This window comes from Pecten maximus, chromosome 8 (assembly GCF_902652985.1).
Source record: "Pecten maximus chromosome 8, xPecMax1.1, whole genome shotgun sequence".
NCBI classification, from domain to species: Eukaryota; Metazoa; Mollusca; class Bivalvia; order Pectinida; family Pectinidae; genus Pecten; species Pecten maximus.
The window spans coordinates 29,465,502-29,595,130 of NC_047022.1; the positions used below are offsets into that span (position 1 = coordinate 29,465,502).

Sequence of the window (129,629 nt, forward strand, 5' to 3'; positions counted from 1 at the left end):
GTTTACTATGAATAATACTATATATACTGCTGTATCCGTCCAATCGGCCCTCCGGCACTCTGAAAATCGGGAAGATCGGCCCAGTCGGCCCTCTGGCAATCTGAAAACCAAAAGATCGGCCCAAATAGGCCCTACGGCACTATAAGGGTTGATTAATATACATATAGAAGCCTGCGCCGTTATAGTTTTTTTTTTTCAAATATATGCATGGTTTATTTAAAAGTTGAAGTCAAAACTCCAATATGCAATATAAATGAACAAATGTCAATGAATCTGCCAGGACAAATGTATTCACATATATGTTTCCAGTCATATTGTACATAGCTGAAGTACAATGACAATTCACAAGCTAACAAGAGGCAAATCCTTGTTTATCAACATGAGAATGCCATAATCAAATTTGAATGCTTTATTCAGGTCAATAAAAAGTACACCAGTAAGGTAAACTTGATCTATATTTTTGAACCATCTCTCTAAAACACTAAACAGTGCGGTTTTTGTTGAGTGATGAGGATGGAAATCAAACTGATTATAGCTTAACATATCTAACAATTACATATGTTGAAAAAAAACAAGACAGAAAAAAATTAATGAAAATTAATAAATAAATAAATAAATAAATAAAAAATAAAGGTATATAAAAAAATGAAAAATAAGTAATGTTTAAGCAATCTAATATTTTACTTAATCCTGATAACACCTGTCTCACCTGATTTAAATATTTATCTTTTCCCACCATTTCCATTCTATTGGAATCTTTACATATACGCCATCTACACCGGTTGCTTTGTCAACAGACATATTATTGTACTTACAGAGAATGTGTGTGAAGCTTAATTGAAAGCTGAGAGCATGTGGAACCTCATTAAGATGGCTGATACAGGTATAAGTATGTGTCGCATTATATGCTATTATGTAGCATTATCTCCGTTACTGTTATCATTAGCATTAACGCTGTATGTCCATTAACAAAAACACACAGAGATTTAGATTTTTATCCACTTGTATAAGAAGCACAGCTTCAAATAAATACAAGAAAGTTAATATTACTAACAATATTTGTGATTGACCAAACATGTATTTACAACTCGAGAATATCACAAATCTGATATTTTGTATTGTAACTTTTATAATAAAACATAGAATATTAAGACATGATATGTAGGATATTGAATAGTTTCCCGTTGAATATTTATTTATATATTTCACGAGTATGACAGAATATCGCACTCCAGAAAAATATTGAAATACATTTGTATTCTGTCATTAGAGTGAAATATGTTATATTCCACGGGAAACCATTTATTCACACTTTATGCTTAAAAAAGAAAAGAAAAGTTAAAAACATCAAAAATTAAGAGTGTCAAAAAGTGTGGGAATCAGTCACATAATTCATAACGTCGTCTCTTTGTGACGTTACTCAACGTCAACTTAACAGCGCGATTTTTAAAACAGTGATCAGCGCAATTTAATTGTTTGGAGAATCTATGCTAAGTGAGTACTTTTTCAAAAACTCGTCTGAATATTTCAGAAATACACCAAAACAACCCACTTGTCTCTCTTTGCATCGATTTGAAAAACCAATAAGGTGAATACAAAGGTTTGCTCTGATTGATAAAAAGCGAATACCTGCAAAATCTTATCTCTATATAAGTTTTATCAGTTTGATAAATGTCTATATTTCGCTTGCAAATATGCAATAAAATGGTTCAGAAATCACCCCGGATATATTATCCGTATATACAACCTTTATACATTATACAAAAAGGCACTATTTCCCTTAAATCTTACATTTGAAGTACATTCGTTCACGAATGCTACTGTTCAAGGTACAAATGTGCATTGTATAATTCAGTCATTGATTAAAATTCTCGAATCATCGAATTATATGCATTGAGAATAAGACAAATGGTTATACCTCAGAGACATCAGGTTATTGACACTCATAAAACGAAACAACGTTATAGATACGCGGTTAAGCAGTTTTTGGAAATATAATTCAAATAAATTTCGATTTGCTGTGCTCATTCTAAAAACGTTTTGTAAAAAATGGTGTCAAGAAGTTTTCAAGACTCGAAAAGGTTGCGATAAATTTATCATAACGAATCGTATTTCTTATATGACGGTTCTAATTGAATGGCGACAGTTTGTAAGCGATCTAGGAGCATATGTCATCAGAACGTTACACGAACACCCATTACTGTAAACGTAATCACTTACGTGTTTAAGTGAGTATTACAACATAGTACAATGACGAATTACACTGCAAAAGAACATCGTTTAGAAAACAGAATATGGGATTTGTAAGCAACGCATATAAAATATCTCAAGATTAACGAGTGTTTTGACTATGAAACCACGTAGGTTATAATTCATATCGTAAGCTATTCAATGCGACGTAAATGGTATCTTAGACTATATGTACACATTTTCTAGACAATTTAACATACACTGTACAATGTACGTAATATCAATATAGACATGGCAAATGTCACCATAATCACGGATATGATACTTTGTCAAATCATCCAAGTACCTTTCACAGAACGCTTCCGACCTTTGATTAGTTCAAACATTTGACTGATTTTGATACAGATCAGTAGGGAATAAATTGTGACAAAAGACTACCGTATTTGGAGAAAAGGAGCATATCAGTTTCATTTAGTTGTTTCTACAATGTCTGACATTCAGCCATAGCATAGCAGTTTCATCAAGTTGTTTTCTACAATGTCTGACATTCAGCCATATAGTCAAATACGTCTAGCATCACTAGCGTACTTCAGATGCATGTATGGTAAAACTAGGGTCCAAGAATAACTATGTTGACAATCCAGTAATTCACCCGTTCTTCGACAAATGGTATTTTCATTGGAACTGGCTTCACAATTGATATCTATATTACAGGAATAGTTTGATAACGGCAAGGTACGATTTAGTTTTTCCAATATAGAACAAAATATTTCAGTCAATCTGCATGTTGTTGAGTCATGAAACTGATAATAAAAGAAAGATATGAAATCTGAAAACGAACACAAGTCTCTGACTTATGTTTTCACACGGTTGTATCCTTTTGCATCAATGTTACATCACATGTATATATATATGACAGTTCACAATATCCTTCCTACGGATATCACTGCAAGCTGCGAGATGTTTTAACACATTGGTAAAGATCCACTCTAAAATATGCCTTGCGCAAACCACTATATAGCGATTTACATAAGTCAGCAATATGTTTTGTGTTTATTCGTGTAGTTTTATAAATCACTGATCACGAATCCGCATTTGCTTGCACGATATATAACTACCACCCATTGTCTAATAACACACAAAACTCCTTACACTTAAAGAGTTTACTTAAATGTGTTTTGATATTGGACTTCGTCTTTCCAGTCTACCATTACCGATACGGCATCTCACTTGTCCACATAATATCGTTGTTTTTCTACAATGGACAAAACAGGTTTGATCAATAATTAATTTAGCGATTTTATTTGGCTGTGATTGTTTTGAAAGTATCTAGGCCTATAGCAGACTATTTTTGCAAACAGTTGTCGAAACGACTTTGCAATAAGTTATCTCAGCAGATCGTTTGGGTAAGGAACTGATATCAATACATGAAATGCCATATTTGTGGTCTCGACAAATGTTTCTTTTGTGATAACTAAACATAAATCTCAATTGAATATATTGTACAAATGTCAGTTTTAAAAAGACTAAGATATTTTTGAAAGACATCAAAAGTAAATAAACATTAATAATAACGTAATTGAGTTCAATAAAATGGGGTCGGCAATAAGTGTAATAAGTGTTACACGTATACTTTGTATGCATTTCTAGTAACACACCCGACTGTCATTCGATACGTGAAATTGTAAATCTTTAATTGGAAAAGGTGTGATTTAAATATAAAAAAAAATCAAAGAAGAAATCAAAAGTAAGTCAAACAATACCTATTTGTTTTCCATGGCTGTGATTAAGGAGTCAGTGTCCATGCTGCATTCCTGCATCGCAAGAAAAATTGCATTCACAGTAGGCCGGGGTTTGGTCTCAGTAATGAAGTCTTTCAACATGGCTTTGATCTTGCCACGAGCTGGCTTGTGTCTGTACTGGTCGTCAAACTCATCCACTGTTTTTGGCTGGAGTCCAAGCTCCAAGAACAGGTTGAAATATGCTTTAATATCAATATATTCAGCAATGACTGAAGCATCGTCTACCAATACGTTTTCCTGTAACCTGCTCTTTGTTAACCTCCCGTCTACAAAAAAGTGAATGAGAAAGTGCACAATCTAATACTTCTAACTAAAATTTTTCTTAGGAAGTGTTGGCTTGTCACAATCGCTGTTTGCAGGTCGTTGTAAGACGAGAAGTCTTTACAGTAAATCATTTAGAGACATCAATTATTATCACAAAAATGCAATCTAATAAACATCATGAAAGTCACGTCAAAATATAAAACAAATTGATAGACTAAAATATTTTAATAGATGTACTAACGACAATTATATATGCTCAAACGTAATTTATTTCTGCTGATTAATTGCGAAAATGCATCCCTGAGTCAAGCGTATACTTAGGTATAAAAACACCACTAGTTTCAATTCTTTACCTTCAAACACAATCTTCCTGTTACAGTCAATGATATTTGAGAGCTTTGTAGCATCCATCCCATGTCGTGTCATTGCCTTGGCTATAGGCACGAACCTGATATCCGCCTTCATTTTGAGCAATTGAAGGAAGATTTTTGTGATCAGTGATCTGAATGCAAGGTGACGGTGTTCTTCCCTCTCCTGCTCCAATACCACAGCAGGACAACCTAGTGTGACGAAGAACACCTGGTACGCCATGCCAATGTATCCGGAGATTCTACCGATCTCTTTGTAAGTCAGTTTTCTATCCGGTAAATCAGCAGTCCCCTCTACAACATAAGCGCCAAAAGAAAACAAATTTGTACTGTTGTTGAATCCGGCTGCATGCACCCCAAACAATGAAATCGTAATTGAGACAAATTGTCACTGGAATGATTGTGATCGTATGACAACAATCAGAATATCTTTTACCATACATTAATTTATTGACAAATTAACATTTCTTGTGTCCCTTATTGATTACAACTGACCTAATTTAAAATAATGATTTGAACTGTGATAATTTTTTTCATTCTATGTAACGGTCACAAAGTAATATTAACATATGTAGTATAATTCATTATTATAGGATGGATTAAAATCATAACAGAACTATCTTTATCTGACATTTCTCACGCAAAACTTTGTTACCCGAATAAATTATGATTGGACAGATGGATTTGCCTACCATTGTGTAGCTCGTTGCAGGTCATTTTCTGCTGTAAAATAAATGCAAGTTTCATCAAGAAAAACTCAATAGAAGCCAAGTTTATATTAATACCATGTCAAATAAAATATTGTTCGCCATATAATAACAGTAATATTTCTATTATCAAAACTATCTAGTAACTACGTACCCCTTGATCTGGATCTTCGAACCAGTCGTACATATACTCCCTTTTTATCCATTTACAACTCTTTGAGCTGAAGCACTCCATGCCTTGGACATGTCGGAGTTTGTCTACCATTGCCATTTTGTCATTTGATGCGAAACGGTAGTCATTGTGGAGGTAGAATTCGTATTTCAGATGGCTTTGATGATTCTGTTCAAGAATGCGCTGCAGAAGAAATTCCAGAATGCAGAGTAAGTCTACTCCAGCCCCCCTTGTTGATTTCTCCTTATCTTTCTTGAACATTATGATCTTCATTGCATTGTCCCTACAGTTGATGACTATGTTCCACAAAAAATCCACACTCAGGCAAACAAAGCCACGCTGGATGAACTGTGAGCCATCATAGCCGTATTCATGTAGTCGTTTGAACCTGTGGATGAATGAGGCAATCATCTTGTCCCACACGGCCTGTGGGATAAATGGGTTGTTGAACTTGAGACAAAGAGTGACAGTGGTGACAGTATCAGGATCATCAAGTAATTGCTGAATCATATGGGGATTCGCTGTTTGAAGCATGCATGGCACTATGAAGTAATCAGCTTCGACATCTGGATCATCTGAAATTGGTTTTGCTAGAAGATTCAGGGTTTCCATTACGATGAAGAGTTTTCCAATATAATCAGCGAATCTGTTTTCCTCCCAAAGCTGTTTGACGAATGCCATCGGAAGAACACCGGACTTTTCATACTGTGCCCACTTCAATCTCGCCATGCTGGTTAAGTTAGATTTAAAATTAGAGTCTGTGATGATGGCTTTAAATGCATCTATTGTCCATTGTGGTTGGAGAACTATAAATGGGTTTTTGCCGTGAAGATCGAAACAATGGAATGTCCCGGTGAATTTCAGATTTCTGTAAAATATATATGCATATGAAAATTGATAATCTCATATCACAAAAAAAAATAAAAAAAAAAAAATAAAAAAAAAATATATAAAAAAATAAAATAAAAAATGTATAGAAAACTTTTACATTGCGATTTCTGCTTACCTGAGAAAATCCACCATTTCTTGTTCTTCCAATGGAACTGTTAGTTGTCGGTTGAGATTTAGCAACTCCTCGTATGACAGGATGATGCCGCCTCTATTTTTCAGCCTCACCAGTTCGTGCTCTAATGCTACCCACTTTGCAGGGACAGGCTTCTCCCATTGCGACTGTAGGGGGGCGACCTCCAGAATTTTTTTCCAAATGATTTCGTACACCTCTTGGTTTTTCGTGGAATCGTTCAAGTTTGCAATGGGAAACGCTTCTTGGACATGGCTATCTATAATTTGTTTTAGTTGCGGAACCTCGCGAAGCTTTTCCAGTACATTTGCAAACAATTTTTCCTGTTCTTCTTTCTGGATTTGAAACGGATTTATTTTGACATGTTACCTATTCGGAAATAACATTGATTTTTAAATGATTCTTATATACATAATAGTATATAAATATTGAACTACATATTACAACGTGATCACGTAGTTTCTATCACAATGCACTGTGATATCTTACTCTCTCTTGTGTAAATGTGTTGACTGTTGAACAAATAAATTGATCGATATTCACTTGTGATATATGACAGTGATATATGATAGTGATATATGATTAGTTGCGATTTCGAACTTTGAAAATTAAGTGGATTAAAGAACTACATTGATTTAAATTTTGAAAGATGTCTGGCTACCACGGATTTCGGATGCCGTTGTTCATGACTAAAACATATTTTTTGCTACTATTGTTTCGTAATACTAACTTACTTGTATCATAATATCAATACATTATATTTGCATATGGCATCAGCAACAGACACATGTGTATCCAAATCAAATAATGAATCCGCCGGGAATGAAATATACCAGAACAGGTCTCACGACTTGTGTTTTTTGGATATGTCATTTGTTTCGTTCTCGTTAAGTCATAAATAATACAAAAGACACTCGCTAGAACATTCTAACAAATAATTTCTGTAAAACCTGAGATTGTTTTTGAATAAAAAGATACGTCTACGTATCCTCTTCCCCCTACTTGGCTTTGATGGTTTTTTCCTTTTTCTTTTAATGAAATAACCTTTGACCTTTTGGCTTGAGCTAGATATTAATGTAAAAATTGCACCTTTTTGACATTTGACCTTGAGGCCAAATCAGAGTAACGTAATTACATGTACAGTAAAATGCACATCGACTTTGTGATGCAACCCCCCACCCAAGTTTCACCAGCATCTTTTCAGCAGTTCAGGAGTCAAGGCCCAATAAGGAAATTATTGTAAAATTCGCCCTCAGTTGACCTTTGAACCTTCGAAGGGGAGGTGTATCAAATAGCATATCTTACATGTATTTGTAGTGTGACCTGTATAACTTCATAAATAAGCTCTTAACATATGGAACTGTGTCATATTCTCAATAAATGATACTGTTTGTTACAATCATCGCTTTACATATAATTATCGCATAGATATATATGAATATAAAAACTAAGGAAAGAAAAAAGTCATTTTAAAATGCTAACACAGTTTTAAAACCCTTACATCGGACGAGACCTTGTCTAGGTGTGAGCCGACCAGGATTATTGGTGGCGTTAATTTGTCATGTGCTGCGTCGTCATTTGCATAGGTAGCAATGTTCCTCAGCCAATCTCCGGCTATTTCTGTCAACACAGATTATGATATCAAAACGATTAATTGCAACATAGCAATGGAACAGCATTGAAGCCAATGATCAGATACTAGTATACAAATGAACTAATAACAAATCTAGAACACAAGGCCCCTTTTTATACGCCCGACGAAAGACTATTATATTATCATGTTGGCGGGCGGGCGGGCACAAATGGTGTCCGGACCATAACTCTAATACTACTCGATCCAGGTTCTTCATACTTGACACAAATATACATCTTGATGAGCCGGAGTGTCGCATATCTAAATCATGCCCCTTTCCCCCGTATTTGTGGAGTTATTCCCCTTTGATGATTTTACTTGTCCGGACCATAACTCCAGTACTACTCCATCCAGGCTCTCCATACTTGACACACATATACATATTGATGAGCCGGAGTGTCAAATACCAAAATCATGCCCCTTACCCCCTTATTTGTGGAGTTATTCCCCTTTTATGATTTTACTTCGGGCACATATGGTGTTGAGCTCTCCATACTTAAAACAAATATACATCTTGATGAGCTGGTGTGTCACATACCAAATTATTCCCCCTTACGCCCTAATTAGCGGAGTTATTGCCCTTTGATGATTTTACTTATCCGGACCATAACTTCAATACTACCCGACCCAGGCTCTCCATACTTGACACAAATATGCATCTAGATGAGCCGGAGTATTACAACCTGTGAAACTACCCCCTTCCAAGTGTCAAATATTGCGTCGGGCGTATGTTGTGGCCCTCCAATGGGCCCTTGTTTACATTTACTATGATGTGATTCATGTTTCCTCCAAATCTGCTGGGTTAACAGAAATGTAAATAGTATTGTAATCTGCATTTGTTGTGTTTGTAATCTAATTAAAATCTAGATGGTCATTATCACTACGTTACATGAACATCTAACAACATCCCATAATCAGGTTGACCTTTTGGATTAGCCAATCAAAAGACTACTTCCAGAATCTTGGAAGTGAATTTTATATGTCCGAATTAGCACGACTAGAGTCAAGTCATTTCGTCAAATAAAGCATAAAGCTATATAATGTGCCGAAATGGTTTGCTTCAGATGCATGCTGTGACGAAATGTTTTGCTTCGATGACATCGACAAAATGCCAATTCGCCCTGAAAGTGAAAATACACACATCTCAGAGGTCATCAGAACGTGACCCCTTATGTGATGTTGTTAGATATTCATGTTACGTAGTGAGAATGATCATCTAGATTTTAATTAAATTGTTGTGTTTGATTTGTCTTATTTTAAAGCCTCTCCAGTAGTCATAGTCAGACATTCACCTTTTCTTTGATCTTTGGACCTAAATATATTTGACCTTTAATCCAGTTCTGGGCTGCGACAGCTCGGTTGGTTAGAGTGACGGTCAAGGTCTCACACAACTAATTCAGCCATAAAACGTAATATTCCAATGGGCTAATAAGGCGGGAATCCAGGTGGGGGTTCCACTGTAAATATCGGGGTCACTGTGTGTTCCAAGTACAAGTGAACTCGTATATGCTATAAAACCTATCTAATTACATACTTTTTTTTTATGGTAGGGAAATCCTAAAACTTTAATTTGATATAAATTTCACAACATTTGAACTTCAGGTGAGCGATTGTGGGGATGGAGTCATGGTAATAACATATAATGAAATAATTAGTTGTGCGAGACCTTAAGGGAATGACACGTGTTATTATCATCCCAGGCTTCATGCAGGATATACTAGAAAAAAAATCATGCTGAAATATGGACCTGAACGAGTGAGTTTTTGTTTTGGCGAGATGTTTGATTTCCATTGTCTTTCGACATTATAACTCTGTCATGTTATGTCAATACAATTTATACGTGTATCTGTCTTGACTTTCGTGTTGTAGCTGATATGTACGTGACAAATTTGACAATGTCTTTTGACAAAGTGACCTTGACCTTTGGTTTCTCATGGTTTGATTCTGATCAACGTTGCGTGAACATATCATATCATCGACATTGCCTTTCGACCCAGTGACCTAGACCACTGACCGAATGATCTTTACCTTGGTCAGTTACCTGTTCAATAGGAACATCTTTGCTTCATCGTGTCGTGATAAAATATTCATCAACATTTTAACTTGACCGTTGACCCTAGGACCCTGACCTATAGTAATTTAATTCCTTGTTTAAACCCATACAACACTGCTTCATAGTGTCATAACGGTCATAAGTGAAAAGCTACAGTTAGGCTATCGCAGTGATAATTCTATAATAACAATGAATCTTAAAATTATAATTTAATGGAAAGTCAAAGAAACAATACAAAATGTAAAAGATGACGAATGTTCACAATAAATGACCAGCATTTCCTTGAGACTCTTGTTATGGAAATAAGTGATATGTTAGTACCGCAGATGGCTTATAGGCAAAAGGATAGGGATAAGACAGAAAAAATCTCATTACAGAAATAGGAGTAATGGAAAGGAATTACTCTTTGTCAACTAACAATATACTATATATTTCAGAATTAGAAGAAAGTATGCGCATCAAATTTGCTGGCCGTATAAGATCGAAATCTTCTTGGCTAAAAGATTGGGAGAAACCTTCATTTTTCATATGAAACAAAATGAAATTCTAAAATAACTCAAAACTATACTAAAACCATTCAGATTTCATCGAAGATGTTGATTGGGATGAAATGCTAGAATGTCATACTTACTATAATGATCAAAGCTCGAAATTAAAGGGAAAACTTTATGAAAGTGAGATTAGGCTGCATCAAAAACATATGAAAAATAAAATAAAAAGAATTGAAATCACTATATGCATGTTAATGTTTTTAGCAACACGTAGACATAAGGAAAGTATGAACAAATGAAACAAAAAAGTTGAAAAGACTATACAGTGCATATGTGCTTGTTTACATGCGTATGTGAGGGTGTGTATGTGTGGTTATTAGTAAACATTAAATTTTGAACGAGAGTGTTGAATGAGTGCCCTTCTGTGTGAGGACACCTATTGTGCCCGGGGTACACCCCAGGAACGAACGGATGGACGGACGGACGGATGGACGGACAGAGTGATTGCTATTGGGCACCATAATCTTCGATACGGTGCCCTAATAAAAGAAGAAAGCAAATGTAAACAATTTACCGTAACCCACTTCGGATCTGCTTTGATCTAGACACATTTCCACGTCGACCACCAGGACGAAAACCATATTACTGGACATGAAACAATGATGCGTGTTATAGAACACTTTTTCGCCTCCGAAATCATATAGAGTGACAAAACCCTTCAGCTCCTCAACTCCGTCTGTTTTGGTGTGCATTACATCATCTATAACGTTTCTTTGTTCCGGAGACAACAGTGCTGCGATGGGCTTTGTCTCAGCAATAACATTTCTTTGTTCCGAGGATGCATCTACAACATGAATGCAATCTTGCAATTATCCCGCAGTAACATAATTCTTATTAGCAATATAATCAGTTGCTATTTGGGGAACGGGCTTAACCATGCGTTCACTGACAAGAAATCCATAAACTATGCCATTGCAAAGTGACGTTCAACAACAGACGCTGACCTTTGGTTGTCTTACGATATTCGGTATGAACTGTTTTAGTCTCTACCGGCTACTTGTTCCATAGGAAAAAATATTATTACAACATATGAAAAAAAAGAGATTACCTGCATGTCTTTTATCTAAAAAGTAGTATTCTTTATTCATTTTGGCGAAATGTTGTCATATTGATGTCTGTAATAATTGACTGTTTTAAATCTATAAGGGGTGTTGTCCGGATGACAAAAAATCAAATAAAGCCGACATAGCCAATTTATACTTTATTGTGATATATAACATCTTTACTCGATTATCACTAGGTCAGAAAACATTTTGGCGTGAATTGTATCTATCATAACTAACGAGAATAAATTCGGCATTTGCAATTTGGGATATATTCTATAAGCGAAACATAAAATTATCACAGCTCCAAGAAACACAAGCTGCTCAGCGGAGAGTGGATGTGAAACTAGGAAAAACGTCACACTAAAAACATTAAAACTTTAAAATCAGTCTCCTCGTCATTTTTACAATAGACTGTCAAAGCTTGATGCTCTACCAACTATGCTCCGCCAAGCCAATAATGCTGGGAGAATATAGCGATATTCTACAGTGTGCACATCAAAAGTCTATGCTAAAGCGTTGATTCATTACTTTACATACAGAGAACCCGTATTGCTTGCTGCAGGCCTAGAGTAATTATTGTCTCTAATACTCTATCAATTTCAAGTTTTGAGTTACTGTCGATCTACAGAAATAAAGTGATTTATAGTGGTTTAGTTAGTTAGATAGTTATATATGTAGTATGGGTGTTTTTCAGCGCATTGTCAGTAATCAGCCAAACAACTTCTGCCTGAGAGTCCGTGTGATACTGCATAACGGATTACAGTATTCATGTGGTGACGTATAAGGATTCTTCTTAAAATTCTGTAGTATGATGTGAAATTACGTCTAATTTGAAATCATCTTTGACAAAGGGACCAGTGTACTGATTATGATGAGTATTCTTTAAATGTATCACAATTATGAACGTTGTGGAAATTCATAATCACAAATACTCGAACCCAAGACATATACATCTTAAGGCAGTATGGACAGACTTACCCCTATACAATATCATTTACATGAAACTCTCTCTAGCTATATGTGAATAATATAACTGCCTTAAGCCTTCGGTCTTTAGGTCACGGTTTTCGTGGCGTGATTAGATAATTCACATCGTTTCTTTCTCCCTAGAATATACATGTATATTGATACACAAGCACACAGTCGGACCACACAAGAACAGAGACTTAGGAACCAACGGCGGCTGGTTCTCGATTCTATTTCTAGACCATAGGGCCGGAATGGCTCACACCATCACATTACATCATTTAAAGTACATGTAAATAAATAAATACATACGTTTTAAACCATTCTACCAATCAACACGGACAACAAACCCACACAACGCATACTCGAAGACATAATATACTGTAGCATTGAGTATTTCGCAGTAGACACCGTTTGATCGATTTTAACATTCGATGCCAAGATTTGATTTAGTATGCTCAGCGAAAGGAACTGTTACCTGTCTTTTTTGCCTTTTTTGCTTCTGACGGCGCAGGTAACGGCAGAGATGAAGGGGATGAGACCATAGGTGATAGTTCTTTCATTTCTCCGGTATGACGCCCTTGCGTACTTTTATAGTCTCTTGTGTCTGTCTTTCCCCCTTTTCGGTATCGATCGATGATCCGTTTCAATCGATGACGCCCAGTCTCTATTTCACCATTGTCGTCAATTCTTTTTCGGAAGCCTGTCTTGGGGTTGTAGCCCATATAGTTCACGTAAAAATCAGCAGTATCCGTTGAGTTAGGCCCTCCTTTCGGTATACTTTCTTGCTTGATTTGTTTCACGAAACAAGACTTCCCAACTCCTTTATGTCCGACGACAGTGATTGTAATGTTGCAGGGGTTTTCAACATTCGTCTTTATTCCCGCAGTATATTCCTGCTGCTGCTGTCGTACTTGTTCTAAATAAAATTCCAATATTTATCAATGATTCGATATGTATAAATATAAAAAGAAATGTCTTTATCAAGTCAATATAGATGTGTGGATATTTCAGTTAGAGGATTTCCAATCAAGATTGCATTTGCTCTTACACTGTACAGGGATAGCCACAGTTTTATCGGTTCTTATCTCACTCTAGGTTTCGGACAAAATACACGAGCTCTTTGGACGATCTCGACAATTGTTTGACATGACGGTAACGATGAAATGGCGGTCACGTCAGCAATTAAATCATTTCACTTCAACATTTTCTCTTTTAGCGTGTGATGAAACACGCCAATGTTCTATGTAGCAAAAGGCGTAAATAGATAATACATTGACGATATGTAACCACAAAACTGTGATGAAAGAAGCGAAAGAACCATATGGTAAAGACACGTTGGTGCATGTTCGGTTAATCACGAGAAAGGTTCCAATGGGCTACATTGACATTTCCGACATAGGATAAAGGTGATATTTGCCGCAAAGCAGCTGAAAATCATCAATACAGTCCACCATGGTATTTAAAAAAAACTGTCAATTATTGAAACTGCTTTCTTTTTCAATTCAAATAATACATCTTGCTCCTTGAATAACTGGGATAGCCCGTTAAACCTGCAAAACTTGTGCTTATTTTATTTTAAGCCCTTTCTAACGACATCAAACATAATACAGCAAGGATATATCTTTTCTGTAACTGAAGTTGCTGGGAATACCAACTGTTAATATAAAATCATATCGCCTAAATACAGCATATTTATAACGTGAAACTTTTTGAAAGCGAGAATGCTTTATTGCGTATGATATGCAATAAATACACCAATATGCCGTGTTGCTACACAAAGAGGATCCAATCCTATATTTTCGATGCTAATACTAAAATAGGGCCAAAATAAGAAAATCAAAACTGAAGGCTGAAATTCACTTTCATTGCATAAAAATTATTTGGACATAAACACTAGTGCGACGCTATTCACATATAATATCTGCGTTGATTGAAATTCATGAAAAAATGAGTTATTCTAAATACAAGTCCTCGTAAATGTCTCATAACAGTTACTTAAGAAATAATTAACGATGATTCCTGTATTATTGCAGGATATACAACGAGGACGAGGTATTTTGCAATTGAATTAATAACGAAGGCCGCAGGCCTGAGTTATTAATTAAAATTGCAAAATATCCGAGTCCGAGTTGTATATCCTGCAACCATACACGAGTCAAAGTTGATTATTTCTATTCTACCATGTACTGTTTAGTTCTGAGATCGACCTCTTTCTAATAGAAAAACAGGAACGAAACCCCGAGAAAATCTTGTAATTTATTTCTTGAGTATTGCATTATTTGTTGATGAAATATACAGGCAATACAGTACTACGATCAAGAGCATCTATCATATGGCATTGATTTTGAAAAAAAAGGATAACAAAAAGAAAAAAAAAAGAAAAAAAGGGATATTACCTTGTTTTTTTTCGATGATCTTAGTAACACCTTTCTTATAATTTGGCAGTACATCTCCGATCATCAACTGCAATTAAAATACAAGTCTGATTGCAACCTATTTTGTTTTGCAACAGAAAAGCGATACCTTTGATTTGGCCTTTCCTAGGAGTAAACATATCTGGAATTCTATGTATGCTATTGTAATTTGATTTGTAGGAAAAAGTTACATTTTAAATAAAAATAAATCAAAATATGTAAACTCTAGTGAAATACGTTTTTACTAAATTATATGACAACCTAACAATTAAATGCCATTTTGGATATAACAAACTGTGTGCCAAAGGGCATATAACCGGAATGACGACCTCTAAATCTTACAAATATCTAATTTTCGTTGTTGATAACGTAGGATTGGACGAGAGAAAGATAATAAGTCTTCGATGCCTATCTTTATGTTTGGTCGCTCCAGTTTCCCTTGAACGTGTCACAAGTCATAAGAAGTATTTCATCTAAAATTGCGACTCCGGGTCGATGTAGAAATGTAAAATGTTCTAGCTAGGTCTTCATGACCATCTGGCTAGGTCTTACCAGTGTGGAATACTACTGAATTACACATATAGACATAACAAAACGACAAAGTTTGAAACGCGTTTATTTGTAATAGAACAATCTGATAACCCCTTGGAACCTTTTTATCATCTTGGTACATTTTTTCATTATAATAATTGCACATTTAGGTACCAACGTAGCGCTAATGGAAATCTGCACCAACAATTGTGTTAAACTGGCAGCGCTTCTAATAGAAAAAAAAAACAGTGATTGTACCCTAATGTTACATCTTTTAAGGAAACATGAGATTGTTGCAGAGTTTCTCTGAAAGGTATGAATAGTCAAATTCCCTATAGTTACATCACATATACTTAAGGAAGATGTAGATACGAAATAGAGAAGTATCCACACACTTACCTTATCGGGATCGGCCCTTCTTTCTACAAGCATAGTAACAACGTCTTCATGACCATATCTCGCAGCTTCTCGTAACGCATTTGACTGAAGCATTGAAAGCATCAATCAATAATAACTATTATCTATTGTAATTGTAAGAATTCAAAACATATATCGTACTTACAACTTAAGCAATTTTAGAAACTCAGCTATATAATGGTTAATCCGTGCGAATTATATAGTTTCACAGTTTCCGAGAAAATAGCCTAAAGAAAATGGAAAATCCTTAACATGGCGTTCGAAGTGTACTTAGTCGATGTGGGTGCAAGTCTATATTTTAACTTACGCTATGCCCTTTTCACTATCGCTTTCTACTAAATACATAATTAACTGAAGAAAACTTAAATCAAACATTCGAGCTTTAATAAAACATAATAGAAGTAAACAGTGTTTTAAAACCCGTAAACCTTATTTGTTGTATAGACTCGTGTATCGCTAGATCTAAAACCCATTTCACCATTAATAGGAATAAATCATCGTTTAATGTTTAATGAATATAAATTTTGCAGTTAAAGTCGCTTTAACAGCTATCGTGTTTAAGTATGCTGTTGTGTATGTTCTATCAATGCATACATAGTCCGTTATTTGGTTGGATGTTAAAGCTGGAAAGGGTCTAAAAAGATAAGATTGATATATTGTAAGAAAAAAAGGAAATGCTTCCAATGTTCTGTATACGTTTTGGGACGTACACCAATCAACAGTAGACGAGACAACCGCAAAACAAGTTTTATATGGATCCTTTGGTACTTCGATTAACGCTAACACACGTTACCCAATTAACAATTCATTCAAGCATTAACCTTTTTAATATCGGCCCCGTTATCAAGGAGTAGCGTCACCATGTTTTTGTTACATCTGCTTGCTGCTGCCGCTAGAGGATCCCCCTAGAAATACGAATTACCGACAGAAATTACACACATAATTTGCAAATCGATCTCTGTCATCTTTTTTTTACCATATAGAGATCGAAAAAACTCTTTCCTTCTTCATTTAAAATTGGAATGAATCGAACATCGCTGGTATTTGTTAAAGTTTACGCTTTCCGTTGTTTTATTGCAGTTTTAAGATAATTAGCGATACCGTTTTGACTTTGAAAATGCCAAAAAAGGTTCATGAATTTGGAGAAAATTGGACCTTCTTAGACATTAGTGAATAGATACAATCCAAAAACCAAAAACCGTGTAAATTTTTCCATTCTTATAAGGTTATTTTTTATTTTTATATATTTATATTTGCTAGAATGTTTAATGTTATGTCGTGAAGTCGACAAATTTGGTAATTTGGTAATTTTTTTATAGTATCATTTCTCATATGTATGAATATAATTGCTATCATGATTTTTTCTATAAAATCTACATCTTAAAATAACTTGGAGTTCCCTCCCTTTATTGGTTCTAGTTAAACCCATTATAGAATAGATGTAAATATAATGTATACTTATAATACATGGTAGCTTGGAAAGAACTTATATAGACCTAGCCTGATGTAAAATCCCTTTGATATATTAAAAGTAAATACATTTTTGTTGAAATTAAATTAAATTCTTATAATTCATTTGTAGCCTCATGAAACTCTAGACCTAGCGAAAATATACGATAGCCGTGATTTATTTGCTTTTCCTTGATCACTTTGAGCTACAGTGATGGAATAACTGTAAATTTAGTATACAGTCTCTTACACTACAAATTGGTTTACTCACTACATGTAAATAGAGTAGAATGTATCGTATCACCCAGATAAGTATTTCCTGTTTTAAATACTACTGACATTCTACTAGATATATCATAGACTGACCATTGCTAATACGTGTTGATTTGAATTGCTAATCTCATTTCCATCATGACATGCTTCCTCCTACATTTTTATAAAAAAAAACAATTGCGGGTATACTAAAGGTAAAAGCGATCTATCCAAACAATAATGCTACTATTGAAGCTATTCTAATGGGAATAAAATATACCTACTGTGTCACTATTTCATACAATTTAACGAAAGTTTAAACAGATGCTGAACTTCGTTGAAATATATTGATCATTGAAAAAAGCCTGCGATAGTTACATTACATATCACAATAGAGTGAAGATGTTGATCCCAAGTAGAAACATGTCCACAAAATTACCTTATCGGAATTTGCTCCTCTTTCTAGAAGCATAGTAACAATGTCCTCGTCACCGTGTATTGCAGCTTCTCGTAACGCCCTGGACTGGAACATGGAAGTATCAATCGGTCGATAAACGATATATCATAGGAATTCATTTTGATTGAGAAAAACATAATTATGTTTGGATGTGTTTGTCAAAATTCATTCTGATGAAGGTAGAAATCATAAATATACAAATGAAAGAAATTATATTGTTACAAGAAGCAATTCTTGTAACTGAAAGATATCCAAACAAAAATATAAAGTTATTGAAATGGAATCATACAAACAGTGTTGTTAATAGATAACTAGAACTGTCGCCAGGATGGCTGACTAATACCCCCGCAATCTGCACGAGTCAATGGTGAATTGGAACTGTTAATTAGAGGCAAACTAACATAACCCAGTAATATAGTGACCAGTTGCCATAGCAACCATAATTTTGAAGAAAAAAAGAAAGTGGCAGGCACATCTGCACATGGTCCTCTATATTTGTGTGAAGTTTCATTGAAATCAGCCCTTCGGTTTAGGAGGAGTTGTCCAGACAAACTTAAAGTTATGGTTCTTATCGGAAACCCTGTTTATAGTGACCAGTTGTCATAGCAACCATAATTTTGAAAAAAAAAAAAAAAAAGCGGCATGCACATCTACACATGGTCTTCTATATATGTGTGAAGTTTCATTGAAATTGGCCATTTAGTTTAGGAGGAATTGTCCGGACAAACTTAAAGCTATGGTTCTTATCGGAAAACCTGTTTATAGTGACCAGTTGCCATAGCAACCACAATTTTGTGATAAATAAAGTGGCATGCACATCTACACATGGTCCTCTAAATTTGTGTGAAGTTTCATTGAAATCAGCCCTTCGGTTTAGGAGGAGTTGTCCGGACAATCTAAAAGTTATGGTTCTTATCAGAAAACCTGTTTATAGTGACCAGTTGCCATAGCAACCATAATTTTGAAGAAAAAAAAAAGTGACATGCACATCTACACAGGGTCTTCTATATATGTGTGAAGTTTCATTGAAATTGGCCATTTAGTTTAGGAGGAATTGTCCGGAAAAAACTTAAAGTTATGGTTCTTATCGGAAAACCTGTTTATAGTGACCAGTTGCCATAGCAACCACAATTTTGTGAAAAATAAAGTGGCATGCACATCTACACATGGTCCTCTAAATTTTTGTGAAGTTTCATTGAAATCAGCCCTTCGGTTTAGGAGGAGTTGTCCGGACAAACTAAAAGTTATGGTTCTTATCAGAAAACCTGTTTATAGTGACCAGTTGCCATAGCAACCATAATTTTGAAAAAAAAGTGACATGCACATCTACACATGGTCTTCTATATATGTTTGAAGTTTCATTGAAATTGGCCATTTAGTTTAGGAGGAATTGTCCGGACAAACATAAAGTTATGGTTCTTATCGGAAAACCTGTTTATAGTGACCAGTTGCCATAGCAACCATATTTTTGTGAAAAATAAAGTGGCATGCACATCTACACATGATCATTAATATTTGTGTGAAGTGTCATCGGAATTGGCCCATCGGTTTACGAGGAGTTGTCCGGACAAAATGCGTCTACGGACGAACGGACGGACGGACGGACGGACAACCTGATTCCAGTATACCCCCCTAACTTCGTTGCAGGGGTATAATAAATGTAAAATGTGTAACTGTTAACAAATTATTGTTAAATTATTGCTCAAAGCCACCCATTTCATGAAAATACATAGTTTTGGTATTCTTGGACCATCTTAAAAGATTCCATTTGTTGATACTGAAATTATTGTATCCTACATTTTTTATTTATTCTTTTTATTAATCTTTTTTTTTCATTCTTTTTCTTCAATTCCGTTTTATGTTATTATTTTTAATTTAACTTGTGCATGGCCGTATATACATGTAGATAACACGAATACTGCTACACAGATTATAATTAGAGCCTCTCTACATGTATGTCTTTGTTCATCGATTAAGATCTTTATTAAGCTCAACTTCATTAACATCAATGGGTTTTTCTTCATTTAAAGTACAGTCAAGTATGTAATAAACCTTTAAAAATATAATGTGAACCAGCACTGTGTGCGCCGAATTATATCCCCGAATGATAAACAGAAAAGCACGGGTTTGTTTATCCAATGCCAAGATGTTTCACACAAAAACTGATACAAGCTACCTTGTACAATTATATATTTTGATGTTCGGTCAGTGCTATGCAAGAGTTCGTTATATGATTTGAAGTTGGAAGCTAAAACACCATAAGTATATATATATAAAATAGCATTGGTTATTAATACAAATATGTTTTCATTGTTCGCGGTAATTTTTGAAATTACTAAACTAAAAATGAATAATTTCAATATAGTATTTTTTATAATTGCGGTTAAAATAACAATCTTATTCAATAAGCAGTAGCCAATTGTCATCAACCAAGCCTTTGGCATTATTCCCATTATTTATTTTCTTTGAGATTACGGTAAAGTGTGTCAAACAGGTTCCTACATTTTATCTGACATGTGAATAAGCACACAATGTTTCTTATTATTCAAAGTGAAAAAAAGCTAATCAGAAAAGTATTTGCTTGTGTTCAATGTGTATGTAGGGCATATTTTCCAAATGCTGTCCCTGATAGTGTTTTACACAAACATATGGATTCCGATAACTTTATACTTTGTAGAGGTAAAGGCTTGATTCTAGAATTACCCTTGATGTAACATTTGATTCCTAGATTATATCGATGAGACAAACAATCGAAAAACTATTCTGTTTGGATCTTGTGGTACTTTGATAATATCATTATACGGTGTTGAATGTAAATTAATATTTCACCTATTCCGAATTTCGGATATAGCAATAGTCATGGAGAAAATATAATCTTTGTATCACCTTTAATAATTAAAATATAGGTCTGGTGCACAGATGTGTGTAGAATATCACAGTTCATTAAGATATCTACCTTTTTAATATCTGCTCCTTTATCAAGAAGTAGTGTCATTATGTTTTTGTTAGGTACGCTTGCAGCTTCTGTCAGAGCATCATCCTATGAATATAGAAACCATCGATAGAAATTTATACATAAATTGCAAATATGCCGCGTAAAGAAGTAAACGCCTCATGTGCTCGCCATAAAAATGAAATGAGTATAATATCACTGCTAGGTGGAAATTGACACAAAAAAAGTCCTCTACACAAAATGTTCTCTATTTTTTCATATTTTGAATTCTTAAATGATATGGAATGATATGAAAGATCAGATTAAAGGAAACTGACAAGTACAGATAAGAATTGTCCACGACGATATTTACGTTTTACATTTAATGTCTACTTGTCATTGGGAAACAGCTGTATTGTGATTGATTTAAGGCAATGACTAGTAATGTAATGTAATGATAAACATGTGTACATATTTGTATCCAATAAATCTGAAGATCAAACGTTTGTGACTCACAATGAACTATGTGGATCTTATTTGCGGATATGGCATCATAGAAATATAAATCTTCATTTTTTTACTCTTAAGTTTAGCAAGGATGAGAAGATATTGCAGTGTGAAAAAGTTGATAACCCCATCAGGACAACCCTCATTACTAGTAAGCATATGTAATAATGGTGGTCATTTATATGGCATTCCTATAATAGTTAATTACATATCACAATGAAGGGAAGATGTGAATCCAAAATTGACATATTTCCACATACTTACCTTATCTGGATCGGCGCCTCTTTCTAGAAGCAGAGCAACAATGTCTTCGTGGCCATATCTTGCAGCTTCTCGCAACGCATTAGACTAAAACATGGCAAGTATCAATCGATAAATGCTACAATCTATTTAACTCCATTTTGATACTTTTATGAGTGGTTTTGATTTTGAGATATTTCAATATGATCAAGGTTGAAAGAGTGAAAATACAAATAATCATTAATGTGAAATAATCGTCAGGTTTCTCCATAACAGTTATCAAATTTAAATATAGAATTCGTACGCGCTTTGTTCGATTAGTGATATGCAAATCCGTTACTTGTTCTGATGTTTGAAGCTGAAACACCAAAAGTCTAAAAAGATAATATTGGCATGTTGTTAGGAAACAATGTTTGGAAACAAGAGTCTCTATTATGTACGCTAAAAGAATGGAATCGGATAAAAATTGCAATGAAATATTTAATAATCAAGGTAAAAATAAAAGCTTTATTCAAACAACGGTAGTCAATTGTCATCAAACCATTATTTTGTATCAATCATATCTGTAATCTTATATCAGATTCAGGAAAACTAAGTACTAATAAGAACCAATTACCCTCAGCAGTATTTAATTTCTCCATTAAATGCCAATTTTTAATTAGGTAATTGCAGCATAGTGATTCAAGGCGGTAACCCTGGATGTAGAATCAATGGTTTTTTGTATATAATCCAAATGCGAGGAAATGTGCGATTCACCATGAAGAATAGATTATATTTGAAAAAAACGTCACCATTAAAACGTCACCATTAAAATACAGTCTTCATTTTTACTCTTGTAGTCATGTGGATCACGTAACCGGGTGTAATGTTGTATTGTTAAGCTGCTATCGCTATTTCGACGCTGCGGTAAACATATACGTTAATTATGAATACATTTAAGAGAGGTTTGCGATCTTGTATTATCTTTAATGTGAATGTTTTAATGAGTATCTCCAAAAAGAGAAATAATTGCGTTTACTGTATTTCTTATTAATCATGTTCATTAATACATTAAATGTAAAATGATAACAGACCCTTTTCACAATCAATGCTTGCTGTTATCTCCCCTGTCCTGTGATATTACGAAGAGGCGAGACAACAATGCACACATGTGATAGGTTATATTCTTAGTATTGTAAATAGATACTTCCGTAGCCGACAATAAACCAAGAACCTCCTTCCTCTTCATGTAGACTACATACAATTATGTAATGTGTGTGAATGATACTTGAGACTTTAACCTTTCGACTGTTGATAATAAATCATACCCATTGTCTTACTGAAATATCCGGACTGCCGCACAGTAAACCTACCTGTATGCAAATGACACGTACGTTTACAAACGACCGCGATTTCGAGTTTTCAAGTTAGAACTACTGTTCCATTGGTACGTTGTGCCTTGTTGATCTTCATCACTGCTTCGTTTCATCATATTTGTTGTAATCTACATAAATATTTTAGTTAACACAGAAGCGGGTTGTTTGAAATTATCAAAAACCAAAATATAATAAAACACGATTTAGAAGCATGTGATTCGTAATTTGCAGTATGTCATCATTTTTAAATGGCATAATGTAATATGAAATAAGCATATGTTCCGCTTAAGGTTATACATTTTATCTGAAAAAAAAATCATATGAGAGATATGATTTAAAGAAAATTTACAAATAGTGGTAAAACGAAATCATCGTTTGCATTAGGTATTTTTACATTAAACGGTAAGTTAGAATGAGAGGATTGCTGCAGATCTATGTCTAAAAGATTTCCAAACACTTACCTTATCAGCATCTAATGCTCTATCTAGGAGCATCGAAACAATGTCTATATAGCCATACAGTGCGGCTGTGCCCAACGCATCCGACTTGAAAATGGAAAGTATCGACCAAAACTATTTCATTTTTTTCATTATTCATTTTAACGAAAAGAGACATACATGAAAAAAGACGACGACTTGCCCGATATAAAAATAAATTGAAAATAATCTCGTAATATCGAATGAATATTCTTAAATTTGTAGGCAACCATGCCAGATTTACATTGCTATCACAACGGAATCATAAATGTATCGATAGTAATACATGTTGAAAGGCATTGTCGTAATTGTAAAAGACAATGGTAAATATACCATCAGATAACCAAATAGATTAAAGTTGAATATCTGATATAATGAACTTATCGTATTATAAGTTAACAGTTGTTCATTTGTCATTAAATTGTGATTATTTGGTATTTTGCTTATTTTTTCTGAAAATACCGGTAAGTAACCTTTGTTCTGTTCTATGTGTTATCAAACAGAGTATGTAAGTAAAATTGAAATTCTGTGCAAAACGATATGCTCAACAAGTGTCGCGAAATGGAAATAACAAACACGTCGTTTTATCTTCGCTATCATCTCTGAGTATAATTAAATGTATGTGTTAACACATTTCCAGATGTTATTGGAGACGTTACTTAAATATACGTGGAATAGTTATAACGTATTATGTTGGTGAGGTTTCAGATATTTTAATCTCTGTATCACCTGAAGTATTTTTAATATTACTATGGGCCGCAAACGTTTTAATATAAGATATTATTGCAACACTTACCCCTGTAACATCTGATCCTTTATCAAGAAGTAGTGACACTACGTCTTTATGACCATTTCTTGCTGCATAGGCCAAAACATCCCACTGACGAAATGGTAACAGTCAATAGAAAAACATTTAAACTAAATCGCATTTCGACAATGAATCAATCATTTTATTTATACAATAAGAATATTATACATGTATTTATCTGTAGCCTAGATAAATATGCCTACAGAAAAAACGCAACATTTGAACAAGGGCTTTTATCAGTAATTCATTATTGGTTAATTGTAACGCTTAATTGTTTACATTTCCATATCTAAAAATCAAATGATCTGTGTTGTCGTATCCTTCAAAAATCATATACATATATAATTTGCGAGGCACCCGGTTTCATCACTTCGCTTCCATATATCACAGATGGAGTGTTTAAGTAGCATTTTGATAAATCTGTATCAAGTTAAGTTACTGCTAGCCCTCAGTGGTATTGTTATGGTGATGAGGTCTTCATTTACTAATATCACAACTGACTTTGTTATCAAACAGTGATGTTTACTATATATACTAGATACACCAGTCGTACAATGATGTAATGATGTATATAAGAATATACAGGAAGTATAAGAGGAATATAGGAAGTATAAGAGGAATATAGGAAGTATAAGAGGAAAAGATGCTTGCGGTTTGGAAAAGGTACATATGGAAAAAAAGGATCATATTCCAGGATGAGGTTCATGTAGGAGGAAAAAGTACATACAGGTGGAAAAGGTGTACAAATTGAGGGAAAAGATGAATATAGGAGGTAAATGAATGTTTGATAGCTCTGTATCTATACTACTATTACAGTCCACTGAAAAAGTCGTTTTCCACAAATACTCAACACAGTGTCACGGTGTAATAGGTCCAATAGCATTAGTTATGTACTATAAGTGGTATACTTAGTCTGAGAGTCGCCCAGCTGATTGGTGAATAAAGTACATATCAATAAAAAAGGATTATCTTAAGACATGGCACTCTCATAAAAAAAAACCCTGGTAAAACTACGGCGTGAGCCGCAATCAAATGATCTGTGGCTGATGATAAATGACAAATTATGAAGTATTTGATAGACTTTCCTTTGCACTAAACATACGTAGGTAATATAACTCCCATACATACGAATTAACTGGTAGGGTGTTAACTACAGTGGTATATTACAGTAATTGAAGAATGGTCAAGCTTATCAATATGTTTCATATGGTGCCATCCATTTTTGTGTAGTATTAGATGTGGACAGTAACATGTGTTTGAATCTGTTCGATCAGGAATCTATGTTTGCTAGCACGCCATCTTCCACCCGTTGTCTCGTAATAGGGTATCATTGTCTGATATCTAAAAAGGTTGTTCTCTTAACCGTTATCAGTGTAAGAATAAATAATTGCGTTTCACATTGCTATCTTATTCAAACAGCACTTCCTCATTGTCAACAAAGTATTTTATATTATCTTTCGCCTTTCAAGAGGAGGATTATTTACATGAATATGTTTTTTTAAATAGTATGTTCACCGCATTTGAAACAAACTATGATCTGGTTTGTAAACCAACAAATATTCTGATTGTGGTGCGAATAGAGTTGATCATAAGTAATTTCTATATTATCTGCAACGATGAGGAAAGAGCACAGCATCCGTAAAAAGTGATGTGAAATGAAGTGAAAGAAAGTCTGGCCTTTTTATTCCGGTAGAAGCACTATATATATTGAAACATTTAGTTGAATACATTGCCATGGGTTCCACCGATCAAACAACCTACACATACAAACATGTTTTATTTCGATCCGTCACCAACATTCAAGTATTCCAATGAACTTTGAGATGGTGAAATGAGTTTTTGTGTTACCTGTAATATTCTAAAGTGTTACCTGTGATATCTATAATTTTACGACTTACCTTTTTGATATCTGCTCCTTTATCAATGAGTAGTGTCACGATATGTTTATGCCCTTCTTCTGCTGCGTACATCAGAGCACCCCCCTGCAAACAGAAAAACAAATTTCAGTTTTCATTGTCAAATATTTTGATCCCTTTACATGTTATGAATACTTACACTGGTTACCGATTGGCTAAAATTTGACGAAACGTCATGATAAGTTTTTCTATTTGCAGCTCTGGTTCTGACCAATCTCCATAGCAATTTTTTTCCAAAAAAGATTGATCATCAAACTTAAGTAGTTATCCTACCAATAAGAACCTATAAGTCAGGATATATGTTCATACATGTCTATTCCAGTCAGGTAAATTGGTTAAGCTGGTGTTACACAGTTTGGTATTGAAACAATTTTAATTGGATTGGAAACATTGTGCAAAAATCGGTATAACTATCACATGAAACCATATAAAATCTGGTTTTCATTTAGCTGAAATAGCATGTGCAAATATCAATGTAAGCTTTAATGACTACCTGAATCAGATAATGAGAGAGAACGATTTCGAGTATTTAACATGTGTTCCATTTGAAATATATGTAATCTAAACATTCATCCTTATCGATGTCTTTCTAATTTGTTTTGTACTAGTATATACTTACATACTTGCTTACTTCCTTACAAATATGTATTTTCTTTAAATAAAACAAACCAAAGAAAGAAAGATAAACAGTATTTAGGAGAATGGAGGTCTTCCTATCAAACACTGAGTCAGTCACCTTATTAGGGTCAGCGCCCTTCTCTAGCAACATTTTCACGATGTCCACATCACCATTCTTTGCTGCCTTTCCCAATGCCTCACCCTGAAATAAACAATTAATTTTTTGATAATAACTTGGACCAATTAGAGGCAAGTAAATGGTCATTTCCGTAGAATGTAAAACTGAGGCTCCGAGAGCATACCCAATTCCATCAAAATCGGACAACGTCTAAATTTCGACCATTTAAAGGCCAGCCATTTTGTCAAAACGTGAAAGACAGGTTACGAGAGTGACCGGTGTCAAATGATGCACATGCCAAATGTCATTAAAATCTAGATTGCGACCAATCAGACGCTTCTGTTTCTTTACCATAGCAACCAACCTTTTCGGAAATCGACATATCAGAGGCCTCCATTTCGTTATATGACAACCAAACTTTCTGAAAGGATTATCACGTTATCCAGCATCCCTAATGAAAACTCCTCTCTGTACCATTAACATCTTAATCACGAGACGAACATTATTTAAGTGGTATACAAACTAGCATACACACACATATAATACATTTGACTCGTATATCTATACTCACTCAAACACACACACACACACACACATATATGATATATATACATGTATATCATCATCATCATTATATAATAGTGGTATGACAGATCAAGTGGCAGATCATTTCTGGCAAGGACAGTGCAAATGGTACACTAAACCACTTTACATAACTTTCAGCTATTCGACTGTGTATCGGTTACATCCTGTATGGACAATACGCTAGGTCGTACCAACGCAGCTCCTTTCTGAAGTGCTTTTGGCACAGTATCAAAACAATTTATATGAATTATTAGCTGAACAATATAGGGATAGTGACATTGCCGGTCGTTGACTTAGTTATGATAATCTGTCAATTTATTAACATTAGCTTTACTTTAGCGGTATTTTGTTTATTAAAACACTAAATATTATTAGTTGTGAATCTATTCCTGGAATACTGACCATTTTTATTATAAGTACTGTAACACTGGGTGGTGTAAATGAATGTATATAGTTAAGCACTTCTTAGACCTATGAGCACTTTTCGGATGGATGTGATGTCTTACAATTAAATATTTGAATTAAGTTGTAAATCTCCAAATTTATTGATGAAGTTTGAGGGTGCGAGTACTGCCGTTTTTAGCTAGCTAAGCGGCTCGTTATGGCGTGTGGAACGTTGCAATATTCATAGAATTTATATTTTTGTTCTAAAAAATAAATATTTGTTCTTAAAAAATAAATATTTGTTCAATAACACAAATATTTGTTTCAAAAAAATAAATATACATTCAAAAATTAAAATTATATGTTCAAAAAAATCAATATATGGTCATAAAATATAATTATTTGTTCATAACGTGCAATGTTTGTTCAAAACTAAGATATACATTCAAAAACTTTGAATTTGTATTGTAAAAATTCAAATATTTATTCCATATTTGAAATATATATTCAATATTCAATATATTGATTCAATGTGCAAAAAATATATATGGTCAAAAATGTTGCATTGTGGGACAGCATGAAATGCCACCACAATGTCGTTCGTTATGGCGTATTTTATTGGGTAAACGAAAACGAAAATAGTCTTCATCTTATAAGTGTTTGACACAGCGATAGTGGCGGGAGAAATATGGTAGGCCAATCACATTACGTATTTGTGTTGTGCATCTGTCGAAAACGTGTACCCTTCTATTAGCTGGATTTCGGGACCCATATTTGTCATTTTAGTTATTACTATTTGCTACAGTAATCTTTCGGTTAGAAAGGAACTTTGTGTCCTGAATTGGATAAAACATTTTCACTTTCCGTGCACATGGAAGGTTGAATGGAGGTTCAGTATAAGTCACTCCTTATGAAACCACTGAAGTTTAAAATGCAGTTGTAATGTGAACATAATCATTGTATTTGATTTTCAATAATACACGCCTATAGATCTACGTAACGGAGACCATTTTCATTTTCATCGCGTTTTCCGTTTCTATCTTCTGCAACCTCCATTTGAAGGTGTACACATGTAGCTAACCACGTGCACCCATCGCGATTTCAAACACTTATCAGATGAAGACTACTTTCGCTTTCTTTTACCCAATCAAATACGCTTTAACGAAAGCCCTTGTGGTGTCATTTCATGCTGTCCCACAATGCAACATTTTTGACCATATATATTTTTTTGCGCATTGAATAGATATTTTAGATATTGAATATATATTTAAAATATTGAACAAATATTTATTTTTTACATTACAAATTCAAAATTTTTGAATGTATATCTTAGTTTTGAACACATATTGCACGTTATGAACAAATAATTCATATTTTATGACCATATATTTTTTTGAACATATAATTTTAATTTTTGAATGTATATATTATTTTTGAACAAATAATTGTGTTATTGAACAAATATTTATTTTTTAAGAACAAATATTTATTTTTTAAGGACAAATATTTATTTTTTAGAACAAATACATAAATTCTATTAATATTGCAACGTTCCACACGCCATAGCTCGTGGTGGTTGTTACATATGGTCGGTGCTAACCACTTGGCATCACAGGGGCTCGGTTTTAACCCCGATTTTTTTATAAGGTTTCAGAATGTATACGAATACTTGATTTATAGTGTTGTGGTTGTTTACTGATGTCATATGTTACTCAAAAACCCGAAACCGAGCCCCTGTGCTCGGCATCGGAATACTAACATGAGACTGTAAAACTTGGATGACCTCCTACACAGGCATTTCCTTCAAACATAATGTAAAATCAGATACAAACAATCTACTCACCTCTTTATCTGCCATAGTCCGTGTAAACTTATCCTTGAGGAATGTTACTTTTTTTTCTCCAGTCACATAGCTTCATTGAATTTGTTGTCGTTTTGCCATCTAAGAAACACAATGAATGTATGAAGGTTTAAAGCCACATACATAAATGTTTACATTTTGACCTCTTTACAGTTTTCAAACTTAATGTATACCAAACAAATTATTCCGAATCCAAAATTGGAGGAAAATGTGTATTTATGACAGCATACGGGAAATTCCCAAGAATAACAAGGATGGATAGTATTGCAACAGCAATACAAAGTCCCCTGCCTGACCTAGGAGTGCACCTGTTCATTTCCCATTTTTTAAACTGTTATACTGATCATGTATACCAAGTTTCGTTAAAATCGCAGTAGTACTTTAGGAGGAGTTGTCCGGACAAGCCTCAACCAATGAGAAGCCGGCGGCCATTTTGAAAAATGTTTTTTCAAAAAAAAAAAAAATATGGGATGCACAACTGCATGTTATTCTGATAATGTATACCAAGTTTCGTTAAAATTGGAGTAGTACTTTAGGAGGAGTTGTCCGGACAAGCCTCAACCAATGAGAAGCCGGCGGCCATTTTGAAAAATATTTAAAAAGAAAAAAAAAAATAAACAAATAAAGTACAACTACATGTGATACTGATAATGTATACCAAGTTTCGTTAAAATCGGAGTAGCACTTTAGGAGGAGTTGTCCGGACAAGCCTCAACCAATGAGAAGCCGGCGGCCATTTTGAAAAATGTTTTTTTCGAAAAAAAAAAATGTGGGATGCATAACTACATGTTATACTGATTAGGCATACCAAGCTTCATTAAAATCGGAGTAGTACTTTAAGAGGAGTTGTCCGGACAAGCCTCAACCAATGAGAAGCCGGCGGCAATTTTGAAAAATGGTTTTTCGGGGAAAAAATGTGGGATGCACAACTACATGTTATACTGATCATGTATACCAAGATTCGTTAAAATTGGAGTAGTACTTTAGAAGGAGTTGTCCGACATATTGTGCCCAAAAGAATAGTAAAAGGGACTGGAATCGACAAAATACTAGGCTTTCCTTGGGAAAAGAATTGATTCGTTGGAACTAATCAAAAGAAGAAAAATGAATAGACTCGAATTCTGATTTTGCCGTGCGTGTATAATGGACTGCTGGTTAGCTTGTTACGTATTTCTCGAACAATATCAGCTTCACCGATCTTAATTTCATCAATATTTTGTTGTATCTATATTACTTTATTTCAAAATTAAGCTTTTAGTTGTATGTTTGTTTATATTGATCAGTAATTACGAGAATATTTTGCTAATATGTTAGGCAAATTAACGTATACTCGATATGTAAACATCGGCCATTTGTGTAGTTTATAATCATGGGTAAATGTAGTGTGCGTTGTTGTAGTTATCGGCAATGTGACAAATCTCGTGATAAAAATAAATATTATTTTTCGACATAGCTGTATAATTTTCTTTTGGCCCTGATATGACGCGAAAGGTGGCGTTACTGGTCAAGATGAAATATGTGAATTATCATTGTAGCGGTAAATGCAAAATGCAGATATGCATTTAAATATCGAATGCAAGCTGAATAAGTGGGTGTATCAATTCAAATGACACATTAATAAAATCATATTCCTGATTCAAATGCAGTCTTATTATCACCAAACTGATATCACTTTGTTATCCGTGCTGAAACGCATGTATTAATTATTTCGTTAATTTATTTCACCAGCAGTTTTACATCATAACCACCGGCATTAAAACTATGCCGTTTATGTTTTTTAAAAGATATTTCTTGTTATACACTGATGTTGCAAGGATTCCCCCGGTCAAGCGTCCAGTCCAATGATCACGAGCATCTTGGATTGCCATTAACACATGTGTTCAACAAGAATTTTAGGTTATTTGGGAATATGTGCTGGCTTTAAGTCGCATAGTTTATGTTAAAAGGATGTTAAATACCACATGCTGTACCTTTATATACTTATAACCAAACAATATTGTACGATATGGCTTTATTCAATATTCGACATTTTCTTAATCTGTATCTAAATTATCTGTTTTATAATGCACTTGTAGTCGCATTAGATTTAAAACTTTGTATACGGCCTTGTTTCCCCATTTGATGGCCCCAGAAACGTTCAATGGTTACCGTTGGCTGATGTACTTTTTGCCGCTCGCTGATTGATATATCTGATTTTTCAACATTTTCGCAAAAAGAATTCACCAGTGTTATTTCCATCTGAAGTTTTCAAACGAAATGTGGCAGTGAACAAGTTTACTGCGGTCGTAATTCTGCCGAAACTCCACCTTAGAATGCATACGGACATCTATTTTGTAGTGATTTTCATTCAAAGGTTATTTTCAATTTTATGATTTTATGATAGTTATTTTAGTAGGGTCCCTTGTCATGATGTTATAGTGTGTTTTATAATATAAATCTGATGGATGCCTTTCCATGATGTTTTTATAATGTTTTCATTCCAACTTTGTATGATACACGTAGCATGGTCATGCGATTCTTCCAAATTTATGCTAATCATATATGTGAGCGTGTTATGATGTCTCTTTAATAAATTGTCATCATGTCTGAGATTTTGTAATCTTGCATTAGATTTTTAAACACCCAATGGTGTGATATTTTGTATAGATGGAAAATAACCAGGTGGATGTGGACTGTTAAGTTATGGAGGGTTAATATGAATTTGTAGTCTAATAGCATTGGAGGATGAACATGAGGCTGTGGTCTGTGTAGTTACGTCGGGTATACAGGAGGGTGTGGTCTGTGTAGTTACGTCGGGTATACAGGAGGGTGTGGTCTGTGTAGTTACGTCGGGTATACAGGAGGGTGTGGTTTGTGTAGTTACGTCGGGTATACAGGAGGGTGTGATATGTGTAGTTACGTCGGGTATACAGGAGGGTGTGATATGTGTAGTTACGTCGGGTATACAGGAGGGTGTGGTCTGTGTAGTTACGTCGGGTATACAGGAGGGTGTGGTTTGTGTAGTTACGTCGGGAATACAGGAGGGTGTGATATGTGTATGGAGGGTACACAAGAGGATGGAGTCCGCGTAGTTATGGAGGGTACACAGGAGGATGGAGTCCGTGTAGTTATGGAGGGAACACAGGAGGGTGTGGTCTGTGTAGTTATGGAGGGTACACAGGAGGGTGTAGTCTGTGTAGTTATGGAGGGTACACAGGAGGGTGTGGTCCGTGTAATTTTGGAGGGTACATAGGAGGGTGTGGTCTGTGTAGTTATTGAGGTTACACAGGAGGATGGAGTCCGTGTAGTTATTAAGGGTACACAGGAGGGTATGGAGGGTACACAAGAGGTTGTGGTCTGTGTAGTTATGGAGGGTACACAGGAGAGTGTGGTCTGTGTAGTTATGGAGGGTACACAGGAGGGTGTGGTCTGTGTAGTTGTGGAGGGTACACTGGATGGTGTAGTCTGTGTAGTTATGGAGGGTACACAGGAGGGTATGGTCCTTGTAGTTATGGGGGTACACAGGAGGGTGTGGTCTGTGCACTTATGGAGGGTACACAGGAGGGTGTGGTCATGGTAGTTATGGAGGGTACATAGGAGGGTGTGGTCTGTGTAGTTATGGAGGGTACACAGGAGAGTGTGGTCTGTGTAGTTATGGAGGGTACACAGGAGGGTGTGGTCTGTGTAGTTGTGGAGGGTACACTGGATGGTGTAGTCTGTGTAGTTATGGAGGGTACACAGGAGGGTATGGTCCTTGTAGTTATGGAGGGTACACAGGAGGGTGTGGTCTGTGTAGTTATGGAGGGTACACAGGAGGGTGTGGTCTGTGTAGTTATGGAGGGTACACAGGAGGGTGTGGTCTGTGTAGTTATGGAGGGTACACAGGAGGGTGTGGTCTGTGCACTTATGGAGGGTACACAGGAGGGTGTGGTCATGGTAGTTATGGAGGGTACATAGGAGGGTGTGGTCTGTGTAGTTATGGAGGGTACACAGGAGGGTGTGGTCTGTGTAGTTATGGAGGGTACACAGGAGGGTGTGGTCTGTGTAGTTATTGAGGGTTCACAGGAGGGTGTGGTCTGTGTAGTTATGGAGGGTTCACAGGAGGGTGTGGTCTGTGTAGTTATGGAGGGTACACAGGAGGGTGTGGTCTGTGTAGTTGTGGAGGGTACACTGGATGGTGTGGTCTGTGTAGTTGTGGAGGGTACACTGGATGGTGTGGTCTGTGTAGTTGTGGAGGGTACACTGGATGGTGTAGTCTGTGTAGTTATGGAGGGTACACAGGAGGGTGTAGTCTGTGTAGTTATGGAGGGTACACAGGAGGGTGTGGTCTGTGTAGTTATGGAGGGTACACAGGAGGGTGTGGTCTGTGTAGTTATGGAGGGTACACAGGAGGGTATGGTCCTTGTAGTTATGGGGGTACACAGGAGGGTATGGTCTGTGTAGTTATGGAAGGTACGCAGGAGGATTTGGTGTTTGTAGTTATGGAGGGTACACAGGAGGGTGTGGTCTGTGTAGTTATTGAGGGTACACAGGAGGGTGTGGTCATGGTAGTTATGGAGGGTACATAGGAGGGTGTGGTCTGTGTAGTTATTGAGGGTTTCACAGATGGTGTGGTCTGTGTAGTTGGAGGGTTCACAGGAGGGTGTGGTCCTGTGCAACTTATGGAGGTACAACCTGAGGGTGTGGGTCTGTGTAGTTATGAGGTTACTCAGGAGTATGGAGTCCTTGTAGTTATGAGGGACACAGGTGGTGTGTCTTTGTAGTTATGGAGGGTACACAGAGGTATGGAGGGTACATAGAGGTTGTGGTCTGTGTAGTTATGGAGGGTACACAGGAGGGTTTGGTCTGTGTAGTTATGGAGGGTACACAGGAGGTGTGGTCTGTGAGTTATGGAGTGGTACACAGAGATAGTTGTCATGGTATTAGGGAGGGTACATAGGATGGTGTAGGTCTGTGTATTATGAGGGTACACAGGGGTGTGGTCCGTGTGTTATGGAGGTACACAGGAGGGTATTTGAGGGTACATAGGAGGGTGGGGGCGTGGTAGTTATGGAGGTACACATGGAGGGTTGGTCTGTTTAGTTAGGAGGTACCCAGGAGAGGTGGTTCTGTGTAGTTATGGAGGGTACACAGGAGGGTATGGTCTGTATAGTTATAGAGGGTACACAGGAGGGTGTGGTCTGTGTAGTTATGGAGGGTACACAGGAGGGTGTGGTCTGTGTAGTTATGGAGGGTACACAGGAGGGTGTGGTCTGTGTAGTATAGAGGGTACACAGGAGGGTGTGGTCTGTGTAGTTATGGAGGGTACACAGGAGGGTGTGGTCTGTGTAGTATAGAGGGTACACAGGAGGGTGTGGTCTGTGTAGTTATGGAGGGTACACAGGAGGGTGTGGTCTGTGTAGTTATGGAGGGTACACAGGAGGGTGTGGTCCGTGTAATTTTGGAGGGTACACAGGAGGGTGTAGTCTGTGTAGTTATGGAGGGTACACAGGAGGGTGTGGTCCGTGTAATTTTGGAGGGTACACAGGAGGGTGTGGTCTGTGTAGTTATGGAGGGTACACAGGAGGGTGTGGTCCGTGTAATTTTGGAGGGTACACAGGAGGGTGTGGTCTGTGTAGTTACAAATCACCGACCTTAATTGGTTTACCTATTTCAGAGTTTGTTGTTATGGTAATACAAAGATATACAGATTCGGAGAATTTAGTAGAGAATCGGGAAAGGAAACACAAAATCCTCTGACATGCGAAATTACGACCAAATAAGGCGAATGACATGTCGCAGTTGTCAAACTCTTATTAAAGTTTGACCTATATATGATGATGTGTGTTGATACTGGCGTTGTGTATCGTGTATAGTAATTGTATAAGTCCATGTGTCGGGTAATGTCGTCTTATCTGTGTATTTAGTTGCTATTGTGGCGTAAGAATGATGAGTGCAAGTAGTGGTGCACATGGAAATCTAGCCCAGGTGATCACGAGTTATCCCCTGCGCATGCACGACAATCCCGTTGATAGGAGAGACCGCTGTTTGCTTTACTGTCACAGCGCCAAGCAACTTACTTATTTGATTGAATATAATATAGAACGAGCTGTTTAATTCAAACCAGCATAGAATACTTTGATTTTATATCATTTCAACTTTCAAATAGCTTGCACGTAATACATCTGGAGGGCAAAATTAATTGAGACGTACCTGCGGTCAGGATTTAAAACATCATGTCATGAGATCATTTAGAATAAAAAATAATGTTTGTCTCTTTATGAATATTGTTTGTTACATAATCTGAAATACACCCACATAGTTACACTCCTGTGACGAATATAAACCGGTTTACAAAAGAACGTACATTTTGTATAATTTTAGAAACACTTATAGCATGATATGCTGCACCAGTCAGTACGTACAGTGTATATAAAGTTGATCAACCATTGAGTTTCTTAACTCTGTACCAATTGTTAACACCAGACATTATACATCAGTATCGAATCTAGATCTATCGACAATTATGAAAATTCAGGTCAACTTAACATGTCAGGTCCACGTGATCTTAATCAACTGCTGTTATTGCAGTCGTCACCATATCAAGTAGCCACTCTCAAGTGCTCCTGCCATGAATCAGTGGGTTGTTGATCGTCGGGAAGTCAATATAATTAGCATACAGATATAGAAAAAATGCATACAACGTTACTTTCATACCTGTACGACCTGATATTGTTGGAGTGCATTTCCATTCTGGTTAGGTTTATAATGTCCTAGGCGTTTATGTTTCTTCTTAAAACTATCGGTCGCTTTGCTTCCCTTTACTTGATTTGGTCTGTAAACTTGACCCGTTCACAGTACAGTTACCTTGCGCACGCAGACTCGTTGGCTAACGAATGAACAGTTACAACGCACAGGTGAGGTGCATATCTGGAATAATACAATCAACAATCAACCTGATTTAGCTAAATGACTCTATTGATGTCAGATGCATGTATACATCATAAATATATAAACATGGTAACATGTCGCGAGATGTAGTAATCATTATATCGCGACTCATTACTCAATTGACAATGTTTTCAATCCTGTATTGGTGTCAGTCTGACACAACAACGTGTGTAACATGTGTGTAACCACATTTGTCACATAACTGGCTCGTTTTGCAATGTCATACGGCCACATCATAAATACCAAGGACACGTGTGTAATAACACTGTTATGATGCCATAATACATATGTCGCATGATTGTCTGTGTCGACAGAAACTTTCAATCGGCATCGAATTTCGCCTATAGGCTCATGGCATATAAAATTAATCAATTCGTTTAAAGAATCATATGACATAGTCACGAATGTAAGCTCTTTATACACATTTATTACATAATGCATTTGAGTTTCATTAACTTTACGCACAAGGTATATTATGAACTATTGCACGGCTAAAATGACTATTGCACAGTCACTTGCAAACTATGGAACACATTTGAAGTTTCGGAATTTGGTCACGTGCGAACTATTGAACAGCTTTGACGTTTCGAAATTAGTCTACTCTTTCAAGCGTCATTCAGGTGTCAATTCCAGACGACTTCAAGGCCTACAGGGAAGTCAGGATTTCAGTGATTCTAAATGTGCTTTAGTGGTTTTATAATAAAACAAGAATATCATGGTTGTCTGTGCAATAGTCCAGAATATTTGACCCATGGTACTGGTAATCGACTGCTGTTATATTGTACTCGACCTTCAATTTTGACGGGATTATATAACGTTCTCTGTGGTGCCATTCTGTAGTCTTATATGAAGAACAATACACAACAAAACATTCTAAAGATAATGTACTTTTTTCAATTGATTAAAATCAGCATACTACAAGTATACATTCATTTAAAGTTAACCAGCAGATGTACGCGAGGGAGCCGATACACTATATGTCTCCTGCATAATTGTGCGACCTAACATTGGCTCCTTCAGAACTAGGATTACATGTACAGTAAAACTCACTTGTGTCGAACACGGTTGAATCGAATACATCGGATGAGTCGAACGTTTCGTTCGGTCCCGATTTTTTCCCTTCTTTATCTTAGTAAATTAAGCACGGATGACTCGAACACTGTTGAATCGAATACTGCGGTTGTGTCGAATATATTTTGTGGTCCCTCCCTTCTAAACTATACCAAAATTTCCATTTTTGTGTCGAACATCGAGGCGTCATGCTGTCTCAGGTAAAATTTGCTGGCCTCGTCTGATTGACCGAGTGTGACCGATCACCCGTAACGGTGTAAACAGATCGCCTATTATTAGTTTCCGGCTGTCGGTTACGCATCATCCAATTGTTTATACAGGTGCTCAGGTGAAGTAAAACGTTCAGGTATACTTAACTAAGAATAAAATTTGCACGTTTTAGTCTACAAACCGATGTGTTCTGTTTACTGTTTTGATGCACAAGGCCGCCGAAAAAAATAAGGAAAAGGTAAACGATAAATTACATATCTTCCATCGAAAAATGCAAAGAAAAATACCTGTCTGTCATTGATTTATCTATATATGCCTAAATTCTGAATACGACGATGCATTAGTAACAATGATATGCGGAATGTTTTTACTCTGTTCAAAAGATTGTGGCAATGCATGATTATGCAGCCGATAAAACACTGACCGCGGCCTTCACCTTTGATACAAAATCAGCACTCGTACGGTCGATCAATTTTCCCGGACTGTTTATTGTTTAATATTGTTAAATTGGAGAACAATATAAACGGATTTAAAGATAGATAATATGAGTACAATATATACATTTATATTCTTATAATATATGTAACGTTTTCATAGAATATTATGCTGTCATTTGCGACTCCCGTGTGTAAATCGTGTGTCTATGTCAAAGACTATTTTACGCATGAACTTTTTTATCTGTAACTGTGCACAATATTGTTTATTAGATAAAGGAATAATTGTTATCATGTACAGTTAATTAATTTCTTTGTTATTATGTATTGCTTATTTTCGACTATCTTATCATGCAAGCACTTGTTCTGCATACAACCGATGATAGTTGGGTTTTGTCTCCGTATACAAACACGGATAAGTCGAACCATCGGATAAGTCGAATATTTTGCTTGGTCCCGTCGACTTCGACTTATCCGAGTTTTACTGTACTTACTTCCCGCCATATTTGTTTTCCTGTTTATTTTGGTAAAAAGCAAGCAGATCGCCACTTAATCTGATTCGGCCCATCTGTGATATTGAGAACTGTGACATAAATGGGAGTTGAAATCCAATCATATTTGTAACATCCCCCGGATACTTTTATGATGGCTATCGTATTTGTATCCCCTGGATATGTCATAGTCTTTCTCGGATGTTTTTATGATGGCTTTGATATAAGTATTGGTTAGTATCTGCTATGATTTTGGGGGGGAATTTTCTGCTCCCAGTTTCCTCCCCAACTTCATTAGCTAGTGGTTGAAGTCTTTGACCATCATTTGCCACATATCATAAGTTAGCAAAAAATAAACCCAACATAAAATGTGTAATTTTTGTTTGTTATTTGTTTGAGTTGTCTTCTATTTGATAATAAAAATTATTCCTAGAATATAATTTAATTTATCATAATGAAGACTGCTTGTTAATTTCTTTATCGGTAAGTTATTGTTGTTAGGTAGCAATATAGTTTGATTTATCCTGTACGGTTACTTCCCTTGGTTTGGTAGTTTATTTCCATATTTGCAATTAGAGTTACCGCCTTTGGCAGTTCCTGATATTTGGTAGCCATTGCTAGCGTTTGAGATACAAATGCCCTCCCACCCTCCCAATTTAGATGGAAATCTGGGTCTGCTGTGGTTTTTTCCATTGTATGTTCGCAGGGTTCACTAAAGCTATAGTCACACCAGATCGTACGATTTCTGAATCGTGCGATTGGGGGCGATTTGGCCGAGTTACGACCGATCGGCAATGTTTGTTGCGATGTCTATTCGCGATCGCATACTGCGATTGGTCCTACGACTGGTGGTAGGTCATCGTACGATTGGTGGTGCGCTTGGTCGCGCAATGACTTACGATTGGAGAAGATTGATCGCAAGATCAATCGTAGGCAATCGAAGGTAATCGTAGGCAATCGTGCGATGAGTGGTGCGATCAGTGACCAATCGCACGATCAGTCGTGGCAACCTGCGACTGCTCGCACGATCAGTCGTGGCAACCTGCGACTGCTCGCACGATCAGTCGTGGCAACCTGCGATTGCTCGCACGATCAGTCGTGGCAACCTGCGATTGCTCGCACGATCAGTTACTCGTCACCATTAGATTGGCGTAATCGAACCGCCTCTCGATCCAGGGACGCACCCAGTACCCAGTACTTCTCGCTCGTTGGTTTCGACGCCGTAGTGATGCTGCAGTAACAACATTGCTTGTATATCCGCCATTTTGTTACCTGTACCCAGGAAAGTGGTTTGCGAGGTAAAGACTGGTGGTGCGACCGATCGTAAGGTCGTGCAAACGCTCGGGACAGGTCGTGACTGATCGTACGACCAATTGTGAGGTCGTACGATCGGTGGTACCACCAATCGTAGAGTGGCACGACCAGTAGCACGACCAATTTGCGACTACTTGGCCCGCGATCATGCACGACTGGTCCTGCGTTCATGTGCGACTGGTGGTACGACCGTTCTGCGACCACTTGCGATTTAGAATCGCAGGTCAGAAGTTTTGAACATGACCATCGACCTTGCTGCGACTGATTTTGCGCGTGCGATCACCCACGACCACTGCGACTAGTCGTGCGCTCATGCTACGATTTCCCTGCGATTCCGATTTTCTTCGGTCGCAACTAGGTCGTAGGTCCGGTGTGACTGGGGCTTAAGGAAACGTCAAGACTTCGACCACAGACCATGAGGTAGCTGAGTTTCTCCTGCACAACAGATTGCTGCTACATGTTTTTTGAACTTTGACTTAAAATTTGATTTCAAAAGATATCAAATAGTATTGGTTAGTATCTGCTATGATTTTGGGGGGGAATTTTCTGCTCCCAGTTTCCTCCCCAACTTCATTAGCTAGTGGTTGAAGTCTTTGACCATCATTTGCCACATATTATAAGTTAGCAAAAAATAAACCCAACATAAAATGTGTAATTTTTGTTTGTTATTTGTTTGAGTTGTCTTCTATTTGATAATTGTTATAAAAAATATGCCATTTGCGCATGACGTTGATAATAAAATGATTAACAAAATTGAGTTGTTTTTTAGCGCTAAAACCATAGGTAGCGGCAGCGGATTTTTTTTTTATAAATATGTTTATTATAATTATATCTATCTATATTTTAAGAAAATATATATATTCGCATGTGTGTTTATAGTTGTTTTAATTCATATTTGTTCGGAATGTAAATGGTCTTTTAACACAAACAACAGTAAGGCTAAGCTGTAGTACAGTAGGCTAAAGATGGATTTAGTACTATCTTTTCGTAGCTCATTTGCAAACCTTATTTTATAATAATTTCAATATCTTAAATCAGTGCATTGACGCAGAAAATAATTTGAGCCGCTCGTCAATTTCACACTTCAAATTTTGACTAACACTAGTGCTGCATGTAAGTTCTTTTGTGTTGTCCTATATACAGACTCACCACAGTGTAGATTAGCTATGGTCAGTGACACTAATTGCCCCCAAGGGGTTAATTGCAAGAGTCAGCCAACCGTGAAACACTCCGTTACTGTCGCCAAATTGGGTCACAGGTGAATTCTCCAATTAACAACTTTACCTGAAGTGAAATTATGTTATTTACAACCTAGATATATTTGCTAAGAAACAGTATATTTTAATTTATTTAAGAATGTTGGGATAGAACTGCAGCCATTCTCTCACAAAAATTCGGCAAAATTTCTTTTTTTTTCAAACGAAACTTATAAACATGAATTTTTATAAAAAAAACAAAAAAAACAGAGACGTATCTATACTTATATACATATTGTGATTGTAATAACTATGTTTAAAATATTCTGAGTATAAAAGAAACACAGATATATTAAATAAATTCTTGTAAAAACTGTCGTCTATCTTCACCGGAAATCGTTTTAATATTGATCCGAAATTGACTTTATATATTTGAATTGGAATGTAACAACACTTTAATCATATCTGCACCGTGTAAAGTTTGAATTTTTATAGCCATCTAACATTTGATGGTCTTATTCTAATTATTATATTAATTTCACAAGTACATATGTTTTAATGCAAAAGAAGTGTAACTAGATCTAGCTCAGTAAAGTTTTTTTCTAATCCGATACAAAACGATAAATTATACTGTATCTTTAAACCTACAGTCAAAGATGATTGACATCTAGTTAAAGTTATTATAAAGACAGTCTTAGGAAATTCTTGGTATATCTCGCAGGTGAAAAATGGAGGTCTATAGGTTAACACCACCCTCCCCCCTCCCCCTTCCACTCCTCTCCTCACCCCTGCTGATACAGGTGTGACACCCTTTGATTACCTGGACAGTTCAGGTATAGCCTCAGGAAATCTTTCACTACACTGGCCGGTTAGAGATACACAGATATGTAAACTTATTAGTGTGAGAAATTAATCTTCATATATGATAGAAATTACTTCCATAACTGTGAATGTATTAGGTGACTTAAAGAGTAGGATGGAGTAATTTGTATAGTTGAAATATGTTGAAAGTCGTATTGCCCAGTAAATCTATATAACACACGCTATAATAGCAACAAAAATTAAATAAATATTTCATACAGAAATTGAATCTAAGTAGTCAATCATATATAGTTCATGATCTTACTTATCAAGGTAAAGTAATAATACAAACTGGTAATTGCGCTGGCTTTGTATAATTCATATAAAATACCACATAAAACTGCAAATCACCATTCTACTGTGTCATGCACTCACTATTTCTTGCATATTATGTAATATGTATAACCATGGATAATATATTAAATCATTTCTTTTTATTCTTATTTTTATTATACAAGTTCATGTGGAATTTGCATAATGAGGATGTTGGAATTTTAAAACGTGTAAAAAGTTATGGTGTAAATATGTATATCAAAGTAAGATATTCTTAAAAATCTTAAAAAAATGATTTCAATACAGCAACATTTGTGTTGATTATTGAATAATATACAGTTTGTTCAGGTGTCTTTAATATTTCAATGTATGTCTTAATAATTATGCTTTTTCAACAACATATAAAACTATTGAACTAATATTCACCTCAGACGGAAATCGGGCTGTGAATCACGAATGATTAAAAAATAAACCCCTAAAATTTTACATACATGATACAGTTGTGCAATGAAGAACATATATTTGAGTCCATTCTCTGAAATTAATACCAATTAAGACCCCATTTTAGCCCACCATCTGATTTTTAGCCCACCATCTCATATGTAGGTTGCCCTTGGTCCCTAGTTATGCATATTTCATTTTGGGACGAGTCAGAAAACAACATGGCCAACAGGCAGCCATCTTGGATTTTGACAATTGAAGTTTGTTATCACTATTCTCAGAAAGAACTGGCGAGATCTTTCTTAAATTTGATATATCAGCTGCCCTTGGTCCCTAGTTATGCATATATTTCATTTTTCATTTTTGTTATCGCTATTTTACAGAAGGTACACAAGGGATCTTTCTCAAATTTCATATGTAGGTTCCTCTTGGTCCATCGTATTGCATTTTGGCCGACCAATCTGAAAACAACATGGCCAACAGACATCAATTATCGCTAAATCTCAAATTTCTCCGGTTTTTCTCCGGGTACTCCGGCTTTCCACCACCTCCAAAACCTGGCACGTCCTTAAATCACCCTAGCTGTTAATAGGACGTTAAACAAACTAAACCAAACCAATTTGTTTGAAAAGTACTGGAGGTATGTTTCTCAATTTACACAGATAATTAAGAGGAAGAGAAAATAGAGAAAAGATCAATCTGACATGGAATCTATAAAGATCATTCAATGGTGGACGCCAAGATCCCTCTGTGATCTCTTCTTTCTCTCCGTTTCGGTAATTCTAAGTCCGTTTCGGTAAATATCTCAAATCCACCAAACGCCGTTGCCAGCTCCCGGTACTCTTCCTCATAACTCCGTCCCCCATTTTTTCGCAATTTCATGGCATTGACATAGAAAACAGATATAAATATTATGGAGGCATCGACCAAGCCATATATATCACATACGATGTTTATACAATATGCGAGACCGTCACAGGCTCGTTTTTTTAGCAGTGAAAACATTAACCAACGATCCTTCGTCTCCACTCGCGTCGTTAATGTGCCATAGATTGAGCAAATAGCGAACCTTTCGCTGAAATCAACACCGCACAACGATAGATTAGTTGTTGCTGAAAAGCAAACAATTGATTGAAATTAAATTAGCTATCGATATCTCTCTCCGAGATCGGATCGAAAAAGTTCATGCTCGTATCTCTCACCATATTCACGCTTCCCGCTTCCTCCAAGTGCGTCGCCGCGCCAAGTGAGATAAAAAAAAATCCTTGAGTTTTAATTGATTATCATTATTATACTGTTTTTGGTGAATCAAACAAAAACAAAGTAACATGCACTTCGTCGGTTACATCAGCTGTTGATGTAAAGATGAAACCTGTATTAATGACGCCAATTATTCTTTTGTGTACCTAAATGTCCAAAGTTTGAAACAAAAACTTGATATTCTTTTCAATGAACTGTACATAATATAACTATCCTGCCCTTTACCGAAACGTGGCTTAGTCCTGACGAGATAACTTCTGATTTAGACTTTCCTGGTTTTGCATCTCCTTTTTGTTACTGCAGACCCAATAGGCAAGGAGGAGGAGTGTCAGTATATGTAAGCAATGAAATTTCCTCTAAACGTCGACCCGACCTAGAGTTAACCTCAGTCGAGTGTGTATGGTTGCAGCTAAATATTTCTGGAAGGTCCATTTTATATGGGACTTTCTATAGGCCCCCGATGCACCAGTTTCTTCCTGGGATCACATTGCCCATGCTATAGATCTCGCTTTCAGTACCGCAATCACTAATATAATTGTAACTGGTGACTTCAATGCAAATTTACTAAGTGATACTAACCACTGTCTACACCTACGTAATTTACTGTCTACTTTAAATCTTACCCAAAGCGTTGTCAGTCCTACTTTCTTCACTGAATTGTCATCCTCCATGTTAGATATAATTTGCGCAAGTGATCCATTTTTGGTAAACATGTGTCATGTCGGTGAAAATTTCCTCGATCAGCCTATTAGATATTATTGTCCCGTGTACGGCACTCTAAAATCCAGTTTTAAACGTAAAGTATGGCTATACGAATACGACCTAGGCAACTACGACGAATATCGTGACAGACTTTCTAACGTTGATTGGGACAGCACTCTCGACAGAAATGACATAGACATAAGTACTGAGCAATTTACACGTTGTTTACTTACAATTGCAAATGAGTGTATACCTAATAAAGATATAATTGTAAGAGCGAATGATGTTGTTTGGATGAATGGTGCAATTAGAAAATAGATTCGTAGACGTAAGTATATACACCGCAAAGCCAAACAGTCACAGAATGCTGACGACTGGTCAAATTGTAGGAAAGCTCGTAATATGTGTGTAAATGCCATTCGTAAATATAAACGTGATTATTTTAACAAATTATGTACAAATCTTAACCATACTAATACCAGCAGCAAAGAATGGTGGAAAATTGTTAATCGTTTTATGTCTAACTCAAGCAAAAGAACCCATATTCCTCCTATTTCCTATAACGGTAACTTTATACACGACGACTTAGACAAAGCCAATGCCTTTAACACTTTCTTCAGCTCACATTCTAATATAAACGACACTAATGTTGACCCTCCTGATCTACAAAAATCCCACAATCATACTCTTTCTGACATTGTCATATCACGACAAGATGTTCTTGACGTAATACATTCTCTTGACTGCAAAAAAGCTGTTGGTCCTGACCTCATAAACCCACGACTAATCAAAGAAGCAGCCGAAGTTCTTAGCTATCCACTTCAAACATTATTCAATCACTCTCTTACTACTTATAAGTTCCCGTCGCAATGGAAGAGGGCGAATGTTACTCCCGTGCACAAAAAAGATGATCCTTCTGTTCTAGGAAATTACCGTCCCATCTCTCTTTTGTCTATAATAGGTAAAAGATGGAAAGGTGTATATATAAATATGTTTATAACTATTTAACTGACAAGTCCTTACTCTCATCTTATCAGTCGGGTTTCAGATCCGGTGATTCCACTATAAATCAACTTGTATATATTTCTAATGAATTATTTTCCGCTATAGATAATGGTAAAGAAATTAGAATGGTCTTCTGCGATATTAGTAAGGCTTTCGATCGAGTATGGCATCGTGGCCTTCTTTCTAAACTCCAAAACTTTGGCATCACAGGTAAATTATTTGATTGGTTCTCGAGCTATTTACGTAATCGCTGTCAACATGTTGTCATCAATGGTAAACAATCAAACTTAACTTACATTTCTGCTGGAGTGCCTCAGGGGTCAATTCTAGGTCCATTATTATTTCTAATTTTTATAAATGACATCGTCCAAGATATTAATTGTATCATAAAGTTGTTTGCTGACGATACGTCTCTATACGTTATAGTGGATTTGCCGGATTTGAGCGCTAATCTCTTGAACGATAATCTAAACAAAATTCATGAATGGTCAAAAACATGGCTTGTCGATTTCAATCCTAGTAAGACAGTGTCAATGACAGTAAGTAGAAAAAATGACAAACCACTTCATCCCCCTTTGTCTATGAACAACAACCCACTAACTTAACTTGCCACACCTTGGTGTCTTTATCTCGTCTAATGGAGGGTGGACTGATTATGTTCAATATATAATAAACAAAGCTTAAAAAAAATAGACATTTTAAGAAAATTGAAATTTTCCATTGACAGAAAAACGCTTCAAACTATTTACTTTACTTTTATTCGACCTTTGTAAGAATATGGGGACGTGGTATGGGACAATATTACGACAGGCCAAAGCCATCTGTTAGAAAATATTCAACTCGAAGCAGCCAGGATTGTAACTGGGGCTACTGAATTGACTAGTCATGAGAGATTGTATTTAGAAACTGGTTGGGACCCTCTTATTGAAAGAAGACGAAAACATAAAATAACTCGACTTCACAAGATTGTTCATGGTCAGTGTCCCTCCTATTTAACTAACATACTCCCCGCTCGTCATTCTGACATTCACTCTCACGATGCTAGAAACGCAAATAAATTCTGTCAAATAAGATGTCGTACTAAACTCTATAAAGACTCTTTTTTACTTTCCTCTGTTGACTTATGCAACGCTCTTCCGGACGACGTATAAGCATAACCCATCACTTACTAACCTTAAGAAGTCTGTGTGTGTCAACTATAATCACAGTAATCGTGTTCCGTCCTATTACTATTACTGCAAAAGTAGATTTGGCCAAATTCACCACGCTCGGCTGAGGATGAACTGTAGTTCCCTTAATAGCCACTTATTTTTACGTAACTTAGCTGAAAGTCCCATGTGTTCTGGTAACCATTCTGATGAAACTACTGAACACTTTCTCCTCTTTTGTCCTAACTTCGAACAATTAACACTACAATGTTTTACTAATCTTCCACCTGGGAATAATTTAAATCTGCTGCTGTATGGAAATCCTGATATGCCAGATCAATATAACTTAAATATTTTTTACTCTGTCCATCAATTTATCTGTAAGTCGAAAAGATTTTAGGGCAAGATTTATTTACTTTATTTTATTATTATGTAATTATTGCGTTTGTTTAAACAATGTACATTAACTTTGAAACCTATGTTGTTCGACAACACTTGTGACATTTAGACTTAATGAGTCTTGTTGATACTGAAACTAATATAGACTTCAACACTCTTGCATTTTACAGGATATCAGTGTAGTAGGAGAGGATTTCAGGGACTCATTTAAACTAGGCATCGTAAAAACAACGTATTATATGTATCATGTTACCAGTCAGCTCGACGAGCGAGGGGATTGTGACGTCGCCAGGTCATGTCTGGTTGACCCTGTTATTGTCGCAGATCCAGTTCCAGCTGATTATAAATAGATTTGCACGAGCATGCCTGGGGCGTAATCTCGGGTATATACTCGGTTGTCTGGCTCGCTCAGTGGGCAGTCGAACGGATTTGTTTCCGGAGGTGTGCCACATTCCAACAGGCATTCGCTTAGCTGGGTAGAGTAGACGTGCGCTATAGTAGCGGGGTACGTAAGCTCAGGCATAATAGGACTAAGACCACAATTAAGTACTTCCGGGTTCAGGCCCCACGAATGAAGTCCCCTCAAAAATGTATGTATTTCAGGAAAACCAATTAAATGCCTCTTTGAACTTGATTTCTGTTGATGAATTTAATGTGGATTTATAGCAGAGATGTCAATCTATGTTTTGTGATGTAAAATAATAATATTGATAATTTATTATGTGCTCCAGGACCCTGTGTGATGAGTCCTGATTTGACCTCTACCCCTGACCCGGATGTATATAATCCACGTTGGTGACACATTTTGACAGCTATCTCCAGAAAATGCCCAACATGCTGGGTTGAAACTTTTATATTTTGCTTCTCAGATGTTGGTCTTGGCCAGGTGAGATGGAAAGTTGCATATGAGATGTTGGGAATTTATTATGAATTTTAATGTTACAATGAAACATATAGCGAAGCTAATTGTGGTCTTAGTCCACTATATAGTGGCGCGGGAGTCAAGCTCCTGTAAGATCATGACCAAGGGAGGGGTTCGTGAGCTGATATATGTATATACATTTTGTAGTTATTTGTGTGTGAGCGTATTTTCATCTGTACATAATTCATCGACCCATATTAAATATCCTTAACTTTAAAATTATGTAGTTTGTTATCTCTTCAATATCCGACAAAGTGTAAGAACCTAACCGAACCTGGGTTGAGAACACTAGGCGATGCGGGACTTCGGGACATACTAATAGCCGGAGCGGTGTGTGTTACGCCCGGAGCCCCGACTCGTCCTACTACATCAGTATACTTTTTGATTGGAATCAACATAAGATAATTTAGGTTACCTTTTCATGAATCACATTCCAACCAGATTCAATCAAGTAATGCAGTTCTTCTTGTTATTCTCTTCGTAACCACTTTCTTTCGTTTCCTGATGCACCCCTTTTGTCCTCTCCTCCCTGATTTCTTCTTCTTCTTTTTTTGTCTATTATACTATCAAAATATATGTAACAGTGCCGTCTTACTGCCAGATTTATTAATAAGGAGACGAATTGATATAAGTAATTATGTATTTGTTTTCGAATCCTATTTGTTGATTTTGTATTATTTTGTCACTGCCATATTTTGAATAAAATACTGTTTAAACTAAACCTGTATTAAAATGCCAGTTTATTAGTTGTGGATGTACCGAAGTAACGTGTACTATGCCAGTTACGATGATGATCAATAAAACTTTAACAGCTTTAACTTATTTTTTTGTCATTACTTTTGTTCGTATTCCTGTTCATGCAATTTTAGACTAAATGCATGTTTCTAATAAACTGTCATTACATACATACAATTATTCATCAAACTGATGTATTCAGAAAGTAAAATTTCAGACATATCACAAAGTCTAAAATATTGCTTTGCTTTTCAAGTAATTATGGTATTGAAAAATTGTAATCATAGCTATAAATATCACAAAATACACTTCTCTGTGCTTCAATTTTAAAATCCAAACATTCAAAATATTGGAGTTTCCTATATCCTTTGCTTTAAGCCACATACTGAGACGTTTACAAATGGGTTCGTCACTACCTCTAATAGATCCTGGTTAGTGACTAATCTACAGATGCAAATGTATACAAATATTATTACTATTTGGTAGCCTTTAACATTTTACGAGAACATACAACACATAAAATATAAGCTATATATATACAGTGGTCTGTCTGACCGCTGACACCTAATCTTTATACTATATTAGCACCGTTTGCTTACATCTAAAACTAGTACTTGACTATGACTCGGCCCGTACCACTCACAACGGCTAGTTACTTGTATATATATATATTTGTTTTTCATGTGTAACTATAGTCAACATTTATGTAATTAGAAATATGTATATGGTTTTGAAATAATAAAGAATTAAGCTATTCAAATCTTAAACAAAACATTTTTGTCATTTTAATCACAATCTGTTATCCAATAATATACAATCTGTTAAATTACTCTACCAAGCATACATACCTGCTACGTCAATTTAGTTTAAGTAATGTGCATTACTCAGGTGTTTCATGAATATAAAAGAGGTTTTAACGAAACAATCATCACAATCTTATCTAAATCATGTTTACCTTACAATTAGAACATATTGTTGATGCCTACTCATTGTTACTATAAACAGCTCTTAAACATCAAGTGTGTTTTCTCGTTCATATTTTCTATTTGTCAAATTAAAAAGGGAGTCTTACATTCCTATTTCTCATTCTCGCATTTTGTATATGATAACCCATTTTGGTTTTTAATAGGTGAGAAAACTGGACCTCTCTAAGAAAAAATAAAGTACAGTCTGTATTTGTGACATTGAACGGTTTGTTCCAAGTACTTCCCTCAAACCATAACACTTTGTGTACGCCATAGCTCTGACTCCGTAACGATAAACAGAAGTCGTGATATTTTGTTTTGATCTGTCTAAAATAGGATACTTCCTCATGGAAATCTGGGGGCTGTTGATCTATTTTTGCCTTGAGTTTCTTTTTAAAGAAATCGTATAAAGCATAATCATACAACGATATTTGTTTTAAAAGCATCTCCTCTGTTGAACCAAAATGAAAACGAAAAGGAATCCGTTTGCTGTTAAGTTTGCTTGTTATAACATCTTTTAAATCCCATTTCAAAAGTCTCCTCATTAAGATTATAGATTCGTCAAAACACTCAACAACCAAAACAAGATCGAGTTCACTATCCAATTGTTGTAGAAAACTATGAAATCTATATGCGTCGTACTTAGACGAAAGTAATTTGACCGGGAACCCCAAGTCACGTGACTGAGTATTGAATACACTAGGATTTAAAATTGACATGTTTTGAGCATTCGCGAGAAATGTCCGCACTGGGTTTGGTCCTGGAATAGCCCATAGTTTATTTGCGTGATAATAATTCAAACTTGATGAAAACTGTTTAAATGGCTCCCGTACAATCCCTATGTACACGGTGTCGTTTGGAAGCAGCTTATTAAATGCCTTTCTCTTGTACGTAGCATGGATACACATAATGTCATACATCATTTGACCCCGTGCTGGTGGATGTAATTTTTCTCGTTCAGCCTTAAATGCCATGGGAGACCAGTTCTGCCCAAAGGCTGAGCGACGGCTAGGTCATGATAATAGCCATATCGATAGAAGATATTTTGAACACTTGTGCTGGCGACTTTGTGAACCTTTAGAAAAGCAACGTGGTGAACCGGAGGGCCTTGTCGATCCTTTGCTATAAACTCCTGTTGTAATGGTTTCTTTGTCCGCGCCGAAAGTGTTAAAGATTCAGGATGATTACTCCATGGGGCCTTATGCAACGACCCAGTGGTTAGTCTCCATTTGGATTTTTCATGTTTGTGTTTACCTCGATGACCTATTAAAGAATTGCGATGCTCAGGATAAGTTGGACGTAGAAGTCTGTAAAGGTCAGTAAAGTAACTTGCTAAGATGATCAAGGACACCAACAACAGACAAACTACGATGGAAACTGACCTAGAAAAAATGGAATATATATATGTTTTAATTAGATATCTGAATCATGTGAATCATATTTCAGTTCTATCAAAAATATAACTTCAGTTACAAACTGTAACAAAGTAAATAGTTGGCAATTATATACTGTGAATAATTCAGAACGATGTACATTGTACATTAAAACGCTAATGGGAGCAGAAAAATGTTGTCATTAATATAGGGCGACTATATAAATATCGAGCTTCATATCAATTGAATTGTGTTACATGAGAAAAAGAAGAAGTGGTCTTCATGACAGGATTTGGTAGGAACTCGATTGATGCCTAATGATGCAGTTTCTCGTAATTATGGACGTACTACATTTCCAATTTCATGTTTTTGAGCTCCGACCTCTCACAGAATATAGTTATTCCGCAAGCCTAAATACCACGCGATGGTATCGATAATTACTATACATACATTGGATTTGGTTAGCCTCATCTAGACACAATACAACGCGAGTGTAAATATTACAAATTATTTAATATTTCCCAATACATAGAAATATAAACCAAACATTGTAACACTGAGTTTTGCTCTTTGATTCCAAAAATATTTAATTAACAATTTACTGTTGGAATACGTTTGATAGTTTGTGAACTCGCGGTTTAGGGATTCTCCGAGTACTTAAGGTGTGTAAGTTCTCGAGATTTCAGATCTTCATGATCATATCCCCATATTCATATATATGTAATTCCTATATGTTGTGCTACATTCGGAAATAAACTATCTATCTATCTATCTCTCCCCAGATTTCAGCTCCATATAACAAAATCGGTTCTACTAGCGAATTGAATAGCTTTAGTTGGAATTGCCTGTTTTCGTATTTTTCTATAAAAAAAAATAAGAATGGCACCACTCGCATCTCCCATTGTTTCTGGTTTTATGTAAATGGGCTAACATTGAGGGGTCAAGAAGGAGGTCCATGTCTGGGCCACGTGATGGAAAATTCCCAGGACTTAACTGACCTCTGGTCATTTTGGCTTAAGGGATAGAAGCGTGTGATTGGTCAGCCAATCAGCAGCCACGTAGCCCAGCCACCGGACCTATCACAGAGGAGATTGACCCTCAGTAGCGTCACCTCCATTGGGAAAATCAAGTGTAAAAGTTTATCTCCACTGATGGAAATTTTTTAACACTTTTGATTTCCCACCCTTATGCCCTCCCAGTGTAACATGTATTGAACTGTCAATTTTAGACTCCTTATACTTGCTAATATGCATATACCAACTTTTCATCATGTTGAAAATGGTATCTTGAGGTTATATAATCTTTATATTGATTTAAATATATTATGGATGTACTGTTTGGGTATTATGTCATGCCTATTTTTACCCCATCTTTGCTGTTATAGTCATAATTTCTCTAATGTATAACTTGGGGGTATATCTTTATATCTGAAATTGATTTGTCATTAATAAATGACCTTTTCAACACATATTATGTCTTCATTATCAATTTCTAGTGTTTCTTAACAGCAAACTAGCTGTGGTCACCTAGCTCGTGTACAAGACAGAGATGTCATAAATGGAATTGCGTGCTTGTTCGATCAGCTTAAATCTAGCATTTGCAAATTTTTCGTTGGATTTAAAAGTAACATCTTAATCTGTGAAGCAGTCTACAATTTCTATTATTTTATCAATTAGAGTGAAGTTTTGTCGCCGTTTACACAAGTATCATCAACGTACAATAATACAAATACCTCTATAAGAATATAGAGTTATCTAGTAATCTTATCACTTAAATTTTCAAGAGAGGGGGGGGGGGGGGGGGGGGGGCACTTCTTATTGACATCATGAATTCTTCTAGGTCATTAATTAGAAATACGAAAAACAAAAAACGGGAGAGATTTACCCTTACCGGACCTTAACGAATAGCAACGTGCATATTTGAAGTACCAAATAACGAGCCACAAACAATAAAAAGGTTCATGGTAGGAATATCATAGCTATAGTTTTTGACTATATTATACAATATATTAATAACTTCGAAACACACAAACTTTCTCATTTTCATTTTGAAATAAAGCTTTTAAATTGGCATTGATCTTCTATCCCACTTCACAATGTTAAAATCCACTACCTACTCGTAGTTAGGAGCGCTTATCATTCTAAAGTAAATAAAAAGCTTAAGAAAATAAGTAATTTCAATATACAAAAAAGACCCATTAGCATACATACCTTTGAAAACCAATCTTGATATACATTTCTTAGATACTGTTAAGCTTCTTTAGTACAATGTATATGCAGATGAATAATTCCTCAATATTTCCAGATCACAAACCATATCACTGTAGGTGACCTACGTGTCATTACTATGGCGTATAGAGTAAGCGAAGGAACGTAAAGAGCCTACCATGGTTCACTGACAAGATAAAATCACACAACCCTACTTTGTTAGGTATCGACCATGGCCAATCTAGCTTTGTGTAGTGCCTTGAGGAAAATGACGGTGAAAGAGTCTTAATCAACTCCTTGCTAACTGCTCATATCGATATCGCCATTTATAATTAATAACTATTACATGTAACGCAATTATACATCTACATGAGCAATTTTCGTGTTACAACTTGTCAACAAAAGTTGATATATTTATATGTAAACAAGTTATTGAACCATTTGCAAGTAATACTAAATCATATTGTTCTTCGAGAGGCGAGATCGTGTGAATGCATTGTATAGTGTATAACTGAAAATAGTGCTGCTGGCGACCATTATCTACAATAACAATTACGTCATTGTATTCCCTTAACCAAACAGTGATAGACACATCTTGATGTCCATGTATTCTATATCAAAATGTATCCTTTTAAATAATTGGTTTTCAAATGATAAAGAGGTATTGCGCATATTGGCCTGTTTCGACCTAACGGGAACCGTTTTCAAAATCAAAAAAATAAATGTTAAAAACTGAGTTTTTGAATACAAACTTTAAATCTATAACCTATAAAAATTCTAATTTGCGAAAATTTTGTTTGTTCATTGCAGTTGACATTTCATTATGTGACCGTAAAATTGCATCATCGGGCTATTTGCAACTTTTGAGGGGGGTTTTACCGCATTCATATCCTTTTTTGACACAAGAGCGCATTGGAAGACCAACTTTTACAATGTCTTTTTTATTCTATGTACCAAAAGACAACTAAAATCCTATTCTTAAAAAGTGGTCCACCGATGCGCTGGTATCGAAAAATTGAAAACAAACGTAGTTGATAAAATATCTTAAGTTTAGCATTAACTAGACTGACTATAATTGATACCAAACACTTCACATTCCTGTAATTCCGCATAGCTCATATGGTAGAACCACCGCTTAGAAAAATAATAATAATAAAAAAGAACCATCGCTTAGCAACCCCAAGGTTTGGAGTTTCGAATCACCAAGATGTATCTTATTTATATTTTGTTATGTTTCTTAGAATAATATCTTTTTTCTTGGTCGTATTTGAAAGATATTTTCATCATTAAATGCATTTTTAATATAAAATATTTAGTCTAGGTCATTAATTAGAAATACGAAAAACAAAAAACGGGAGAGATGTACCCTTACCGGACCTTAACGAATAGCAACGTGCATGTTTGAAGTACCAAATAACGAGCCACAAACAATAAAAAGGTTCATGGTAGGAATATCATAGCTATAGTTTTTGACTATATTATACAATATATTAATAACTTCGAAACACACAAACTTTCTCATTTTCATTTTGAAATAAAGCTTTTAAATTGGCATTGATCTTCTATCCCACTTCACAATGTTAAAATCCACTACCTACTCGTAGTTAGGAGCGCTTATCATTCTAAAGTAAATAAAAAGCTTAAGAAAATAAGTAATTTCAATATACAAAAAAGACCCATTAGCATACATACCTTTGAAAACCAATCTTGATATACATTTCTTAGATACTGTTAAGCTTCTTTAGTACAATGTATATGCAGATGAATAATTCCTCAATATTTCCAGATCACAAACCATATCACTGTAGGTGACCTACGTGTCATTACTATGGCGTATAGAGTAAGCGAAGGAACGTAAAGAGCCTACCATGGTTCACTGACAAGATAAAATCACACAACCCTACTTTGTTAGGTATCGACCATGGCCAATCTAGCTTTGTGTAGTGCCTTGAGGAAAATGACGGTGAAAGAGTCTTAATCAACTCCTTGCTAACTGTTCATATCGATATCGCCATTTATAATTAATAACTATTACATGTAACGCAATTATACATCTACATGAGCAATTTTCGTGTTACAACTTGTCAACAAAAGTTGATATATTTATATGTAAACAAGTTATTGAACCATTTGCAAGTAATACTAAATCATATTGTTCTTCGAGAGGCGAGATCGTGTGAATGCATTGTATAGTGTATAACTGAAAATAGTGCTGCTGGCGACCATTATCTACAATAACAATTACGTCATTGTATTCCCTTAACCAAACAGTGATAGACACATCTTGATGTCCATGTATTCTATATCAAAATGTATCCTTTTAAATAATTGGTTTTCAAATGATAAAGAGGTATTGCGCATATTGGCCTGTTTCGACCTAACGGGAACCGTTTTCAAAATCAAAAAAATAAATGTTAAAAACTGAGTTTTTGAATACAAACTTTAAATCTATAACCTATAAAAATTCTAATTTGCGAAAATTTTGTTTGTTCATTGCAGTTGACATTTCATTATGTGACCGTAAAATTGCATCATCGGGCTATTTGCAACTTTTGAGGGGGGTTTTACCGCATTCATATCCTTTTTTGACACAAGAGCGCATTGGAAGACCAACTTTTACAATGTCTTTTTTATTCTATGTACCAAAAGACAACTAAAATCCTATTCTTAAAAAGTGGTCCACCGATGCGCTGGTATCGAAAAATTGAAAACAAACGTAGTTGATAAAATATCTTAAGTTTAGCATTAACTAGACTGACTATAATTGATACCAAACACTTCACATTCCTGTAATTCCGCATAGCTCATATGGTAGAACCACCGCCTAGAAAAATAATAATAATAAAAAAGAACCATCGCTTAGCAACCCCAAGGTTTGGAGTTTCGAATCACCAAGATGTATCTTATTTATATTTTGTTATGTTTCTTAGAATAATATCTTTTTTTCTTGGTCGTATTTGAAAGATATTTTCATCATTAAATGCATTTTTAATATAAAATATTTAGTCTAGGTCATTAATTAGAAATACGAAAAACAAAAAACGGGAGAGATGTACCCTTACCGGACCTTAACGAATAGCAACGTGCATGTTTGAAGTACCAAATAACGAGCCACAAACAATAAAAAGGTTCATGGTAGGAATATCATAGCTATAGTTTTTGACTATATTATACAATATATTAATAACTTCGAAACACACAAACTTTCTCATTTTCATTTTGAAATAAAGCTTTTAAATTGGCATTGATCTTCTATCCCACTTCACAATGTTAAAATCCACTACCTACTTGTAGTTAGGAGCGCTTATCATTCTAAAGTAAATAAAAAGCTTAAGAAAATAAGTAATTTCAATATACAAAAAAGACCCATTAGCATACATACCTTTGAAAACCAATCTTGATATACATTTCTTAGATACTGTTAAGCTTCTTTAGTACAATGTATATGCAGATGAATAATTCCTCAATATTTCCAGATCACAAACCATATCACTGTAGGTGACCTACGTGTCATTGCTATGGCGTATAGAGTAAGCGAAGGAACGTAAAGAGCCTACCATGGTTCACTGACGAGATAAAATCACACAACCCTACTTTGTTAGGTATCGACCATGGCCAATCTAGCTTTGTGTAGTGCCTTGAGGAAAATGACGGTGAAAGAGTCTTAATCAACTCCTTGCTAACTGTTCATATCGATATCGCCATTTATAATTAATAACTATTACATGTAACGCAATTATACATCTACATGAGCAAATTTGGTGTTACAACTTGTCAACAAAAGTTGATATATTTATATGTAAACAAGTTATTGAACCATTTGCAAGTAATACTAAATCATATTGTTCTTCGAGAGGCGAGATCGTGTGAATGCATTGTATAGTGTATAACTGAAAATAGTGCTGCTGGCGACCATTATCTACAATAACAATTACGTCATTGTATTCCCTTAACCAAACAGTGATAGACACATCTTGATGTCCATGTATTCTATATCAAAATGTATCCTTTTAAATAATTGGTTTTCAAATGATAAAGAGGTATTGCGCATATTGGCCTGTTTCGACCTAACGGGAACCGTTTTCAAAATCAAAAAAATAAATGTTAAAAACTGAGTTTTTGAATACAAACTTTAAATCTATAACCTATAAAAATTCTAATTTGCGAAAATTTTGTTTGTTCATTGCAGTTGACATTTCATTATGTGACCGTAAAATTGCATCATCGGGCTATTTGCAACTTTTGAGGGGGGTTTACCGCATTCATATCCTTTTTTGACACAAGAGCGCATTGGAAGACCAACTTTTACAATGTCTTTTTTATTCTATGTACCAAAAGACAACTAAAATCCTATTCTTAAAAAGTGGTCCACCGATGCGCTGGTATCGAAAAATTGAAAACAAACGTAGTTGATAAAATATCTTAAGTTTAGCATTAACTAGACTGACTATAATTGATACCAAACACTTCACATTCCTGTAATTCCGCATAGCTCATATGGTAGAACCACCGCTTAGAAAAATAATAATAATAAAAAAGAACCATCGCTTAGCAACCCCAAGGTTTGGAGTTTCGAATCACCAAGATGTATCTTATTTATATTTTGTTATGTTTCTTAGAATAATATCTTTTTTTCTTGGTCGTATTTGAAAGATATTTTCATCATTAAATGCATTTTTAATATAAAATATTTAGTCTAGGTCATTAATTAGAAATACGAAAAACAAAAAACGGGAGAGATGTACCCTTACCGGACCTTAACGAATAGCAACGTGCATGTTTGAAGTACCAAATAACGAGCCACAAACAATAAAAAGGTTCATGGTAGGAATATCATAGCTATAGTTTTTGACTATATTATACAATATATTAATAACTTCGAAACACACAAACTTTCTCATTTTCATTTTGAAATAAAGCTTTTAAATTGGCATTGATCTTCTATCCCACTTCACAATGTTAAAATCCACTACCTACTTGTAGTTAGGAGCGCTTATCATTCTAAAGTAAATAAAAAGCTTAAGAAAATAAGTAATTTCAATATACAAAAAAGACCCATTAGCATACATACCTTTGAAAACCAATCTTGATATACATTTCTTAGATACTGTTAAGCTTCTTTAGTACAATGTATATGCAGATGAATAATTCCTCAATATTTCCAGATCACAAACCATATCACTGTAGGTGACCTACGTGTCATTGCTATGGCGTATAGAGTAAGCGAAGGAACGTAAAGAGCCTACCATGGTTCACTGACGAGATAAAATCACACAACCCTACTTTGTTAGGTATCGACCATGGCCAATCTAGCTTTGTGTAGTGCCTTGAGGAAAATGACGGTGAAAGAGTCTTAATCAACTCCTTGCTAACTGTTCATATCGATATCGCCATTTATAATTAATAACTATTACATGTAACGCAATTATACATCTACATGAGCAAATTTGGTGTTACAACTTGTCAACAAAAGTTGATATATTTATATGTAAACAAGTTATTGAACCATTTGCAAGTAATACTAAATCATATTGTTCTTCGAGAGGCGAGATCGTGTGAATGCATTGTATAGTGTATAACTGAAAATAGTGCTGCTGGCGACCATTATCTACAATAACAATTACGTCATTGTATTCCCTTAACCAAACAGTGATAGACACATCTTGATGTCCATGTATTCTATATCAAAATGTATCCTTTTAAATAATTGGTTTTCAAATGATAAAGAGGTATTGCGCATATTGGCCTGTTTCGACCTAACGGGAACCGTTTTCAAAATCAAAAAAATAAATGTTAAAAACTGAGTTTTTGAATACAAACTTTAAATCTATAACCTATAAAAATTCTAATTTGCGAAAATTTTGTTTGTTCATTGCAGTTGACATTTCATTATGTGACCGTAAAATTGCATCATCGGGCTATTTGCAACTTTTGAGGGGGGGTTTACCGCATTCATATCCTTTTTTGACACAAGAGCGCATTGGAAGACCAACTTTTACAATGTCTTTTTTATTCTATGTACCAAAAGACAACTAAAATCCTATTCTTAAAAAGTGGTCCACCGATGCGCTGGTATCGAAAAATTGAAAACAAACGTAGTTGATAAAATATCTTAAGTTTAGCATTAACTAGACTGACTATAATTGATACCAAACACTTCACATTCCTGTAATTCCGCATAGCTCATATGGTAGAACCACCGCTTAGAAAAATAATAATAATAAAAAAGAACCATCGCTTAGCAACCCCAAGGTTTGGAGTTTCGAATCACCAAGATGTATCTTATTTATATTTTGTTATGTTTCTTAGAATAATATCTTTTTTTCTTGGTCGTATTTGAAAGATATTTTCATCATTAAATGCATTTTTAATATAAAATATTTAGTCTAGGTCATTAATTAGAAATACGAAAAACAAAAAACGGGAGAGATGTACCCTTACCGGACCTTAACGAATAGCAACGTGCATGTTTGAAGTACCAAATAACGAGCCACAAACAATAAAAAGGTTCATGGTAGGAATATCATAGCTATAGTTTTTGACTATATTATACAATATATTAATAACTTCGAAACACACAAACTTTCTCATTTTCATTTTGAAATAAAGCTTTTAAATTGGCATTGATCTTCTATCCCACTTCACAATGTTAAAATCCACTACCTACTTGTAGTTAGGAGCGCTTATCATTCTAAAGTAAATAAAAAGCTTAAGAAAATAAGTAATTTCAATATACAAAAAAGACCCATTAGCATACATACCTTTGAAAACCAATCTTGATATACATTTCTTAGATACTGTTAAGCTTCTTTAGTACAATGTATATGCAGATGAATAATTCCTCAATATTTCCAGATCACAAACCATATCACTGTAGGTGACCTACGTGTCATTGCTATGGCGTATAGAGTAAGCGAAGGAACGTAAAGAGCCTACCATGGTTCACTGACGAGATAAAATCACACAACCCTACTTTGTTAGGTATCGACCATGGCCAATCTAGCTTTGTGTAGTGCCTTGAGGAAAATGACGGTGAAAGAGTCTTAATCAACTCCTTGCTAACTGTTCATATCGATATCGCCATTTATAATTAATAACTATTACATGTAACGCAATTATACATCTACATGAGCAAATTTGGTGTTACAACTTGTCAACAAAAGTTGATATATTTATATGTAAACAAGTTATTGAACCATTTGCAAGTAATACTAAATCATATTGTTCTTCGAGAGGCGAGATCGTGTGAATGCATTGTATAGTGTATAACTGAAAATAGTGCTGCTGGCGACCATTATCTACAATAACAATTACGTCATTGTATTCCCTTAACCAAACAGTGATAGACACATCTTGATGTCCATGTATTCTATATCAAAATGTATCCTTTTAAATAATTGGTTTTCAAATGATAAAGAGGTATTGCGCATATTGGCCTGTTTCGACCTAACGGGAACCGTTTTCAAAATCAAAAAAATAAATGTTAAAAACTGAGTTTTTGAATACAAACTTTAAATCTATAACCTATAAAAATTCTAATTTGCGAAAATTTTGTTTGTTCATTGCAGTTGACATTTCATTGTGTGACCGTAAAATTGCATCATCGGGCTATTTGCAACTTTTGAGGGGGGTTTTACCGCATTCATATCCTTTTTTGACACAAGAGCGCATTGGAAGACCAACTTTTACAATGTCTTTTTTATTCTATGTACCAAAAGACAACTAAAATCCTATTCTTAAAAAGTGGTCCACCGATGCGCTGGTATCGAAAAATTGAAAACAAACGTAGTTGATAAAATATCTTAAGTTTAGTATTAACTAGACTGACTATAATTGATACCAAACACTTCACATTCCTGTAATTCCGCATAGCTCATATGGTAGAACCACCGCTTAGAAAAATAATAATAATAAAAAAGAACCATCGCTTAGCAACCCCAAGGTTTGGAGTTTCGAATCACCAAGATGTATCTTATTTATATTTTGTAATGTTTCTTAGAATAATATCTTTTTTTTCTTGGTCGTATTTGAAAGATATTTTCATCATTAAATGCATTTTTAATATAAAATATTTAGTATAAAGATAGAAATGTTGAGATTTGAAATTTTCACTTGGATAAAAAAAAAAAGAATGAAATCATAACCGATTAACTCCGTATCATTCAAAGTAAACTATAAGTGAACTGCAGCGTCGACAACAGGCATACATGGATGAGTAGTGTAAAATTCCTATTTAACATGCCAATTTTACTTTATTTCATATGGTATTGATTGACTACATACATGTAATCCCGACTAATCCGTTCACAACTCACTTTTGGTACTGTGGGAATCACTGGGGTCACACGATAATTTAACCTGTATTTTTAGCCCAGTCTATCGCTGTACGTGGCCTAGGTCAGGATAAGCGGAAAACGACCATACCTCTTTAAGATTAATTTGATTATCTTAATATACGTTTTTATGTTAGTATGAATTAAAAGTATCAATTTGATTATTATCATATATAATTTATGTACATTTAAGCGCTAATTATCATCGCAAACATGTATTGCTTTATATACAATGTAGTAAGAGGCGGCATTTAATTACAGATAGTGTTCCTACTTGAAGACCTATTATCCCGCGATTAGAAAAAGGCATTCTTAGTCAAAGTCTGAATAAATGTATTACATAACAAAATTAAGTGTAATGTGACAACAGTCAAACGAACATTAAAGGTTATCTGTATAAAACATGAAAATGCCAAGGCCACTCACAACTGCTGTGCACAACAGATTAGATAAAGGCGTAAGGCAAATTTAGTATATAAACATAAAATAACAACAGAAGACAGTTTTGTTCTTCATGCGTAGATAGCAAATGGTGATAATGATGTTATTGTAGCGACTTCGAAAAGGCTGTGGTTTCACTTTACATACTAGCTATGATTCGCGGATAGGTTGAATTGACAGGGTTGACTTATTGGACGTCCTTCGATTCTTGGCGAACTCCGTCATATTTATGTAAAAAGAACAGGCAGTGTCATAAATATACAGACGTATTGTATTTATCTTAAATAGATACATTGTATTTAATTATATACAATGACAAACAAATGTGTTGTAAGAAACCGTTCGGTTGCGTCCTGAACTCAGTTATTGTCATAGAGATGCGCGGCAGTATATTCCCGAGGAGTTGCGAATGACTCGTTCTCGCCGAGGACTGCTGCCGGAGAAAGGACAGAACAAATCGAACACATAGCTGTGTGTTTTGTAGTGAATATAGGCATGCATCATCAAAACCTGGTCTATAATAGCTTTTTTGCTTTTTTGTTGTAGGTTGTAACAGTCTATACATTATTGGTCATGAACTGTGTTAGACGCCGAAATGCTTAAGATAATATAGCTAGCTGACGGCATGATGAAACAAGTGCAATCAATGATTGCGAAAGCTCACCGGCGGCAGCAATCACACTATGCATTGATTTGTTATGTATGTATAAGCATGTCATTTTGAAATTGTACGTCACATAATATCGCTCCTAGACCCCTAATGAATGTATAAACCAAATAAGAAGGGTGTGGATTTACAAGCTTTCCAAAACTTACCACAAAAACCTTTAAAGAAATAAAGTCCATAAAAATGTTTTAATGCCAAAAAAAAAAAACACAATTTTTTTCTGCATGATTTTGCAATAACATCACTCCTAGACCTCTAATGAATATATAGACCAAATTAGAAGGGTGTGAGGTGTACACTTTTGGACTAAGAAGCTTTCCAAAAACTAACCCCAAAAACTTTAAAGTGGATTTTGGTGCTAAAAAAGTTAAGTCCACTAAATGGTAAAATGCGAAAAAATCAAAAACTTTTCTGCATTATTTTGCCATATCATCACTCCTATACCTCTAATGAATGTATAAACCAAATTAGAAGGTTGTGTTACATCGATCGTAACCGGTGAGCTAAAAACATGTTCTTGCCTTTTTTCATATGCTTATCTATTATCAAACGGGAACGTTATGGTATGGCGTTGTCCGTCCGTTCGGCATACACTTTCGTTTGTCCGGCAATCTGCTCCTACATTTTTCAACCGATCTCTTTCAAACTTGGTATATAATTTATTACGTGTTGTGTTTCCCTGAAAAGAATTCCTACTTTACTACGTTTTTTTTGTTTTTGTTTTTGTTTTTTGTTTTTTGTTTTTTTTGCAAAATTGCATTTGTTCATTTCGGTATTCATTTTTATGTCTGTATATACCCTAATTTCCAACCGATTACTTTGTAAGTTAGTAAGCTTTGATATTTATTTCAGTACTTGATTTTTGTCCGGCAATTTCCTCCAACCCTTTTGAATTTTGATTAAAGTATTTTTGTTATTTCATTTTCCTTTCTTTACTTCCGTATTTTGAATTTTATCCGGCAAACCTCCTTCAGTCTTTTAACGGATTTCTTTGAAATTCGGAATATATTATGATATTTTTTTAATTCCGCCATGTTATCTTACGAAAATATAGAAAGGCTTAAAATCAATAATTGATAAATATTTGGACACACTTTATCAGTTACCTAGTTACGGTTTAAGAAATGTTCTTTTGCTTAGTTTTGATTCTATTTTAATTACTTTAAAAGCATATGAAATACATTTTCTGAAGTGAAATACAAGGGATCTCTCGTGTCTATGTCTTTGATTCGGTTTTTGAGATTTGGGTTTTTAAGTTCTGCTTGTTTATTGTTACAATGACAGAGTTTGCCAGTATATAAATGTCATCAACAAACACTACATTCTTATAAATGGCCATATATATTACAAATTAGTCCTACAATACTTTTTGAAGGAATAGTGACTTCAAACGCAAGTAAATGATCATTAAAATAATTAAATACATGACAGGTTACTTATATCAAGCCAGTACACTTTATTCATTGCATTTTCACCACAGACATTCATTCCCTTGTAAACTCCCATCTCACTTTGTTACTTTTTCACACAATGTATATTTTTTACACAACAAAACACGAGTACCGACACTAGCATGCTTGCATATAAAAGTTGCATATACAATTTAAAAGTATAACACCACACGCAATAAATAAAGTCTAGTATATTCCAGGAACACCTAAGGGGTAAAAAGAGTGCCAAAAATGGTACACTTTAGTTTTCAGTGCATATTCTTACCTACAAGAATAACTGCCTGTTAGAGGTACAATATAATTTCTTTCGTTATTATTACGTTTTTCATTTCAAGGTAGAATCTATAAAAACTGTCTACCATACATAAAAAAGTTTAACTAATTTTAGTAATAATGCGAAATATCTTCGAAGTTAATATAACATCAAATAAATAAATATATCAATACTACTAAAAGTATGCCTGCTGTTCAGTCAGATGAGAAAAGCATTTCAGACCTACGTATTTTCGTCATATAAAAAAACATTTCTACTTGTGAGGTAAAAAAACACTACACGTATTCATGTGACCACTGTAGCTTGGATAAAAAACAAGTTTACTCTCTTCAGCACTCGATCGTTTGTCAACAATGTTACACTGAAAGTGTGGGAAGTTCATGTCCCCATTTAATACACAATTAAAGACCGACATGTCAAATTGCATTATCCAGTAACCATTGTTATTCTAAAGATGTTCTTCTGTAATGAAAATAGTTTACTTGAACAAAAGACCATTTACAAATCGAAAATACTCGCAGTCATCTCATACTAGGTACTGAATATTACGATCAATAATTGATTTATACAAACTGCAAGTTAGTATAGTACAATACAATATTAAATACTCGTATCGGACATCATGATCCGTCCAATGTTAAACTCTCTCCATAATCTATCTGGGGTGTTAATTTAGAGAAGTCCTTGGCTAAAGATTTGATGGACATGATGGCCTGTCGAGTGGACATGGGTTTGATCTGCTCAGTTCCAGGTAAACCCTGACGTTTGGCATCCTGTGCCAGGAGAATCTGCACTTTAGCATCAATGTTGTGACATTCTTCGTTACATTCCCGAATTCTGTCCAGTTTAGCTTGCTCGTAGTCCTGAAAATGAGACATAATTCGTTGTCATTATTTCAAGTCAAATACTGTAGATAAATATATATACGGATTGAGAAAAACACTCCGAGCTGATCACCAATGGAGAGCTCATTTTATATTTCTTCCTGCAAAATATTTGAGTAATTAATGTCGGGCCACTTAAATGCATATACGTCAATTTTTGAACAACTTTTACAGCTGCAGGCACAGGTGTCTACTCCTGGTCAGTATTTAATAGAATAAAAATATCAGCCCCCTACTCCTACTATGTATCAACACTGATATAGTAGGAGTAAGGCTATTTTTTCTATTAATACTAACCAGAAGCAGACGCCTGTTGCTGTAGGCTAGTGCTATTATCTAAGCACGGAATATGTTGATAATATATTATGTTTGTTCTTGTTCTTGCTTATTTTTTGTTCATAATCTTTGTCAGATATCCACTAGTAATAACACATGTATATCCAATTTGATCAGAAACACTCCGAGGTACAATCGGTTACTCTTACATGTAGAATTATGTTATCATTATGCATTATAAATGTGGAATGAATATTTTGATTCCAACACCTGCGTTGCTTATTTCTTCACCTGTTCGTCAAATGAATAATTAATTACATGTACATGTGCTTTATAACAAATACAAATAAAGGCATGAATTCAACTGAAGAGCATACAAACATATTGATGTACAACCTTTTTGATTCACCTTACTAAGGCTTATTTAAACTATATTTAACTCGTAAAGTTATGTCTTAATGACAATTAAGTTTGGAGGCTTATGACAGATAGACGAAGATGTTCATGGTTTAATAATCCAATTTGTGACTTGTTAGCTCGAACGTGCGACTTGCTAACATGAACGTGCGACTTAATTAATCTAATTCAGCTTCCTCAAAATTAGTCACAAACATGACATAAAGGGTAAGTTTGTAGTCATACCTTCCTCCTCTGTTCAGCTTCAAACTGTTTCCTGTCCAACTCATCCTTAGAAAGTTTGTTATTTGTGTCGTCTTGATTGGACATATACTTTGCTAGACGTTGTGGAACCCGGCTTGACCGTGGACGGGATTGAAAATCCACAGTAAAAGCCGAACAGCTGTCAGTTTCCAACATCTCGTGATCTGCCATGCTGCATTAAACAGAATCTGATTAGAAACATTTAACAATTTCTAATCTCTATATATAATATTTATTAATTCACAAACGTAATGCATTCAAAGAGCTTTTAGGGATGCATGGAATCAGTTATTAACAAAACATACCCCCCCCCCCACCCCCACCCCCCACCCCCCCACACACACACGCACACGCACACGCGCGCACACACACACACACACGCTTATTATCGAAAATCTCTTATCCCCGACAGAGTGCAACTTTGCTATAATTATTATAATCATTTCATTTTCCGAAATTTTGGCCCCTCGCCAAAAATACATATTGATTCATAGTTCGTGTATTCTATATTCCAATGTTGATGTTTATTGTTAGTTTAAACATTATTTCATTAAACAAGACACAATAACATTACATATACAGAAAATTGCAAATGGGATGGGAAAACAAGCTTAAAGCTTATATTAATTCCTTTCCCAATCATACAGAAAAGCAAATACATCTTCGGAACTAGGACACCTTGATTTTGATAACTAAGAACAAAATAACATTTTACATAGTTATATAAATATACATGTGGTGAATATAAAATTTTACATAGTTATATAAATATACATGTGGTGAATAGAATAGACAGACATGATTTATGACGCCATTATATTGTTAGACTATAGATAAATGAGTTACCTTTTAGTACGACGTACAAATGTAACATTTCACATAATTTTGTAAAAGTACATGTGTTGAATAGAATTGATTATAGATGATTCATGACACCATTATATTGTATGACCGTGGATATATAAATTTACCCTACAGTGCGAAGTACAATGCATACGATACCATACAAAACATAAATATTAACTAAAGCATTTACTTAGATGAATAAATGTTTGTACTGCTAAAAATATTTCCTCGTTTTTCTGCTTTGTATAAACATCATTACCTCATAAAAGTGTTTTTTCAGTAAGAATACTATCTAACTGTAATAAAGTATTTTGTCTGATCGTGGTGTATTTTTCACATGAGAGTAAATAATGATGAGTACTTTCAACTGATCCACAGGTACATAATGGACTATCTTCCAGATTTCTGATGTACAAATGTTGATTAAGATTACTATATTTTAGTCTTAAACGTGTATGTAAAATTTGAAGATGTCTACTTCCAATGTTAAAATATTTAGGAATGATTACTTTGTCTTTTTGTAAAAAAAACCCTTTAATTATATTGGCCGAGGGATTTTCGCGAATATCTAAAGGCAATAGATTCCATAATTGTACTGACGAGGATAAAAAAAAAGAGTCTTTATAATACTGAGTTCTACAATTAATTGAAAGTAAATTATTTGAATTTCTGGTATTATGTCTGTGGCTTTCTGACACTCGGCATGGGATTAATTCAGATAGATATGATGGAGTTTTTTATGATACATTTTGTGAAACTGTAAAATTTTATGATTTTCCCGTCTTTTAGATAGCTTCTCCCACCCAACATCTTTATATAATAAACTTACACTTGATAATTTTGTAGCACCCTTAACTATTCTCGCAGCTTCTATCTGTATGCTTTCTAAGTCTTGACTTAAATAATTTGGTAAATTATCCCAGACAAAATCAGAATACTCCAATATAGGTCTGATAAAAGAGAGATAAATTGTTTCAAGAGAATTTCTATCGAGGATGTTTTTTAAATTTCTAATACAGCCAATCTTGGTGAAACTTTCTTCAATACTATAGTATATAATCAATATGGTTATTCCATGTACAAAAATGTACCATCATCAGACAACAATACTCCTAAATGTTTGTGGGATTTTACACTAGTTACATTTATATTATTCATAGTTATAGGGTCATAAGTTCTTTGTGAAGTTTTTTTGCTGAATAATAACGATTCTGTTTTGTCTGGATTGAATTTTACTAACCACTTGTTCGCCCATGTATGTATTCCGGATAAATCATTATTGATAGTGTTAATAGCAACTGTAGGATTTTCAACTAAAATATACAATGCAGTATCATCTGCAAACAATTTTATTTTACAGTTAATATCATTTACAATATCGTTTATATATACAAATGTACAAGGAAGAAAAGAGGACCTAAAATTGAGCCTTAAGGTACGCCTGCAGTAATATTTTGAGTTTCAGAAGAAATTCCATTAAGTACAACTCTTTGACATCTGTCAGATAATTAGTTTTTACACCAAGACAATAGTTTCCCAGAGATACCCGATTTTTGCAGTTTGTGTATAAGACCCCTATGCCAAACTCTATCGAAAGCTTTACTAATGTCACAAAATACAGCTATAATTTCTTTACCCGCGTCTAAAGCCCTCCCGATATCATCTGTAATACTTAATAACTGGTTACTTGAAGAATCCCCTGGTGTAAAACCTGACTGACATTTTGTAAAAAAAAAATGTACAAAAAAAATGTATCTCTATAGAAATTATAAATATGTTTAAAAATACACCTTTCCATTAGTTTACCTACGATACTTATCAAAGATATAGGTCTGTAATTTGATACAATACATTTATTGCCTTTCTTAAAGACTGGCGTGACATTTGCTTCTTTCCATATAGAAGGATATATACCACAATCGACAGATTTATTAAAAAAAACTTGGAAAGAATTGCATTTATTGAATTAGTTTTTGCTTCTTTAATGATTTTAGGACTGATACTATCAGGACCTGACGCTTTAGAAGTATCTAACATACATATTGCATCTTTAACATCTTGTTCAGATATGAAAATGTTTTCCAGTTTATTTTCTGGAGTAACTATATTACGCGGAAGTGTTACATGGGAGTCATCAATTGTAGACTGGCTTATAAAGTAATTATTAAAAATATCTGCCTTTTGTTTATCATCCCCATAATTTATATCGTTATGTAATAATGTAGGTATACGAGATTGTTTTGTTTAAAACTTTGTTAAAGTATTAATTAATTTCCACCAGTCTCGTGTCGAAGTAGACATAATTTTTATTTTACCCGTTTTTATTGTTAATTGTTGATATATTGAACTGCTACATTTGTGATCTATTCTTTATTCCAATGTTGATGTTTATTGTTAATTGTTGATATATTGAGCTCCTACATTTGTGATCTATTCTTTATTCCAATGTTGATGTTTTCTACTCGAACCATATTGATCTAGATCTAGACGTAGCATTCTGGAACACATTGTCTTCTTGTACTTTTCAATTATCTCTATTATGGCATGTCCAACGTTACGTTCAATGTGTCTTCGTTGATACTGTATACTTTCAATGCAATAATCTTAAATCCATATTGTATGTAAATTTATCTAATTACGATGTAGAGCTGTATCCTATATTTCAATACTTGATGTTTAAATTGCGTTATATTGATATTTTATAATTTCCCACAAATTATATATTTCAAGATTCATATTCCATTTTTCACATTTGTATTGTAAAACAATAACCTGTATTTATTACATTTATATGCTAAAACTCTGTGTTCTATTCATATCACACATTCGTATTATATTCATCTACATATATATGTATTTATGTGTAAAACGTTAATTTTCTCTCCTACAAACGCTTCTTTTATCGAAACGGAACGTCTTCGTTCTCTTTTAATTGATACATACATGGAGTTGTGAACTACAAAGGAGCTCAATACGTCAAAATGGAATTTGGGAAAATTATTGAATTTCTGATCGACATCTTAGTTGAGTTTGGTGACCTGGGCCTGTATTCATGAGACAGTACTCACGTCTCAAAATTCTCAAAATGAATCTGATATCTGAAATAACAATGCTTTCAATAGTTTGAAGGAATTGCAGAAAGAATTCAAGTGAAGGTTGTTTTCAATGTTGAGGTTAAGCACATTTAATGTACATCTGTATATCCGATCGGCATGGTCAATAAAGTTTTGTTATTCAGAGATACAGTACGGGTTCTGCAATATAACTGCTGTAGTTCAAACGCTCTAGGTGAAATTTTCTTAACCAAAATGTGTCCTTTTACCACCACTCCGCCTTACCATAAATTAATTTTACAGTATTTATATATATATTTTATTATACAATGCACATATTTACAACAACAACAACAAAAAAAAACACACAAGGATTTACGAATCTCATGAGAGCGGTACACAAGCTTTGTGCTTTCCAACGACTGAGAAACAGTGCAAACGAATAAGTTCTTCAACATAACAGCCTCATATCAAAACAAAAAGAAGTCGGCCAACAGGAGGATACAATTTGGTCCCATGAAAATAATATAATTTGCTAGAAGATCTTTGCCCGTCTTCATGAAACCATCCTCGTGTTCAAGCACGGAATCTCAATCTAACTTCCATGTGACTACATGTAGTTTAAATCATGAATAATAGTCCTGTTCTTCCCACAATACCAGTACCCTATTTTTGATCATCATTACTCAATATAATATGCCAAATAATTACAAAATATGTTTGGTGTACAAGAACTGGAAGTTGGTGAATCACTTCCGTAAAATATTGAAATAGCTAAAAAATTATCTCATATATTTTGTCTTTCAAATTGTATTACACATTCATTGAGCATTATGTACTTGTGTGTCAATTTGCAGAAAATCTTACTCTTGGCAGCATACGGCATTGTTTTGATAGGTTTTTGTCTTTTTCTGACTGGTTTGGGATAGGGCCTTTTTGTCTCATATTGGAAAGGAAATTAGTGAACTGGGACAGACTTTTTTTCATGAGTAAACTGCAATTTTCGGGAATTCAACTTAAATATGAAATAATTACAATCGGGATTGGGACCAATTAAATGGCCCCCAAAAGCCCCCCAAAAAGCCCTGGTCACACACCTCTGGTTGGCAACACTAAACGAGTCAGGTCATAGGCCCCTTGGACTTTTGGAAAGTTTTAAACATGCCTCCTGAGTTGCTACTTGTAAATAACACCAGGTTTTAGTCAAAAAGGGGCCGCGCTAAATCAAAATATATATATAATGGATGAAATTTTGACTTAGAATTTACATTAAAAATTAATTGCAGACTTTTTTCAGTGGTTGGGGAAAGAGTTGTTAAAATCAAGGTAGGGTCGAGAGACTCCAAAGTTACATTGGCCAATAGGCCTATTGATGCGCACGCCGAAATGATGGACAAAGGGGGATAACTCGAGAACAAACAACGGTTTAGATTGAACCTATAATCCCTATTAAACAAAGTTATATATAACTACTTTATATATACATTTCAATCCATTATATGTATTGGCATTGACTCATTGAAGAGGGATGTAAGGGGACATATTTTTTCAAAGATCGGGCTACGCACTGGGCCAGGAGAGAACCAAGATCTCTGTAACAGTTACTGTAGGCTTGTTCACTGGTGCTAGACAGACGAAAGTTTTTCTTCGTATAGGTGCCTACGATTCAAATGAATATAGTGCCGAATAGAGAAAACATTCAATATGATTTAACGTACCTGGAATCCAGTTAGTCAGATGCTAAATAGCGTAGAAGTGACTCAACAAAATCCTAACAACACTGTCAATTATTTGTTTACAGATGTCGCCACGCATTCCAACTTCCGCTTGTAAACTTCCTGTGCACATGGCGAAGGACGAACAGGAGTGAAAAATAAAATATGTGACTATTGTACCATCCCATATTTGCTTTAAAAATGGATGAGTGAAATCCCACAAGAAAGAATGAACGCTAAGAAGGAAGGAACTGATATATTCAGAGACACGCCTGTCCGCTATTTAGGTAATCATCAGCTGAAACCCTACTCTACTAGTGTAGGTTACATCATCCATGTACATGTACTGTAGCACAGGCGTCTGAAGTTCTGACAGTAAACCGAGATATAATACCATATAAAAAATAAGAGTATCTACTATGTCTCGGTTTACTGTCAGAACTTCAGACGCCTGTGACTGTAGTAACTTTAGCTAGCTAGCTTATATGGCACTTGTATCTGGTCATTAAATCAGAGTTAAAATTATCCTCGATATGTTCTATATACAGTTAGTGTAGATAATCTATATCAAGCCTTGAAATATAAATAAAATAATATATAAATAATAATAATATATAAATATTAATTTAATTATTTCAAAATATACATATACATAGGAGTAAATAATATATACAAGACCGCTGGTCAGGCGATTTATATTACCTGACGTTATCGCCTATCATGAACTTCTCACCTCTAAAATTGTTGGGAGAAGCCTAGATTATATATCAGGTTGGAGAATAAATTTTGCAATATATTTGTTTAGGCCTAATGGCGAATTAAAAATAATATTTTACTAAAAAAATGTTTATTGAAAGATTATTCTCCTTTTTTTTCAATTTTGGTACTTTCTCACGTGCAAATAATTAGTATTTTTCCATTTCTATGATGTTTTGTGACTAGACCAGATAGATGGGAATTGAAAGATTTTTTTTTTCAAAAAGTTAACTTTAGAGTGATATTGACTATTTGTAGTAAGTCTCTGAATATATCAGTTCCTTCCAATAATAGGCAAGCTTGCATATTATATGTAAGGCAGTGGTTTTCTCTAGCCTGTAATAATTTTAAAAGTACATTGTATATTATATGATACAATTCAAAATCTTACGAAAGCCGAGAGAGGTCAAATTTGAAGTGGCGAAAAAAATATAAAAAGTCGTTATTACGAGAAAAAAGTCGTTCATTACGAGAAAATAAAGTCGTTATTACGAGAAAATAAAGTCGTTATTACGAGAAAATAAAGTCGTTATTACGAGAAAAAAGTCGTTATTACGAGAATAACGTATATATATATAGTGGTAAAGTTAATTACTTATTCCTTATTCCATTACATTACATATTAATTATTTATTCCATATTCTGTTACTTATTCGTTTCTCTTTACTAATCAACACTTTAAATGGTTCAAAACTAATTAATAAGCATTCCCAATGCCTATTCCACCACTTTATTCCTTATCCATACATTATTACTTGTTCAATTCCCCAATTACTTATTCGATTCTCTCATTACTTATTTGATTCCTTCATTACTTATTCGTTTTCTCTTTACTAATTAACACTTTAAATGGTTCAAAACTAATTAATAAGCATTCCCAATGCCCATTCCACCATTCCATACCTTATCCATACATATTTACTTTACGACTTTATTTTCTCGTAGTAACGACTTTATTTTCTCGTAATAACGACTTTATTTTCTCGTAATAGTGACTTTTTTTTCGTTGTAACGACTTTATTTCTCGTAATAACGACTTATTTTCTCGTAATAACGACTTTATTTTCTCGTAACAACGACTTATTTTCTCGTAATAACGACTTTTTTCTCGTTATAACGACTTTATTTTCTCGTAATAACGACTTTATTTTCTCGTAATAACGACTTTTTTTCTCGTGATAACAATTTTTTTTCTTGTTATAACGACTTTATTTTCTCGTAATAACGACTTTATTTTCTCGTAATAACGACTTTATTTTCTCGTAATAACGACTTTTTTTCTCGTAATAACGACTTTTTCTCGTAATAACGACTTATTTTCTCGTAATAACGACTTTTTTTTCGTAATAATGACTTTTTATTTTTATTTTCGCCACTTCAAATTTGACCTCTCTCGGCTTTCGTAAAATCTGAAGGGTGCTGATGACATGTTAATACCGACTGCATCCAGCAAGATTGTCAGAAAATTACTAATTTATACATCTTAGATAATTAGTTCATTTAATATTTTATGTACATGTATGTTTTCAAGTCACAGATAGTTGGTTTTTACTGCTGTACTCTTCCCTTTCTGAGAGCTAGCTAGAAGCATGAATTAAATTCACCAGAGATCTCTAGTTATATTACCATTTGAAAAAAAGGCTGCATGGATTAATATAGCATGACATATACTGATTGGATACTTTCGCTGATATATATGATGTTCAGGAATCAATTCATAACTTAAAGAGGATATTAATGTTCGCTATAATCAATAAGATATTAAAGTAGTGGAAAAGCAGAAAATCAAGTTTTGAGACCAGACTAGACCAGAATTTGGGACCCTACTAGATCAGGCCATGTTTTATTGTATGCCCATTCAATTTTTTGGAATGTGTACAGTATATATTATTGGATTTTTATTGTTGTGGTTATGGTTATTGACTGATGTCATTATGTGCTCAAAATCCTGAAACAGAGCCACTGTGTAAAGGAAGTTTGTCAAATATAAATCAATGTTAGAGCATACCAGATTTTTTTAATCCACTGTATATCCATCACTATAGTCCATGCAAAAACATCACAGTAAAATCAAATATCACTCATTCCTCACGTCGCTCATTAGTTTCACCATATGTGTGCCCAAATCTGACACACCTGCAACAGACAGACATATTCTTGGTGTCTAAAAGGTCTGTCTGATCAATGTCTATAGTCATTCAGGCTAATCTATCTCGCATATATGTTCATTGTTAGTATAGAAATGCTACTGTTTAATGAAATAAGAAAATATCAGGAAAGCTAGCTATAGCAATGTATGCATTGTGGCTCTGCAACAATTACGCAATTTATATAATTACCAGCTGGTGCTTCATTTGATTTATGATCTCATAAACTAAACAAAATAAAAGGTTAATCCTTTAATAGGATTATGAATTCTGCCTTAGTACTTAAAAAGGATGTAGAATGCACATGTTACAATAGAAAGCTCTGTACAATGTACAATTCAGTTTTTAGTTCATTGAGAAGTTTAATTACTGTGTCTGGAAATGGATGTAAATGAAATATACTTGTCTATATTCTTTTCCCCTTTATTTGCAGGATATGCAAATGAAGTTGGGGAATCTTTCCGAGCTCAAGTGCCTGTGAATGCTGTGAGATTTAGCTATATTGTTGCTAGTGGATATGTTGTGGCTGATGCTATCCATAAAGGAAAAGAGGCTTCAGTAGTGAGTTGGTAAATCTGGCTATAGTCAGCCTGAAACCCTATGAGAGTGTATAGTTGCTACAGATATTGGAATTATGAACGACCTGTACGTTGTGAACAAGTCAATTTTACACATTTAAAAAAATAAAAAAGGCCAAATGTACTACAAAAAAAAGACTAGCAGGTCTTGGAAAATGTGGTTACATGAATCATGTAAGTGGGGATACATGTACAATTGTAGTGTAATACTGTTGATTTGCTAATTAGCAATATTAAATAGAGCTTCTTGAAGAAAACATAAATAGTACATTGATTCTTTTTATCTACTTTTTAATTTTGATAGCATTATTAATTCTCCTTCTACTGTTGTATTACACCAAACTAATATTGTTAAGGTGATATTAAAGAAATTGTCAGAAGCTTGATTCCCACAAATCTAGCTAAAAGAACGCTAGTGATACCTAAATATAGTTTTCGTTTGACATTTTTTGTTTGCATAGATTACACATTTTTACTTTTTTTTTCAAGTTTGGATTATTTACAGTATACAATAAAATGTATATCAATAAGTGGACAGAACATGTCATCACTAAAACTTTGCTTACCCCCACAGTTACATTTAAATGTAGAACAGCATATATAGCTGCAAAAATGTTATGCAAATCTTAGCATCTTTTAACAGTTTATATATAATTGTAATTATTATTTACTTTCATATCTTCTCTTTTCAATAATATTTGCTATATACTGTACATTTGTATATTGATAAAGCAATTAATTGAAACAAGAATTGTTTGCCATTTGTAAATGAATTTGTTGTTTCATAATAATGATTAAAATCTGTTATAAATTTCAGAAAACTTGGGAAAATGATGGACAGAAATCATCACAAGTGCGATGGGCAGTACTGGACACATTACTGTGGCAAGGGCTGGCCTCTGTAGTGATACCGGGCTTTACTATCAACCGGATATGTGCTCTTAGTGCATATGTACTGAGAAAGAATTCCCAGCTTCCAAGTACAACCAGGAAATGGGCTACCACAATAATTGGACTGGCCTGTATACCATTTATCATCAAACCTATTGATATGTCTGTGGATGTTCTAATGGAGAACACAGTACGGAGGTGGTATCATATAGGACCAGTAATGGAAACTGTGGTTCACCATGACCGAAATGATTAATTTTTTATACAGCTATTATTACAAGAAATATGGAATTTTCTTTAGTCTTAAATCAGTTTGATGCAAGACTAATGAAAGTTTCACATACACCTGTTCCAGGGAATTTTATTGTAGCTTTATATGTTTTTTTCTAGTCCAATCTAATAATTACCAAGGCTTTTTTCTGAAAGCTGCCAGCAAAACCAGTTTTTTAATTCCTGTAGAAAATATACAATGTTAAGTATGTGTGAATTTAATTTTTATACCCAGTGTTGATGATTTAAATAAAAAATGATTATGCCAAAATTAACAAAACAGTAATTTACAACAATTTTCCTCAAACAGTATATACAGTATATATTTATAATAAATGTTTTAAACTTTAATTTAAGTTTCTATAGATTGAAGATAAATGTATATATGTATAGTGGAGAGCTCAGACTTGAAAATGTAGCCTTGTAGTAGGGCATGCCAAAGCTAGAGAGAGAGGTTGATAGTTTATTATCCAGTACGGAGCAATGTGTAGTTACTTGCATGTTCCCAATGATATAAGCTGGATTAAATCCATGTAATAATTAGTATGTAACGATGAGATGGTAATATTATTGATTTTCATTGATCAGATATATACATTTGAAGAAGTTTTATTTTAATTTAAACATTTTTTAGAGTTGATATATCACTGATTATCAACTATTTCTTTATGTTTTAATGGAAGAGGAAAAAATACTTTCATAGAATTTCACTGTTTTCAAGTATTAATACAATATGTAAACCCTGAGATTATCTATCTGTTAAAGTGATATTCTGCACAAGTAGTAAAATCTGTGGCTCTGGTTAAGAACTCTGTAAAGACTTAAAACTATTGTCAACATTACATGTATGTAAAGTATTGGGTAAATACACAAGTATGTGTACTATAATTTCTGCTGGGGTTCGTTGAAATGTCATTGCATTGTTAGGCTGATCGTTCCTGTTTATTTGTGATTTGTGTGTACAAATATTTCATACTGTTAGGCAAACAAGGCAAACAGTTGAAGCAAAGTGAACATTTATAAATCAATCTAGATAGATTTATAAAGAATTTCTTTAAGTTAGGTATCATATGTTTGTTTATATGGTGAATTGAGGCATAAAATACCTACAAGATGCTATTGTACACATTTTATAAAACGTATAGAATGTTCTTTAAGAGGTTTATCAATTCACAGTATTTGCATCATAACTAACATTATATGTTATCAATATATTTAGAAGAAACAATACTCATATCAGTTTTATATTGTGAATGAACATTATTTATTCGTAATGAGCCTATCGGCATTGTATTCTTGGCACTGATCTATAACAGACTGGTATTAACAAAACAGTGGACCATAAAATTATTAATCAAAGAACCATCCATATTAGTCAATCATTAATCAAATATAAATAATTTTACAAAATTAAGGGCATGATTTAAATATATTGATTTTTGAACTTTCAAAAAGCATCACTATTATCACAGTGTAACAATGCTTTTCAGTCCATCTGATTGTATATGCATGTCTGTTTTTTAATGTCTGACATAGTTCGAGTGTCTCTTGGTTCTCTGGCACCTGATGGAACTTTGATCATATAGTTATTCTGATGTTTTGTAACAAGTTAGTGCAACAATATCAATTGTAACAAGTTAGTGTAACAATATCAATTCGAAACCATTTTTTCCCAGATTAGATTATATAATTATGTATGTTCAGAAACAGTATTTCCCCAAGATTGATTTCTACACCATTATAGGTATTTTATGTTTTCAGGGAAAAAATAAATTTACAAATGTAATATGTAGTTTTAATCACTGGAAATTTCGAGACAATTCAAATAATACACACATGCACTTAATTTATTACCACTTGAGTTGTGTATTTTAGATCAACTTTAATATTTTAAATTAAAATTTGTGGAGTGGTTTTGGGGATTTTTACATTTTGTTTATGAAGTGTTTCTTACGGGTTATGTTATTTGTGACAAAACAATTTGTCCCTAAGACGAGTTGTTATTTAAGATATATTGTAAGGTTGTACAGCATTACAAATGGTAACATGGTATACTCAACTTTTTTTCTCATTTTTCAGAAATTATGCATGCTTATGGTATCTTCCCTTTTGCTAAAGCTAGTTTTCATATTATATTTCCAGGTCGGGACTATATCATATCAACTTATGTCACATGATCAGCCTTTTATCCAGTGAATTTGCCCAAGTTTTTTTTTTAACAATACTACCTGGTATGTAATGTTTTTCATTGGCTGCACTTGATGCAGTCATAAATCAATTTTGGTGTGATAGTATGGATAATGACATTATGTCAAATTATGAATTGGAAATGGTGCAAAAAAGTGACTTGTGTAATATCAATTGCCTATTAGCTTCACTTTAGGGACATAGATGTGTATAGTTTTGCTTTTTTCTGCTTATTGTGCAGTCAATTGGTTTAATGCACAGGGGCTTGGCATTACTAATGAAAAATCAATCCCAGAGTCTACCCCATATAAAATGTAGATCACTAATTACCCGGTATCAAGTACTGTAACCATTAACACAAAGGTGTTGCCTGCTAGATTACTAATTATCAAGTGATCTAGGGGTTGAAAGGTAGTGTTATTTTTTTTTAATTCTTGGCCATAGGAACGAATCAAGCCCCTGTGGTTTAAGCATGCATAATAGTTGCAGCATGTTGTAACACTTACCAGCAATGTATTAAACTTTTATCCTAAGCAAGGGGAAAGAACTCGTTTATTAAGAAAATGTGATTGTTGGGGAAAATGATGGTCTTGTTACAAATAATTTTGTATGGCTGGAACATTTATTGGTGAAATATCTATTGTTCCTGTTTCATTTTTAATGATTAAAAAGACAACAAAACTATGCTCACATTTCTAGTTTTCAAATCTTCACATACATGCAGTACTGCATAATTGTGAGGTATAGTTTTTCATTTAAGCATTATTTTTTTAGATACGCATGTAAAAACTATGAAGGTACTTAGGATAAGAACATGTTCATGGTATGTCAGACATTAATTAAGTTGATTCCCCAGATTTTCTTATGTTGTATTGGAATTGTAGAATGAATGAAATGTATTATTTATGCATAGGACTTTTGGTTAATTTGTTTTTTTATAACTGTGATGTTGTTAATAATTTTCATTATGATATGAATAAAGTTGGTTTTGTTAATAATCATATTATTTTAACTTATTTATTACCGGGTATATTCTTTAATTTAATTCACACAAGTCCTTGTACCTACATTTACATGTTTTCTGACATGTAATGTCCCAGAAATTAAATCATGGACACAAAATAAAGGTTTGCATTGACCTCCTACTAGTATGACACATCATCTTCCCAAAATCCACAAACCTCATTTGCCCAACACAAAATAGTACAAAGGATGAAGTCTTTAAAAGATTTTCGCTTGATTGAGGTGAGCTGTCAGTTATAAGGGGATCTTGGACAGGCATGACGACATACATAAGATGCTGAAGAAAAGGGATCTCGGACAGGCATGATAACATACTACAACTTTAACATTAAGGAAATAAGTAGCTTTTACACTAAGGAAAGGAAATAACAGTTTCCTTCATTACCAATAAGAACATTTTAACTTATATACACATAACCAGAGACCCAGGTTAATAACTAGTTCAAACTGGACATGAAGATTAAATTTACACTGATTTTGACGTTTGCTGTAACCATGGTGATATTTTGAGTTGCCAATATCTATTTTGGAATTTTTATGTCGACAACAATGACTAAATATACCCGAGCATTTTGTTGGCCTTTTCAAGCTCCAGAATAAAAAACATACAAAATGAATGAAGCATGTAAATGTTAGTTTATTTTATCTGATCCAAGTAAAAAAAACTTGTACATCAGACAGAATTTCAACATACACAATGTACATGTAACATATCATCATACAGTCTTCACCAGAAACTTTCCTCCCTACAAAATAAAAATGGACTAACCCATACTTCAGTCTGAAGGTTTGAATAATACCTCAAAGGGTTGACAGGATCCTTTAAGAAACATATGTAATGATGCATTTTATCAATATTATTTAGGACTTTCACTAGATAATGTTGTAAAAAAAAATATAATATAAACGACAGCTTTTTTTCATTTTCATATATGAAATGTAAATGAAAAACAGCATTTGACTAACCAGGATACTTTCTCAATGAAGTACTGTAAACATAAACATTGTAATACACATCTGCTGCACATCATCATCTCAACATTTTTCCTGTAGTGCTGATCAATTCACCCACATGTAGAAACTGCAGGTATCGATATGTATACACTGAACTATTATTTTGTCCCGTGTTTAAATCATCCTAGAATTCAAGGGTGAAATTTAAAGTTTAACTATATAGGGCACATATTTTCCACAAACAATATTGGGATGTAATGCCTTACTGAACAATGTGTTTTTTTCTTGCTGAACAATGTGGGGTTTTTTTTAAAATTGTTTTTTTTTCTCGAAAACATGAGTTTGGTCATTTAAGTTATTCTATGAAAGGAAACTGATGGTTAATATTTCCTGCTGCTTTAGTTTTATTAGATAAGATAATTACTTTGCATACAATAGTATAGACTTAAGAGGAAGCATGTATTCATTTTTTCGTAAAGCAAGTACCAGACTATATATATTACTATATACTGCAATGCAGCAAAGACTTTTGAGAGTTATTCTGAATCCGAATTCCTAATTATCCAGTTTGATCGTACATGTAATTACTGATAGCATTAAACACTGTACATGTATTAGTGTAAAGTGAAGCCAGAACTAAATCCGGCTATCAATAATTCAGACATGTGCAGCGATCGTGATTTACAGAGTACATAGTCTTAATTCTTTATATAAAAAATGTAACTGTAAGATTGTCAATGTTGAATCCATACTTCCTGTGTACAATTATTATATGAGACAATTTGTTTAAAAAATGTTCAAGGGGAATTGCATTTATGAAGACATAACTTACAGTACTGTTAAGTATATAATGTACTGTTAAGTATATAATGTACTGTTAAATATAATGTACTGTTAAATATAATGTAAAGCATAATTATGAAAATAATACATTATGTATATTGCTGGGTATAAGTACAATATTTCTACAATTCGATTTCTTGAAAACTTTTATCATGGGAGATCTTGTCTTTGAAATATTTTTGATATATATTTCTTTTAACCAATCATATTTCCATTGATAAATATTCTATTAATACTTATCTGTTACCTGGTACAAGCTTGTAAATATTTAAATTAGTACGTGACACAGTGTGACATAATCTTGTCTGTATTATTTATTACTAGACTCATGAGTGTATGTATATATTTTATCTACAGATCAATTAGGGCATAAACAAATACACAGTAACATATAGCCATCAGAAAACAGTCCGACAACTTGCAAATATTGTCCGGGATACAATATATGATATACTTGTAAGACTTATGACCATGTTAACTATTTAATAAATATTAACCAAAATATCAATGGTGGCTTGCATTGGGATGGGACATTGGTAATAAAATTACCCGGGTATGAATTGAATTAAGAAATAGGAAATTTCCACCGCATGATCAAGACTTTTTTTTTATTTTTAAAAAGACAAAACAGTACAATTTTGAACAGTAGAAAAAAATGCATAATCATAAGACTTAATTAATTAGTAATTTATCATAATATGTATATGATCATTACAGATGACAATGGTAGAATTATAATTGTTCGGTTTAAACTGAAATCACATTTGCATGTATTATGTATGAAAACGTGATATGCATACAGATATTCTGCAAAAAATATTACCTTTATTAAATATTGACATAAAAACTAATACATTACCTTGTAAGTATCATAAAAATACTTAATGAATCTATAATGTGAATGAAGTCTGAATTTTACATTAATGTCAAGTTTGCTGAATAATTAATACCAGTGACATACATACTGACGTGCATACTATACATAGCTACATTGCATGCATGTCCCTCAATACCAATGGTCGAACCAGTGTTTATACTATATATTTATCTATCAAAATTATTATGTATTGGGGATTAAATGTAGATTTTTGAATTATAAACAAAGAAACAATGTTTGATTTGTTCTATTATGCAACGTGATAACATCCTGATTGGACTTTGATCAAATTCTTGTTTAAAACTTTTCAATATCAATATGATTTATTATTACTGATCCTGATGAACACCACTGACAATAATGAGTCTTCTATTCTACAGTAACTTAAAGACAAACCTCTTGTCAACAATATAAAACTTAAGATAACAAAATTACGATATATGTTTTGAGCTCTGCTGTTGTAACCCATATTCTTTTGGCAAGAATAGGAATCATAACTTATAATTAATTTAGCATTTATTTATCACATGTATATATACTAGGCATTAACACACTTAACAAACAACAACATGGCAACATATTGTAACCATAGCAACAAAAATGGGGAAACAAAATAAATCACAGGCTTTATCATTATGTATTTAAAGGATATCTCATGAATGATTATAACGACTAGCTAAAAGAATTTTTAGCCATTTAAAATGTGTACAATATTAGCACTCTAAATATTGAATACATACAATGTACACTGAATGTTTGTGTGGTAAATCAATATAACATTGTTGTGATGCACAGGCAGAGGCTCATAATACAAGCATGTTTTCTGTTTACTGTAAAACTGCACTATGTACAATATCATGACGTTTACATACAAAAACACACTCAAAAAAGGTGTCATTGTGACCTTTATAAATCTTAAAAGAATGCTTTGTAAAAAAACCAAAAATCATCTGAAAAGAAACATTTAATTTTGTTTTGTTTCTTCTTCACAATAAACTTCATCTTCGAACAGAATATAAGAAAAGAAAAAAATGTGTATGTACCATCTTTTCTTAACTTACTTTTTAACTCCAGATATAATGAGTCTTCTTGCAGATTTTATTCTTACAAATATTGCTAGTTGGGTGTTTAAGGCCAGTAGGGTTTTTAAGGCTAACTATGACCAAAACCTCTGTTTTTACATGATTAATTTAATGTATTATTCAGGCTAGGAGATTTACACAGGTAGAGATAAGTAAAGCTTTGTCACTTTACTTTGAAATTAAAGGTGGATTTACATTAACTTTACCAGTCATACTGTATAACATTTTGACGTGCAGTTTAAGAAAGAAACGTTCATTTGTAACTCCCAGAAGACTCTCAACATCTAGAAAAACATTTTGACCATATGATTTTATTAATGATACAGTAACTTTTGTTATGTTATAATGTACCATGATTGTAAGTATCAAATTACTGTACCCGATTCCTTAGAAAAGTCACAAGACTAATTTATCTATTTAACGAACAATTTTTTGAGACCAAGGTCATTATTCCTGTGGAGTTCACTCTCGATCAAAACAAGTGTCAGCACACATTATACAAATTATATTTACAGATTCAACGCTGGATAGACCTAGCACCTGTTTCATATGATTTAATGAAAAGGGTGATGGAAGGTGCTGATATTTTAACAACATTTTAATATAAAACATTGATTTGATGGTGCTTAATTATATAAATAGCTGTTTTCAGGAAACCTAACAATATGTGAAAATGGAGCTGCTTTATTAATAATGAATATTTCTTTCAATTAGTTTGCATTTCCAAAGTACAAAAATGTAATAGGAAAGGCAATGGCTTTAATTAATTACAATACAAACATGATGTTAGTAGATACAATCTCTTACAATAATGTTGATGATATCATTGATTACTATTTCGTGATCAACATTAATCTCAAGTTTTTGGTCTGCCATTTGTACCTTACCTCTGATGTGCTCTGCTCCTGAACTGAATTGTAATTAACACATCAGTCACTATTGAATATTAATCACTTTTCTTCCTAAGTCACCACACCAACCACCCAAAAAATAAATGCATTTTTTCTATATACATTGTACAAGACTTCTAATTGTTAAATTTAATCTTCAGTCCTTCATCAATTACAGCTTTTGTTAATTTTCTTTCCAAAGTGAAAATTTCATCATTTTTCCGCATACATTGTTTAATTCAAAGTATATCACCTAGCTTCCCTGAAGCTGATAACTGACACAGCATTGTTAGAATCATTTCGTACAACAGTGTATCTACAATGCAAAATATAACTTTAATTACATGACTATTGAAAGGATCGCCAAAATTTGTACATCCCCTCTACCAACACTTAATTTACTCCTCAAAAATACACAGTAGACACAGTATTCTCACTTCCTCAATCTGCATCTGTATGTATGTACACCTGTTATATACAAACTACACCCATAAAGTACTAACCACTCTCAGATCTGACTGGTTGACTGTTAGCTCTTCAGTCATCCTCAGTACTCCAGGGGTTAGTTATGTTCACTGTCGCCCTCTGTACAATGTACCCCTGGAATACATCAAATGTGAAGGCCACATAACCGCCACCTTGCGGACGAAACAAAAAGGTTTTATCCTTTGAAGTACATCATTTAAATCTTTAGGTCTGCATATCTTTAAATTGACTAGCTTTGAACTTGTCGCTCCTCTGAGATGGTAAAAAAAAATGTATCAGCTTATCGATAGGTCAGATATTTTTTCTTGACACAAATCAAATGGCTAGTTGTGCGCTTTCAATTTTGCCATGACATATTCCAGGGGTGCAGAGAGTGAAAGAAAATGTAGCCCCTGGAGTAATAAGTTAAGTAGGAGTCAAACCCTTGCTTAAATGATCATACCCTGAGGTTAAGTGATCTAGGGGTCGGACCCTGGGGCTAATTTTTCATTCTGGGTCGTAGCTTATATAGGAACATGTCAAGTCCATGCCTGGAGTATCGAGGATGCAGTCCAACATAAGTAGTAAAATACTGTATAACATTATCATTATAAGACTGGGTGAGTAGTCATGTGCATACCTTTGGGTGTCCAGGTAGGAGGCCCTAGGAGCCCTGTATCCATCTCTGTAGACAACCAGTGTTGGCGGCTCTACTCCCTCTTTTCTATCATTATAAGACAATACATGAAGTCCAAACACAAAAACAAATGTCCAAAAAGAAACCCACCATAACAAACAGCAGACATGTAACACAACACAATACCAGTACAAATACTTTTCTCTATCAGACCTATAGTTCAAAGCATCAATGGCACCATGACACTTTCCAGGGAGATATCACTATAATTACTTCACATCCATATTGTTTCACATCCTTTTATACCTGTAAATCCTTTTGTGATTATTTGTAGTTTCACTGTACAGTTATGCTTTCGATTTATAAACAACAAACTGTAAAACGTTTTTCATACATTTCACATTTATAGTTCCTTCTTAATCAACAAGATATTTTCTACAAGGTATATTGTGATCAGATTAAGAATTCCTTCATCTCTGGATGATATCAAGATCATTGCCCTATTAAAGAAGTGTTCTTACTATCAAATTGACATCTATAAAACAAAAAAATAATTCAGTTTTTCTCCCATAAAATGAGAACGCCTTGTAAGCAGTTCTCAGTATACACACATAATATCCACAAATCTGTATTCAGTAGTTGGATTTTTTTTTGCACTTTTGTTTTTTGCACTTTGCTAGATCAGCTGAAAATGTGGCAGTGAAAACAGGAACACAGCCAGTTTCTGTTGAACAAGCCTGTACAACATCACACACATTTAGACATTATCACCAGGACCAGAGATGAATGCTTGCTCAGCCCATTTTAGCCACACAGTCTTGCACAAGATCTTGTAAATTGTCAAACACCTGGAAATCCAGAGGTCGCACTTCCTTTGCATTGTTGCGATCCCGGATTTGATTCCACTGCTGAAGGATACTGGCATACATATCAGCCATACTGTGATTGTCAGTAGTCCTGTATAGCCTGAGCAGGCCTCTGTAATCATACTCTAACCCACTGTATCCTTCACCAAATAATTTTTTACCTGCAAATACATTAATACATTAATTAATTCATTAATGGGCTTGTTACTGGCATGGGTCTATCGCTGATAAAAATATCAACAGCTATTTTCTGGGTTTATGCTTGGAATGCATTCTTGAAAAAACAGGTATTGCTATCACACATTAAACCTGGAAACTGGGAAAGTATGTCTGCACAACAAATGCTTCTTGCTACTAACCTATTGCTATAGATCGTAGATAGAGCTTCTCTGCTTCGTCATATTTCCGCATGTCGTAGTTATAGAGAGACGCTAGGTGTCCCACAGACAGAGCAACCTCATAATCATCAGTACCCAGCAGCCTCTCTTTGATCTCTATGGCTTTTAAATGCATTTCCTGTGCTTCCTGTTATACAAAATTAAACACATTTTTCAGGGATGCTTAAATTGGTAACAAGCTATGGCAAAAAACATTTAATTGTTTACATGTTATTATGATCACAGATTCCATACCATCTTTAAAACAGAATAAGCTTGCTTATCTGTGTTAAATGATACTTTCTGAATAAATCAAGGTTTTCTAATATAAGATTTAAATTTCATTAGAAAGAGATTTCAAGGAAATATCTCATATATGTAGTTTAAAGAGTAAATTTAGTGCTGACATACATCATATCTCCTCATGGACTGGTACAGGCGTCCTAGGTTCCCATAGTGCTTGGCAGTCTGGACATTGTTTTCCCCAAATGCTGCCTTGGCCAGAGCTAGGGATTGGAGGTGCAGGTCCTGAGATTCTAATAACATACGGTTTTCCTCCTCCTTGTCATGGCTGTCAATAGCAATCTCCTCCAGGATGAGGGCTACAGGAACATAGATTTACCAGTCAGCCAAATAAATACACCTGTTTTAAAGCCTAGAAATGTTGGAGCTAACCAATGTCAGCGCTAACCAAACCTAACCAATGTCAGACCTAACCAATGTCAGACCTAACCAAACCTAACCAATGTCAGACCTAACCGATGTGAGACCTAACCAATGTCAGACCTAACTAACCAATGTCAGACCTAACTAACCAATGTCAGACCTAACCGATGTGAGACCTAACCAATGTCAGCGCTAACCAAACCTAACCGATGTGAGACCTAACCGATGTGAGACCTAACTGACCAATGTCAGACCTAACCGATGTGAGACCTAACCAATGTCAGACCTAACTAACAAATGTCAGACCTAACTAACCAATGTCAGACCTAACCAATGTAAACAATGTCAGACCAAACCAATGTCAGACATAACCAATGTCAGAACTAACCAAACCTAACCAATGTCAGCCCTAGCTAACCAATGTCAGACCTAACTAACCAATGTCAGACCTAACTAACCAATGTCAGACCTAACCAATGTCAGACCTAACCAAACCTAACAAATGTCAGACCTAACCAAACCTAACCAATGTCAGCGCTAACCAAACCTAACCAATGTCAGACATAACCAATGTCAGACCTAACCAAACCTAACAAATGTCAGACCTAACCAAACCTAACCAATGTCAGACCTAACCAAACCTAACAAATGTCAGACCTAACAAATGTCAGACCTAACCAAACCTAACCAATGTCAGACCTAACCAAACCTAACCAATGTCAGACCTAACCAATGTCAGACCTAACCAAACCTAACCAATGTCAGACCTAACCAAACCTAACCAATGTCAGACCTAACCAAACCTAACCAATGTCAGACCTAACCAATGCCAGACCTAACCGATGTGAGACCTAACCAACCAATGTCAGACCTAACCAACCAATGTCAGACCTAACCAATGTCAGACCTAACCAATGTCAGACCTAACCGATGTGAGACCTAACTAACCAATGTCAGACCTAACCAATGTCAGACAGACCTAACCAATGTCAGACCTAACCAATGCAAACAATGCCAGACCAAACCAATGTCAGACCTAACCAATGTCAGACCTAACCAATGCTAAACTTAACTTATGCCAGACCAAATCAATGTCAGACCAAATCAATGTCAGACCAAACCAATGTCAGACCTAACCAATGTCAGACCTAACCAATGTCAGACCAAACCAATTTCAGACCTAACCAATTTCAGACCTAACCAATGTCAGACCTAACCAATGTATCACAAGCTTTATACACACACCATAGAGATTTCAGGTAAGTACATAGTTACTCATTAACAAGTAAACATTAATCAATCATTCTATACTAAAGGAGTTACATTCCTGTGTATAGAATTCATTTAATTTTAAACAGTAAATACAATAATCAGTTTGATTATTCACCTACATGTCCATTCTCGCTACATTAATTTATGTAGATGAGTTGCTAAATCTGTATCAAAATACAGTCATGTACAGAAAGCTCATCTAGTAGTTTTTAATATAAAGTAAATTGTGGCTTACCTTTCACACGTTTTGATGATGATAATAATAAATGTTCCTGTGGTAAAATATGGCCGAGAATTTCTATGGCTTTGTCAGCATGATCCCTAGAAAGGCAAACAGCGTTATAGAATAGAGGTGGAAGTGTTAACCTGATATCTCATCTTTAAAGGATCCTTTGTATGTGTATTTGTATATCAGTGATAGACTTTTTTAATTTCATGTTTCTTTATTCAAGTCCACAAATTATACATGAATATTCGTTAAATAGGATATTGCACAATGAATTGAAATGTATAATTATCATTCTCGTACCAACAGTACATTTTGGCTTCCAAATTGTAAGTTTCAAATTCAATAACATCAAATATTTTTCAGCTAGACCTATGAACTAACTTTTTTTTTTTTCAATTTCTGACTTAATAACGTTTTATGATGTAACTGTACACCAAATTTAGCTGCTTCTCCAAGTCTACATAATTTATTGATGACACTGATACTGATGACAAATAAACCCTTTTTAACTAACTTATCTGGCTTCCACTCCTTCATTATTGACAGACATGTTGTTAATCCACTGTGTACATTACCTTGCATTTTTAAAGTTGCCTGAACTGTACTCTTGTACGTAGGAAGCGTAGGCCAGGTCTTCATGGGCAATTGCTACATAAAGGTTATTTCCACCAAACACAGACTGCCGTATATCTAGAGCCATCTGAAATATTTAAGTTATATAATGCTTATTATCACTTCTGCTGGTTTAACAAAGAAATTCTTGTGTATGACAGAGACACTTAACATAGAATGATAATTTTGGCATGTAAAGCTGATGTGAACTGTCCCTAAAGGCTAACAGACACACTGTATGTTCTAAGTCAGTACATGTTCAAATATGCAGACAAATTAATATTTTTTCACCCACATGAACATTTAAAAGCAATGTTTGATAAGTGTTACTAGTTATATACTTTCGAAGACCTCACATCATTTAGATGATTGTGTTAGCTACATGTCGACTTCCTATTCACCATGAAATGAATATCAAAGTCAATAACCAAAAATATCAATCACGATAGAAGACATTTCATAAATGTTTTGGTTGAGGATTTCTCCCAAAGACCTTCAGATCAGGCCACAATATAGTAATCACTTAACCTTAAAGACAAATACAACACACTATATACATACCTGATAAACTTGTACTGCTGCTGTGATAGAGTCGACATTTAAAAGGTAGAATCCATAGTCGAGTAGTGCATCCGAGTATTTAGGATGCTGTCCTCCAAACATTGTCCTGTCGGTTTACAAAACATACGTGGAGTACAAATATATAATTTGTTTTTCAGAATGATGTTATATAATTTTACACAAAAATAACGTTGATTTTTTTCCTCAATTATCTTTCCTTATTGTAAGATATTAAGTCAAATATGAAACAAAATTTCTTCATTTCGTGAGAAGATAATAATTATCTATCTATGGCAAAAACATCATACTTTTAATTATGTTATAAAAAGATATTGAATTTCCTGAATGAAAAGAAATATATAATGTCAAATTGCAGATTTACCATAATGTTTTGATATTACCTGGCATAGTGCACTGCATGCTTGATTAGTGTTTCTGCTTTATTGAATTCTCTTTTGACAACACATGCCTGGAAAGGAATGTTTTATAATTGCTGTGATCAATTTCAAAGCAAATTTCTGATACAGCTACTGCCATAATGTTACACATATTCTTTATCTAAATTATCCAATCTTAATGAGTTGTTTTCAGGGTTTAAAAAAAAATTGTTTCACATAGAATGTTATGACTCCTACGTTCTGTTCACTTTTTAGTCATTTCAACATCATTATGTATATGTACATTTATGATTACAACAGTCAAACCTCTAACACTGATAATGCATATGCAAGGGCTGCTAAACTCTTAGTAAAACATTTATTATTCATTAATAACAGGTTAACAAGTACAACAACTCAAGATCATGAATTTGGCTACCTTTGAACACTGTCGTAATACGTCTACCACCGTCTGAGAAGAAAAAAAGGTGTATTATTATAATGTTACAATCAAAGAATAATATTCTGCATTACCAATGACCTCTTGATATCCTTAAAGTTGTGATTGATTTCTCTAGAACTGATTATTTTTGTGACCCTAGTCACTGATCCATTAAAAAACTCCACATAACTATAACTAATAAAGGACAAAGTGTGATTAAATCCATGTAAGAACAAACATTAATTAGTCGTTTGAAAATTCTAATTCAAAAGATTTATTAATTATCATCCAAAGCAACATTACTATTGCTGTCTTAATTTTCCTACCTTATGAGGTAATGATGCAGAAAGTCCTTTAACAGCTCTGCTACAATATTTGATTGCCTGGAGTAGAAAAAAAATAGATTTTGCAAATGTTTGTAAAACTTAAAGATTACATATTAATTAATATACAAGTGTACCATGAATAGTGTAAATAGAATTTTATGGAGATTTAAGATATTACACTTAAGGAAAAGGTTACATTACACAAATTTAGCTGTCAACCCAGACTAACTGATGCTAAGTCAGTGAATATAAAATTTGTTTAAATTTCTTTCAAATGAGATTTTAAAATAGCTGAATATTGTGACTATCCATAGTTCTTCACTTCCAACCAAATGTCGATGAAGACTGAACAAAGGGACATAACTTTATATAAAGTTGGGTGTTCTGCCTTCCCAATGCAGTATTAGGAATGAAGAGTGTATTGTAAATTCAAATGCAGCTTCAATTATATTTTAATATTGTACCTCATCATAAAGGCTTTCTGCGAAAAGCAGAGCACAACACTCAGTATGAAATGACGAGGTGTTGACAGGGACATTCCTCTCGTGTAGGATTTCCAGACACTGACAAGCCACAGAACGAGTGATCTCTGCCTCTTTGTACTTACAATTGGCATTCTGAACATGTAGTAATCTGTATAATAAAGGTGAATCATCAGGATAAGACAATAAATACAGAGAATCATAAAAAAATCAAAAGTTAAATTCCTGTTTTGTCAAACAATAATTTACAATTTTCAAGGCATCTTGAGTGAGTTTCTTTGAAAATGTAAATAAAAAGATTCCATGCTGGTTTACATGTACAATCTTTAAATAAAATCACTCGGCATAATTAGTTATGTACAGATATAAATTGTATGTATTTAACACTGAACATTGGTCTTACCTTACACTACAGTCCAATGCTTTAAGAAGACTAGATGTGACATCATCCATTTGACACAAAAGGAGACAACCCTTGAATACTTTCTCACTTGCGTAAAACCAGCCAGCATCGCTCAAAAAGCCACCTAAAAGGATGACAAAAAATATGTTTGCATGCATTTTCTCATAAATTGATAATTTGTTACCTACTAACTAAATAAGAGTACAATACATTTTATACAAATTTAGAAATGAAGGCCATTCATATACAGTAGCAGCTTTGTGTATGTACATGTATGTACTGGTGTACTGAGGTCAGATCCACTGATTTTTAGATGACCAAATACTTACACTTTATTGTATATGACACATATTTAAAATTTTATTCAAAGAAAGTGCAAAGCAAAACTGTTACAGTATTAAAGTCATCATCTTACCTAATGAGAGACCAAACTGAATAGCTCTATCTCTAGAGACTGTGTCTGGACAGGAGGATGGCATTAACTGAACTGTGAATGCATCAGCCAGAATGTCAGACAAACGTACACAGTGGTCCATTAATGCCTGAAAACTGTGGTGCAGCAAGTGTCTGGAAATTTAAGTAATTTCATTAGCTGATATTACATTATATAAATTGACCTGTCTATGTTATGTAAGCATAAGGCTGGTCCAGGATGGTATAATACTCACAATAATTATATGACAAACGTTTACATGTAGCAACATGAGCAGGTAGTATATAGAAGAAAATGACCCAACATATAGGAAACTTTTACTTTCGTTGTGTAATAACATTGTACAAATGTATATCAAAAATTAGAATCATTTTACTGTATATTACGTAATTTTTTAACATGAAGTGCTGTATATTCTTATAGGCAACTACAAATTTAAGCTTACACATGATCCTGTTGTTGTTTTTTTGTAGAGGTGATTACTAGCTATATGAAGTCAAGGATAAATATTGATTTGGTTTTAAATACCTTTTGTCTATTATCTTCAGCACCTTTGAAAATGTGTCTAGATCTGAAAAATCCATTCCTAACTGACATAGCTGGCCTTTGTTGTAGAGCTGAAAAACAAACAAAAAGAGATTAAAAGATAGAATATGAAAGATTATATAAGTCAAAAAATCAAAATAAATCAAATATCAAAGAAGAAATAAAGCAAATAAAAGAAATCAAAGTTGCTACACTTCCAACAAAAGGGCAATAATGCTTGACTGAAGATATGAATAGGTTTAATTATTCTTGTAAATTATACATTAATTAATGAAAGTTACATATTTACTCTATTAACACATCATTCTCCAAAAGCTTCTCTCTTGATCTGTTAAATTTCAATTAAAGGGAATAAATAAATGATTGCATCCCAAAGACATTTTAGCCTACCATACTTCAAGTCTGTATTTGGTATGTAACTTTCTGTTACTTACGAGATTAACATTTTTATCATTTAATTTGTTTGGTGTTGGTATTACATATACATTCATGTATTTCTATTCTGTGTGCTATTTTGCACCTTTGTGTAACAAGCAGTTGATGTATGAATACATTCTGTATGTGTCCTACCACTGGGATTTATACAGGTCCATTCTACCACATTGTAATTATATATATTATAAATGCTCAGTAAATTATTTAACCATTACAATACACCTGAGATTCTGTTGCCAGCCTCGATGGGTATAAGCAGGAGGGGAAATGCAATGACCAGAACTTGATTTGAACTGTACTTCAAACTCTAAAGTAGATGCTCCAGACAGTTGAGCTACTAGTCCGAGTTTCCGCTGGTCCACACCCTGATTTAAGGCATTCTGACAGATATAAATGTCAGTCATGGTGTAGGACCCTGATGCCAGACAACTACATTACCCTGTATCTGTCAGAATCTCTAGTCTGGTGTCAGGGCCAGAGAAAACACAGGCTATCATAAGCTACATTAATACAGAGCCTGGTCATGGTCACTGTTGACTGGCCCAGCAATCTAGCTGTATCATATAGCTAAATATGAGGGGACGATCATTAATGTAATGGAAGCTAATGACAAGAAAATTTATTTGTTTTAAACTTTGATACCATTCTACTTGACATGGTACAATGTATACATTACAATCTGACAATATTGTGCATTGTAACCTAGTCAAACCGTCTCATTATTGTAGTAGTGTCGTTATGACATGTAATGACAGTAATACAATAGTTAATGCCTAAAGTTGTTTATTTTCAAATTTCGTTTTTCTTAAAGTGCAGAGTAATAGTATGCCTGCTCAGCTGTGCTTTCATTATAGATTGTATCTATATCAATATACAATACGTAATAAAATATGTAATTATAATTAGATTGACCATATTGGTCAGTGCACACACATACATTTGGGGGCTTTGTCACTCCTGTACATGTTTTGACAGTGTTGGATGTGTTTTAGTTCATGAACATAGTATATGCTTTCTATTGAGCTGTAAATCTCCAAATTTGTACTTGGTCACATCTTCACATACAGGTTGTCTCCCTGGATTAAGGCCCTCTTTGTTTATAAATGGCAGTGTTTGAGTGATTTTTACCTAGAGACCCCAAGAAATAGACTGCTAAAAAAATATAACATTATGAATACATGCAGCTAGTGTGGCAGGTCTGTATTGTATATAGTGATAGTCGCCTTCTAAATTTGCGCCAGAGGAAATTTTTCTTTTATGTCTGTAAAGCGGCCGACTAGTATAAGCCAATTAGGGCCCCAGTAGTGTCACACTACTCTCTGTCCTGTTACATTTGGTGCCGTTATAGGAGAATGGGAGGCTTCGTTGGAGATAGAACCTGGGTTGATATGAGTTCGGGGGTGGAACACATTTGAAAAAGGGTGGGGGGGTGGGTCGTTTGGTAGGATTCAATATTGTAAATATAGTGATATGTTCGTCTTCTAGCTTTGCGCTAGGTAAATCTCCTTTAGCTCATGATCAGTTGGCAGGCCATGACGTAAAATGGTGCAGAATATTGCAAGCATTTTCTTGGGTGTCTTTTCAGCGACATAAAAACAAATGCATCTGGCCACATGTAAATTAATACTGACTTTTCAATATCCAGGGCCATTTTATGTCATGGTAAAACGTCCGTCAGACGATCACGCTAATAGGCATGCACCCTGTGTACTGTATAGCTACATGTATCTCCTGCCAATATTGGTAAGGGGAGGCATGTGGGGAGATTGTCTATATATAGATGGTCATGGACTGATGTCCGGATCCATGCTATGACAGACTAATATGGATTATATTACGTTCATATTAAATCTATAAAAAATACATTCAGTAGGAAAAATAAATCAAAAAGGTAGCATTCACATAAAAAAAACTGCCAACAAAATTGAGACAATGTTTGTTTACAACAATTTGACATGTACTGATAATTTGGCCTATTTTTAGCCCGAAATATCTAGGAATGTACACTTGATAATATGTAATCTGCCAGATGAATGAACACATGCTTGATAGAAATAAATATGTTAAAACCCAAATTCCTACACGTAGGAATGATTCATGATCCAGCTGATCATGACGTTTCGTCGAAATTTGCTGACGAAAACGGCGATACGTTTTTTTGTTTCTCTGTTAAAATCAGAGCTTCCAGTCATACCTTGTAGTAAATATCAAACTGGACGTTCTCTGGTAGTGCCTTAACTTCCCTTTTATATCGATAATACGAAGCTACAATGGCCGAAACTGCTGTGTTGTATAAGGAATCTGGAACCCATTCCAAGGCGCAGGCAGACGCCATGTTGAATGACATTTGATGAATTACGGGATAAGATATTAGAGTTATCTACCCTTAGTCAGTCGGTGCATGTGTACCAAAATGTACAATTTTAATATATTTTCTGTGAAATGCCATGTGTCTTACATTGTATGTTATTTAAAGGCATAATTATCCATTAAATACACAGGCTTTTATAATATTATTGACATTAATGACGACGACAAATTTAAGGTGCGTCTATTTATGAAAAAAATACTCAATAGATAATACACTGATTTATCTTTTGACAAATAATTAAGAGCTATTTTACATGATTTGAGGATATCTTATTGCTCGATCTTAGGGTAACCAGAGACCTATATACTAATTAGTATATAGGTCTCTGGGGTAACTTTGTAAACATCATGATCAACTAAATCAAACTAAAAAATAATCTTTTGTTATTTTATACCGTTATACCTTTCATTTATTCATCCAATATTCGTTATTTCCTCCAAAATAATAAAGAGTACAATGAAAAAGAAAAAGGAATTAGATCTAAATGATAAATATTTGAAAATTAAAAGGCGCAGACATACATTGACATATACATTGGACCATTGATAATATGTATTATGAATGAGAAGCATATATAGATTCACCAAGGATGATCTGGTCTAAAATGACATACTTTTAAACAGTTACATACATGACAGTATGTTGAAAATGTAACAAACGTACAATAATCACTGAAAGGTCGCGAGATATAATATTTTATATACCTGACGGTAAAAATAAATTCAATTCAATGTACTTTGTATTAAACTTGAGTCTAGAAATAAAAATGTCGTACATATCTCTACAGCCTTTCTTGGTATTTTTTTTATGATAGCTTCCAAATAAATTGGAATAAAAGGATATGCAAAGTCGACTATGGTGTGGTTTTGACTAAACTCAGACCATATATTTCTAATAGTTTGTCTCAGCCCGTAAGAGAGTGTATGAGGTTGGGAAAATCATATATTCTGCAAAACTCTTCATAAGAATACAAGCAGTTATTATTTTTACAAATCAAGTCCGACAGATATCTTACTCCTTTATCAAACCAAGTTTGATAACAAAAAACTGGGGTATTATTCACTTTGATACTGGTATTATACCAGATTGGCATTTTCATTGGATCATGTGGCTTAATCTCAATGTTTCTAATATACTCCACAAAGGTTGAAAATACTTCTTTCCAGAATGGATTTTTGCATTTCCGTGAAAGGTTTATATAATATTTGTCTCCCAACACTAACAACATATTTATGTCACATACATCTAACAGTAATGTTTTCCATCTGACATCCGAGTTGACAATTCTACGTATCCAAGTTAATTTCAAGGATTTTATAAATGAAGAAATATGTGTCATTCTACATCCACCATCTTTGTTGCACAATTGGACTCCTGGCAACTCTATCTCTAGAATTCCATACAAATTTAAAGCAAATATTCTCCAATTCTTTCAAAAAATTATCGTCAGGTTTTGGAATGCTTGTAAATAGATGTGTTAGTTTGGGAATGATAAGTGACTTTATCACAGTAATTTTACCTGATTAAACTTATTCTTCTTTTTTGCCAATGTTTTAGAGAATTATTAGTTTCATAAAGTTTGGCTCTGTAGTTTAGTTCAGGCATTGCCATCAGGTTGATGCTAAACATTAATTCCTAGTACATTGAAAGGTTGGTTTGTCCAATCAAGATTCCAATCCTCACAGAATCTGTTCAAAGAGTTTTTAGTTGAACCTATCCAAGCTGTCTTTGTTTTATCAAAGTTAGGAGTTAAACCAGAGTATTTAGAGAATTGGTCAAGAAGATCCAAAATTTTCTAAAAAGCTTTTTCACTGCCATTTAAAAATATTCCTGTGTCATCAGCATACTGAAATAATTTGTACTCTTTGTTAAATATCTTGATACCTTTCATATCTCTATTTGATCTAATTAGGATACCCATAATTTCTACACACAAAACAAAAATATATGAAGAGATAGGATCACCTTGTCGGCAACCCCTTCCTATATTGAAGAAACTTGACAAAAACCATTTTGCAGTACACAAAGCTTTGCATCATGATATAAAAATTTTATCCAATTGATAAATTCAGACCAAAGTTAAAACAAATTTAAAACATAAATTGCCAGGCCACAGAATCAAATGCCTTTTCGAAATTTATTAATAATAATGTTCCTGATATGTTTTGTTGTTCTGTATAGTACATGATACCATACAACAATCGAGTATTTTCACCAATATTTCTACCAGAAAGGAATCCTTTCTGATTTTTATGAATTAATTTATCAAGAACTTTCTTCATTCTATTGGCAAGACAAGTCGATAATATTTTGTAAGAAACAGTGAGGAGATATATTGGTCTCCAGTTCTTAAGGAATTCCTGGGTTTATTTCCCTTTGGTAACATTGAGAATATTCCAAGTTTTTGAGTGATCGATAGAGCATCAAGTTCAAAGCTATAATTCAAAGATCTAAGTAAAAACAATTAATATCTGTCCAAACAAATGTAATATTCTGCAGGAAAACCATCAGAACCTGGGGATTTATTATTCTTCAATTGTTTGACTGCTTTTGGGAGCTCAGTATGCAAAATTTCCCCCTCAAGCATAGAAGTTTCCTCATCATTCAATTTATGTACCTGAATGTCATTAAGTATTTCCTCTAAGTTAGCATCTGTAAGACTATGATCTTTACTACTGTACAGATTTTGATACAAAAAATTGTATTTGTTTCTAGATATCTTCCTGTTTGTCTGCTATCTCCCCTGACTTCAGTTTTACATGCCAGACTGTTTTGTTGACATAGTTTCTTTTTTCCAGACCCAAATAAAATTTTGTTGGCTTCTCACCTTCTTCTATCCATTTGGCTTTAGAACGAATATACCCACCTTTACGTTTTTCTTTGCGTAGATAATTGCAGTGAATTTTTCCTTGCTATTTTATCTCTTTTGATTTTAGCAGAGTATGAAATGGTCATAGCCGGAATTTCTAGTAACACTTGTTAAAAAAAGAGCTGATCATTTATACAGAATTGAATTTCACTATTGGGCAGATCTTTCACTTTCTCTGGATTATATATTGGCAACATATCTTAAGATCTTGAATGATTTGTTTAACTTCATTAACATATTGGAGATCTTTTAAAAGCCTAGTATTCATCTTCCAGAAACCCATGCCTTTTTTTTTTTTTTTTTTAAATCAGTAAGGTTTATCTCTAACTCCACCGAAGAATGATCCATTTTATATCCAGTGGTAATGTCAACTTTCTCGACTAGTGAGAGTAATTCTTCCGATATTAAAAATAATCAAGTCTAGCCTTCTGTATCGGATTGTTCCTAAACCAAGTATAGCGTTTTAGGTCTGGAAAGTGAACTCTCCAGGGGTCTGTAATCTATTTACCTCTTTAGTTTCCATGAGTACATTCCTAGAATTAGGATTATTTATAGCTCTGTAATTATAACAATCTAAGTTTTTATCATGTATTAGATTACAGTCTCCACAAACTATGCAAAAGTCACATGTTGATTCCTGAATTTTATCACTGATCACCTTGTAAAATTCTGGAGTGTCCCTATTTGGTCCATATACAAAAAACATGTATGTTTATTAGCAGAAATGTTTATTTTTTCCACTCCCATCTCTAGTGTTATCATATTTCCTGCAGTATCTGCAGTTTGTTTCATTATGTTTACTTCAAAATTGTTGTTTAGATAAATTGCTACCCCTCTAGAGTTACCAGTATCATAACTAGTATATAGATTATAGCCCCATTGAGCTCTAATATAAACTTCTTCTTTCTCTGTGAAGTGTATATTGGAGGCAATAGATGTAAAAACGTTTTTCTCTAAGTACATGTACTTAAACACATCATTACGCTTAATTTTGTCACCCAAGCCTCTACAATTCAGGCTAAAATCTTACAGCTCGAGTTTATTTATAACTTTAATACTATTTAAGTATTCTAGATACAGGGGCCGTCTATAGTTGTGTGTACATAACTGACTCCGTAATATCCCCTATGGTAAAACATATATCATATAACAACAAAAATCTTACTTGTATTTACCTTAATTAAGGTTAAAATGATATACTGTACATTCTATTATCCTGTATTACTCATACAAATACTCAATGCGATAATATTTGTATAGTTTAATTTAGTGCGACAATTCACCAAGAGATCATTCATTATTTATGTTTTTGTTTTTCTGATATTTACCTCGATCTTCATCGAAACGAGTGTACTTTATTAAACATCATTATTGTGAAAATGAAGATAAAATTAAAAAAAAAAAAAAAAAAAAAAACTTTCCTCTTTTTCGTTTTGGCTACGTTGTGAAAGGAGAATCCTAAATGATGATAACGACTGTGAAAAAAACTTGAATCTCTAAACATTATTCAAAATGCAATCGATCAAAACTGAACTTCATTCTTCCGTACATGGATACCTACATGTATATACACATGTAAGTGTGACAATTCATGGATACGGACATTTAATATGTAATAGTATAGGTACGTAGCTTTTGTGGCTGTGTAGTTGAGTGCCGTGTATCTTGTATAAATTCAACAATATTTAATTAAAACTATCAAATCAGGGTCCGAGGGCAATGCTAGCACTTTTTACATAATGTACTTACATGAAATTAGACATTGAAACCATGCTTCATCTTTTCGATACATATTTTGATAGTATTTTAAGCTATGATTGCGAGATATGGGGATCGTCAAAGGCAAATGACATTAAAAAGGCCCACACTCATATTTTGCAAACGAATACTTAATGTAAAATAATGAACTTCAAATGCGATGGTATATTGTGAACTAGGTCGTTTTCCACTTCGATATTACAGGAAACTGAGGATAATTAAGTACCGGTTTAAGTTAATTACTACACGAACTTGTATTTTAAATTGTGCATTTGAAGTTTTAAGATTGTAACACACGTAATTGTTTCAACTGGGTAACTGTTGCTAAATGAACTTTTTTCGCTTGGTTTTGGATATGTGTGGGAAAACCAGCAAATGTATGCATACTATATTAACAATATTTTGCCTATAATCAAACAGAGAATTTTTGACCGAAGCCAACATCACGTACAACATTTAAGACGGTTTTATAATATGTACAATACCAGACAGCAAAAAGAAGATGACTATCATTTTATTCTTGAAAGTAATAGTTATAGAATTTAAGGGAAAAGGACATCAAACGTTATCACTTGAAAAACACACATGTATTTAAATTAATTCAGTTATTCAGAGTAGAAAATGTAAAGCAACTTTGTTCTCTACGAAAATATATACACGAGGCTACTAAACTAAGAACAAAATAATTACTAAACCAATCATTGATAATACGGTTTCTCATTCTCTATATGTTATGTGCTGTTGTATACGCCATGCTGTAATTTATGTATACTGTTTTCTATGACTGATAGGCCGTAAGGCCGGAAGTATTAAAAGAATTTTATCTGTACCGAAGTTAATTGTCAGCGTTATGCGTGGTTTGGTGGCTACTGATCCGTTTTACCTTCGGTGCACGTTCCATCAGTTATCCAATAAGGTCGCATGTATTAGTTATGATTTAAGCACTGGACACATAACACTTCATATCCCACCTTAACTATATAATTTTCCGCAACTGGACGACGATCTAAAAATAAATATTGTTGTCATCAACCTGCATCTCTTATACAATGAGGTGCATGTTTCCTGACTGCACACAGAAATCTTGGTATTGGGAACAAGACGTGGATAGAGCTCTGTGGCATTCCGGCAACGCAAGTAGGGGAAGCAGGGTTGTTGCTATTCAACTACGAAAATTTACTTTAGGGTAATTGAAGTTACAAATTGTTCATGTCCTAAATGACCTGTTACACAGGGACTTGGCACGAATTCCCTACCCAAGTCCACCATAGTTACGTGACTTAATCAATATCACAGAAAAAGAATACACATTCACAACACTGCAGATATACCACTTCACTCACATAATTCAAATAACTGACAAACAGTTGGTATGGGTCACAATGCAAATGCAGCACACACAGACAAAATATTGACATACACATAACATCAGACAGTCATCTTTTAGTCTAAATAAACTTAATGCTTAATGTTTAATATCCATATTGTAAAGTGCTACTGCTATATCTAAAAGGGATAACTCCTAAAGAAATATATTTTCAAACAATTATTTTCTGCAATTATCTGTTTTTACAATTTTTACAATCAGGTTTATACACTTGCAGGCTTTTTATGTTTTATTTGTCTTTAATTATTTCATTTTGTATTTGTGCATGTCTTTTACTATTGGAGTCGGTTTTAATAGCTCATTAGAGCTAATGTTGATTTGTTATAATATGTACCGACTATAAATAAAGTTTGAATTGAATTGAATTGAAAAGTTCTATGTGGCCTGTTACACACTACTGAGGTACCTCGCCAGGATTAATCAGGAGTAAATAGCATCGAGAAACCGGCGGAACACCTTCGAGAAAGCACTTGAAAATAGCATTGTCAAATAAGCATAGACTGATGTAAAACGCTTAAGTGTCACCGATTTTAAAGTCTTGAAATGATACAATGATATGGTTGACTGTAAATCACTCATCTTACTATGCTATCATTCTAATATTGTACATGTATATTGCTATCAATAATTTCATTATGTGAACAGATGGATTAGATGTATCATAAATAGGTATGCATTTTTCTACGGATTTGACTTGCATAAGCATTTGAACATATAAACAAATATATGATGGCCGCTTCCAATTCCAGTAAAACAAAAAGCGGAAAGATAGTGTCTTCATATGATGTTCTGGCCCATTGTTGTATAATGTGGTCATACAGAATAGTATTTAAACTTACCATAAGGTTATTTTATTAACAGAGCAAGTTTTTGTTGTTGTGGACATGCATATGTAACTTGATGTATGAAATCCATTTAAAATCAGAGAAGTTATTTTCGTGTAAATTCAGAGTAAGTTTGCACATTATACTAGACAATTTTTCACCCATGATTAGTTTATACCAAGACATTATCATTCTAGATTTAATTTCAATTTCTAGAGGTTACATGAACCTACCTGTTTCACCATATATACCATCATGTTGAACTTGGTATGCTTAAAACTCTTTTTTTTTCAAATCTGTATATTAAATTTCTCAACCATACTGGTATTTTAAAATCCTGAGGAGTACAAAAGGATAGATGATATTTATACGCCAAGCAAAAATTGTAGGTCAATTGGAAAAAAGATATTTCTTACATAATGCATACCTTGCTTTTTGAGCCTCTCCAACAAGTTTTTAGTCTTGTTTTATAGAAGCTGTCGGTGTAATGAAACAACAATCCTAGAAACGAGTAACTGTTCCTTGTTTCCTACAGTTTCTAAAACAGCATAATAATAAATAATCATGTAATTAGAATGTACTTTGACCCAATGGCGGGATACTAGACTGATTGATGATTTACGCTTAGCTTAGAAACCAAGTATCAGCATTCCCGTGTCCTAATGATTAATTTTATAACTAAACTTATAACTAAACATTATAGCTAAACCTTATAACTAACCTTAAAACTAGCCGGTAACTAACCAGTATATCTAAAAGGATTGCGGTCCGGAAGCTTTATAACTCAGTAATTTCAACGAAAATAAATTTATATAATATATTCTGATTTTTACTCAGTGTCTTTGTGATGATTTTTGGCCAACCCGCTTAGGCTAGAGCGATATTGTACTTTTTATTTGTGTATTAGTTGCTTATATTGTTTATAGAAGGCAACTAAAGTATGTTAACTTTTATCATTATCTGCATTTTGTTTTGTTTTGTGAGTATTACTAATGGTTCGAACGTGATACTCTCGATATGTGAGGTTAAACACTTGATGTCCTGTAGCACATTTCCATTTTGTTTTTGAATGTATTTAAGTACACTTTTAAATATCACTTCAACTGAAGTATCCTTGTTAGCAGTGGTATGTTTGTTCTACAATATAGCATGTTAGTAAGATTTATAGATTTGTTAATTTAGATTTCTAACTAACAATAGTTCCTTTGAGAATAAACCGATATTGCGCCCCCGTCACGACACTGCTGTAAATCTGCAAACACTTTAATACATTACTCATTTCTAATTTCATTTATCACCGCCCTGTCAGGACTCTATTTAGTATTGAGCTGTTTGGATTGTTTCACATTGAGATGTGTGACAATTTTGCATGTAACATTAATTGTTTTACGATCTGTGGTATTGGTAAAGAATCTACTCATGGATTATATTTTCTACTTCTTTTAAAGTTTTCCAAATACAAAAATATTAAAAAAAAAAAAAAAAAAAAATAACAAAAAATAACAAAAAAAAGTATATTGATGTTTTAAGCTATTTCAGTTACCGTTAACATCTTGCTTGCTAAGCTGAAGGATACAACTATGTACTACTATGCGGCATGTACTGATGGTTCATTCAATGCTTTTCCTAGATATAATTCTATTTACATGCACGTGTATTTAGCTCAACTATACATTTTGTAAACTTTGCATTTACATGTACATGAGCTCGATACACCCTGAAGCTCTATAACAAAGACAGTACACCAGTTAACAACCTACGTGCTAACCGGGTTAGGCAATTCATCAATACTATTTCAATTCATCTCAAGATGATCTGAATGGAAATGCCAAATGTCTGCTAATACTTCCATTGAAAGAAAGGTTAGCATCAGCTTGTCTTAAGCTGTAAGATTGTCCATTGTTCCATTCAGATTCTGACTGACACCCTACAATACTTGAAACACAAATTAACTACTGTCAATTCAAATGTAGAACCGAGCTTCACAAGGAATCTTTCTTATACTCCCCTGTTGACCTATGGAATGCGCTTCCCTATAATATGAAGCTAACCCGGCGATTACTGATCTCAAATAGTTTTTGAATACCGAAATTCATTTTTTTCCATCTTATTATTATTACTGAATGTCAGTAGATTCGACCGGATCCAGCATGGACGAGTTGTAGTTCTTTAGTCATGTATACGATACCTAGTTAATGGTCCCAAGTTTATTTGTAATCAATCTGCTGAGACAACCGAGCACTTCCTCCTCTACTGTCAAAAATATTAACAGCTAATAATGCACTTGCTCCCAACTATAATGTAAACCTACTATATGGAAATCCTGATATAAGATAGATATAATGAGAATATGCTATTTATATTTATATAAATAATGTAAGCCAGATCCTTCATATTGCCGGTTCACACAATAAGGAGACTTGTTGTTGAATTGTTTATGTTTATCTTGTTCGTATATCTGGAAAAAGAAATAAAGTTTAAACTAAATATCACGTTTAGTTTACCACCTTAATGACATATATTGGCATATTCATACTGAATGTCACATACAGATATACAATTTCCAAAACATCAAAATATCCTTCGATCAGTAACATAAGCAGTAAACCAAATGCTAAATTTCTAAAAAAAAAAAAAAAATTGTCAATGTTAATTAGGAGGTGAAAATTGGACACTAAACATATTAACTTACCACAGAGTATTATAATCCCTAAAGCGAGATGTACACATTGATTTATGTTTCTGTTTAACATAGAGATGTTGATGTCATGACACAGCAGTATTTTTTAATTTATCAACAGTACACTTTTCATTAAGTATATCAAGGATTTAGTTCTATGCTGTAAATCCTACTTTAAATCTCAGTATGTAAACCCCCTGCAGTGGTGCGGGAGCAGGTTATCAACAACATTTCACTCATGTCTGAAAATTAAATAATATATATCATGTTTTATTATCCTGTAAATACTACCCTTTTCACAGATAAGTGGAAATGAAGCATTTAAATTTTAGAGAACAAATAATCCTCAAGCATTCTTTGCACATCAAATAAAAAAAATGTAGATTTGGGTGAGGTATGGGAGTTATATATTACGTTTTTAATAAAGAAAAGATAATGCCGTTATAGCAATGAGTGGAACAATAAAATCACCGGCCATTTAATCATTTGAGAGTATGCTGATATTGGCGAATGAAATGATATATTGAATGTATTGTCGTGATTTGAACATCTAATAAAACCTGTCTATCAAAGACGAGTGAAATATCAAGCTCAGGTTAGCATGCGTTAGCTTATTTTCGTAACACAATTTTTTTTTTACAAAATGCAATTACATGAAATTAGATATTGAAACTATGCTTCATCTTTTCGATACATATTTTGATAGTATTTTAAGCTAGGATTGCGAGATATGGGGATCGTCAAAGGCAAATGACATTAAAAAGGTCCACACTCATATTTTGCAAACGATTACTTAATGTAAAACAATGAACTTCAAATGCGATGGTATATTGTGAACTAGGTCGTTTTCCACTTCGATATTACAGGAAACTGAGGATAATTATATACCGGTTTAAGTTAATTACTACACGAACTTGTATTTTAAATCGTCCATTTGAAGTTTTAAGAGATTGTAACACACGTAATTGTTTCAACTGGGTAACTGTTGCTAAAAATGAACTTTTTTCGCTTGGTTTTGGATATGTGTGGGAAAACCAGCAAATGTATGCATACTATGTTAACAATATTTTGCCAATAATCAAACAGAGAATTTTTGACCAAGGCCAACATCACGTACAACATTTAAGACGGTTTTATAATATGTACAATACCAGACAGCAAAAAGAAGATGACTATCATTTTATTCTTGAAAGTAATAGTTATAGAATTTAAGGGAAAAGTACATCAAACGTTATCACTTGAAAAACACACATGTATTTAAATTAATTCAGTTATTCAGAGTAGAAAATGTAAAGCAACTTTGTTCTCTACGAAAATATATACACGAGGCTACTAAACTAAGAACAAAATAATTACTGAACCAATCATTGATAATACGGTTTCTCATTCTCTATATGTTATGTGCTGTTGTATACGCCATGCTGTAATTTTGTATACTGTTTTCTATGACTGATAGGCCGTAAGGCCGGAAGTATTAAAGGAATTTTATCTGTACCGAAGTTAATTGTCAGCGTTATGCGTGGTTTGCTGGCTACTGATCCGTTTTACCTTCGGTGCACTTTCCATCAGTTATCCAATAAGGTCGCATGCATTAGTTATGATTTAAACACTGGACACATAACACTTTATATCCCACCGTAACTATATCATTTTCCGCAACTGGACAACGATCTAAAAATAAATATTGTTGTCATCAACCTGCATCTCTTATACAATGAGGTGCATGTTTTCTGACTGCACATAGAAGTCTTGGTATTGGGAACAAGACGTGGATAGAGCTCTGTGGCATTCAGGCAACGCAAGTAGGGGAAGCAGGGTTGTTGCTATTCAACTACGAAAATTTACTTTAGGGTAATTGAAGTTACAAATTGTTCATGTCCTAAATGACCTGTTACACAGGGACTTGGCACGAATTCCCTACCCAAGTCCACCATAGTTACGTGACTTAATCAATATCACAGAAAAAGAATACACATTCACAACACTGCAGATATACCACTTCACTCACATAATTCAAATAACTGACAAACAGTTGGTATGGGTCACAATGCAAATGCAGCACACACAGACAAAATATTGACATACACATAACATCAGACAGTCATCTTTTAGTCTAAATAAACTTAATGCTTAATGTTTAATATCCATATTGTAAAGTGCTACTGCTATATCTAAAAGGGATAACTCCTAAAGAAATATATTTTCAAACAATTATTTTCTGCAATTATCTGTTTTTACAATTTTTACAATCAGGTTTATACACTTGCAGGCTTTTTATGTTTTATTTGTCTTTAATTATTTCATTTTGTATTTGTGCATGTCTTTTACTATTGGAGTCGGTTTTAATAGCTCATTAGAGCTAATGTTGATTTGTTATAATATGTACCGACTATAAATAAAGTTTGAATTGAATTGAATTGAAAAGTTCTATGTGGCCTGTTACACACTACTGAGGTACCTCGCCAGGATTAATCAGGAGTAAATAGCATCGAGAAACCGGCAGAACACATTCGAGAAAGCACTTGAAAATAGCATTGTCAAATAAGCATATACTGATGTAAAACGCTTAAGTGTCACCGCTTTTAAAGTCTTGAAATGATACAATGATATTGTTGACTTAAAATCACTCATCTTACTATGCTATCATTCTAATATTGTACATGTATATTGCTATCAATAATTTCATTATGTGAACAGATGGATTAGAGGTATCATAAATAGGTATGCATTTTTCTACGGATTTGACTTGCATAAGCATTTGAACATATAAACAAATATATGATGGCCGCTTCCAACTCCAGTAAAACAAAAAGCGGAAAGATAGTGTCTTCATATGATGTTCTAGCCCATTGTTGTATAATGTGGCCACTACAGAATAATATTAAAACTTACCATCGGGTTATTTTAGTAACAGAGCACGTTTTTGTTGTTGTTGTAGAAATGCAATATATGTGACTTAGTCCAGTGCAGTTAAATAGAATATTGGTGTATGAAATCCATTTAAAATCAGAGAAATCATTTTCGTGTTAATTCAGAATAAGTTTGCACAGTAAACTATACAATTTTTCACCTTTGATTAGTTTATACCAAGACATTATCATTCTAGTTTTAATTTCAATATCTAGAGGTTACATGAACCTACCCGTTTCACCATATATACCGTCATATTTGCTGTTGAACTTATGCTTAAAACTCTTTTTTATTCAAATCTGTACATCAAATTTATCAACCATGCTGGTATTTTCAAACCCAAATATCTGAAGAATACAAAAGGATAGGGGATATTTATACGCCAAGTAAATTGTAGGTCAATCGGGAAAACGATATTTCTTATATAATGCCTACCTTGCTTTTTGAGCTTGTCCAAGAAGTTTTTAGTATTGCTTTACAGAAGCTGTCATTGTAATGAAACAACACTCCTAGAAACGTGTAACTGTCCGAAGTGAAACTAATAATAAACTCATCCTCGTTCTAATGGCATAAGAGACTGTGGGAAAATGATAAGATGATTTGTGATTGAGAGACAACCACCACCACCACCACCACCGTCATCATCATCATCATCATCATCATCATCACCATCATCTTGTATTCAAGTGTCACATATTAGAGGTACGATAACATAACAACATATTTACATCCAACAATTTGATGCCATCTTCTAAAACAGTGTAATAATAAATAATAAATTATTATGTAATTAAAATGTACTTAGACCCAATGGCGGGATAATAGACTGAGGGACGATCTAAGCTTAGCTTATAAACCAAGCATCAGCAGGGCCTGTCCTAATGACTAACATTATAACTAACCTTATAACTAAACCATTTAATAAAACCTTAAAACTAAACCTTATAACTAAACCTTATAACTAAACCCTGTAACTAACCTTATAGCTAACCTTATTACTAAACCTTATAACTAACCTTATAACTAGCCTTATAACTAAACCTTATAACAAAACCTTATAGCTAAACATTATAACAAAACCTTATAACTAAACCTTATAACTAAACCCTGTAACTAACCTTATAGCCAACCTTATAACTAAACCTTATAACTAACCTTATAGCTAACCTTATAACAAAACCTTATAATAAAACCTTATAACTAGCCTTATAACTAAACCTTATAACTAAACCTTATGACTAAACCTTATAACTAAACCTTATAACAAAACCTTATAACTAGCCTTATAACTAAACCTGATGACTAAACCTTATAGCTGAACCTTATAACAAAACCTTATAACTAACCTTATAACTAAACCATATTACTAACCTTATAGTTAACCTTATAACTAAACCTTATAACTAACCTTATAACTAACCTTATAACTAAACCTTATAACCAAACCTTATAACTAAACCTTATAACAAAATCTTATAACTAACCCTATAACTAAACCCTATTACTAACCTTATAGCTAACCTTATAACTAAACCTTATGACTAAACCTTATAACTAACCCTATAACTAAACCCTATTACTTACCTTATAGCTAACCTTATAGCTGGACCTTATAAGTAACCTTATAACTTACCTTATAGCTAACATTATAACTAAACCTTATAACTAACATTCTAACCAACCGATAACTAACCAGTATATCTAAAAGGATTGCGGTCCGGAAGCTTTATAACTTATAGTAATTTCAACGAAAATAAATTTTAGTAATATTATATATACTATTTTAGATTCTGATGTTTACACAGAAGTGTTTATGTGATGGTTTTGGCCACCTCACTTAGGTTAAAGGATATTGTACTTTTTATTTGTGTATTAGTTGCTTCTATTGTTTATAGAAGGCAAGCAAAGTATGTTGAATTTTATCATAATCATATCATATCATGTTCTGTGAGTCATACTAATGGCTCGAACGTGATACTCTCGATATGTGAGGATAAACACTTTATATCCTGTAGCACGTTTCCATTTTGGCTTTAAATGTATTTAAGTACACCTATAAATATCACTTCAACCGAAGTATCCTTGTTGAAGACGACAGTGGTATGTTTGTTCTACAATATAACACGCTAGTGAGATTAATATATTTGTTGATTTAGATTTATTATTAACAATAGTTCTTTTGAGAATAAACCGACATTACGCCACCGTAAAGAAAAATGGATGGGGGTAGCATATTGATATTTTAAGCTATTTCAGTTATCGTGACATCATGCTTGCTAAGCTGAAGGATATAACTATGTACTACCTATATGCGGCATGTACTGGTGGTTTGATTAATACTTTTCCTAGATATAATGTTATTTACATGTACATGCACGTGTCTTCACCTCGACTATACATTTTCCAAAGTTTGCATTTACGTGAGCTCGATTCACCCCGAAGCTCTACATCAAAGATAGTAAACCCGTTAACAAATCTTTCTTATACTCCTCTGTTGAACTATTACTGATCTCAAATAGGTTTTGAATACCGAAATTCATTTTTTCCATCTTATTATTATTACTGAATGTCAGTAGATTCGACCAAATCCAGCATGCACGAGTTGTAGTTCTTTAGTCATGTATACGATACCTAGTTAATGGTCCCAAGTTTATTTGTAATCAATCTGCTGAAACAACCGAACACTTCCTTGTCATCTGTCCAAAATACTAACAACTAATAATGCAATCATTCCGAAGACACCCTTCCGACTATAATATAAACTTACTCTACGGAAATCCTGACATAAGATAAATATAATGAGAACATGTTATTTATAATTATATAGATGATGTAAGCCAGAGCCGTTCAATTGTCTTTTCACAAAATAAGGAGACGGTAAACATTAGTAGTGTTTATCTTTGTTCTATATTAGGAAAAAGAAATATAGTTTAAACTTAATTTCACGTTTAAATACAATCTTTGTGGCATACATTGGGATATTCACACTGAATGTCACATACAGACATGCCATTTCCAAAACTTCAAAAAGATCCTTCGATCAGTAACATAAGCAGTGAACTAAATGCCAAATTTCTAAAAGCATTTGTCAATGTTAATAAGGAGGCGAAAATTGGACACTAAACATATTAATTTATCACAGAGTATTATAATCCCTACAGCGAGAGGTACTCATTGATTTATATTTTTGTTTAATATAGAAAAGTTGATGTCATGACACAGCAGTATTTTTTTAATTTATTAACGGTACACTACACATTAAGTATATCAAGGATTTAGTTCTATGCTGTAAATCCTACTTTAAATCTTTGTACGTGAACCCCCTGCAGTGATGCGGGAGCAAATTATCAACCAAATTACACTCATGTCTGAAAATCAAATAATATATATCATGTTTTATTATGCTGTCAAATACTACCCTTTTCACAGACAAGTGGAACTTAAGCATTTAAATTTTAGAGAGCAAATACTCCTCCATCATTCTTTCACATCAAATAAAAAATCTAGATTTGGATGAGGTATGTAAGTTCGATATTACATTGATAACGAAAAGATTACATGTATGTCGTTAAAGCAATGAGTTGAACAATAAAATCACCGGTCATTTGGTCATTTGAGAGTAAGCTGATATTGGCGAATCTGCTTATACAATGATCTATTGAATGTATTGTCGTGATTGGAACATCGAAGAAAAACTGTCTATCAAAGACAAATGAAATATCAAGCTCTGGATTGAATGCATTAGCTTATTTTCGTAACACAATTTTTGCCGTAAGTAGAGAAAATACGTTTTTTTATATTAGTTATTCTACGTACAAACCATTGTAATAGGCACTATTGCAATACCCTTCATACATGTATTGATATATCGATATTTAGCAATATTCCCAGAACACATGATGATATACTAGGGTGTATATATTTAGTGTTCTATAATGTTTCTATATTTCACGAGTATGACAGAATATCGATATTTTCACGAGTGCGAAGCACGAGTAAAAATATCGAAATATTCTGTCATACTGAGTGAAATATATGTTATATCTAACGGGAAACCATTCAATTTTAATATAAAAAAGTGTGGAAACTAGTTATGACGTCATCTCTTTGTGACGTTACTCCACGTCAATATCTTATATCTTCACTGCCCATCGCTGCATTAAAAATAGTTTTATTAGTTTGATAAATTTCTATTTATCACTGGCAAAAATGCAATAAAAAAAGCGTTATAGCACTAGCTATGCAGCATCGCTGATCGGGTTTTGACACGTTAGAAAAAAAATTGGTATAGTAATTCGCGTTTTATTTATTTCATTGCTACATGGCAGCAGAGAAAATTGATACCTGCTATTTTGAACAAAATATCTTTGATAAAGATAGAAAACTTCAAACACATCAACAACGATTTTTGAAATGAAGGTGATCTAAACGCAGTGTCATATATGCCTTTTCGTATGTACACGTATACCTAAATTTAAGACGACTTTTTGAATTGGTACATGTATCTACACCTAACTGGTATGGTTGTACAGAGATCGGGATATCAGTCATATAGTGATTTATTGGAATGGACAGACATGATTTATTATAGTCCTTCACACTTCACACGCTTGCGCGATAACAAAAAGTCACATGCACAGGTCTCCACTTCAGATTGTCACAGGAGATTCATGAGCTGGGGAGGAGGTACGTAATGTCGTTTAACTAACATTATTCAACGATTTAGTTACTGAAATATATTAATCTGATTGAGAAATATATTCCCATAAGTATTTCTGTGGTATAATAACTACAATGATAATACAAATATACTTTAATTGCGTTTAAACTATTGCGGTACATATTCATTTTATTGTTTTATCATCATTTTAACTTAAGCTGTTTCTTAAGAAAATGTATGCTCTCGACATGTAACATGAAGACCCGTTTTAGTGATTTGATTAACATTACGATATAACGAAATCGATAACGTAATGCCGGCTATTCATATTTTTGTGGTATTAAAAGCTTCAGGTACAAATCATAATATAAAATCCAATATGTTTGTTTGAACGAGTATATGAAAGGATTTTGGTATTGACTTCAATACACTTAACCACATCTTGATTTAAGTAACATATTTTTCCTTAACACAGTCGTGTTGTATGAGGCTTATCCTGATAATGTATTTTACTTGTTAATAATTTGTAAGATGTACAAATGTATTTGTTTTCAAAATTGTCTTTTTTCACGATATCTTGCATTGATTTTGAGTTTTTTGTTTACATTATTAATATTATATTTAACTAAAACATTCAAAATAAGTTTTTGCATATTGTGACTTTGTCACTTCGAGACAACGTTATCACACGAATTAACTCTGATGGTTAAATATTCGGGTTTCTTTTACATTAGATATTGTGTTCTTTAGAGCTTTAGCATATCGTTGCATGATGTTGATGACGTTTTATTTTACAGGGAGAGACCTAGCAGTAGTCATTTATAAAATTATGATTAGTGACTTTCAAATATAAGACCTCTTACAATGTATAATGTTGGCAAATTGTTTTACGATGTATGTTACTCGCGATCACATGATATTTCAGGTACGTATTGACGTGACCAACAAGGAGTGGAATTATGAGAACGGATATAACCCTCCTTTGGTGTGTTGTGTTGGGGTGTATTCCTTTAATCGTACCTGGTAAGAAACAATACGATTTTAAATCGCAAAATAAAAGTTCTCTTATGTTTTGTTTTAAATTACGACTTAAAAAGACACAATTTTGAAGTTATTCTGATGTTAATTTCAAGTATAAAATTGAAGTTCTTCTGATGTTAATTTCAGGTGTAAAATTAACAGTTAAGATAAGAACCGGGACAAAATCGTTTGCTGGAACTTCAGCCAGAGTGAGAATAAATGTAGAAGGGACAACGAACAACGCGAAATCAGTATACCTGGGCGATGACTTCCAAAATGGAGAAACCAAATATAAAGACGTGAATTTAAATGTTGGAAGAATAAAACGAATTGTCGTCTATCACGACAATTCGGGATTCAATCCTGGCTGGTATTTGGATTATGTATGTTTATTTAAATGAGCTTTCATTTAGTAAATGTAGATTTAAGACAAGACATTTATAGACATAGGAAATACTTTCTTTGCTCAATAAACTCAATAATTGTCTCAAAGAGAACAATTTATATAACTTTATGTTGGTTTTAGCTAGGGTTTACAATGATGAGATTTCGAAATCTACAATAAATACTTTACAAAAACAAATTTACATTTACATATTTTCATTTACATTTAGTATGAATATGTCTACTTATCAAACAGGGAAGGGTGGATACACGTTTTCGGATTATCTGTCTTATAACAGAGTATGTACGAATATAATGTTGGAGTGTTATCTAATATGGTGTCGACCTAATGCTATACTAGTAACAATTCATTATGTATTTCTTTTATTTACCGTTATATCCTCTCTATATATTTCCAAGTTTAAGTATTGTGTGTTTTATGTGTTTTAGATTCAAATAACAGATACGTCAACTCGTCTGAAGTATACGTTTGACTGTAACTGCTGGGTAAAGAAAGGAGACAAACGTGGAATGAACTCAAATGGTATTTTTATTATCAATTTCTTTAGTGCTCCTCGCCAATACCGGTATGTTAAATAGGTCTTTATTTAGTTTGTTTAGCCTTTTTAGGACATTTTAAGAATTCAGTTACTGCAGACAAACAGAATATCGGATGTGTTTGATAGAAAGATGTAATTTAATACCATTTAATAATTGCCTGTCACGCACAGAATGTTATTACAACCGACCAATCAGCAACTGCCTAACTACGCCAGTGAAAGTTGAATGCCACGTTGGGAGATGTACGCAGTGTAAGGATGGGTACTTCATCGACAGATATATATGTACATGTGAGTATGTCTTGTTACGATATAGAGTGGTTCATAACAATAATGTCTGTTTATCAAGTTTATCTTATTCTCGTTAGTTATTTTTCTCTCTTTAAAAGTAGTGTTTTTTTCTATATTTGAAAAATAACTAACAAGAGTAAGATAAACATGATAAACAATCGTCATTTGTTGGAGAACATGTTTATCCCTGAATGTTTTACCTACAAACGTACCGAGTTCAAATTCTCCCAACGTAGCAACTAAATTCTGTTAGCCGAACCACTACGAGACAAAATATAGTTCATAGTGTAGAAAATTGCAATATGACTTTTAGATGAACGACTAATGTCTTATGTAATGTAATCTATAAATTATATAAAGCCATTGCGAAGTCAAACGTCATAGCTGAATAATAGACTAATCATTGCCATATTCAATTTTGGGTCCTTTTCTGGCCTTGGTAGATATGATCCGAGATTACTCACTGAAAATGTGTTATAAATTTACAAGAGAGGTAAGTAGAATGATTAAAAAGTATTATTTTGGTCTGTTGGCGACAATATTCGTACCGCGTGACATCGACCTAGCCTGCAGTAGCTACCAAGAAAAGGTAAGCCCTAGGATGTAGCCTCCGTTAGATGTCGCGACAATTTCATTCAAATAACTACGACTGAATGAATCATTTTGTCGTACATTTGTTATTTGTTTTTATGATTGATGGCTATCGGGATCCACTTCATCTGTTCATTTCGAAAATCGAGTTCAGGGGGTATGTTTTGTGATGCTCAATGAAATGTCTCATTTCCAACATCAAATTCTATATTCATACGACTCAAATTCCCAGATCGTTCTATCTTTCCATCTCGGTCAGTTATGTAATTGACCTCCGGCGAAAAAAGTGAGTGATGGTAAAAGTAATCTGTGGTCAAATTTCAGAGGCTAGCCATTCAGATTTGTTATTTGAAACGACCAATCAAAGGCTTTGAAAATGGTTACACACCGCGGCGTGTAAACAAAAACAATAACACACTGTTACGGATTTTATCACCTGCCAAATCAGCTGTGAAACAAGCGTAGTTACGGGATAAAACGAGTTACGGTAGCAGTATTTCTGTGCTGGTTTTACTTACTGTATTTATATCTATAAGACTACTGTATAGTTGTTGAATTTACAAGGTTAATATTTCGAGGTTGTCGTAACCACTTTGCTTGTATTAAATTTCGCAAAACATTTTGCACTGTATATAATTATTTATTTATACCCAGCTACAGTGTATTGTTAATAACCGAGAATATAGCGAAATGTAATCATCCGCCAAAATACCACCTCCATGTGATCATCTCGCCTCTTTACCTCCGCACACAATTGCCGCTTAATACGGGATGAGATAACGACTAGGGCCAGACTTCAGTGACCACTGGCCGCGTTAGACAGGTGACCGCTTATTTAAGGTTCACTATATAGTGTTTTCCATCTGACAGAAAACAGACTGGCCACATAACGGAGATGGCCGCATATGCAAGGTGACCGTGCAAACAGGGTTGAATGCATAAAGATGTCATGTTTAATAATTGATGCTGGGTTCATGATTTATGTGGCGCGTACTAGTGTATTATGCACCAAGACAGTGTAATCATTTCGTGACATTTATGATCCATATGGATACCAAAATATTACCTCGTTCAAATATGATCTACACATAACTGTATGTACCTGTAAGTAATGTAAAGATTACACAAACACACATGCATGTGTATCATAAAAATAATTCTTCTTTGGTGTGAACATTTTTCATACGGATTTTGTTTCAAATAATGTTGTATTTCAACTACATGAAGGCAATATTTTTAATGCTTATATTTCTGATGAAATAATTTCAGCGTGTGGAAGAATAACTGATTGCAGTACTACGCTATGTAACAGCCTATCTGATCGCTGGTGTACTAAGTGTAGGGATGCTGACTTGTTTAAACTGGACAATGGAGGAAGAGCATGCACAAGTAAATATCATCGATAGAGGACTGTTATATATAAAAAATGAGATAAAATGGGTATGTGTAACTCTTCTAAATTAAAAATCCGTACAAATAGTAAATCACACCTGATCTGAAGGGAAAACTATATTGACGTTTTCCCATCGGCCATTGTTAAAATTAATTATTTCCCAAACTACGTTCTAGATCACATGCAATAACTAAGTCGTGACTTTGACACCATGTTGATTTACGTTACAGCAAATCGTTGTAATTCAACTAAGATACTCAATATTATGACATTGTATTATGCATTTAGATAATTATTGATTTCAGGAACCCTTCCAGGGAATCAACACTCAATGCTTTGGAACTTGTTATACTCATATTTGAATATACTGAAACAACAGCATTTTCTTACGGATGTAAACTCGAATAAAACAGGCGAATTAGTTTCCTGAGTTAAAAGGAAGGAAAAACTTCAGTTTAAAAATGTTGTTATCCATATTTCAGTTTATTTAGATATATCGTTTTCGAAACATATGTTAGTGTGCTTTTGCGTTCGAAAAGTGAAAAGAACAATGTATCAATTGATCATTCTTTTCTCTTGTTATTCCTAGGAACCTGTTCCTGGGAGAACCGCTGGTGCTGGCCTGGGAAGTGTGGTAGTCCCGAAATACACAACTACGCTAGGGACTGTGTCTGTGATAACACAAGCTTTAAGATGGTGTACGATGCAACCCAGGCACAGTGTGAATGTAGGTCTAGTTCATCAACTTCGCTTAGATGATTGGTTTCAAAATAAGAAGGCAGGATCGCAGATTTTGATTAATATTTCTAATCCAATCAAGAATGTCCTGCTCTTTAAGGACTTTTGGCATAGACATCTTGAATGTGTGCACGCTGACCATGTCGGTTTATGAAAAGTTGAAAATTTATCAAGCAGTAGTATTTCACAAACTATATAGGTACTGCACACGAAAGGCATAATTTAGAGTGAAAGTAAAATAAATTCATTAAAACATATAGTTTTTCAGACACTCACATTATCAGAATGCACGTATTCAAGAGAGCCGTTCAAAAGTCCTTAGATATTGATGATCAACCAAATTGAAATCTTTATGTTTGTTTATACTTTAGTAACCCGAAAACTTTTCTTTTTCATTTTAAGTTGTCTAATTATTATTATTTGTTTTGTATAAGTGACCAGATCCCCAGAAGCCTTGACATGCCGAATGAAGGTAGTCGACCAAAACAACGACGAACGAATGTCGCATGTGTCACCAGGACAACCAAACCATTGCTCCAATCAGCGGGACTTCTACGGGAACATACAGGTCAAACAGGTGGTCACTGACACAAAATTCGATCTTCTAGTCGACGTATCCCACCTGAATCCCGTAAAGCCGCACTTCGTCACTGATTATGCATTTGGTGTCACCGACGTACATTTTCACATTGTGAAAAAACCATTGACAGGTATGTGTTTAAAAGTACTCATGCATTTACTGGGATCAACTGGATAGTGTATCGCTGTATTGCTACGTTTTGTATTTTATATACAGAAAAACAAACATGTCCATAAGGGAACATAACGTACGAAGTAGTGAATATGTTGCGTGATGAAAGCAATCCTTTGTATTCTTCTTTTATTAATATTTGAAAAAAAATAATCTGCTTTTGTATTTATTCACAGCACGGTAAATGCTACTGTTATGATAAAATTGCCATTGTATCATGTAAAGAGAAAAAAATGTTATGATTATAAAATATCAAACCTTCACTTTATCATTTTCTCACATGATGCAGCTTCAGAAATTGTGACTACATTCCCCATCAAGGAAGACACAGAAAGTATCAACCCCGAGAGCCTTGTGTCCTATAACCAGGATCTGGCCAACCCTGCCAGCAATGGTGACATGAAAAACGGTCAAAGGTTTGATATCTGATTGAGGAATTAAAAAAAAAATCATCTGCATACATTCGAATTAAAATGAAAATTCTGAAGCTAATCTGATATCACCTTAACCTTATGTGCCAAATTCTCTCATATGAATAGGAATTGCTAACAATAGGTTGTGAGACGTGTATAGATACATTGGATTGTTAACAGTATTTTATCTTCAATACGGAATTTAGAAGGTAGAGCTCAATTCAACCACATTAGGTATATTACCCCCTTTGCTTTTCTGTTCTTCTATCACATTTTCTGAATTAGTTTCTGATAATTCTATTGAAGGTTATGTCTACGACTGTCTGTTCAGGGTGGAGGTCATATGGTTTCTAGGAATGTCCAAACAAATTATACACATTCAGTTCCCTACCCAAAGACCACAACATCCAGGGAATTATGTTATTGGTATGACAATGCAACTCCGATACACTGCCTGGAACACACATCTTGTAGCATGGAACCACTGGAGTCGACCAGCCGTCTTCTGACGAGCCGAGACTTTACAGTGACATTCAAAGGATGGGACGATCCTTCTCCTGTTATCGGAGATACGAAGTTCGCTTCCGGTATACACACGTACGTAGTTAACCTGTATGATGTTCAGGAATCAGGAACAGAGTTCCTTGACGTTGTCAGAGTTCCCGTTAAACCTGCTATAGAGAAATCCTCCCCTGTTCATATAACCATTCCACCAGAACTACCGAATCCGGCTATGTACGCTGTAGTGTTGGAAGTAAAAGACGTCGCGAACAATGTCAAACAAGCCAGACGATTTGTCATGTTTGACAATTCATCAACAGTAGTTGTTCGGAGTGATAGACCTATCTATTCAACTACGGCATCTAAGGAAACTGACTACAAGTGGCAAACCCACTTTGGAAAAATATGTTACACCTGGATCGACAGATACCTCAATGATAAATTTTACCACCTGAATCTTCTGAAACCAATTAAAGAAGATTACCACGGCCTAATATCTGGTATCTATGAACAGACAACTGGAATCCTTCCTGTATCAGGAACTGAAAACGTTCATGGTATAACACTGTTTTACTATACACTTAGTCGTGATGAGCAGATAATTCAGAAAACCAACGTTCCTAATTTTACATCACAGATGTTGTGTGTCTCACCAACACTAACTGATGGAGAAACATATCGTCTAGGGATAGTGGCAGAGGATGTAATGACCCATTCGCACTCTGAATCAGTGACAACTCACATAGATTCTAGTGGACCAGAAATAATTAACATATGGCTAGAAAAAGATGGATACAAACGTCTTTTTGTACACAACAGCACCGACCTGTCTAAAATGATACTAACATTCAACACTCTGGATATCCACAGTGGAATTTACTCTGTAGACTGGTCCCTCGGTACAACTTTTAGTGGCAACGATATTGGACAAGGTTCTCTTGGCGTTCAAAGACTTTCCACAAATGTAAGTATATATATTCCCCTATTTTGCAAACGAACCAATGTATTTCTGTCCCGTTCATTTTAAAAAGCCTAACAATCGGATTTTCTTACAGATGACTTGCCGAGATGTTGCAGGAACTTGCTACTGTCCTTCTGTAGGGCCCTGTTCCTATCACAATTTCACGCTCCATTTACACTCACTCGTCCATAGTAACACTCATAACGGAAATCATAATCGTCAGTACCACTTCACCATTACAGCCACAAACGTAGCTCGACTTGTCTTTGTAGAACACTTAGAAATCTTAGCTGACGACTCGCCCCCAGCTCCCGGGGTAGTGATGGAAGGGGCGGTCGGATCACCGGATATAGACTACACTAGTGAAAAGACGATAAACGTTAACTGGGCTGGATTCATAGACCACGAGAGTGGTATAAAGTTATATAAAGTCGGATTGGCTACAGGGTGTTTGCAAATTGCAGACTTTGTTAGTTCCCATAACAATGCCACAAGGCAAAATACTATATTAACTGACGAAACAATGTTAACGGCTGTCCGCCTTTCTCTGCCAGAGGAGGGCATGTACTACACGACTGTGGTGGCTTATAACAACGCTATGGAACCGTCACAACCTGTTTGCTCGGATGGTATCCTTCTCGACAGAACAGCCCCAATAGTGGAGAATCTAACGTTACAAAGTGCGACTATGAAAGAAACTATTTTATGTTCTGATGGAAGCGCTTGGTTGATAACATCAAACTTATCAAAACACGAAATGAGCGACGCTGATTGCAGTAAACAGTGTATGAATTCCACGACGAATGACTTTGTTTCCCTTTTGCCTCGGAACATCTCATACATCAAACATACTATTCCGACGTGTGGTATCAGCTCTACACATGATATTATCTATCTTCCAATCGATTTGATCAACATTAAATGGGATATAATTGAAGATGATAGCCAAATTCACGAGGCTTTCATCGGGATAGGCTCGGCCAAGGACAGTGCGGAATCCCCGGACCTGATTGATTACCATACAAGTAATCATAAATATTTCTACAAGAAAAGACATACTGGTCTAAGTAATGGAGATGAGTTCTACGTCTTCGTCAGAGTTACCAACAGTGCTGGTCTACAAACGACGGCCGTGCTTGGCCCCGTTATACTTGACGAGTCCCCGCCTATTTGCCCATCCGCATTGATTCCTACCTTCCATGATGGCTTCATGTCCATCCACTGGACCAGGGGAGAGTTCAGTGACAGTGAACAGCAGGGGAATATATCGTCTTTTTTCTACAGAATAGGTAAATGCATTCTATTGTATACTAAATTGATATTCAGACCAGCTCAGAAAAGAGCAAAACTAAAAAGCATCTTAATCCTATCATGAGGGACACTAATGAAAGAAAATGGACCTCAGTTGATTGGTTATAAATAGTCAGTCAGAACGAATCTACAACAATAAAAAATTGCTTAACTGCCTTTCATAAGTCCGTGACGAAACATGTTTTTTTTTCGGGTGAATTTAAAGAGTCTTGTGAGAGCTTTGGTGTGGAAACAATTGTTATACAATGCTGTATGTGTCTAACTAGAACATCTCAGCCACTTGTTCTATTCAAAACTTAGCACTTTTATTTTCAGGTCGTGATGAGAGTCTAGTGTCTGGATTAAAACCCCTTCTCATTACTGAATGTAGAGAGAACACGTGTTTCAAGCTTGACCTATCGGATATACAAGCGTACGATATACAGGGGGAATTCGAATTTTATATTCAAGTGTATGCCTTTAACAATGCAGGTTATTATTGTACTGCCAATACTGAACCTTTCTACCTTCCATCAATTTTGCCACCTGGTCATGGACTCGTTTATGACGTCAAAGCTGATGAACAATCACACCATAGAGACTACAATGACGTCGATGTAATGTTAGCGTCATCTCAGTTTTGCGTTGCTTGGGAAGGATTTGAACACTATGGCACTGTCAGCTATGAACTCGGAGTAGGGCTAACTCCTGGAGCTGATGACGTGGTTCTATTTCACCAAATAGGTGATACTGGCGTTCATTGTGAAGCAGATACTAATCTCACACAGTATATGCGGTATTTTACGGCAATTCGGGCCTCATCAACAGGAGGGAAACGAGTCGGTATATCGGACGGCTTCACTTTGGTCAACGGTTCCGATATTGAATCGTCTACTCTCCAGGTATATGATGGACAAGGATGTTCTGGACGGACAAAATCTCTTAACACAACCGTGTTCATAAGAAAGGAACTTGATCTGATACCTAGTGGTATACAGTTCCATGTCGGTCATGAATACACTTTCATTGCGAACGCTAGTGTCTCTGTTCTCAGCAAGGAAGCACGTGTTTTCAATCAAAGACATATAGAACATCTTTATTACGTCTCATTTGTACCAATGGTACGATTTCCCCGTTTCAATGTGTCCTCACCTAATGATGGAAGTTCTCATGTTAGTATATATGTTGCAAATTGCGTTGTTGATTATGACGTTATGTTTGGATCTAGTTCTGTTTCCGCTTACTGGAGCATTAATGATTTACATTCATACGTATCTCATTATGAAATCGAACTACATGCATTATTACGTGACAACACAGTAAAAACGGATCAAATGACCATCGCGTATGGTAAATCGACTGGTAATGTCGCCACCTACAGTTTCAACGATATTTCCTTAGGGCTCGGTCAGTACGTTATATCCGTTAGACCGTGTATAGGGAATACCTGCTTTAAATGGACTAGTTCTAATGGATTTGTAGTCTCAAATCCAACATATAATGATTTCAACATAAAGGCATACTTAGACAAAACTGAAGACACGTGTTCAAATGTAAAACTGACAATATCAGACGTCGAATGTCCACCTGGGATAGATCACGAAAATGACGTCATCGTACGATGGGGTATATTCCAGGATAGCATGGCCACAAAACAAGTAACAAAATGGAGTGCATATCAAATATCTGAAAATCATACCGACACCTATATGGTGAGTATAAATACATTTCTTGTAATGAGATAATTTCTGTTTCGAAATAAGTGCAGTTTTATCTTAACCTGTTCCTAAAAGTTTCACATTTGAAAAAAGTAGAATTTCTTTGATTTTCAGCAAAACATGTTGAGTTCAAATGTAATAATTAATTTCCTTTAATCAAAATCGCTTCATTTTCAAAATGTCTCTTTGATCTTTACACTATTTCGTTTTGAACCATGTCAGATATGTAATGTATGACTGTTCTTTGGTACCACGCACAGATATCACAGTGTATTGGAATCCCGCTCTATCCTCATCAGCAAATGCTTACTTGTGTAGAAGTCTACTGTCCGGAGGGACCGTCCGGCTTAAGATGTGGCCCTCTAACAGTAACAGAGGACCCTAACATCTTCAACAAAACTATTTTGTACGAGGTGGACTCAGATACGGATTTTGTTAAGGATGTAAGGAATTCTATCCACGCAGCAAATATAGGACACAAGCTCACACGGATACATGAGGCCGAACTCGACTTCTCTCCGAAGCCTGTTCGAGTTGGCGGGATCATACTGGGAATAGCAGATCGGCATGTTACGTGGTATCTCCTAAAGGATACCAAACGTCAACCACTATCATGTGACAATAACCCTCTGTGTGTAGCAGTCGTCCAAACACTTGGAGGATATTGTGCCTTTCAGGGGATTCTTCTGGAAAACGAAATATTATATTACGTCTGTGCCGAGATAGCTACCTTTACAACTAAGAATGGCCAAGTTATCCCGTCATTTCAGACTTGTGGTGACGGGTTTGTTATTGACGAAAATTCTCCTGCTACAGGTTATGTCTACATTACATCACAGAACGGGTACATCACAGACAACAGACATCTGCTGGTTCACTGGGATGGGTTTCACGATTACCATGGCTACGAAAAACTGGGATATCCGGATAGTATATCTAAATATGAATATTCCATAGGTAAGTATAACTTACCATAATATAGCGACCGCAACATTTAAACGCGCCACATCGCCGACAAAGGTAAGTATGTGCTATTTATAATGATATGGATGGAATATTTGAACTGTACTGTCCTTACTTTCGATAAAGAAACAGTTTTGACGTTATAAATTTATTCTTTATTTTTAAAGGGAGCAATCCATTCGCACAAGACGTTGTGGCTAAGACAAAAACCGGGTTTTTGAATTCCGTGAAAATCAGCAATCCAAATCTCCATTCAGGTTCAACATATTACGCCACCATTACTGGTGAGTTGTCTGAATGCTTGTCAGAGTATCTACTATGTTGGAGATACGTGTAAATCAATAATGATAATGTGACGTCAGTTGTGTATATGTTATCCGTAATGCCATATCTGTCAACTGGGACTAAATTTTGTTGATTGGTAGTAATTCCATGTCATCGTTTATTCTGATCTCTGTTGACCAGCATTTGATCATGTTGGGCATTCAAGCACAGTCGTTTCCCCTGGCGTGATGTATGATAATACACCACCGGTGAGAGGAACGTTACATGTTGGCACCTATCTAATGTCACACGACACCATTGGGTCAAAGATCAACGTGCACTGGATGGGTTTCCTTGACGACGAAAGTGGTATTGACAGTATACAGCTAGGGATTGGATCAACCCAGTTGATGCCAGACGTCGTGAGATTCCGGAACGTCTGGGGTGATTTCGCCACGTTCACAAATCTTTCTGAATTGCACGACGGACACAAATATTTTGCTATCATACTTGTAAGTTACCATTATTCAGCATTTTCTGACAATAATCAAAACAATGACTTAATGATGTTAAACTCTAACCGTTTTCTATCATTAATTAGGTGACAAACAACGCTGGGATAACAGATTTATCATCGTCAGAATCATTTGTCATGGATCGATCGCCCCCAACGAAGGGCACTGTCCGAGATGGCGTTAACTATCAAACGGTACAGTAATGTTTTTTTTATCAAAATGACCTTTGACATAGATATATGGGTTTTTTTAAACATTGTAATATTTTGTGTTCACATGATGACTCGTACTAACATTTGTATATAAAGCTTGTGTTCTTATTGAGTAAAATAGGTACAGTTTCTTCATCAGGCGGACGTTGACTATCAAGATAATACAACCCACTCCGGATGTCATTGGTCAGGGTTCAGTGATCCCCATTCCGGAGTGTTGTACTATACAGCCGGACTAGGTACACAGCCTTCAGAGGATGACGTCAGGATTATGACTTCTACTGGAACCCAAACAGGTGGGAGAATCGCTGCCCCAGAATCGTCAAACAATCGATGTGACTACACAGAATATAGCAATGCAGTAGAAAGCAATTGCGTATCAATATTGAAAAACATATTTGTCGCTGTCTAGTGTTACGTTTCCTTTTAAATTTTCATTTAGTTTATAATTTGCCTGTTTTCTTGTTAAAGTATATCTATAGATTGCTATACCATTAGATATATTTGCTATACTATTCCATTTTTGACTTTGAACAGCAATAAACTGGCAACAAATCCTTGTCCCTGGAGTAAAATATTTCTGCACTGTTAAAGCGTGTAACGGAGCTGGATTATGCACGTCTGTGTCATCTTATGGCTTTACTGTAGATAACTCAGCGCCGATCCCAGGGATTGTTCACGTAGGAATTGATGGTCACCACTCGAGATACTGGGCACATCCGTAAGTGAAATTTAGATTGATCACAGCAAGCTAATCAGACAGGTTTCTGCAAGTAACATTAACATTCAGAATTGTATTTCCTATCGATAGCAACTTACTGTGATACTGGTCGTATCCATGATATTAAAATCTAATTCCATTTGAAACCAACTATATCCTTATCTACTCATTTCCGAAAATTGAGATGCTATTATAGGAGATATTAACGAAAAATAACAATATTGATTGCTTTTGTAACAGGGAAACAATTCAAGCCCAGTGGTTTGGTTTTTCCGATGTTGAATCAGGAATACGGAGTTACAATGTGTGCATACGACGCATTGTAAGAGAAACATGTGATGTTTTACCATTCACAAATTTCCTGTTGGCCGACTACATGACCATCTCGATCTCACTTCCCCTAGATGAGGCGTTATGTGTGGTAGTCAGGGCCGAAAACCACCTTGGAATGTATGCAGATAGCGTCTCCGACAGCTTCGTCGTTGATGCAAGTTCACCAGTAGTAGTCAATACTCCGGTTCTGGAATCTGAAGAAGGGTACACGTCAGCAAACTATTTGTACCAGTTCGATCCATCTATTATCACACTTTCATGGAAGTTTAAGGATTCCGAGAGCCCGATTATTAAACACATCGTTTCAGTGACGACTCACCACGAGGGGCACACACCGGTTGAAAACATTCACTTGACAAATGTCAATGAACTGCGCATGTCACTTTTAAACAAAGACTGGCTAAAAGCTGGAGACACGTACATCGCCAAAGTGACAGCTTGTAATGAAGCAGGACTTTGTACCTCCGCGACTTCAAACAACATCCTAATAGACCCAACTCCTCCTCATCTTGGTGGAATAACTGAGCCTATGACCTGGTACTCAGTTACCGCATTAGGTAAAACCGTGTCAGCTTTGAACATAACATTGTCTGGATTCAGAGATGTTGAATCAGGTATCAAACTGTACCACGTTAAAGTAGGCAAGACGTATAGTGGATCTGAATTAAGTGACGGTGTTCAATCATTTGCACAATCTAACTCTGAGAAAGACGTGGAAACCATCCAGGTCGTGTTAAATGACAACATCATTCCTGGGCAGTTATTGATTATCACAGCCTGGGCTGAAAATCGTGTAGGGCTGACAAGTGCCGTTGGCAAAGTGACGGTGACCGTTTTCTCCTCAAACCACATTGACATGCATGGGGAACTGTTCATTTTAAGACATTCCTGTGATATACACTATTGTAACAAAGATTGCACGTGTTCAGTTGTAGGACAAAAATGTCACAATGTCGACGTGACCACTGAATGTCGGAACAATAATCTAACACATCTTATATCCTTACATATCGATATTGTACATGGCTCCAGGTATACACTAATATCAGCGTCTTCATCATGTATATCCGCTCGCTGGACAGCCGATGGGTCTGGTGTAGACAACATTACAAGATATGAATGGAGTATGGGACAGGCTAACATGCCTGTTGGGACTGGAATATTTGATCCCTTACACGAAAACCTGTGGTATGACGTGGGACAACAAACAACAGTTGTCCATTGTTTGAGGGGAGAACGCTATCTAAAGCACGACACTAGTTATGTGGTATACGTCAGAGCTTGGATATCTGTGTCTGAATTTGTGGTATTCATGTCATCTCCGGTCCATATCGATAACACCCCTCCGTCTATTAGGATGGGACGTTATATTCGAGAAAATGACGAGATGTCTTGTGACCATGACCTCGATTTCACTACGACACTGGATGCATTGACCGCGTGCTGGGAAAACGTATTAACGGACCCTCAAAGTGGAATATACGCCTACCTTGTATCCCTGGGAACAACTCCAGGAGGTAAGCTTTTCATAGACTCTACTGCTTGGAAATTACTTCTTAAAACATCAATAGTATTGTTGAAATTCATGACAAAGTTATCTCTCCTTTAATTATTCGATCATGTTTTGACTGCTTTGCTTTTTGATATTTTATTAAATATTCTGAATAAATCTAATTACTGGCTTTGTTTGTTTTGACAGCCGATGACGTCATAATAGCTGTTGATGAAGGTTTGAATGCTTCAAAGTCCTGGTTTGACTTGACCCTGTCTCCCGGAACAAAATACTACGTTACCGTGACGGCTAAAAATCACGTCGGACTCCAAACTACGCTTGTCTCGGATGGAGTGTTGGTCGATCAGGAAAGACCATACGCTGGTATCGTGTTCAACACAGCAAAGTTCTATAACTCCCACACACAAAATTCGCAGGACATTGGGGTATCGTTCCGCGGTTTTGATGACCGACATTCAGCAATCGAAGCGTTATTCTTATCTTTCGACAAGTCGGCCAACACTAGTACTGGATCGTTAGAGTTTGAAAGGATTGGTTTTCGGAATACATTCACGTTTAATAATATCAATCTCACTGACGGACAATGGTACAGATTTGCCGTTAAAGCGTTAGACGCCGCAGGGTTTGAGAGTGAAATAATATTTTCGCCTCCATTCATGTATGATTCTTCTCCACCGAATGGGTTTGAAGCGTACGAGTTCTTTAATCTGTACGATGAAACAATACAAACCGAAAACGGAACTTTATTTTGGACGAAAATACTAGTGAAGTCTGCACAAACGTCTCTGTATAGACTACA

The 129,629-nt window shown here is 34.5% G+C and overlaps 5 protein-coding genes and 1 long non-coding RNA gene across 9 annotated transcripts; 1 reads left to right on the top strand and 5 right to left on the bottom strand.

The window, feature by feature from the left end:
* Positions 1 to 272: 272 nt before the first annotated feature.
* LOC117333139 lies at positions 273 to 36,883 on the bottom strand. Of its 4 annotated transcripts, XM_033892280.1 has the most exons (21): positions 36,772 to 36,883; positions 30,079 to 30,177; positions 27,267 to 27,350; positions 26,513 to 26,596; positions 24,603 to 24,686; positions 23,792 to 23,875; positions 22,000 to 22,083; positions 21,253 to 21,336; positions 18,279 to 18,362; positions 16,960 to 17,043; positions 16,121 to 16,204; positions 15,173 to 15,239; positions 13,252 to 13,692; positions 11,276 to 11,545; positions 8,026 to 8,144; positions 6,510 to 6,859; positions 5,486 to 6,371; positions 5,317 to 5,347; positions 4,610 to 4,918; positions 3,954 to 4,258; positions 273 to 3,445 (listed from the first exon to the last, which is right to left on the bottom strand). In XM_033892280.1, exons 2-20 carry the CDS (start codon positions 30,091 to 30,093, stop codon positions 3,954 to 3,956), a joined length of 3,549 nt encoding a protein of 1,182 aa, XP_033748171.1. In that variant the 5' UTR covers positions 30,094 to 30,177; positions 36,772 to 36,883; the 3' UTR covers positions 273 to 3,445. The 4 variants fall into 4 exon arrangements, with proteins under 4 accessions (XP_033748171.1, XP_033748170.1, XP_033748168.1 ...); XM_033892279.1 differs by lacking the exons at positions 30,079 to 30,177; positions 36,772 to 36,883 and adding an exon at positions 27,631 to 27,766 and having other exon boundaries at positions 5,317 to 5,344; XM_033892277.1 differs by lacking the exons at positions 30,079 to 30,177; positions 36,772 to 36,883 and adding an exon at positions 27,631 to 27,765.
* On the bottom strand, positions 32,777 to 40,696 carry LOC117332254 (mucin-3A-like). The gene is made up of 4 exons (XM_033891139.1): positions 40,344 to 40,696; positions 36,922 to 36,984; positions 33,620 to 34,749; positions 32,777 to 33,540 (listed from the first exon to the last, which is right to left on the bottom strand). Exons 1-4 carry the CDS (start codon positions 40,694 to 40,696, stop codon positions 32,777 to 32,779), a joined length of 2,310 nt encoding a protein of 769 aa, XP_033747030.1.
* Positions 40,697 to 50,229: 9,533 nt separating this feature from the next.
* On the bottom strand, positions 50,230 to 54,256 carry LOC117333369. Its single transcript, XR_004533884.1, has 2 exons — positions 54,016 to 54,256; positions 50,230 to 51,814 (listed from the first exon to the last, which is right to left on the bottom strand). It is a non-coding gene; the product is annotated as an uncharacterized LOC117333369 (long non-coding RNA).
* An 11,333-nt stretch (positions 54,257 to 65,589) lies between these two features.
* LOC117333142 lies at positions 65,590 to 72,732 on the bottom strand. The gene is made up of 3 exons (XM_033892284.1): positions 72,616 to 72,732; positions 66,981 to 67,170; positions 65,590 to 66,041 (listed from the first exon to the last, which is right to left on the bottom strand). The coding sequence occupies exons 2-3, from the start codon at positions 67,167 to 67,169 to the stop codon at positions 65,799 to 65,801; spliced, it is 432 nt and encodes a 143-aa protein (XP_033748175.1). The 5' UTR covers position 67,170; positions 72,616 to 72,732; the 3' UTR covers positions 65,590 to 65,798.
* On the top strand, positions 72,728 to 80,442 carry LOC117333141 (mitochondrial fission process protein 1-like). Its single transcript, XM_033892283.1, has 3 exons — positions 72,728 to 72,899; positions 75,949 to 76,076; positions 76,911 to 80,442. The coding sequence occupies exons 1-3, from the start codon at positions 72,818 to 72,820 to the stop codon at positions 77,238 to 77,240; spliced, it is 540 nt and encodes a 179-aa protein (XP_033748174.1). The 5' UTR covers positions 72,728 to 72,817; the 3' UTR covers positions 77,241 to 80,442.
* Positions 80,443 to 81,081: 639 nt separating this feature from the next.
* On the bottom strand, positions 81,082 to 96,574 carry LOC117333143 (amyloid protein-binding protein 2-like). The gene is made up of 14 exons (XM_033892285.1): positions 96,434 to 96,574; positions 93,787 to 93,875; positions 93,241 to 93,392; positions 92,826 to 92,949; positions 92,405 to 92,573; positions 91,941 to 91,997; positions 91,612 to 91,644; positions 91,197 to 91,264; positions 90,796 to 90,901; positions 90,198 to 90,322; positions 89,629 to 89,714; positions 87,867 to 88,057; positions 87,438 to 87,603; positions 81,082 to 87,239 (listed from the first exon to the last, which is right to left on the bottom strand). The coding sequence occupies exons 1-14, from the start codon at positions 96,572 to 96,574 to the stop codon at positions 87,007 to 87,009; spliced, it is 1,740 nt and encodes a 579-aa protein (XP_033748176.1). The 3' UTR covers positions 81,082 to 87,006.
* Between the last annotated feature and the right edge of the window lie 33,055 nt (positions 96,575 to 129,629).

Bases quoted from the DNA above. Each gene is read 5' to 3' on its own strand.
- LOC117333139 (XM_033892277.1), bottom strand. From the start codon at position 27,663: ATGGAGGCCTCTGATATGTCGATTTCCGAAAAG. The intron at 15,240-16,120 runs GTAAGTGTGTGG...TTTTAATTGCAG, and splicing joins GAAGGGCCGATCCCGATAAG to TTGATGATCGGAGATGTACT. The intron at 4,919-5,316 runs GTAGGCAAATCC...CTTATGTTGTAG, and splicing joins CTGCAACGAGCTACACAATG to AGGGGACTGCTGATTTACCG.
- LOC117332254 (XM_033891139.1), bottom strand. From the start codon at position 40,696: ATGAACGCAGGACCAGTCGTGCATGATCGCGGGCCAAGTAGTCGCAAA. The intron at 36,985-40,343 runs GTAACTGATCGT...GTATTATTCCAG, and splicing joins CGCCAATCTAATGGTGACGA to ATATGCACCTCACCTGTGCG. The intron at 33,541-33,619 runs GTGCACAGACCA...ATAACTACACAG, and splicing joins CTCCTGTGTACCCTCCATAA to ACTACACCATCCAGTGTACC.
- LOC117333142 (XM_033892284.1), bottom strand. From the start codon at position 67,169: ATGGCAGATCACGAGATGTTGGAAACTGACAGCTGTTCGGCTTTTACT. The intron at 66,042-66,980 runs GTATGACTACAA...TCTCATTTTCAG, and splicing joins AAGCTGAACAGAGGAGGAAG to GACTACGAGCAAGCTAAACT.
- LOC117333141 (XM_033892283.1), top strand. From the start codon at position 72,818: ATGAGTGAAATCCCACAAGAAAGAATGAACGCTAAGAAGGAAGGAACT. The intron at 72,900-75,948 runs GTAATCATCAGC...CTTTATTTGCAG, and splicing joins CACGCCTGTCCGCTATTTAG to GATATGCAAATGAAGTTGGG. The intron at 76,077-76,910 runs GTGAGTTGGTAA...TATAAATTTCAG, and splicing joins AAGGAAAAGAGGCTTCAGTA to AAAACTTGGGAAAATGATGG.
- LOC117333143 (XM_033892285.1), bottom strand. From the start codon at position 96,574: ATGGCGTCTGCCTGCGCCTTGGAATGGGTTCCAGATTCCTTATACAAC. The intron at 91,645-91,940 runs GTAGGAAAATTA...TTTTCTTCTCAG, and splicing joins CTGCATCATTACCTCATAAG to ACGGTGGTAGACGTATTACG. The intron at 90,323-90,795 runs GTATGTATATAG...TAAATATTTCAG, and splicing joins CAGCAGTACAAGTTTATCAG to ATGGCTCTAGATATACGGCA.